Source organism: Rattus rattus, chromosome 2, assembly GCF_011064425.1.
Source record: "Rattus rattus isolate New Zealand chromosome 2, Rrattus_CSIRO_v1, whole genome shotgun sequence".
Lineage (NCBI taxonomy): Eukaryota > Metazoa > Chordata > Mammalia > Rodentia > Muridae > Rattus > Rattus rattus.
In genome coordinates, this window is record NC_046155.1 from 167608597 (window position 1) to 167735236 (window position 126640).

The 126640-nt window shown below is 49.8% G+C and overlaps 7 protein-coding genes, 2 non-coding genes and 1 pseudogene across 14 annotated transcripts; 6 read left to right on the forward strand and 4 right to left on the reverse strand.

Moving 5' to 3' along the window:
- Window positions 1–6856: 6856 nt before the first annotated feature.
- On the forward strand, window positions 6857–9365 carry Zfp36 (ZFP36 ring finger protein). The gene is made up of 2 exons (XM_032894065.1): window positions 6857–6964; window positions 7635–9365. The coding sequence occupies exons 1-2, from the start codon at window positions 6923–6925 to the stop codon at window positions 8571–8573; spliced, it is 981 nt and encodes a 326-aa protein (XP_032749956.1). The 5' UTR covers window positions 6857–6922; the 3' UTR covers window positions 8574–9365.
- A 3240-nt stretch (window positions 9366–12605) lies between these two features.
- Window positions 12606–12699, reverse strand: Trnai-uau. The gene is made up of 2 exons: window positions 12662–12699; window positions 12606–12641 (listed from the first exon to the last, which is right to left on the reverse strand). It is a non-coding gene; the product is annotated as a tRNA-Ile (tRNA).
- A 427-nt stretch (window positions 12700–13126) lies between these two features.
- On the forward strand, window positions 13127–25764 carry Plekhg2 (pleckstrin homology and RhoGEF domain containing G2). Its single transcript, XM_032894067.1, is given in 18 exon segments — window positions 13127–13815; window positions 14433–14563; window positions 15154–15413; window positions 15492–15592; window positions 16691–16757; window positions 16856–16902; window positions 17144–17294; window positions 17472–17609; window positions 17761–17961; window positions 20241–20333; window positions 20420–20506; window positions 20860–20893; window positions 20984–21085; window positions 21177–21341; window positions 21497–21513; window positions 22532–22708; window positions 22822–23722; window positions 24097–25764. Coding segments are annotated over 17 exon segments (4116 nt in total). The 5' UTR covers window positions 13127–13815; window positions 14433–14454; the 3' UTR covers window positions 25563–25764.
- Window positions 25765–31909: 6145 nt separating this feature from the next.
- On the reverse strand, window positions 31910–34519 carry Rps16 (ribosomal protein S16). 2 transcript variants are annotated; one of them, XM_032894069.1, is made up of 5 exons: window positions 34384–34519; window positions 34143–34244; window positions 32345–32441; window positions 32208–32255; window positions 31910–32109 (listed from the first exon to the last, which is right to left on the reverse strand). In XM_032894069.1, the coding sequence occupies exons 1-5, from the start codon at window positions 34429–34431 to the stop codon at window positions 31964–31966; spliced, it is 441 nt and encodes a 146-aa protein (XP_032749960.1). In that variant the 5' UTR covers window positions 34432–34519; the 3' UTR covers window positions 31910–31963. The 2 variants fall into 2 exon arrangements, with proteins under 2 accessions (XP_032749960.1, XP_032749959.1); XM_032894068.1 differs by having other exon boundaries at window positions 32208–32441.
- Window positions 33570–33694, reverse strand: LOC116895072. Its single transcript, XR_004387241.1, has one exon. It is a non-coding gene; the product is annotated as a small nucleolar RNA SNORA40 (small nucleolar RNA).
- A 17524-nt stretch (window positions 34520–52043) lies between the features above and the next one.
- LOC116893383 lies at window positions 52044–55046 on the reverse strand (annotated as a pseudogene).
- A 6107-nt stretch (window positions 55047–61153) lies between these two features.
- Window positions 61154–89109, forward strand: Supt5h (SPT5 homolog, DSIF elongation factor subunit). Of its 3 annotated transcripts, none has more exons than XM_032894070.1 (30): window positions 61154–61232; window positions 61475–61558; window positions 70561–70723; window positions 71725–71790; window positions 72337–72348; window positions 72748–72817; window positions 72929–72997; window positions 73088–73153; window positions 73883–73913; window positions 74214–74282; window positions 75471–75722; window positions 77510–77599; window positions 77701–77771; window positions 79035–79140; window positions 79287–79380; window positions 79465–79601; window positions 81674–81829; window positions 81941–82087; window positions 83029–83175; window positions 83269–83394; window positions 84436–84520; window positions 84761–84868; window positions 84941–85043; window positions 85152–85279; window positions 85374–85479; window positions 85833–85991; window positions 86097–86265; window positions 86362–86565; window positions 88557–88652; window positions 88731–89109. In XM_032894070.1, the coding sequence occupies exons 2-30, from the start codon at window positions 61484–61486 to the stop codon at window positions 88875–88877; spliced, it is 3252 nt and encodes a 1083-aa protein (XP_032749961.1). In that variant the 5' UTR covers window positions 61154–61232; window positions 61475–61483; the 3' UTR covers window positions 88878–89109. The 3 variants fall into 3 exon arrangements, with proteins under 3 accessions (XP_032749961.1, XP_032749964.1, XP_032749962.1); XM_032894071.1 differs by having other exon boundaries at window positions 61180–61232; window positions 61396–61558; XM_032894073.1 differs by lacking the exon at window positions 72337–72348.
- Window positions 89110–93203: 4094 nt separating this feature from the next.
- Window positions 93204–100767, forward strand: Timm50 (translocase of inner mitochondrial membrane 50). The gene is made up of 11 exons (XM_032894074.1): window positions 93204–93331; window positions 94217–94367; window positions 94875–94906; window positions 95092–95113; window positions 97814–97872; window positions 97967–98086; window positions 98384–98488; window positions 98578–98676; window positions 99269–99425; window positions 99720–99826; window positions 100561–100767. Exons 1-11 carry the CDS (start codon window positions 93224–93226, stop codon window positions 100660–100662), a joined length of 1062 nt encoding a protein of 353 aa, XP_032749965.1. The 5' UTR covers window positions 93204–93223; the 3' UTR covers window positions 100663–100767.
- A 5655-nt stretch (window positions 100768–106422) lies between these two features.
- On the forward strand, window positions 106423–114800 carry Dll3 (delta like canonical Notch ligand 3). 2 transcript variants are annotated; one of them, XM_032896181.1, is made up of 9 exons: window positions 106423–106489; window positions 106622–106903; window positions 108378–108435; window positions 110132–110386; window positions 110524–110741; window positions 112103–112325; window positions 113613–114192; window positions 114404–114488; window positions 114605–114800. In XM_032896181.1, exons 1-9 carry the CDS (start codon window positions 106427–106429, stop codon window positions 114608–114610), a joined length of 1770 nt encoding a protein of 589 aa, XP_032752072.1. In that variant the 5' UTR covers window positions 106423–106426; the 3' UTR covers window positions 114611–114800. The 2 variants fall into 2 exon arrangements, with proteins under 2 accessions (XP_032752072.1, XP_032752073.1); XM_032896182.1 differs by having other exon boundaries at window positions 106425–106489; window positions 110132–110374; window positions 114605–114785.
- A 2925-nt stretch (window positions 114801–117725) lies between these two features.
- On the forward strand, window positions 117726–124458 carry Selenov (selenoprotein V). 2 transcript variants are annotated; one of them, XR_004387027.1, is made up of 6 exons: window positions 117726–118414; window positions 120265–120289; window positions 120410–120463; window positions 120562–120636; window positions 120715–120852; window positions 124339–124458. XR_004387027.1 is itself a non-coding variant. In XM_032896184.1 (6 exons), the coding sequence occupies exons 1-5, from the start codon at window positions 117778–117780 to the stop codon at window positions 120790–120792; spliced, it is 981 nt and encodes a 326-aa protein (XP_032752075.1). In that variant the 3' UTR covers window positions 120793–120852; window positions 124339–124458. The 2 variants fall into 2 exon arrangements, 1 of the variants encoding a protein (XP_032752075.1); XM_032896184.1 differs by having other exon boundaries at window positions 117778–118526.
- Window positions 124459–126640: the final 2182 nt, after the last annotated feature.

Below are 126640 nucleotides of genomic sequence, written 5' to 3' on the forward strand. Positions count from 1 at the left end.
ACCTTCCTCAGTCTGTCCCAGTGTATGGACTCTTTTTTTTTTTTTTTTTTTTTTTTTTTTTTTTTTTTTTTTTTTTTTCGGAACCGAACCCAGGGCCTTTTCTACCGCTGAGCTAAATCCCCAACCCTTTTTTTTTTTTTTTTTTTAAACCCATTTTTCTGCTCCAGTCCTCCCTTTCTCTACCCGTCCGCTTTGTTGCCCCCCATGCCTAACTGGGTTCCTATGTATATAAAGAGGAACCAAAATGCCTGGGTTACCTGGGGCTACAGGAAGGGACTTTCTGGCTCACAAATGTGCATGAATGTGGGCCCTGACCTCAGCACACACACGACCTAGGAGCAGTTTGGGTCCACATTGGACCCTGCGTCAGCAAGACTCTCTAGCAGGGGGAGGTGTGGGGGCATTGTGCAATGTGTGGGGAGGCCTGCTCAACAGGACTCCTTGGTCTCAATATTTTTAGCTCCAAAGCAGAAGTGAAAAGGCCCCAGCTAGAATGAATCATGGGTTCTGGGGAAGAACCCAGCTCCTCCGGGAAGCAGGCACTGGGGAGGGGGCTGGTGGGAGAGGGGGGAGGCCATGGCCTGTGAGCCTGGACAAATGCTTGATGGAGCCACCAACCGAGGCCCAGCTGTCAGTGTGAAAGGCCAAGGTGACAGACAGGGAACCTCCCCACCCCATACCTTCTGTACTCTGGTTCCCATGTCACCAAGCAGTGGCCTCGTGGTCTGGACCCTGTGTCTGCAAAAGTCCCTGAGACTGTGGAGATGTCCCTGATGTACAGGAGCCCAAGTCATCACACTAGGAGCACTGGAACATCGTCAGAGTTGGATGTGGACATGTGTGCCTTTCAGGCCTGCCTTTCCCTGCAGCTTCAGTGCCGCTGCATGGCTTTTCTGCAGGGACGGGGGCTTCCACCAGTTTGATCATGGGCAGAATTCCTTATCATTTGGAGTTCTAGAGATGGGGCGTCTCACTCCATAGCCTGGGCTAGCCTTATAGTCCAGGCTGCCATGTAATTCCGAATCCCTGCTTCAGCTTGTCAAGTACTGTGATTATGTCACTTGGGGGGGCGGGAAGGGGGGCTTGCGGTGTGTGCAGTGTATGGAGGGGCCCCGGTGTGTGGAGCTAGACACAGCCTTTCAGGTCGAGCAGTTCTCCCCTGTTTGGAGGCAGAGAGGCTCTCTTACCATCCTGTTGCTTGGCCTTTACCACACTGCGGGCTAGCCTAGGCGCTCCCAGGTGAGTTCCTGTCTTCACCTCCCACTTCACAAGTGTTGAGATTACAGATGTGCACTGTAGCTGGTCTTTGGTACATTGTGGTTCTTTTTCCCTGCCCTTTACCCCCCAATCCAGTTTTACCCCTTAACACTAGATAAACAAGGGAGAGAAGAATTAAGAAAATCTCATTTCTTTTACTTCTTCTTTGACCATGACTACTAGCAAACTGCAACCAATCTCCCTAAATGACCAACAACCACCCACTAAGGCTGTCTGGGCTCTAGCATTTGTACACTATCTGAAAAGTCCAGAATTCCAAACATCACATGGCTGCAGAAACTCTGCTAGAGCACGAGGCAAATCATAGTGGCTTTGGACAGTCCAAAGCAGCCCCACACCTGGGATTAAAACAAAAATTGTTATATTTCTGTGTTTTTAAAGAACCCAAAATGGCCACTACAGTGCGTCACCAATCACCATATTCATCATTCTTGACATTGTGCAGCCCAAGCTAGGCTTGAATTTGAGACCTTCTTTCTTCTGGCTCCCAAGTCCTAGGACTATAGGCTTTAACTACACTTACAAAACACCTCGATGTCTTGAGGGAAGCAAGAAAACTAAGTTCAAAGCCATTCTGAGCAACCAACATAGTAAGACCTCATCTCAGTCAAAAGAAAAAAAGCCAAGCCTTCATTTAACAATACCTAGATTCCCGTATGATTAGCAGTGAGCTATGTCCCAAAGGGATGCATCAAATTCACCGTGGGTCTTGTCACTTGAGCACCCAACACACATCTCCTTGACTAGAAATAGTTCAGGGAATTAGCAATCTTGTATATAACTGAAAAGAGACTGATCCTGTCCAAGGCAGAGCATGTCAGTTTCCGACCAGGGGCTCACTGTATATTGTCTGGAATAAGGTAGTCTGTGGTTCAAGAAGACAAGTACAGCTGGCCCCTCAGTGATGTCATCTTACCGCATGCGGGGAGGTGTGGCACCCGGGATACAAGGCCTAACTGCTTAAAACCACACTCTGCTACAACATGGGGCGACAGGTGTGCTTCCACACACCCACACCGTTAGAAGATAATCGGCAGTTTACATTCATTCAAAAACAGGGCAGCTTTGGAGTTGCTGGTTCCAGAGATGGACAAGATACAACATGGTACTTAATCCTGCAGTTCCAGCATCGGGGAGGACCTATACAAGTGGTGAAGTCAGATGGCCACATAGGGAGATCCTGTCTCCAAAGAGGAAAAGGGGCATGGGTGTCTAGGCCATTGAGGTGGCTCAATGGGTAACCACACTTGCTACCAAGCCAGGTGACCTAAGTTCAATCCCTCAGGCTTGCATGTTGGAAGGAGAGAACTGACTCACCTAAGTTGTCCTCTGACTGCCACACACATTTTTAAAAGGAGTTTGGTGGCCTACATTCATCATTTGAGAGCCTGAGGCAAGAGTATGGTTCAAGACCAGCCTGAACAACAATGAGCTGTCTGTGTCAAAGAAACCCTTACTGGGCTGGTGAGAGCAGATTTGAAGGAAAGGGAATTAGGTCTTTGGGACGCACCCTCAGCAAAATTGAAGGAAATGCAGAACACAGGCCAGCCCCTTGCAGGAAGAGTGAAGAGGCTTGGGCTAGATTCAGGGAGCACAGGGAAGAAAGCCCAGATGGACCATGAAGGTCCTTGCTAAGATTTGCCTTCTCCCAGCCTTATAGGCACAGGGGAGGTTGTGGGGGCCTGTACAAAACCCCACCCCAGGGACTGTGTGTATGAGATGGAAACCACAGCCAAAGTAATCTCAGCTCTTGAGAAGAAGTAGGCTTGCCGCAAGTTCGAGGCTAACTTGCTTCACCTATCTACAGGCTGCTTGCCCCAAAGAAAAAGACCAACTTTGGGCACATGCCCCACCCCCAGCAGAGATTAGCACATTGGCCATCCTCCCACACACATGGACCCTGCTCCATGACCAAGTACCACAAACACTAAAGCAACCATCTAACCACGTGACTACCCAACCCTGTAACCACCATTTAACCCACTATCTCTCACCCCATCAAGACTTTGCCCATCACAGGCTGACTCAGCTCTGTGGCAGAGCAGCCTCATTCGCTGGGGACAGATAAGATTGGCTCAGACACTCAGCATCTAGGTGCGGGTGTGTGCAAGTCTGTTCTGCCCACAGAAGCAGACACAGGAGCGCCACACAATCAGTAAGCCGCAGCCCTCCCCATCACGCGCCTGCAGCTACGTCAAGCACCAAAGTTCACTGGTTTCACTGCCTTATGACTGGTCCACAGAGGAACTATGCCCAGACTCAGGTCTACCACATTGTCAGGAACAGGCAACCTCCAAAACAGCCACAAACAAGGGCACAGACCCACAAATAACATTTGTACACACAGTATAACAGCGCTGAGTGAGCCACAGAATGCCCACATACTCTACTTCAAGGTCCTATGTGTACAATCCCGGCACCCAGACACCTGCTAGGAATGGCACACTTAGCACAGATCCCACGGTGGCTCAATTACACACAGATAGGTGGGGGTGGGGTGGAAGTGACAGTTCCCATGAAGTCCCTTCAAAGACAGCTGCAGTAGTTAGTTGACAATTCTCCAGAGGCCACTTGCAGCACATGTGGAGAAGTCAGTGACACAGACAGGTGGCTTCACATTTATTTACAGAACCCTGTTCTATGGAAACCTTAAGCATCGGTCACAGGCACGTCCCCGCACCTGCGCCCTCAATTACATAACTAGGAGCTCCCCACACAACACATGCAGAGCAAGCACAGCTCCCAATCCCCTGGGCACACTACAGTTGGCATACTGGTTGTCCCCTCTGCAACACCCTGCCTGGACCACACTCACAGGCAATCACGACGGGCACACACGTGCCGCGTGTACACGGCCCCAGCCCGCCCACTGGCTCTCACACCCCCGCGTTTCCCGTCCCTGCTTGTTTTTCTGGAAACTCAGCTCTGAGTTCACCTCCCCCTAGGCCGGAAGTGCTTGCTATATTTTTAGCTTCTCTGGTTTCCGCCCCTTTCTCTACCCCAGCCCCCAACCCCAGAGTGCACAGGACGTGGCTGCGTGTCCCGCGAGACCTTGGCCGTCCCCTTCCCCACCGTCATTCCAGAGGGGATTCCCGGCCACTGTCTGGGCCGCGGATTTTCCCCGCTGGCTACGTGGGGAGCAGGGAGGAGTCAGGCCATGAACTTCCTCCTGGGATTGGGGCACACAAGCGGGAACTGGACAAAATTCGGGACTCCTAGATTCAGAGAACAGGGGCTGGGGCCTAATCTCTTAAGTCGGTGGGACTTGGACCCCTAGGTCTTACGGAGTAAGGCGGGGGGGTGGGGGTGGGGGTGGGGGGTGGAGTGGGTTCTAAAGGAGAATAAGTAGGGCCTGGATTCCTGGTGCTGAATAAGGTGATCTGTGTGTCTGGACAAGCAAAGGAACAAGGGTTGAGCGCCAAGACACCCGATGTGGGGCAGGAAAGAGCTGAGTACCTGACCCCATATTTTAGATAATGACGTCTCACTTTGAGTCCTACAGCTTAAAGTCTTGATTTTCAGAGGGGTTGTTATGCTTACACCCCTCCTCTATCTCCCACCCCAGCAGTGTAGCCCAATACCAGGCTGCCAGACTTCAGTCCCAATGACTCAGCAGATAGAGGAGGGGTCAGGCTGAGTCAGGGATGGCAAAAGGCTCCCAGTCTCCAGGGAATCGAAACTGGAATTACTCCTCCATGATCCAGTCCCAGCTGGCCTCCGAAAACCCCCGGCATGCCCCACCCCAACCCTCTCTTTTTGCGTTTGGTCCTAAAATTGGCTGGCTCAGGGATTTGTAAACTGGGCGGGAGGCAAGTTCTTGTGCCCCTCCTTCCCTTCTTTTCCCGTTGTCCTCGAGACTGTTTACAACAGACTGGAACCCTGGTTACAAGAGAGGAACCCAAGCGTCCGGGCTGAGCGTCCTCGTCACGGCTTCCAGGAAGCCCCCCTCCCCCGCCCTAAGCGAGTGAGTCACGGGCAAGCGGGAGGCCGCAACCGTGCCACAGCAGCCTACGGCCCGCCCTGCTCACGGGACCAGCCCAGGAAGGCCCCTTGGCCCCAGAAAGCGCTGCACCAGGGATTCCCCCCACACACACACACACACACGCGTGCGCGCGCGCGCACACACACACACACACACACACACACACACACACGCACGCACGCACGCACGCACACACACCCCTCTCCTATGAGGCAAGCCAGTGAGAAGCCTGGCAGAATCTCCCTATCTCGATACAAGTGCGCAACGCACCGTGCTAGAACTTCCCGGCATTGTAATTACACTCCTGGCAATGATAACCCCCATACACAAGAATAGTTTTTCACTGGAGATACCTTTGAAATAACACTTTTTACTTGGGTGTGGCAGCCATTTCTGTAATCCTAACACTACTTGGGTGGTGGAGACTGGAGGATCGCGAGTTCCAGGCCTGCTAAGGAGACCCGACCTAAAAACAAAACCCTTACAGATCTCGAGAGAGTTTAAAGTTTGGTTAAGACTGCTTGCACTACAAGAAACCCATTCAACGTTGAAGGTGGCCCATATTTTTAATAGAGGAGAGCTTCCTCCCTAATAAAAGACTCAAGCTGTTACAGCCTTAAGCTTCGGAAGCAAACCTCTTAATTTAAAATGCAGCTTGGGTAAATGGGCTCTATCCAGCCTTGCTAGACTTGGAAGGGCGCTGCTGAGCTAAGTAAAGTTCTGAGCGGTCCCTACCTGAGCCAACTGTCTTACAGGTTCTGTGCCTTCAGGTTTTAGTTTTTATTTCAACTTCCCTTTTCATCTTTCTGTAACCGGCTTCCTCACTGAGATTTGTGTCCCAGGCCCCTCTCCCTATTGTCTCCCCACTCTGTATAGGTCAGAACCAGGATCACAACCATATGCCAGTCTTTTGTTTCATGTGTATTCCTGGCTGTCCTGGAACTCGCTCTGTAAACCAGGCTGGCCTCGAACTCACAGAGATCCCTCTGCTTCTTCCTCCGAAGTGCTGAGATTAAAAGTTTGAGCCAACATCTGGGGCCTTTTTACTTTTTAAGACAAGAGTCTCACTAAGTTACCTAGGCTGCCCTAGGACCCACAATACAGTCGAGCCAGGCCTTGAAGTCCCAGACTCCTGCCTCAGCCTCCCCAAGTGACTGGAATCACAATCCCAAACCAGCGGGTCCAGTGTGAATGTCTCTCACTGTCTCTTTGTTTTTCTCTCAGCTTCTGGCCATCTCTGTCTCTTCCAGCTTGTCTCTCCCCGCCCCCGTCTGTCTCACACGCACACGCCCTCTCAGTCTCTGCCCTTGTCAATTGTCCCTAGAGCCCTGCCCCCACTTCTGCCCCAGTTCTCTTCCCGACTACCTTCAACCTCTGAAAACTAGTCAGACGCCCCGCTCCCATCACCACCAAATCTGTCGTACATAGCCCTCCCCACTACCCTCGTGGGAGAGGGCTGGGGAGAGCCAAGTTCAGGCACATTGTGCATGCTAACCAGCAGATGGGCGGAAGGGGCCTAGTACCAGGCCGGCCGGGCTACGCCGCGGGGGCGCGTCCGGGAAGCTCTCGTGGCCACGCCCCCGGGCCGCCCCATAAAAGGCGAAAGCTCCTGCGGCGGTCCCACAGCCTGACTTCTGCGAACCGACTGTCGGTCTCTTCTCCATGGCCATTCGCGCCACCATGGATCTCTCTGCCATCTACGAGGTGAGTACTGGTTAGACAGCACTCTCGGATCCCGGACGCACCAAACTTAGGCCCGGGACGCCTCCATTCCTTCTCAGACTAGCCCTAACTGGCTGGAAGTGAGAGAGGGAGCCCGTGAGCCGGGCGCCTCGGTCTAGATACCGGCGATCCCCTGGGGACGGAAAGCTGGCGCACTGCTGTCACTCGCGCAGGGCGGAAGCGGCCCCACACCTGTCTAGTACCCTTCGCTGCCCATGGCGCGGTTTGGCGGCCAGGCAGGTGTTAAAGTTGAGCGGGGAGTTGACATGGTCAGAGTTCTAGAGAGATCTGGCCTCCTGGGTCAGCTTTGGCCGGCTTCTCTAAGTTGTGAAACGAGCGCCCGATGGGCGGTCTTATCCGGGGAGGTCTAGAGGCCCAAAATTGGCGAGCAGCCGTGGTGCTTTGATTTGGGGGTACCCTCTCTCGATCCGTCGGGGATACTGGGCTCCCTAGATCCTTCTGGATTAGCTTCAGTCATTTGTTAACACCCAAACCTCTGTAGTCAGGTTCTCCCTGAAATTTGTGAGCCGGGTGGGGCTCAGGCCGAGAACCCACAAACCGGAATGGCAAGCTGGTGAAGTGCTTTACCACAGGGGCGGGGCGTCGTCACCTTACCTTTTCTGGTGGCCTAACCGAACCCTATTCCTCTTAGAGCCTTATGTCGATGAGCCATGACCTGTCACCCGACCACGGAGGAACTGAGTCCTCCGGAGGACTTTGGAACATAAACTCATCGGACTCCATCCCATCTGGGGTCACCTCTCGCCTGACTGGCCGCTCCACTAGCCTGGTGGAGGGCCGAAGCTGTGGCTGGGTACCCCCACCCCCTGGTTTCGCACCCTTGGCTCCCCGCCCGGGCCCTGAGCTGTCACCCTCACCTACTTCGCCTACTGCAACTCCCACCACCTCCTCTCGATACAAGACTGAGCTCTGTCGGACCTACTCAGAGAGCGGGCGTTGTCGCTATGGGGCCAAGTGCCAGTTTGCCCACGGCCCGGGTGAACTGCGCCAAGCCAATCGCCACCCCAAGTACAAAACGGAACTCTGCCACAAGTTCTACCTCCAGGGCCGCTGCCCCTACGGCTCTCGATGCCACTTCATCCACAACCCTACCGAGGACCTGGCTCTCCCTGGCCAGCCCCATGTGCTCCGACAAAGCATCAGCTTCTCAGGCTTGCCCTCAGGCCGCAGAACCTCGCCACCACCTCCAGGCTTCTCTGGCCCTTCCCTGTCCTCTTGCTCCTTTTCGCCTTCCAGCTCCCCACCACCGCCTGGGGACCTTCCACTTTCCCCTTCTGCCTTCTCTGCTGCCCCTGGGACCCCTGTGTCTCGAAGAGACCCTACCCCAGCCTGTTGTCCCTCCTGCCGAAGGTCTACTACCCCTAGCACCATCTGGGGGCCCTTGGGTGGTCTGGCTCGGAGCCCATCTGCACACTCTCTGGGATCCGACCCTGATGATTACGCCAGCAGCGGCAGCAGCCTGGGTGGGTCAGACTCGCCTGTCTTTGAGGCCGGGGTGTTTGGGCCTCCTCAGCCCCCTGCACCTCCAAGGCGTCTTCCCATCTTCAATCGCATCTCTGTCTCTGAGTGACAAGTGCCTGCCCAGTGTGGATCAGCTAGATCTCAAAGAAGAGGGAGGGAACTGCTCGTTGCTGTGGGGACCTGGGGGGACTCCTCTAAGTCCCTCCTCCTGGACATTCCAAGTTGCATTAACCCATTCCCCTGGTGCTGGGCTAGGGCAGGTCCCTAGTTTGCAAATTCAGTGTTTGGGTGGATCCGTTCCTAGGGTACCTGAGATGTAGCATGTTTGAGGGGTACAGTTGACAGTTGATCTTCCAGGTCTCAAGTCTTATGTTGTTTCTGAGATAGGGGATTATTACGGTACCCCAGGCTGGCTTTGAACTCAATATAATCCTGCCTTAGCCTTTTCCAAGTTCTGGGGTTACAGGTATGCACCAGCCCCTCGGAAACTCTGGTCTCCTGGAATCTTAAGTGCTGTGAAGAACCGGCTCCCACAATACTATCCTAATTTTTACTAGACCCCGAAGTTCAGTGTCCGGTGGTTGAAGCCTCTCCTGAGAATCCTGGTGCTCAAATTTCCCTCCCAAAGCAAATAGCCAAAGCCATTGCCAAATCCCTTTTCCCCCACGCCCCCGCCCCAACCAATGGACCCTTTATTTATGACGACTTTATTTATTGTAATAAGATTTTATAGTATTTATATATATTGGGTCGTCTACTCCGTTTTTCTTTTTGTAATGTTAAAACTGATACTGTATTAAGTATATACTATAATATATTAAGTAATATATTGTTACCGTACAAGTCTATTTTTGTGGGTTTTTTTGGAATTTTTAAATAAAATCTTGAGTGTGAACTGTGATGGAATTTGTTTTTTTCCGTGGTCCACAGCCTTGTGATGGTGGGTAAACTGACCTCCAGACCTTCCTGTGAGCAGTGCTGCCTAGGGGCGCTTACCTGGCAGGAAGTGACGTTAGCCCGGTTGTTCACCTGAGGAGGCGTGGCGGGATGAAGTCACCCAGAAGGAACAAGGAGAGCTAGTTCTCCTGGCTAAGGGGTGCTCCAGGCCTGTCCCTCCGGCTCTTGACCCAGCTCGGGCAGGGACAGGATGTTTCCGTCCCCACAGGGCCAAGGAAGGAGGGCGGGGTGGGGCGGGGCGGCGAGGACGGAATGTGCCGGAAGGCGAGCCCGGGCGGCCAGGGTCAGGGGTCACCCCAAAGCCGGCCCCTAGGGGACTCTGAACCCCGCGTAGACAGCCTGGGCGAGCTTGACAGAGGACTTATTTTAGTTTAACCTTTTTTTTTTTTTAAATAAGGTCGACCCTGGCTCACACTGTTCTGAACTCTCTGCAACCTCCTGCCTCAGCCTCTGAAATGCTAGGATAACAAGCGCAGGTCACCATGCCCAATTTTATCGTTTTAACGTGTAGTGTGTTAGTCAGGAATCGGGTCTCTTCCACAAAGTTGGTTGGTCTCGGGATCGAACTAGGTTTTATAACTTAGTAGCAAGCGCCTTTATATTTGCTGAGCCCTCTCAGCCGATTCTTTATGGATTTTGGTTTTTTGGAGGGCAGGGTGGGGAAGAAGGGAAGGCTGGGTTTCCCTCTGAACCCTGAGCAACTCCTGGCAATCCTCCTGCCTCAACCTTATGAATGTTTAGGATTATAGATATGAACCCTCCCGATTTGGAGCAGGGTCTTTAAAGAAGTGTGAAAATTCTAGGCTCCATTTGGAATCTCGGGCCCCGACACCAGGCAACTTGAGTGTCTCCAGACACCTAAAGAATCTTGGCCTTCTAGCATCTACAGACCCTGATCGGGCATTTCCGGAACTTCGTCTGGTTCAGCTCGCGGGGCGCAGGGGTAGGGCAGCCTCGTCGTCCGACCATACAAGGAAAAAGGCCGAGACCGCAGCCAGCCTAGGCTGGGCGGGCCGCACCCGGAAGCTGCCCGCGTCAGGGCCCGCGCCCCGCCCCTCTTCGTTTTCCTCCGCTTCCTCCCCTCCTCTCAGCCTCCTCCCTCTCATCCTTCCTCTTTTCTTCTCCCCAACTCCTCCCACCTATTGCTGTAGCTCCTCCCCGTTACCCCCTCTGTCTCATAGCCCCTAGGACTTTTGTTCCGTTTGTTTTTTAAGATGGTCTCCCTGTATGGTAGCCCTTCCTGCTAGGCCCTTTGCTTCCTCCCTTAACAGTATACCCGTAACCTCCCTCTTCCTCTCACCCTGCGTGTCTTTCACTCCATTCTACTGACCTTTGGTCTCCTCTCCCAGGAAACTGCCTCCCTTGCGAGAAAGAGCTCAGGCCCTGGTATGTAGAACAGGGTTGGGAGAGGGGAACAGAAACCCAGAAGTCCCCGAGGCACCAGGTAGGTAGAGGTAAGCAGCACTGGACATTGAGAGGAAGAAATGGATGGGCACTAGAAGAAAGGGATACACAGCTACCACCTCTGGCACTGGTCCCCTCAAAAAGTTTCTTGCTCTTTTGAGGAAGTAGCAAAGTACAGAGTACTTGTTCAACATCTGCCAAACCCTGGTGTATGACCTCTCCAGGTCCTCGACAGATGGTTCAGAGGTTGAGAATGAACCTGCTTCTTTTGCAAAGGACCCACATGACGGCTGACAACTCCAATTCCAGAGGATCCAGAGCCCTCTCCTGGCCTCTGGACACTAGGCATGCTATGACACCAACCCCTTAGACCTGCTTTAAAGACACAGCCAAGTCTACAAATCACTCCAGCCTCTAGGGCCCTCTCATCAAAAGCCCACTTGCTAGTACCCAGTTCTAAAAGTACCTATTCTCTCGTTCCTCCCTGTAGTCAGTTGCTCTGGGAAACTTGTTAGGACACCAGAGTTTAAAATCCTCACCACAGGTCAACAGACAGAGACACACACACACACACACACACACACACACACACACACACGAGTCCGTCCTGCCCCTGCCCCACAACCCCTCCCCTGCTCACTCCTCTCATCTGCTCCACTAACACACCCATCTTCAGCTTTAGAGTGTTATCTGGAACATCTCCCCGAGTTCCCATGGTTCCCTCCTCTCCTCCAGGTGTCTGTTCAAAGTAGATCTCCCCTGGGGCTGGAGAGAGAGATCAGCAGTTAAGAACACTCTGGTTTGATTCCCTGCACCACAAGGTTCCTAACCCTCTGAAACCGCAGTTCCAGGGGACCTGCCGCCCTCCTCCAGTCTCTTTGGGCACCAGCATGCACGTGGTGCAGAGACACACTTGGGAGCCAAACACCCCATATACATAAAATAAAAACTAAGATCCCCAGCCATGATGATCTTCATCTACCTGCTCCGTATTTATCAGTACCTAATCTAAAGATATACTTACACTCCCAGATGGTGACAGAACCAGGAGTTTAGGCCAGTCTGGGTAACATAGTGAACGTCAAACTTAAAAATGTACTTAATTTGTAGACTTTTAGCAATCAGACTCCACGGTTAAAAGGTCAAGTCCTTGGGCTTGGGGATTTAGCTCAGTGGTAGAGCGCTTGCCTAGAAAGCGCAAGGCCCTGAGTTTGGTCCCCAGCTCCGAAAAAAAGAAAAAAAAAGAAAGAAAAAAGGTCAAGTCCTCAGAGACAGAAGGAACGGTACCTAGTGAATGTTCAGTGTATATGTTGAAAAAAAATTGGTTAAGAAACCTCAAGAAGAAAAATATACAAAAAGAGCCTGTTGTAACCATCCATCCATCCATCCCTAGGATCTGAGATTGAGGTTCCATTTGACGCTCAGGCCATTTTAATGAGAGACGTTATTGCCCCCTGGCGACCAGAATAGAAACTGCAACTTTGGTACTGTTCCACCAAACATTGCAAAAAATTCACAAGGAAATGTTCATTCTTCAAAAATTCTGTAGTTGTAGTGACGCACGCCTTTAATCCCAGTACTCGGGAGGCAGAGGCAGGCGCATCTCTGTGAGTTCGAGGCCAGCCTGGTCTAACATAGTGATTTCCTGACCAGCGAGAGCTACATGGTGAGACCCTGTCTCAAACAAGCCAAACCGTTTGATTGAATTTTGATGAAAATGTCTAAACTGATGAGAGAACACAAAAATAGCAGGGTAGATATAAGGGGGGGAAAAAGGAAGTGCTCCAGGTGAGGATCGAACTCACAACCTCGGCATCGCTTCGCCTAGCACTGACGTATAAGTACCGCGCGCTAACCGATTGCGCCACTGGAGCTCCGGCCGCACCCTCGCGCCACAAAGTCCTTCAGTCAGTTGTAGTCGCGCGACTTTGTTGAATGGTTCGGCATAACATTGCATATGCAAATATAAAGCCCGCCGACCGACCAATAAGAACGAGAGAGTGAGATTATTCCAGATTCTCACGCCTCTTGGGCCTTGCTGTAAAAGGTAAAAAGTCCTCGGGGCTCTAGACTCTTGGAATGTGGGCGGTGACTTGCTGTTGGGCCCGCCTGCAGTTTGCGATTATTCCGAGTAGGGGGCGAGGATTTTTTTTAAAGCCTTTGCAGGAGGGCGTGCCGGAAGGCAGCCCCTCCCCCCAGCGGGCGGGAACAGGATGTGAGCCGCAGCGGCGGCCGCCCCCCGCCCCACATCTGGGACCCGACTCTCCCCGCCCCATATGCGGCGTCGCCGCCGCCCCCAGAGCCCCAGGACACTCATTCGGGAGCCCGAGGCGTCCATAGTGTCGGACCCAGGCGTCCGGGACCTCTGTCCCGCGTCTTAAGAGACCCGCAAGTCCTGGCTCCCGCGCAGAGTCCGGGACCTGATGCCCAGCGCCCCCTTCTGGAGGAGGCGGGGGCTCGGGAAGTCAGCCCCGAGGCTGGAGGCCGGTCCCGCGCCCGGCTTCGAAGACCGTAGGATTTGTGGCCGTGCATCCCTGCCATGGGGTCCCAACTCTGAGTCCGAGACCCCCTCCTGGAGCCACTTGGGGACAGGATCTCGCGCCTCGACTTAGGGCTGCAACATCCATCACCTCCAGGAGACCGAGAGTTAGCCAGTCCTTGCGGTCCCTCCCGGAGGTGACTTCATCCCAGCCCCTCGGGTTCTGGAAACTCTGGAGTCCCGGTGCCCCCCGACAACACACAGCCCTACCTAGAAGACTGAGGAATTTGGGTCCCCAGCGCCCTGTTCTGAGACTCGAGTAGAGGGTTGCAGCATCTTCTAATTAGAACACCGAGACTTCGGACTCCGGATCCCAACTCTCCCCGGATTCTGGAGTCCAAGAACCCCAAGTTCACGACCTTAAGCCTGGGTTGTGAGCCTCCCCCGGGACCGCGCGTTACCGTGCAGACGCGCGGGACTCCCGACCTCAAGGCCCGTGGCTCCCCGGGAGGTGAGGGGAGCGAGGGGCCGGGGGCTGGGGGAGGGGGCGGCGCCGAAGCGGAACAATGAGGGGGCGTGCCGGTGGGGGGTAGTGGAGGCGCCGGCTGGAGTTAGGGGCTGCAACTGCACAGGGAAGGATCCAACAGTGGGGACCGCGGTTGGGGCGCCGAGGGACCGGCTGGAGCTGGGTGGAGGACTCGGGGCCAGCGCCCCAGCGCGCCGTCCTGGGCGGGGTAAGGAACCGTCTGTAGGACCCTGGCATCCGGTCCCCCAGCCTCCGCCCTCCCCTGGGACCCCGCGGCCTCTCCCGCCCACGGTTTTTCCCAGCCCTGCCCCTCGCCCTCGGCTTCAGCCTGAGCCTGAGAGTTCCCAGGATCCCTGAGCCTTGGGAAGGGGGGGGCCCCCAGACAGATGGGACTTGCAGAGTCAGGCACTTTTGCTGTCTTCGTTCTTTGTCTCAACCTTTTCCCATCTTTAGCTTGTCTTCTCAGCCCCTTCTTTCTGTCACTTTGTATCTTCTCGGAGCCCCTCCTTAGGATTTAGATCAACTTCCAATAACCTATCTGTGAGTTGGAGCGGCCTGGAGACCAGTGAAGTCTAGTTCCCAAGAAGTGCGTCTCTTTGTAGGTCCGAGTTGTGCCCCTCAGCCATGCCAGAGGGAGCCCGGGGACTCAGCCTGTCCAAACCCAGCCTTAGGCTGGGGTGTGGTCACCAAGGTGAAGTTTGCGACTGCGCAGCTGTGAGTGATACTCCAACAGGTGAGCGGCCCAGACAGGTGGAGCCTGTGGGCATTTGTCCCTTCCCTCAGGACAATGAGCATCCCTCTGTGGCTCACCTAGTGCTGAGCATGGCCAAGAAAGCCCAGCCCTGTCACCACGGAGGAGACTGCTAAGCTGAGAAGTCAGGAGAAAGGAGTTGGACACAAAGAAGAATTCTGCATGCAGGGAACAGTATGTGCAAAGGCCCACTGCTGCACCTTTAAATAATTGGACAAAGTTGAGTGTGAAGGGTGGGGGCTGTTAGAGAGGTGTGGAAAGGGAACTAGGTGAGGGGATTAGATGGGGCCGTGTGGATCTGAGGAGTTTGGACTTGAACGTAAAGGTCCTGTGCTTATGGGAGTGACAAGGTCAGTTGGACAGATTCATAGTGATAGCTGTGTGGTTGATGAAGGAGGTGAAAAAGCAGTGAAGATCTAAGCCCCAGAGAGGAAAGAACCCTGATAGGTACAGGATCAGACTGGACAAATTATAGTAGAGCAGAGACCCGTGGGAACTGTCAGCCAAGTGGGGGTGACTATGGGATCCATAAGACTGTGTCTGGGAAGCCCTAACCTTGCTCCCTTCCTCAGCAGCTCCTGCAGCCCCCAACATGGCTTCTCCAAGGGGCTCTGGCAGCTCCACCTCTTTGAGCACCGTGGGCTCTGAAGGGGACCCATCTCCAGCCTGCTCAGCCTCCAGGCCAGAGCCCCTGCCAGAGCCCCCCATACGCCTGCACCTGTCACCAGTGGGGATCCAGGGGTCAGTGAAACTGTCCATGCTGGAACGGGTGGCCAGGGAGATTGTGGAGACAGAGCGGGCATATGTCCGGGACCTTCGCAGCATCGTGGAGGTGAGGTGGGCAGGCACCTGAAGACAGTGGCAACCCAGGCCAGGCCCTTGGCCTCTGTAACCCCTGTCATTCCCACAGGATTACCTGGGCCCTCTGATGGATGGCAGGGCCCTAGGGCTGAACGTGGAGCAGGTGGGCACTCTGTTTGCAAACATCGAGGACATCTATGAGTTTAGCAGGTAAGGGGCAGGGTGGGCACTGCCAGGGGACTGGCTGCTGTGCCAGGGGAGGGACTGTGTCCTAACACAAGCCTGAGTGCCTCTTAGTGGCCTTGTGTAGGCTGGCATGTGAGGTGTAATATTGGGCATGATGGGGACAGTGAGGACTCAAGATGGGAAGAAGGATAGAACTTACAGGAACCATGTTAGGTTCTCAGACCTTGAGTCCTGTGGGGTCTGAGCATCCAGTCCCAGATTTACCACAGCAGTTCCATGGGCCTAGGACACCCTCAGGTCTGAACAAACCTAGTTGGTTGCTTGCCCTAGTGAAGAAGACACGAGGGCCCAAGTGTAGCCTCTCACAATCCCAAGAGAATCTTTTTTCACAGGGAATGGGGGTTTCAAGACATGGTTTCTCTGTGTAGCCCTGGCTGGCCTCGAACTCAGAGATCTGCCTGCCTCTGCCTCCTGTGTGCTGGGATCAAAAGTGTGCACCACCACTGCCCCGCAAAAAAGAAGCTTTTGTGATTTGTTTTATTATTTGAGGTAAACAGGGCCTCATAGAACTAGGCCGGCTTGGAACTTGCTAGGTTGCTGAAGACGACCTTGACTCAGTCCCCTGCCTTTATTTCCCTCCCAAGTGCTGGAATTACCGGCATGCACGACCACACCTACGGTCTCCTGGTGTGGTTCAAGCTGGCCTCGAAATTGAGATCTTCCTGCCTCAGCATCCAGAGCTGTGTCTTCAGTTTCTCTCTTATGTTGTTGTTGTTGTAAGACTAGAATCTCACTCAGTAGCCCACACTGGTATTGAACCCTCCATCCCATTTCCTTGCCTCCCAAGTAGCTGAGGTTACAAGGTAGTGCCACCACTCCCTGGCTTACAACATAGTCTAAGATGTCTAAGATGCCGGGCATCACCAACACCCCCCGTCCCAGGCCTGTGGTGTCACTCCCTAGGTCATGGCATGCCAGCCACGACGGGGTTAACAGGTTGAATAATATGAATCCGGGCAAAGACAGTGGGCTGAGGCTGCTTCCTACCTGTCTGTCGCTCTCTGGAGTCTTGTCGTGGGACAAGGAGGCAGGCAAGTTCTTTATCCCCCCCCTCCCCCACAGTGAGCTCCTGGAGGACTTGGAGGGCTGCAGCAGTGCAGGGGGCATCGCCGAGTGCTTCGTGCAAAGGGTGAGTATGAACCAGCCTCTGAGGACAGCTCGAGGCCAGGGAATTGCCGGGCTGGGATTCATGGGGGCCATGGGAATCTGACTCGAGTGCCCCCACAGAGCGAAGATTTTGACATCTACACATTGTACTGCATGAACTACCCGAGGTGAGGCAGAGAAAGTCCCTGCTTGACCCCAGGGTATTCCCATGAGCCAATGTGCCAAGCCACTATCCTCCACCCACTACCTCCTCCCCCCAACCCCGTGCCCAGGGGCAGCCCCTTCTAGACCTTGTTAGTCACTTATCTCCTTTTAATGCCCTGACCTGATCATCCCCAAACCTGGCCACCTGCTCCCAGCCCTGCCTGCTGGAGCACCAGCCACCACTGATCTGTGCTGTGCCCCCAGCTCCCTGGCCCTGCTCCGAGAGCTGTCACTGTCCCCGCCAGCCACTGTGTGGCTGCAGGAGCGTCAGGCCCAGCTCCGTCACTCCCTGCCTCTGCAGAGCTTCTTGCTGAAGCCTGTTCAGCGCATCCTGAAGTACCATCTCCTGCTGCAGGTCAGCTGTGCCCTTGAGGCCTGGCTTGTGGAGAGGGGGCCTGGTTGGGTCTAACAGCCACCCCTGGGACCCTGACTCTCTGTGGTCTGCCCTTCCCCTTCATGTTGCTCCGCCTCCCGTCTCACTCTAATCTTCTTTTTCTCCTCCATCCTGTCTGCCCCGCTGGGTGACTGGCAGGAACTGGGCAAGCACTGGGCAGAAGGCCCAGACACCGGAGGGCGAGAGATGGTGGAGGAAGCCATCGTGTCCATGACTGCAGTGGCCTGGTACATCAATGACATGAAGCGCAAGCAAGAGCATGCAGCACGCCTGCAGGTGCCCCCCGGGGTGGGCGGGGCCGCCTGAACTGGGGACCGAGCCATGGGGACATTGCTCAGTGTGTCCCCGTCACTAACACCTCTCTTTTGGCTTCTATATGTGTGCCACCAACCCGGGCCTGTCTCCGTGCCCCGTGTGGTCCCAGCAGGAAGTGCAGCGGCGGCTGGGTGGCTGGACTGGCCCGGAGCTCAGTGCCTTTGGAGAGCTGGTCCTGGAAGGCACCTTCCGTGGGGGAGGCGGGGGAGGCCCAAGGCTTCGTGGGGGTGAGCGCCTGCTCTTCCTGTTCTCCCGGATGCTGCTGGTAGCCAAGCGTCGGGGGCCTGAATACACCTACAAGGGTCACATCTTTGTGAGTATGGGGTGGGGTCTGGGTCAGACAGTTGCAACCAACATGTCTTCAGCTGAATACCCAAAGGGGACAGACTGGCTTCCAGGGACCATATTTAGCTTAGCTGGGCCCAGTGGCATTTGACCTTTGATTCCAGTTACTGGGAATGCTGAGACAAGAGGATCAAAAGTTCAAGGCTAGCCTGGGCTCCAGAGGTTCAAGACCAGTCCCTGGCAGCTTGATGAGAAACAGGAAAGGCTAGATGATGTAGCTCACACCTGAAGACCAAGCATTGGAGGTCAGGGGAGAGGGGACCTGAAGCAGAAGCCTAAGGCCAGTGAGACCGGCAGGAAGGCTCAAGGTCAGCATAGGTTACATCATGAGATCCTATCTCAGGAGGGACACGCTGATCTCCGTGTTCTAGGGTAGCTAGGACTACAGAGTGAGCCTGACCTTGTCTCAAAACAACCAAACCGGGGTTGGGGATTTAGTTCAGTGGTAGAGCGCTTGCCTAGCAAGTGCAAGGCCCTGGGTTCGATCCCCAGCTCCGAAAAAAAGAAAAACAAACAAACAAAAAGAAAAAACCAACCAAACCAAAAAGGCAACAGTGTGGCTACAGGGCCCAGTGCAGAAAGATGCCACAGACTTGTCCTCTGACCTCCCCTGGCACCGTGGTGATGTGTCTTATTACCCCATACACAAGTAAATGTAAAAATAAAAGTGTGAGGGCTAGAGAGAGAGCTCTTACAGAGGATCTGGATTTGATCGTCGTGTATCAGGCTGCTCAAGACCACTGAACTCCAGCTAGAGGGGTCCAAAGCCTCTGGCTACCAAGGGCACATGGAGTCACATGCACATAGCCTGTCCCCCAGGTTTGTTTGTTTTTGAGACATGGTCTCATTATACAGCTGTGCATGGCCTCTGGCACACAGAGACCTCTGCAAGGACTTGTAGGGTGTAAAAAGCAAAAGCAGTAAGTCCACCCTCCCGAGTGAAGGGCAGACTGAACCAAGTGGCCATGGCCCACACTTTATTTTATTTGTGTGTGTGTGAGGAAGGGGTGGTGGGGAAAGCTCTCACGGTTCAGTTCTGTCCTACCCCCTGTGGAAACTGGGGACCAAACTCTAGACTTCAGGAGGCACACAAGTGCTTCTGCCCCGACTAAGCCCTTCCTACAGCCCTCTTTATGAGCCTAGCTGCCTGGAACTTGCTACGTGGGCCATGTTGACTTCAAACTTGCTTTAATTCTCCTGCCTCAGATTCCCAGTGCTAGGACTACAGGTGTGTGCCATCATATTTGCCAGCAATTTTTTTTTTTCATGAATTAAAAAAACAGGAGGCATGGGCTAGCAAGGTGGTTCAATGGTTAGAATGCTTGCCTTACATGAATAGAACACCATATTCCATCCCCAACCCAGAATAAACCAGTTGTGACAGTGCATGCCTGTAATCCCAGTAAAGACAACAGGATTGGGAGTTCATAGTCACCATGGTCTACACAAGCTCAAGATCCCAGTTCAATAAAAAAGGGGGTAGGGGAAACCAGGCATGAGTGACCCGTGCCTGTAACCCAGCCTTGGAAAAGCTAAGACAGGAGAACTAGTACTTTGAGGCCACCCTGGGCTACATAGTGAGACTCAGACTTTTTGAAAATGTAGGGGCTTGGTGGTGATGGCACACATCTTTAATCCCAACACTTGAGACAGGTGGATCTCTGTGAGTTAGAGGCCAGACTGGCCTGCCTAGCTTGTTTTAGGACAGCCAGGGCTACACAAAGAAAACCTACCTCAAAAAACAGAAACAAGGGGCTGGAGAGATGGCTCAGTGGTTAAGAGCACTGACTACTCTTCCAGAGGTCCTGAGTTCAAATCCCAGCAACCACATGGTGGCACACAACCATCTGAAATCTGGTGCCTTCTGGGGTGTCTGAACAGTGTACTAAAAAAAAGAAAAGAAAAGAAAGAAAGAAAAAGAAAAAAAAACAAGAAATTGCAATTGTTCACAGAAATGTTTGATCAGGAATATCTTAAAGGTAGAATTGGAAATCATTTAAAAATTCAAGAAAAGCCCAGAGGGGTGTGGAAAGTTTCTTCATGGGGGTCAGGAAGAGGAGGGAGTATATATATATTCAAGAGTGTAGGGAGGAATCTGGTGAGGGAGTGAACAGAGCCCAGCCCGACGGGTTAAGAGGCAAAACAGCCTGTGGGGAGCTTCTTCGTAGCAGATGGGAACCCTGAATTTTCTGAAGCGTGTCTGGTACCAGGGTGCCCTCAGCATCCCACCCTCTCTGCTCTCCTCAGTGTTGTAACCTGAGCGTAAGCGAGACTCCTCGAGATCCCCTAGGATTTAAGGTGTCAGACCTGACCATCCCCAAGCACAGACACCTGTTTCAGGTATGCAAAGGTTGGGCTGGGCTGACACCCATTCCCTCTCCAGCTCAGAGCCCAGCCTCCCTCACCTCCACCTACCTCACGCCCAGGCCAAGAACCAAGAAGAGAAGCGGTTGTGGATCCACTGTCTCCAGCGCCTCTTCTTCGAGAACCACCCGGCTTCCATCCCTGCCAAGGTATGGGCCTGTCTAACAAGCGACCTTGAGAGCTGGAGCCCAGTCTCTACGGCAGATTCCCTGAGTAACATGGGTGGGACCCTCGTGCTACCTAATGGCTAAGCCTGCAGAGTTCTGCTTTCTGGCTTGAGAATCCAGCACATTCTTGCTTTGTGATCTTGGGCAACAGGATCACCAGCCTTCGGTTTCCTTACCTGGGGGGACAGTAACACTCCACCGTAGGGCTGTGGCGAGGACTGACGGTCATCAGCCAGGCACCAGAAGCAGCCGTTTGTTCCTGGGAATGGTTGGTTCTCAGGATCTGCCCTCCCAGTCCTATCCCTCCAACACCTCTCCATCTCCCTGTCTTTCAGGCAAAGCAAGTTCTCTTGGAAAACAGCCTGCACTGTGAGTCTAGGGGCCTGGGCTGGCTGTGGTCCTATGCCAAAAGAGGAGATGCTTCCAAGAAAGTAGACAGTCCCCCAACTCTCGCCATAGGTGCCCCCAAAAGCAAACACATCCCAGAACCCCCAACATCCCCTCTGGACTCTCCCCGACCTCGAGATGCTCGAAGTTTTACCCCCAGCAGAAGGAACCCAGGTAGTTGAAATAGAATGTGGGTTCAGGTTCCCAGCACGTCCCAAGGCTGAAGGGCTGGGCTCACACTGAACTCTGACCATCTCTCCCACAGCTCCATCTCCAAGACTTTCTGGCAGTCGCCGTGGCCGCAGGCAGTCTGGTGAGTGCCCACTCCTCAAAGGGGTCCCAGGAATGCCAGGGAGCCTGGCCTCCTGATATCCTTTTTCCTTCCCCCTAGAGCCACCAAAGGACCCTTATGTCATTCTTCCCCAGAACGGTTAGTAACTGGTCTGTGTCTGTCAGTCTGTCCTGGTCTCTTTCTAGGGATGTCTGGGAAGGGTGGGAAGGGAAGAAGGGGGCAGCTGATGGGTTACCGGGAATAATTTACTCCTGTGTCTTGTTCTTGTCTCCTCTTTACTTCTCCATCCCCAGATAAGCCTCAAGTCAAGGTAAGAAATGCCCGCCAGGGTCTGGGTACCTAAATCCCTAGCTCTGATGGAAAAGGAAATTCTACACCCCTGGCTCAAAATAAGCATGGGTTAAAGGCTTGGGGACATAGCAAAGTGTGTCTGTGCTTGCTCAGTCTGCACAGAACTCTGGGGTTGAGCCCTTAGCAGCACATAAACCTAGATGTGCTGGCACAAGCCGGAAAGCCCAGCAGGTGGGAGGCAGAGGCAGGAGGACTTGGAGGTCAAAGTTATCCTTGACTACAGGCGAGCTTGACTAAATGAGACTCTCAAAAAGGGGGGGAAAGAAAAAAATAAGGCCTTGAGCCAGGTGTCCTGGCAGATGGCTGCAGTTCCCACTACATTGGAAACTGGAACAAGAGGATCAAGCTGCACAGGCAAGTTCTCTGGCTCAAGATAGAAAAGGGGAAGGCAGAGCTCTGACAAGTAAGAGGCCAGCCTGGTCTACAGAGTGAGTTCCAGGAAGGCCAGGGCTACATAGAGAAATCCTGTCTCTAAAACAAACAAGTGAAAGTAAATAAAAAACCAAAGGACTAGCAGGTCAGGTATGATGTGGTACCACAGGTCTCAAATCCTAGTTGGGAGGCAAAGGCGAGGAGATCTCTGTGAGTTTGGGGCTAGCCTGGTCTACATACTGAGTTCTAGGCCAGCTCAGGCTCTATAGTGAGACCCTGTCTCTGAAAAGGGAAGGAGGGCAGTTTGAGGGGGGCAGAATAATACTCGGAGGTAGAATATCCGGTCCCTGAGTTCCAACCCCAGCAACATAACTGGAAGAGGGATGCAGGGGGTGGGAGGGAGGAACTAGACTGCCTTGGTGAAAAGGTAAGAGGATTAGAAGTTCCAGACCACCCTAGGCTACATAAGACCCTGTTCCCAAAAAAAAGGGGGTGAGGAGGTGGAGGGGTCATCTTTGACTTCCCCAATGTGCAAGAGGAGGGGCTGGGAACGTGGGGCACAGGGCACTCCTGGCCCTTGCTTTCTATGCCTTTCCTCCTCACAGCATGCTGGCAGTGAAGGTGAACTCCATCCCCCGTCTGAGTTGCAGCCACCAGTATCTGCTCCTGGCCCCCCTGAAGACCTGGAGGATGCTGGGCCCCCCACATTGGACCCGTCGGGGACGTCCATAACTGAGGAAATTCTAGAACTGCTGAACCAGAGAGGCCTCAGGGACTCGGGGGTGAGCTGAAATCGCCATCATATTTGAAGCACTTGGGCAGGCAGAGACCACAGCCCCGGTCAGCCCACCCCGTCTCCCTGATTTCTTGGCTTTTCTTTGTGTACCCACTACAGCCAGCCACCCACGACATTCCCAAGTTCCCCAGAGACTCCAGGGTGCCCGTTGAAAGTGAAACCCTCCCGTTCCAAGCTCTGCCCAGCCGAGAGTCTTCGGAAGAGGAGGAGGATGAAGAGCTGGAGAAAGATGAACGGGAGCCTTCCCCGCTCCATGTCTTAGAGGGGCTGGAAGGTTCCGGTGCAGCTGAAGTTCCCTGCATTCCCAGCCTTCCGAAGATTCCCAGTGACATGCCCGACCTTCCAGAAATTCCCGAGGCTCCCTGCCCTCCAAGTCTCTCTGACATCCCTGGTGTTTTTGAGGTGCCCTGCCTTTCACCCATGTCCAGTGTGCCTGACATTCCCAGCTTGGCCAACACCCCTTCCTTCCCCTGTGGCTCCTGGCTCCCTGGACCCCTGCAGGAGGCAGCCCAGTCTCAAGCCACCAGGAGGGAACTGTTGACTGGGAGCAACCTGGGAAGACTGAGTGAGCCACCCTCAGAAAGCAGAGCCGGGCAGGAGGAAGACACAGAAGGCGTGTCCTTCCCAGCTGTGCAGACCCAGGATGGCACCCCAGTCCAAGGATTCCCGGAAGAACTGGAATACCGCTCCTGTTCAGAAATCCGGAGTGCCTGGCAAGCACTGGAGCAGGGGCAGCTGGCCCGGCCTGGCTTCCCAGAACCTCTGCTGATCCTGGAGGACTCTGATCTTAGTGGAGGCAGCACCAGTGGGAAGACAGGAATGCCACATTCAGAGCGGTCAGCGTCACGGGTGCGAGAGTTGGCTCGGCTCTACAGCGAGCGGATCCAGCAGATGCAGCGAGCTGAGACTAGGGCATCCACCAATGCACCCCGCCGCAGACCTCGAGTCCTGGCCCAACCCCAGCCATGCCCTTGCCCACCCCAGGAAGAGGCTGAACCAGGTGACAAACTTTTTTCCCCTTATGGTGCTAGGGCCTGGGGCCACTATCACATTCTAGGCAGGGGCTCTACCACTGAGCCCCACCCCCAGCCCTTCACTGGGGGATTCTAGGCAGGGGCTCTACCACTGAGCCACGCCCCCAGCCCCTCACTGGGGGATTCTAGGCAGAGGCTCTACCACTGAGCCACACCCCCGGCCCCTCCCTCACTGGGGGGATTCTAGGCAGGGGCTCTACCACTGAGCCACACCCCCAGCCCCTCCCTCACTGGGCACAGGAGCTCTACCACTGAGCCACGCCCCTAATCACTCATTGAGGGATTCTAGGCAGGGGCTCTACTATATCCTTAGCTCTTGTCCTTTTTTTTCTTTGTACAGGGGCCCTGCCTGCATTTGGACATGTGCTTGTATGTGAGCTGGCCTTCCCACTGAACTGTGCCCAGGAGTCTGTCCCTCTGGGCCCTGCTGCTCTGGTTCAAGCTGCCACACCTTTGTGTACACAAGGAGATGACCTGAGTGGCCAGAGTCTGACTGTTTCAGATTTGCCCAAGCAAGGCCATCTGAGTAATAACTGCATTCCACCTCCTGTCCCTTTGCCTGGGCAAAGCAACTTCCAGAGCCTCCAGGGTCCATCTGCATCCCTTTTGCCCAAGCAAGACCCTCCAGATGTTCAGCTCCCAACTGCCTCAACCCTGCCTGATACAGGCCAGCTGCAAGTTCCAGCTGCCGCTCCTTCAACTGAGCGTAGAAACTATGTGGAGATCCAGGTTCAGTCCACCACCACTTCCCTTCCTGGCCAAGAGTGTCCGGCAGACTTTCAGATGCCAACCACTGCGGCATTGCCCAGGCAAGAAGGTCATGAAGACAGCCGAAGCCCAAACAATGCTCCAGGAGCCGAGCGAAGAGATGTCGGCGTCGATCAGGGCCCCACTGCTGTTGATGGCCAAGCTGTCAGCCCTCTGCCAGCGTGCACAAGCAGCCCTGACCATCAGATCCCAGCCACCCCGCTGCCATTGTCACCTGACGTCCCAGACATGGAGGGTGCTGGTGCCTTACCTCTGCCCGCACAGCAAGGTCATCCAGACTGCTGCGTCCCATGCAACCCTCTACCATCTCTGCCCCAAGACGTTCAGACGCCAACCGCCATCCCCATGTCCCAGCCTCAAGGCCTTACAGACGTCAGGGCCAAAGTGCCCCCGTCTTTCCCCACACAGGAGGAAGCTCCAGCGTTTCTGGGTCCAGAGCCCAGCCTCACAGACACCCCAGCTCCCAGACTCTTACCTTCACCAGGCCAACAGAACACCACAGATGGCCATGTTTCAACAGCTGCCGTGCCTTGCCCTGAACAAGGATGCCCTCAAGATCTTCAAGGCCTAGTGACTTCCCCGGTCCAGACGACCGTGGAGTTATCCAAACCAAGGGGTTTAGTCTCTCGGGTTGCCACGTCAGAGTCTCTGGACTTGACCCCGCCACATAGCCCCTCGCTCTCCACTCGCCAGCTCCTGGGCCCCAGCGCAGCTGCCCTCTCAAGGTACCTGGCAGCTTCGTACATCAGCCAGAGCTTGGCTCGGCGCCAGGGCCCTGGGGGAGAGGGCATGGCAGCCTCCCAGGGTCACTGGTCCTCCTCTGCCCCCACATCACGGGCACCTTCACCCCCACCTCAGCCCCAGCCCCCAGCTCCTCCAGCCAGGAGGCTCAGCTATGCGACCACAGTGAGCATTCAGGTAGGAGGTGGTGGGCGGCTACGACCAGCTAGAGCTCAGGTCCGACTAAACCACCCTGCTCTCTTGGCAGCCCCCCACCCAGGAGCCTGCGGGCCTTCCCCAGGCCCAGGAGGCTCCTGATGCTACTTTTCATATGTAAGCCTGGACACTGGCTTCAAGAACATTCACCAGGTGCCCACCCATCCCTATGACATCCAGAGTCTGGACATGGGTCCAGAAGTGGCTGTAGCTTTCTAGCTCCAGGAATCTGCCCACAGATGGCCCTCCTGAGGGCGTGGTTATTTTGTTAATTAATTTTATAAAATGCTGTGGTTTTGCCTTTCTTGAGGTCCTCCTCTGCCCCCATGAATGGGTGAAGACACTATGAATGGGAAGGGCTGATGTGGCCCAGAATGTCGAAGCTCTAAGAACATTTGCCTTAGTTCAGTTGGTAGAGCACTTGCTTAGCATGTACAAAGTCCTAGGTTCAACTCCCAGCACTTACCTAAAACTGGGTATGATAATGCATACCTCTACTCTGTGGAGACGGAAGGTCAGATCAGATGTTTGTGGCTGCCCTTGGCTACATAGCAAGTTCAAAGCCAGCCTGTGTCACATGACACCATGTCTCAAAAAAAAAAAAAAAAAAAAGAAAATGGGGAACTTCAAGCTCCTTGGGGGCCGTTAGAAACTGTTGGAACCTGATTTGTGGTTTTGAGGCATTTAGGACTGTGATAACCTATCCAAAAAAGCTCAGTATACATGGTGGGGCACACCTCCAGCCCCAGCTACTTGAGAAGCTGAAATGAGGACCCTCTACAATCCATTCAGTATTCATCTCTGTCCATTTCCCATCAAGTATCTTACACACCAACCTCTGTCCTATACTCCCTTCATCCATCCATCCTTCATCCAATTGTATTCTTCCATCCTGCCTCTGACTCATATTCTCCTTTTTCATCTAAATATATCCAATGTCTACATCTTTATCCCCACCCACTGTTTGCCCACACATCCTTCCATCTGTCCATCCACCCACCCATTTTAATCTCTCATTACTGCTGCCACCTCTAATCATCAACCCCCGCCCCTGGCCTTCTCTCCTTGATTGGGTTCTTCCAGGTACCATAAAACCTCAGGACCTTCCCATGCTGACACCAGGGCAGATTAAAATGGGGTTATGGGAGCTCTGTTCCTCATTTGGTTTTCCTGGGAACACCCAAGCCCCCTTTTCCCATGAATATTCTGATTGTGTCCAGCCTCCCCCTGCACACCCCACATCCCTCCTCGTTTGGGATGCTCTTGCCTCCCACGGAATAATTCAAGTTTGTAGTAGAAACAAAAGGGATTTTATGTTTAATCCTGCCCCCTTCCAGCAGTGGTCCGCAGGGCAGCATAATTTAAACAATTTGTTTGGTGACAGAATGCCAGCTCCTTCTGTCTCTGATCCTCCCAAGAATTCTGAGACATTCCCGTGTCACAGCTGTAAATTCAAGTCCCCTTTCTATTTGGCATGCGACATTCCTCAAAGAACTCTGGCTTTCCTGTCTTTAAAGTGACCACTTCTCAGAATGAGCTTAGCATCCTGTCATTTCTCAGGGACATCTTAACCCATGACTCACCAGGGAGTTAGTCTAATCGCATACAAACACACACAAGGCCCAGTCCTGACCTACAGAACTCAGGAATCTGATTGTTAGCCATTGGCTAGCAGCCAGAGGCTGTGCTTTATTATAAACTAGCTTCTGGCTTGAGGGTTGACACTACATGTGAGCTCATTCTGTTTTGGCCCTCGGCATCCCTAAGAGGTTAATGAAGGTTCCACTTAAGTTTTGCTTTGCACTGACAACCAAACTGGGCCCATGTTCTTTCAAGAGCGTGGCCAGTCACCTCCCTTAAACAATAAGGATGGCTTTTGTGTTGTTTGCAGTACTGGGCATTGAATTTAGGGCCATGGGCTTGCTAGGCGAGTGCTCTAACCCCACCTCATCTCTCCCCAGCCTTTCATTATTGGTGGGTTTGGTTGGTTTGTTTGAATTTTGTATGTCTGTGCATACAAATGACCCTGAGTCTACAAAGAGGGGGTCAGATCCCTCTGAAGCTGGACTTAAATGGGTGGGTAGTTAGGAGCCAACCAGCATGGATGCTGGAAATTGATCTTGGGTCCTCTGTGAGAGCCCTTTTAACCACAAACATCTCTCCAGCTCCTCCCTTTCTCAACCCAAAAAAATAGGAAGAGGAGGCAGAGACACAAAGAAGCACCTTACCTAGTCTCACGGCTAGGAAAGGGACAAATCCTCTCAGCCCCAGTGGCCCAGAGCCACCGGCGCTACAAGAGGGAGCTTGTGAGTCAACCAGCCCAAGGAGCGGGCTTCTTACTGAATGCCATTGTACCCACAGGGCCTGGACTGCGTCTGGGGGCTCCCCCCCCACACACATATCCACGGTGACTAGAGGCTTCCCTCAAGGTCAGGACTGAGGCTGGCCCTGCCCCCTCTGCAGAGTTGCACATTCCCAGCCGCCCCCAGCTGTAGGAAAGTTCCCAGCCCGGCCCGGGCTCCCAGCGGCGCCGGAATTCCCGGCATTCAAAGGAGGCAGGGAGGGAGAAAGGGCTGTCTGCTTCAGAGCCTGGCAAAAGAAAGAAAAGCAATTCCCCTCTCCAGATGTGTTCCAGCTGTGCTCTGGGAAAACCATAGGTTCCAGGCTAGCCTCGGCCCCGCCTCTTCGTGATGAGTTCCATTCCTACCCCACCCCAGCTCCTATCTGTGTATGATTCCGAGCCCTAGATTACCAGGGCCAGGAGGGCGTTTGCCCACCCATCAGCCTGCATACAGCGTTAGTCAAAAAGGAGGTTAGTGGAGGATAGTGGTAATGTGCCTGGTGCCTGGGGTCCCAGCTGCTCCAGAAGCTGAGGCAGGAGGATCCCTGAGGGCAGCCTTGGCAACACAGCAAAAGCCCTTAAAAAAGGAAACCAAGCCAGGTGTGATGGCACATGCCTTTAGTCCCAGCACTTTGCAGGCAGAGGCAGACAGATCTCTGTTAGAGGCGAGCCTGGTCTACAGAAGGAGCTCCAGGACAACCAGGGCAATGTAGAGACCCTGACTTAAAGGGGGAGGGGTACTCTTCCCCAGTTCTCATTCCCTTAAGCTGCTGCACTAAGAAAGTTTTCTCAGGGACACCCCACCTCCCCTTCCCAAGGCCACCATGAGCATGTCGGGTAATACTACTTGCTAGTCAGCAAACCCCACTCCATTGTTCTGCCAGACGTCACTGCTGTTCATGGAGCAGTTCTTACCTATGGGAATGGCCTATCTGTTGGGTCCAATGTGGTAGACACATCTTTAATCCCAGCACTCTAGAGGCAGAGGCAAGCAGAATCTCTGAGAATCGGGGGGCTAGCCTGGTCTACATAGCTAGTTCTCGGTCAGCCCAGACTATATAATGAACTCAACAAAAAAACTAAATGTATGTGAGCTGAGGACAGTGGCTGTGTGTGGTCTTCAGCAGTGAATCTCCTTATTGTGTGAACTTTACCCTCAACTCCCCTTCCCAAGGCCACCATGAGCATGTCGGGTCAGCCACTCACTGGCTGCTGGCCACTCAATGCTACCAGTAACAGCTTTCTGGGTTCTGGTTACCGAGGTCCCTGGATCACGTCTCAGAGGTGTATGAAGATTTAACAATCCACCAGCAGATCCTGACTTGCACTACCCCCAAGAAACCCACCTTACCCTCTGAACTGGGCCAGCTACTCTGTAGGCTGGGGTTTCTCCCATAAAGCTGAATGCTCTGACCTTACACTCCCCAAACAGGGCTGCAAAGCATAGATAGCCTCTGAGCACACATGCACGCACCCACACACTCACGGCATCAGGGAACTGGGCCTTTCCACCCTCCATTGTGGCTCAGCTCTACTTCCAGCCTACACTGTGTGCCCGAGTGAGCCATTGCCTGGCATTCTACGAAGACACATAAACAGGACTGACAGCCACAGCGATTCCCAAGTACTGGTTCTAATGCTTTTAACTTAATGTGCACTGGTGTTTGACCTGCATGTATGTCTGTGTGAGGGCGTCAGATCCCCTGGAACTGAAGTTATAGCCAGTTGTGAGCTGCCATGTGGGTGCTAGGAATTAAATCAGGATCCTCTGGAAGAGCAGCCAGTGCTTTAACCTATGAACCATCTCTCCAGCCCCTGAATATTTACTTTTGTATGTGAGTACACTATCTTCAGACACACCAGAAGAGGGCATTGGATCCCACTGCAGTTGTGAGCCACCGTGTGGTTACTGGGATTTGAACTCAGGACCTCTGGAAGAGCAGTCAGTGCTCTTAACCACTGAGCCGTTGCTCCAGCCTGAATTATTTTTGAAAACAGCGAGTTAAGTCAGGCCGAATTTGAACTCACCTCCACAACCAAGGATGACTTTCGATTTCCCATTTTCCTACCTTCCCTTTGCAAGTGCTAAGAATACAGACATGTGCCAGGTGGTGATGGTACACGCCTTTAATCCTAGGAAGAGACAGGCCACCTCAGAGTTCAAGGACAGCCTGGTCTTCAGATCGAACTCAAGGACACCTAGGGAAATGCAAAGAAACCAGCATCGAAGACCAACACCTCAGCAGACCCATCAGTAAGTGGCTCCTGTAGGAAGGTGAGCACTTGAGCCCATCTAAGTTAAAGACAGGCTACAGGGGCTCCTTACACTGAGCATAAAGGGGTCCTGCTCCGAGGTTGGACTCAACACTCCGTACCTAAATCTGCATTTGAAGATTCAGAAGAGCAGATGCAGAGTTTGCCTGGCCTACGGCCTACAGGCGGGAGGACCCTTAAACTTGGGTGGCTTCCAGGCTATCACATATCCATACTATGCCTGACATTTTAAAACTTGCACTTTCTTTGTACTGAAGACTACAGGCCCCACAGTTCCTCCACTCTTGTGTTCAGCAGGGTTAGGCCTGGCACAACTCTAGCCCAGCATTTGGGAGGCGGAGGCATTCCTGAGCCCTGGAGTTCAAGATGAGCAAAGGCAGTGAAGCTCAGTGAAGTGCAGAAAGGAGAGACATCTTGCTTGTACAAAGCCCCAGGTTTGCTCCCAGGCAAAACAAAGTAGGCAAAGAAAGGACTCTAGTCTGCTATGATAGTGTGTGTCATAGTGTGGTAGTGTGCTGTGATAGTGATAGTGTCATAGTGTGGTAGTGTGCTTATAGTTGCACACGCTAGTCCTGGCTATGGAGGTGGGGACATAGGATTGCTCTGGCCCAGCAGAACATAACCAGATTGCTCGAAACCAAAAGGGGATAGGGTGAAAGCTTGATTGGCAAAGTGCTTGCTTTGGGAAGCATGAGGACCAGGGTTAGGGTTAGGAAAATTGGGAACAGTCCTATCACCACCCACTTGTCATGGTTATAGGCTCTGGGGGGGAATCACACAGGGTGCGAACACCCCAAGGAGGGTACAGAAAGCAATGTCCAAGAAGAGGGAACACGTGCGTGTGCGCACGCACACGAGAGAAAAGCAGCCTTGGAGTTGGAGCAAGCCCAATGACACCTTCAATCCCAGCCCTTGGTGGGCAGATGGATGTGGGTATTTGACTTTGAGGCCAGCTTGTTCTGGAGTTCCAGGACAGCCAGAGCAGCAGAAACCTGTCTCAAAAGAGAATGAATTAACGCCAGGCACAACCGTGTAGTTGTAGTCCCTGTGCAAGAGAGGTGGGGACAGGCAGATCCCTGCAGCTCACTACCCAAATCCAGTAAGAGAGCTCGTTCTACCTGCCCTTCTGCCTCCCTCGTGGTCTTAATCTTGGGGCTAGTATAGATGGTTCCAAGGTCTAGCTCCCAAGTTTAACGGGTACTGGCTGGCTGCTCTCCTAGAGAACTTGGGTTCAGCATCTAAATGGTGACTCCTACCAGTCTGTAAATCCAATTCCAGGGATGCAACACCCTCTTCTGGCCTCTGCCGAGAACTGGGTATATAGTGCACATATAGACCTACAAAAACTCGTAACATAAACCTTAATAAAGAGTAAGTTGGGCAGCACTTGAACATCCAAGAAGGCCCTGTCGTCCACATGCATTTACACACATCCATATACTTAAGAACTACATGCCCTATGAGAGACAAAGCCATCACACCCTGGACTCTGCCCACAATCCATTCCACCTAAGGGGGAACAAATGAAGCCTTCTACCTGCTACCTCACAAACCATAAAGGCCAGAGAAGATGCTTTAAAATGTTAAGTCGCTGAATATGGTAGTCCACACCTCTTCAATCCTAGCACTGGTGAGGCAGAAGCAGGCACAGCTCTTGGGTTTAAGGCCAGCCTGGTCTATACAGTGAGTTCCAGGACAGCTGGGGGCAGAGAAACCAGGTCAGAGCTCAATGCTGTGGGAAGGCAGCCATCACTCCAGTCCCCACAGCCACTTCTTAAAGGTATCTCGTGCATTGTCTAACCAAACACTACAAAGAGAGACAACAATACAGAAATATAAAGTCCTAGGATGTTTATTACAAAGGTAAACCCTGATCCTTGAGACTGGCTTATCGGTAGGATTTCTGGTACCGGGCACGGGCACCGGGACCGCCAAACTTTTTGGATTCGCAGCGACGGGGGTCAGCTACAAGCAGGGTCCGATCGTACTGGATGAGGATATCTTTGATCTCCTTCTTAGAGGCTTCATCCACATCTAGAGAGAAATAAGACAAGATTTAAGTGCCCAAGCCTTGATTCCCACGCACAGCCCAACCACCATGATCATGATGGACCAGACCAGCTCTTACTCACATTTTTGGTAATAAGCCACCAGAGCTTTTGAGATGGACTGCCGGATAGCTGCAAGACACAATGACCAAAAAGTTTTGTGAAGACCCAGCCTTGCTTCAGGAGCTGTCTCACGCTCACACCCAAATCCTCAGACTCACCATAAATTTGGGCCACATGACCACCACCCTTCACACGGACCCGGATATCCACACCAGCAAATCTCTCCTTGCCCAGAAGCAAAACAGGCTCCAGTAACTAGAGAAATAGAAACCAACAGGTTAAGGAGTTAAGTCACAGCCTGGCGTAACCACCCTCTGTGGGCATTCCTTATCTCCCCTTGTGTGGTTCCCCACCATCACCAGAATCAAGGAGGCAACTATCCTAGGATCCCTGTACCCTTCTGATTCCCATGTATGTGTCCATGGAGACCAGAAGAGAACCCCAGACACCTCAGAGCTGTGATTATGGAGTGACAGGAAATTATGAAGTGCCCCAAAGAGGAAGTCAGTCCACTGTTCTCACAGCAGCCAACTCCATCCTCCCCTGAGCCTTCATTAGTACACATCCTAGTCCAGATTACTTTGGATCAAATTATGTCCAGCATCTAGGACCAGTCTATCCAGAGGCTCCACTGAGTGCCAGGCCTGGAGCCATCAGGACCATTAGGGCAATTCACAACACAGGGTATTCACACGAATCCTTCAAATAAACTGATACCAAAAAACAAAATCCCTATTTTGTTATACAAAATGTCTTTGGTATATGGAATACAAAATAAATCTGGTAATTTTCACTCTGCAAAGGTCCTTACTCTTTGAGAGTAATAGAATTTAAGCCAGTCTTTCAGATTTGTTCTCACATAACCCACTAGAACAAAAAAAAAGTCCCCATTTTACAGAGTGGACCCAAGGGAAAGCAAGTCTAGTGACTGCCTGAATGACACCAGTAGGGGTCTTGTACAGGATCGAAAAACTTCACAGACAGCCCAACTATGTCCTTTTTTTAAAAATAGATTTATTATAAGTACACTGTGGTTGTCTTCAGACACACCAGAAGAGGGCACCAGATCTCATTACAGATGGTTGTGAGCCACCATGTGGGTGCTGGGAATTGAACTCAGGACCTCTGGAAGAATAGTCAGTGCTCTTAACCACTGAGCCATCTCTCCAGCCCCCAACTATGTCCTTTTGTGTCATCACCTGACTTGGATTAGGGCTAAGCAGGAGGCTCCTGGTGGCATTATTTTTTTTTTCTTTTTTTCAGAGCTGGGGACCAAACCCAGGGCCTTGCGCTTGCTAGGCAAGGGCTCTACCACTGAGCTAAATCCCCAACCCTCCTAGTGGCATTATTAATACTGTCATTAACGTGCATTGTCTTGGGTGTGATATTCCTTCTTACATGTACCAAAACTCATACAACAATGAGTTCTGGGTTGCAAAAGAGGATTTGTTCTTGCACCTGTTGTTCAGTCTTTGTCCACTAGTTCAACAAAAACCCATACAAGTGCTATCAATGTTAAATTTCAGAGGGCTCCTACTGTTTCTACCTTTTATTATTTTGCAGTGTGTTTCACACTGTAGCCCCATGGTGACCCAAACTGCACGTTAGACTTGTAACTAGTAGTATGCTATTATCCAAGGAGCTAAGTTATCATACACGTGAGTCTGTAAACTCGTACTTCTAGAACAGAAATCTTCAATCAGGTCAGATACACTGTGCTATTCCCTTGGCCACCGGCTCCTCGAATCTGGCGAGCTTCGAGACACTGAAGATTACAGAATCTTCAATAGTCCACATTTCCATTTATATTACCTGCTCGGACTTCACTTTTCCCAAGTCCAGGTCTAGATCTACCGCTAGGTAAGCCATTCTCCCTTCCCCACCTCTGCTTCTAATAGTCCCGGGGCCTTTCCTTCCGTCTCTCCGCCACCCAGACGCCGTCCCCGACCCCAATACCTTGTACTGCAGCGTGCGCGGCTCGATCATCTCCAGGGGACGTCCATTCACCTTGATGAGCCCATTTCCTCGTTTGCAGTGGGCCACAGCTGTGGCTGTTTTCTGCGAAAGGCGAGGGAGACGGCGGGGCCGTGTGAGTTCGGGACCCTAACTCTCAGGTGGGCCCCAGTCCGTGAGGTGTCCCAGCCCGGGCCTTCCCACTCCACCCCACCGGTCTTTTTTCATCCCGTCTTTGGCACACCTTGCGTCCGAAGACTTGCACGGACTGCAGCGGACCCTTGGACGGCATAGCTACAAGTATGAACACGAGATCCTCACCGCGCGGCGCCGCCACCGGAAAAGGAAAGCTTGGGGCCACCCCGGCCGATTTTCCAGGGTCTGCGCAGGCGCACAGAGCGTTGAGTCACGACAGAAGCGAGCTTTACGGCTGACGTTGAAGTCAGGATGTATGAAATGCGGCGGGAACGCCCTCAAGCAAGGGAGGGGGTGGCCTTCGATGGGGAGGGGCAGAGCTGTGTGGGACTGGGCGGGGACTCGGTCGGTGACTCGGTCGGTAACTCGGAAAATGGAGGGCTGGGCTTCCTTTTCCATTACCTTTCCGCCGCTTTGGTCTTGACTTTTGTCCAGTTCTTATAGACATTTCTGCTCTTCGATACTCTCCCAAAGCCCTCCTCCCGACCAATTCTCACACTCCCCCAACTCGCTGTCTTCCTTCCACTATTTCCCAGGGTCCCCATCCCATCTGAGTCTTCCTGCCTCCACTTCGCTAAGTCTGGATTTTCAGAATCCTGCCTCCCAGAACCCTCTTCCCCTAGCCCTTCAGATCTTCCACCGCCAATCTGCCTTTCACCAGAATTGCCTTCCTATCCGAGACTCTTCTTCCCAGTAAACCTGACCCCCTTAAAAGCCCTTTCCAAAGCTCTCCTAAACTTCTTTCTTCCTGGATTGCATCTTTTTTTTTTCCCTCAGAGTCTCGGGCCTTCACCACTGGAAGGCCTTCACCTCTTTGTGGCTCTTCCCAGCAAACAAACCTGGGAAACTGCTCCTCCCAGCTTAGCCCCGCCCTAGAAAACCTACCCTCAGGACCTGTCTGAAGGGCAGTTATCTTAGAAGATCTTTATCCAGAATCCTCCTAATAGTCTTGTTTTTAGATTTAATACTTTTGTGAGGGCAGGTTCCCAAGGAAGGCCTCCAGGCTCCCCGGAAATGTAGTTACAGGGTGTCCAAGCCACCCAACTTGTGTACCTGTAACCAAACTCAGGTCCTCTCTAAGGAAAGCAGTAAGTGCTTTTAACCAACCATCTTCCCGACCTCCAAATGATCGTCATACTCCCCTAAACCCTCGGCTCTTTGTCTTTACCCCTCAGGATTCTCACCAACCTGAGGAAACCCAGCTTTTAGTTTTTTCTAAGTCAAGGGGACTTTCTTACTGGGCAACAGTTTTCAGTTCTCAGGATTGCCTCAGTTTCTCTAGCAGCACAGGGATGTGGAGACATTCGGAGGGCATAGTTGTCAACAAAAAGACTAGGTATGGTCATGTACACCTGAAATGCTAACACTTGGAAGGTGGAGGCGGAAGGATCAGGAGGAGTACAAAGCCATCCTCTCCTCATTATGAAATGTCTGGCCAGCCTGGGCTACGTGTGATCCTGCTTCAGAAAGAAAAAGAAACTCGCTAGTGAAATGCCAAGCCTGAGGGCCCGAGTTTGATTCCTGAGACCCACAGAGTAGAAGGAGAAAACCAACTCCTGCAAGGGGTCTTCCAAACTCCATATGTGCACTGTCGTATGTGTACACGCACACAGACACACACACTGCACTGTAATAAAATGGAAAACACACACAGTGGATCTCTGGATTAGAGGTCAATGCGGCAGAAAGCGTTCCAGGCCAGCCAAAAAAACAAAGCACAGCACTGTCCACACTTGCATGACTATGCCTTTGGCAGTGGTAACTCCTTCCCGGAGCTGGGAAATTAGGGAAAAACCAATGGGCTCTGTGTGCAAGCAGTTGTGCATGCTCGAACACGCTCACAGTAAACAGTAGGGCTGGAGCCCTGGATGGCATACTCCTGACCCACTCCCTCAAACTTCAGTAGGTAAACGTCTTTCAGACACATAAATGATAGTTACATCGATTACAGTCACACTTAAATAGTGCTTACTGTGCCAAGTGCTGATCCAATCTAAATGTATTGAGTATATTGGCTAATGTTCTCTCCAGGCTAACTCCGTGAGGTGGGCAGACATGTGACATCTACACAGGATGGTGTTTGTCCTGGACATCCTAGATTCATATTTGTCAACTTCCAGCAGATGGCAGTAAAGTACTGTCCTAACCCCGGTGGTCCTTCTGCCCACCCAGCAGCCCTGTCCTGCTCCATCCACCCCACCGTTTCTTTTGGAGTCTAGGCTGGCTGGAAGTCACAATATAACTAAGGAGAAGATGGCTTTGAACCCCTGATCCTCCTGCCTCCACCTCCCCAGTTCTGGGACTACAGATGCATACGACTACATCCAGTTTTAAAAGTGTCCTTTTGTCCTTTCATTTGTGTTTTAAGATTTATTTTATTAGCGGGGCAATGGTAGTGTGTGCCTTTAATCCCAGCACTCGGGAACTTGGGAGGCAGAGGCAGGCAGATCCCTTGAGTTTGACAGCATCCTGGTCTTACAGAGTGAGTTCCAGGATAGCCAAGGCCTCACAGAGAAACCCTGTCTCAAAAAACAAACAAAAAAAGATTTATGCTCATCCTCTCACCCTCCATCCCTCCCTCTCTCTCCTCTCTCTCTCTCTCTCTGTGTGTGTGTGTGTGTGTGTGTGTGTGTGTGTGTGTGTGTGCACATGTGCATGTGCATGTGTACAGACCCAAAGAGGCCAGAAGAAGGCATCTGATCCCCTGGATCTGTTGTGAGCTTCCCAGCAAAATATTACAACTGAACAATCTCTGAACTGCGGAGCTGTCTCTCTCCAGCACATTGTATGAGTGCTTTGAAGATTTATTTATTTATTTAATGTATATGAATACACTGAGCTGTCTTCAGACACACCAGAAGAGGGCATCAGATCCCATTACAGATGACTCTGAGCCACCATGTGGTTGCTGGGAATTGAACTCAGGACCTCTGGGAGAGCAGTCAGTGCTCTTAACCGCTGAGCCATCTCTCCAGCCCATATGAGTGTTTTGAAACAGGATATTTTCAAAATAGGAATTTAGGCAGCCAAATATGACCGTGAATTCCTGATATTCTTGCCTCTGTCTTTCTTTCTCCCCCTCCCACCCCCAGAGCTGAGGACCGAACCCAGGGCCACTACCACTGAGCTAAATCCTCAACCCCTGCCTCTGTCTTTCAAATACTAAGATTACAAGGAAATACCCAGTTTGGGGAACTCAGCTATCTACCCAGAGTTGGCTGGGAATCCTAAAGATACTTCTGCCTTAGCCTCCAACCTCATAACTGACTGTAATTTCAGTTTCAGAGAATTAGATAATTCCTTCTGACCTCTGCAGCACTGAACAAAAGTGGTATGCAGATATGTATACAGGCAGAACATCTTTTTTTACCCACGTGGAGAGGTTTTAATGAGAGAATGAGACAAGGGAGAGGGACAAGAGAGAAGAAGAAGAGTAAAGGAGGAGAGGAGTAGAGACCGGCCATGAGCATGTGGAGGGAAGTGGGGAGGAGAATGGGGAGAGAAGGGACAAAGGGTAAGAGGGCAAGGACAAGAAGCAAGAGCCAGGCAGAACATCTATAGACATAATTTTTTTTTTTTTGAGATAGGTCCTCACTATGGTCTCTGGCAGGCCTCAAACTCCCTATGTAGACCAGGCTAGCCTTGAAGTCGCAGAGATCACTGAGCTATCTCTCCAGTCTCTGTCCTTTATTTTTTTCTTTTTTTCTTAAATTTATTTTCTTTGGGCTGGAGAGATGGCTCAGTGGTTAAGAGCGTATTGTTCTTCAGAGAAGTCCACTGTAGCAACCACAGGCCTGGCTCAAAACCATCTGTAATGAGATCTGATGCCCTCTATTGTGTGTCTGAAGACAGCTGAATGTATTACATATAAATAAATAAATCTTTAAAAAAAAAAATTTATTTTCTTTACATATCTGAGTACACTGTGTGCTGTCTTCAGATACACCCAGAAGAGGATTCCATTACAGATGGTTGTGGAGCTACCATGTGGTTGCTGGATTTGAACTCAGGACCCTGGAAGAGCAGTCAGTTTTTTTTTTTTTTTTTTTTTTTTCCGGAGCTGGGGATCGAACCCAGGGCCTTGCACTTGCTAGGCAAGAGCTCTTACCACTGAGCTAAATCCCAACCCCACAGTCAGTGCTCTTAACCACTGAGCCATCTCTCCAGCCCCTGTCCTTTTTTTTAATTACCTTTTATAGTGTGCCTTCAACTGGCCCTTCCAACCACACTCAATCAATTTAGCCCTCAGCAACTCTGTGAGGCGTTCTCTTTTTCCAGTGTCTATTAACTTTTGGTTAATGCTGCTCTCATCGGCACGTCATTGTTCATCTTGCTAACCACACTCTTCATGCCCAGACTTAGATCCCAAAATAATAATTTTTTAAATTAAAAAAAAAAATCTGGGCACTGGCTGCTCTTCTAGAGGTCCTGAATTCAATTCCCACATGGTGGCTCACAACCATCCGTAATGGGATCCGTTGCCCTCTTCTGGTGTGCAGACACACATGCAAACAGAGCACTTGTCTACATAAAACTCATAAATAAATACGTCTTTCTTGAAAAACTGAGAACAAAAGCAGAACACCTCTGGAAGTCCCAGCACAGCACACGAGGCTCTGCTGCTGTCTCTACACACCAAGTAGAGATGAGGCGTGCAGGAACTTAACACAGCACTGGGCAGGCGACAGCAAGGGTGGAAACCGTCCTCTGGGTACCATCATGATTTGGAGTTTGCTTGTGTTTTGTGTGTATGAGCATGCGTCTGTGTGTGTGTGTGTGTGTGTATGTGTGTGTGTGTGTGTGTGTGTGTGTGCACATGCGCATGTGGCACTCATCAATGCCAACCACTGATCTAACAAGGTGTATTTCCTTAAGGGGATGTCTTAGGGTTTTTCTGCTGGGAACAGACACCATGACCAAGGCGAGTCTTATGAAGGACATTTAATTGGAGCTGGCTTACAGGTTCAGAGATTCAGTCCATTACCATTAAGGTGGGAACATGGCAGCATCCAGGCAGGCATGGTGCAGGAGGAGATGAGAGTTCTACATCTTCATCTGAAGGCTGCTAGCAGAAGACTGACTTTAAGGCAGCTAGGAGGAGGGTCTCAAAGCCCACACCCACAGTGACACACCTACTCCAACAGGGCCACACCTTCTAATAGTGCCACTCCCTGGGCCAAGCACATACAAACCATCACAGGGGACAAGCAGGTTCTCAGGAGATGGCCGTTCATGCTTTATGGTGGAAGTCGTTGGGGATCTGTCTTCAAGACTCTATTGTTTCTCAAAGTCAAAGTGACTTCAGACTTAGGACAATGACTACAGACTTACAGGTGCCCTTTGGAGGTCTGAACCAGGACACCAGAAAAGCTGACAATGAGATGTCTCAGTCACTCTGTGGGCCTTTGTCCCCCGAAGGGGGATAGGCTAGATTAGGCATCCCCACATTTTATGCATACACTTCTCAATTACAGAGTCCAGCAGGGATACCTTTTTGCCTCCCTTCCCTTTCAGTCTGTGTGACCTTAAAGATGAAGTCGGGTTTTCTGGATATCTTACTGTTAGTCTTGTTTTGTGCATGGCAGCCTCTTCATATCTTGGGATCAGATGATTTAACCTATTTCCCATTCCAAGCAGTTGTGCTCAGAAAGACTTTAGTCTGGCTTCTGGAACCCCACTTTCTGTCCAGCTAACTCTGGGGTATAAGTGAGCTAACAGCATGATCTCAAAGCTCGGATAAAAGAGTAACGCCATCCCTCCCGGAGAAACTGGATCCCACAGGTTTTAGCCACAGCTCAGCACTAGCTGCTAGAGTTTCCTTATCCATCTACAAACATCTCATCTTGCATGAGGTAGGCAGACTCACATGGGTCTATCCCCTTTCAAATCTAGGATATTTAGGATGTAGAAGGTAGAAGCAGGTAGAAGCTATACATGCCAGAGAGACAAACTCCTTCCAGGAGTAATGAATGGATATTGGGGTGTGGCACAAGGGTAGAGGACTTTTCTAGAATCCTCTCGGGTGGCAGAGCCCCTGCTTAGAATCCCCTAGTGTGGGGCTGGGGTGTGGCTCAGTGGTAGAGCCCCTGCCTAGAATCCCCCAGTGAGGGGCTGGGGGCGTGGCTCAGTGGTGGAGCTCCTGCCTAGAATCCCACAGTGAGGGGCTGGGGGTGTATCTCTATAATAGTATACCCATGTCTAGCATGTTACAGTCCCTGAACCTTAACCTTAGCACAAGAAAAAAATTAAATTGAAGGCAGGTATCTTAGTTATTGTCCTATTGCTGTAAATTAATGCATGACCAAGGCAACTCTGATAAAAGAAACCAATTAATTGGGGTTTGTTTAGCTTCGTGGAGTTGGCCCATAATCATCAGAGCAGAAAGCAGTAGCTGAGAGCTTCACATTCAGATCCATAGGCAACCGGGGGAGGGGGAACTGTCATGGGTCTTTGAAACCTCAATACCAACCCTCAGTGATGCACCTCCTAATCCTTCTCAAGCAGTTCCAGTAACTTTGGACCAAGCATTCAAACATGTGGGTCTGTCAGGGCCATTTTCATTTAAGCCACCACAGTATGTCTAATCAATGCACCTATTTTAATGCATGAGGTAGTCAAGGAAGAAATTCTATTGAATGCCCGGCACCTGCTCAGGCCTCCTGGCCTCTACTACCCCTGAAGGAGGCTGTTTGGAAGCTCAGTCAGGAAAGCAGCATGATAGGAGCGTCTGGTAACCTCCCTAGGGTCTTTGGATTTTTCAGGTCTTTCTCCAAAGCTATGGATGTGCTTGTAGCCATTTGTAGTCATTTGTCAGTCATCCCAGCCTCTCGGCCTCAGTCGAGACACCCTGGGTAGAGATACTTATCAAAGCTTTGGGGGTCATCATCCCCAGGCAAAGCATAAATTTCCACGAATGTGTCTATGCTGCAGGGCACAGATGCCCAGGGAGGCTGGGAACGTCCCAGGCAGCTTTGGTGCGAGTCCAGAAGCTGAGACTCAGAGATACCAGCTCCCTCTGGCTTCTCTGCTCCAAAATTCGTCTGTGACTCCTGGTCGCTGCTGTCTGAGCTGGTATCCAGGATCTGGTCATCTTTCCGGGATTTGTTCTGCTTGTGCGGTGCCCCTCTTGCTGGTCTAGCCTTGTTAGACAATGTTCTTCTCCTTGGCTTAGATGGTGTCCCTTTCACTGGCTTATCCTTGTTAAACAATGCTCTTCTCCTTGGCTTGGCCTGATTGATCAATGCTTCATTCACTGGCATGGCCTGATTGATCAATGCTCCTCCCACTGGCGTGACCTGGTTGATCAGTGCTCCACTCATTGGTGTATCCTGGTTGATCAATGCTCTGCTCACTGGCATGGCCTGGTTAAACCATGCTCCTCTCACTGGCATGACCTCATTGATCAATGCTCCGCTCACTGGCATGGCCTGGTTAAACCATGCTTCTCTCGACGACGTGCCCTGGTTGGATCCTGCCAGAGACAAACTCTACTAAATACATATGTTTTTTGAGACAGGGTTACTCTGTATAGCCCAGGCTATCCTAGAGCTCAGTCTGTACACTAGGCTGGCCTCAAACAGAGATCTGCCTGCCTCTTCCTCTCAGGTGATGGGATTAAAGGCATATGGCCCCATGCAGGGCTTCTTTAGTTTTTAATTGCTATTTTAATATGTTCCTGTGCACATGAGTGCAGTGTCCACGGAGACCAGAAGAGGGCATCAGATGCCCTGGCGCTGGTTACAGGCGGCTGTGAGCCACCATGTGCTTGCTGGGAACTGAACCCACTCCTTTGGCAAGAACAGCCAGTGGTCTTAACTGAGCCATCTCTCCGGCCCCAGCAATTTATTTTTTCTTCATTTACTTTTTGAAACAAGGCCAGTAGAGTCTGTGCCAGAGATACAACCCAGGGTTTGGTGCATTCAGGGCGATCAGGTCTGCCAACTGATACCCCCCACACCCCTAACCCCCCCACACCACCACCCCTGGCCCGAGAGCAGGCTAAGGACGGAGTGAGCCCAGAGGAAATGCGCTCACCTCAGGTGTGGGTCAAGCTACTTCCTAAACTCCTCATATTTATCGATTAGGTCCTCTCTAGACTCCTCACCCTGCATCCGGGAAGGCAGTGCTGCGAGACTCTCGGTGGCTGGAACAGGCACATTGCTCCAACCCAAGGTCGCAAGACACTAAGGAAAGATGGAGTTGGACTACCAAGGACGATATTCTGAGCCATGTGTGGGTGGCCCACAGCTTTGAGCCCATCACTTGGGAGGTGGAGGCAGGAGGGTCAGGAGTTCAAGGTCATTGTCAGCTCTGTAAGGTTGAGGCCTGACTGGGCTAAATATGACCCTGTCTCACGTAAAACAAGCAGTAAAAAATGACTACTCTCCAGAGCCCTGTTTTACCAACACAGCCTGGGAGAATACAGGAGCAGCCCCTTTTGGAAGAGGTCCTGGTGGCTCTACCTTTAATCCCTGCCCTCAGGAGGCAGAGACAGGTGGATCTCTGAGTTTGAGAACATCCTGGTCTACAGCCAAGGCTACAAAGAAACCCTGTCTCCAAAAATCAAAGAAGACGGGAGTGAGGGGGTGAGGGGGCGTTTCCTATTTAACCCTGTGGGCCTGGGGTAGAACGGCTTGGACTCATATGCAGATCTCACATTCATAATCCTCTAAGGGAGCCTTAGTGTATCTGAGTGACCTTGGAAACAAAGCCACCCAATGTCTAGCATCCATTCCTAAACAATACCACTGACAATAAGCAGGAACTGTTAGGTAAGAGTAGGTTTAAGGGGCAGGAGAGATGGCTCAGTGGTTAAGAGCACTGACTGCTCTTCCAGAGGTCCTGAGCTCAAATCCCAGCAACCACATGGTGGCTCACAATCGTTTGTAATGGGATCTGATGCCCTCTCCTGGTGTGTCTGGAGACAGTTATAGAGTACCTATATATAATAAATTAATCGGGGTTGGGGATTTAGCTCAGTGGTAGAGCGCTTGCCTAGGAAGTGCAAGGTCCTGGGTTCGGTCCCCAGCTCCGGGAAAAAAAAAAAAAAAGAAAAAAGAAATTAATCAATTTCAAATCTTTAAAAAAAGAATCAAGTACATCAATGCTCTGTTGAAAGCCAGGCCTGTACTCCAGCCCTTTGGGAGGAGGTGACGGGAAATCCCGAGATCAAGACTGGTCTTAGCTATGTGAGTTATTCTTCCATGAAGAGGGAGCTGGAACTGGAGAGGCGGCCTGGTGGTTAAGGAGAGCACTTGCTTCTGCAGAGGCCTCAGCGTCCACTCCCAGTGCTACCCACCTGCAACTCTGGCCCCACGGCTTAGTGGCTGCACATTCATTCCCACTCTGGACCCTTTTTTTTTTTTTTTTTTTTTTTTTTTTTTTAAAGATTTATTTATTTATTACATATAAGTATAGCTGTCTCAGACACACCAGAAGAGGGCATTGATCTCTTTTTACAGATGGTTGTGGAGCCACCATGTGGTTGCTGGAATTGAACCCAGGACCTCTGGAAGAGTAGCAACCCCGTGAGCCATCTCTCCAGCCCACTGGACCCTTTTTATTCTTAGATACCCCAATGTGGGCGGAGCATGTGAGAGTGCCAGGAGCCATAGCGTTTGAGAGGCTGAGGCAGGCACACCAGGAAGAGAATATGAACAGGAGCCAAGGGAAAAGGTTTGCAACATCCTAGTCACAGGGAAATGCAAACACAGACCAGAACTGAAGCATGGAGAGATGGCTTCACAGTGGTTAAGGGTACCTACTGCCATTGTAGAGAACCAGAATTCAGTTCCCAGTCCTGATGCTGGGTGACTCATACTGCCTGCCTTTCTCCAGCATCCATGGGCACCTACACACACACACACACACACACACACACACACACACACACACACACACACAAACACACACACACACACACACACACACACACACACACACACACACACACACACACACACACACACACACACAGACACACACACATACAAACACAGACACACACACAAATACACACACACGCACACACGCACACACACATACACACATATATACACATATACACACAGACACACACACATACACACACACGCACATACACACACACACACATACACACACACGCACACATACACATACACACATACACACACATACACACACACATACACACACACACACACACACTCATGCAGACACGCTTATCAACATAATTTACCGTTTAAAAATAACAAAAAAAAAAAAAGGGTCTGGACAGCGGCAAACACTGCCAACTGCGCTCCCTGCTGCTCTTGCAGAAGACCCCAGTTTGGCTTCCAGATCCAACAAGATGACTCAGAACCATCCATACGTCCCAGTGTAAAGGGTCTGCTGCCCTCTGCTGCCCGCCCTGGGCACTGCACATCCCCAGTGCCCAGACAGAGATGCAGGCAAACTCTTAGATACAGAAATGTGGCTGATAATCGTGGTTGTCAACTTGACCATGGCTGGAATTAACTAAAACCCTAGCAGCCGGTATACCTCTAAGAGATGATTTTTTTCTGCTAAATTATTATTAATTATTACAGATGTAAAACCCATCCTAAATCCAAATCTTTTGAGGTTAGAAAACCCACCCTGGCCAGGTAGTAGGGGTACAAACCTGTAATTCCCTCACTCTGGAGAAAGGGGCAAACAGAACTTTTTGAGTTCTATGTGACGACTCACTGTAGTCCTAGCTGACCTGGAACTCAAAGATCTGCCCGTCTCTGCCTCCCAAGCACAGGAACTAACATGTTGGGAAGAAGCAAAAGAAACTATTCTTAGTACTGTCACTGTTTTCAGGTTTCGTTTTATCACAGGGAGAAACTAAACTCAAGGTTCCAGGTCCTAGGAGACCTGGAGACTTCCCAATAGCTGAACAGCTTCTGTTGTAAGGAAACAGTGGTCTAAGACAACGTGTAGGGGGCCGGAGAGATGGCTCAGCGGTTAAGAGCACTGACTGCTCTTCCAGAGGTCCTGAGTTCAATTCCCAGCAACCACATGGTGGCTCACAACCACCTATAGTGGGATCCGATGCCCTCTTCTGGGGTGTCTGAAGACAGCTACAGTGTACTTATATATAATAAATAAATACATCTTTAAAAACAAAAAAAAAGTAGTTTAAAAAAAGGCGGGGCTGGGGATTTGGCTCAGTGGTAGAGTGCTTACCTAGGGAAGGCATAGGGCCCTGGGTTCGGTCCCCAGCTCCAAAAAAAAAAAAAAAAAAAAAAAAAAAAAAAAAAAAAAGGCAACATGGGGTTGGGAATTTAGCTCAGTGGTAGAGCGCTTGCCTAGCAAGCCCAAGGCCCTGTTCAGTCCCCAGCTCCGAAAAAAAAAAAAAAAAAAAAAAGGCAACTTGTAGGGAGACAGTTGTCTGACTTGGAACATCTCTTTTTTTTTTTTTTTTCCCCAGAGCTGGGGATCGAACCCAGGGCCTTGCGCTTCCTAGGCAAGCGCTCTACCACTGAGCTAAATCCCCAACCCCGACTTGGAACATCTCAAGGACAACTTCTGGATCTTGCTTGTCAAGGTCAAACAGGTTTATGTCCCCATGCCCTGGAACCTTCTCTTATCCTGATTGGTGGAAATTCCCTAGCTCAATCCCACCCTGCTTCTCCTTGATTAACGGTCTTATCCTTTAAATATGCTGCACAGTGTCCCTTCAGGGCTGTAGTTCCGATCTGAGTCTGTTCCTCAACCCTGATCAATCAATATCGGCTTGATTATAATAAATTCTTGTCGTCTGCATTGACCTGGTGTTTGACTTAAGTTGGATTTAAGCAGACCCACAACGAAAGGTGTGTGTGACCACACCCAGCTAAGAATCTGAAAGAAAGAAAGAAGGGGGAAGGGAATGAATGAATGCTGGCGAGGATTGTGGGAAACTGTTACTCAGACGCCATCAGGGAACATGTAAATTAGTGCAGCTACTATAGAAACCAATATGGAAGCTCCTCAGAACATGGAAACTGGAATTCCCGCAGGATCCTGCTGCACCATTTGTGGCCTAAATCAGAATACCAGAGAGTCACCCGAACACCCATGTACTGTGGTCATTTTCACAGTGGCCAAGGTGAAATCAGCCTAGATGTCTATCAGTGAATCACGGGGTGAAGAAAACAAGGTCTAAGTCATGGGGAGTTATTCAGTGACAAGAGGGAACTGTCATGTGCAAATACTGGAGACCACTCTGTTCAGGTGGGTAAGCCAGATTCCCAAGGACACCGCTAAACTAAAAATTAAATAAATAAACAGGGGGTGGTGGCCCAGGCCTTTGATCCCAGCACTCAGGAAGCAGAGGCAGGCAGATCCCTGGGAGTTTGGGCCAGACTGGAACTGAACAAGTTCCAGGATACTCAGGGCTACATAGAGACCCTGTCTCCCTGATTCCACCCCACACACCCCCCAAAAAAAAAGAAAAAGAAAGAAGAGAGAAAGAGAAAGGAGCCAGGCGGTGGAGGCCCGAGTCTTAGTCCCAGCACTGGGGAGGCAGAGGCAGGCGTGAGTTCCAGGACAGCCAGAGCTACACAGAGAAAGCCTGTCAGACAGGGGAAGGTCGGGAAGGGGAGAGAAAAGGAAGAAAAAAAGGCCATACAAAAGAGGTGACAGGTGTCTTGGAGGCCATAGTGAGGGAGTAAATATTATCCAACAGGTCTACAAATATGAAACTTGCTATTTTGTACAATTAATATATACAAATTAATATAATCGTTTTTTAAATTGGAGTGCAGGAGACAGAGAGGTAAATGTGTTTGTTGGCTTGTTTGCTTGTTTGTTTGTTTGGGGAGGATCGGGTTTTTTATAGCCCTGACTATCCTGAAACTAGGTCTGTAGGCCAAGCTGGTCTTTTTTTTTTTTTTTTTTCTTTTTCCTGTGCTGAGGACCGAACCCAGGGCCTTGTGCTTGCTAGGCAAGCACTCTACCACTGAGCTAAATCCCCAACCCCTAGGCTGGTCTTGAACCAAAGGTCATGTCTCTCTGCTTCGGGAGGACTGGGATTAAAGGCATGTGCCACCACTGCCTGGTTGAATGCATTTTTTGAAAATATTGTATTTAAAAATATTTTTGGGACTGTAGAGATGGTTCTGCGGTTCAGAGCCCTTGCTGCTCTTACAGAGAACCCCAGCTCTGTCCCCAGCACCCACACCAGCTGGTTCCAACTACCTTTAACTCATAGATCACATTCTGTTGTTGCAAAAAAAAAAAAAAAAATCCAGTTTGATTCCCAGAAACCCACAACCTCTGTCTCAGGGATCTCTAACCCTCTCCTGGTGCCCAGGAACACTCAAAACCACCCACCCACAGACAAATACATCTAATTAATTAAAATATTGAACACATTGCCGGGGCATGACTCAGCGGTAGAATCCTTGCTTAGTCCAGGATAGCCTCAGAAAGCAGAAAAAATAGGAACACACAGGACCAGAACTTATGAAGGAACAAAGGAGTCTGTAGCCCTGGTGGGATCCTGCGGCGGAACTCCAAGAGAGGTTGAACACCTCCCATCTTGGAGCAGCCACAGTCATCCACCCCACCCTCGCCCTCACGCAGATTCGGCTCACCTGACATCGAATCCCACTGAGATTTCTCCATCACTCTGAACACTTCGAAAGCCCCCAAGACTGTGCCCTCTGTGGTGCAGGGCTTGGAAATTTAAATAAAACCACAACTATAGGGGTTGGGGATTTAGCTCAGTGGTAGAGCGCTTGCCTAGCAAGAACAAGGCCCTGGGTTCGTCCCCCACCTCTGGAAAAAAAAAAAAAAAAAAAAAAAAAAAAAAAAAAAAAACCCAGGGGCTGGGGATTTAGCTCTTTTTTTTATTCCCTCCTTCATTTTTTCTTTCTTTTCATCATTCAAAAACTCAATTATTTAAAAAAAAAAAAAAAAAAACCCACAACTATATCATCAGTCCTCGCCCAAACCCTCCCTAATCCAAGAGGAATTGGAATCTCCTGTGCAAACTCTACAGAACCTATTTTTGACTTAAGTTTCACGGAGCACCCTGGGAGGCGTGAAGCGGGTGTGTACGCTCGATTCGTCCTCCACTCAGAATAGTCACAAAAGCCGATGAACCTTTCAGCCCTGCATGGTGGCCGGTGATAGCTGATAACTGTACTGAGGACGCCGAGGCGGGTTAGTTAAATTCAAGGCAAGCCTGGGCTACAGAGGAAGCCCAGGCTCTATGCTGTGGTGTTGTCTCGAGATAATTTTCTTAAATTAAGAGCCAGGCCTGGCGGTACACACCTGTAATCCCAACATCTGGGGGGCACAAGAAAAATAATTCTCTGCTCATTCCAACAGGGTTGTATGGAGATTCACACACACACACACACACACACACACACACACACACACACACACACACACACACACACTCACACCCGTACCCGTGCGCCGACCACAAAAATGGTTACTTCATTATTTAAATACAGAAAATATCCAAAAAACTACTGGGGACAGGGTCTCATTATGTAACCCTTTTTCCTGCAAGGCCCAGTTAGTCTGTTTCTTTGTTCCTTTGTTTTTCCTTGCTACCTTGTTGCTTAGCAATGTATCTTTTTGTTTTGTTTTGTTGTTTTTTTTGTTTTTGTTTTTAGACTACAAAAAAATAGACTACAGAAAATTTATGCCTACATCACTGTGTAGACTGGGCTGGCCTAGAGCTCAGAGGTCAGCCTGCCTCTGCTTCCTGAGTGCTGGGATTGAAGGTGTGTGCCACTCCCATCCAGAGCTTAGAGACCTATCTCCGAAAACTCTATAGAGTAGGCAGTGGTGGTACATGCCTTTAATCCCAATCTTCCAGAGGCAGGAGCAGGGGTATCTCTGTGACCTCGAGGACAGACTGGTCTACAGAACTAGTTTAGGACAGCTAGGGCTACATAGATAAACCTTGTCTACAAAACCCGAAACTAACCAAAAAAACAAAACAAAACAAAACAAAACAAAACAGAAACAAACAAAAAACAAGCCCCCCACCCCCAACAATGACAAACCAACCAAAACAAAACAAAAAAAAAAAGAACCAGAGTTTAAAATGTCTGTTTTTGGAGCAGAGACTGAAGGAAGGACCATCCTGGAACTGTCGGGTCTGGGGATCCGTCCTGTCTGCAGACACCAAACTGGACAGGACACTGTTGCTGTGGTCAAGAGGCACTGGCTGACAGGAACCCGGTGTGCCTGCTCCTTGGGACGTTCAGCTGCACAATCAGATGTACTTCCTATGTAGCCAAAGAGATGCTCTCTCTGTGCAGCCCAAGGTGACTTTGAACTACTCTATTTTGTTGTTTTTGGCTTTTTTGAGCCAGAGTATTATGTAGCTCTGGCTGTCTTGGAATTCTCTAAGTAGAACAGCTGGCTTTGAACTTACAAATATCCACCTGCTTCTCCCCTTCTGAATGCTAGAATTTATTTTGTTGTCACTATCTTTCTTTCTTTCTTTCTTTCTTTCTTTCTTTCTTTCTTTCTTTATTGTTTGAGACAGAATGTCTGTGTATCCCTGCTGTCCTGGAACTCACTCTGTAGACCAGCTGGCTGCCAACTCAGAGATCAGCCTGCTGAGTGCTGGGAGTAAAGGCATGGCTGGCTACTATGGCTGGCTATATGTATTTATTGAATATATATATATATATATATATGTATATATGTGTGTGTGTGTGTGTGTGTAGCTATAGGTTTCTGCATGTAAGTGCAATTCCTGCAGTGGTAAGAAGAGGGCATCGTATTTCCTGGAGCTGGTGTGAATGGCATGATGTGAATTTTACTGGTCCTCTCTGTAAGGGCAGTATGTGCTCTTAAACACAGAACCCTTCCTCTAGCCTCTGACCTTGTCCTTTCTATCCTCCTGCCTCAGACTGAAGAGTCAAATTTTAAAAAGTTAGTCTCAAACAAAGTCCAGACATGCCTGAGAGAATTTGAGATAGGGCTCACTGGCCCGACTATCAGCTCCCAAGGACACTGGCCATCTGGAGCAACCCCTTCCCCTTCCTCACTCCCTGAGGATGGGTCATCCCCCTGCTGCAGTGAGATGAGTTGCCCTGCCCACATTGCTGAGATGCTAGATTACACGTATGCTTTGTTGATGTAACTCCATGCCAATAGTAACTGTGCACCCTTTGTATTAGCCAATTATGTGTATCCACACGAAACCCCTGGTTTTCCCTATATAAGCTCCTGCCTAGAGAGGCTCGGGGCTTGACTCAATCTCCTGTGTGGGATATGTGTCAGCCCAAGATCTCGTAAATAAAACTGCCTCTTGCTGATTACATCAAGACCGGCTACTCGTGTTTCCTGGGGGTACCCCAACCCATGACTGGAGCGAGAGTCTCCCCAAGTTTGGGGGTCTTTCAAGACCTCTGAATGCTGGGCTTGAAGGTGTATACCATCCAGCCACATTCTTTTTTTGTTTTGTTTTTGTGATCATTTTCAAAATGGATCACAACATAAGCTTTTGATCCATTCCGACAGTGTACAAGCTACACATACTTGCTCAGCTGCTGAAGAACGCATGTTAGTATCATGTCTAAGGTGAACAAAAATCCATATAAAACAAATATTCCATTTCCATAGAAACATGGGTAAGCCCGACCACATCTTCTAGCCTTCCATACTGTTGCATCTGTACCAACCCCAGTCTTCTTCTTTTTTTTTTTTTTCCCCTGGAGCTGAGGACCGAACCCAGGGCCTAGCAAGCGCTCTACCACTGAGCTAAATCCCAAACTCCCCAAACCCCCCAATCCCCGCAATCCCCCCAATCTTCCCAACCCAGTCTTTTTTTTTTTTTTTTAAAGGATTTATTTATTTATTTTATGTACAGCATTCTGCCTGCATATGGGACTGCAGGCCAGAAGAGGGCACCAAATCTCATTACAGATGGCTGTGAGCCACCATGTGGTTGCTGGGAATTGAACTCATGACCTCTGGAAGAGCAGTCAGTGCTCTAACCACTGAGCCATCTCTCCAGCCCCCCCTCTCCCAACCCAGTCTTAAAAAGACATTCCTGGGCTGGAGAGATGGCTCAGTGGTTAAGTGCACTGACTGCTCTTCCAGAGATCCTGAGTTCAATACCCATTAACCACATGGTGGCTCGCAACCATCTGTAATAGGATCTGATGCCCTCTTCTGGTGTGTCTGAAGACAGCGACAATGTACTCATATAAATAAAATAAATAAATCCTTAAAAAAAAAGACATTCCAAAACTAGCAGTAATTAAGTTAAATGCCCCTCCCCCAAATCATTTAATTCAACCTAAAGATACTGCACTGGTGGGTTTTGTATGTCAGCTTGACACAAGCTGGAGTTATCTCAGAGAAAGGAGCCTCCCTTGAGGAAATGCCTCCATGAGACCCAGCCGTAAGGCATTTTCTCAATTAGTAATCAAGGGGAGAGGACCCAGCCCATTGTGGGTGATGCCATCCCTGAGCTAGTAGTTTGGGGTTCTATAAGAGAGCAAGCTGAGCAAGCCAGGGGAAGCAAGGCAGTAAGTAACATCCCTCCATGGCCTCTGCATCAGCTCCTGCTTCCTGCCCTCTGTGAGCTCCAGTCCTGACTTCCTGTGGTGATGAACAGCAATGTGGAAGAGTAAGCTGAATAAACCCTTTCCTCCCCAACTTGCTTCTTGATCATGATGTTTGTTCAGAAATAGAAGCCCTGACTGAGACACTTACAAGTAAGAGCTAGAAAAATGGCACCTACACACTGATCCTAACAGAAGCACAGGCTGCAGGGTGACTGTCTATCCCGTTCTCCTGGACATGAGACATGGGTAGAGGGTCAACATCCTGTTCCTCCACTTCCAGTAGGAAGCCATGGCTCTGGAGCTGGTTCACAGGTCGCCACAATGGCTGTGACATTACATAGTAGATAGTAGGCCTCTGGAATCTATTGGAATTAGAAGCAGTGGCAACAGTATATGCACCCTTGTATTCACCCACGTGCATTTTGGTCAGGTTACAGCAGTCCATGATCAAGTGAAGGCCATCACATGTCCATCCCCAGATGCTGGATAAGCAGGACTTCTCGTCGGGCTCAGGTCTCTTCTGCAGTATGGCCTGAGCACCACAAATGCAGTTAAATGATCCATGAGCTCCATCACTCATGTTGGGGCCAGAATTTGCCCCACAAACCAAACGAACACTGATCTCGGTCAGACAGGGATGGTTTATTGAGCACTCACCGTAGGGCCGATCAATCAGGGTCACAGGTCAGACTTGGGAGCTGATTGGAACCCCTAAACCAGAATCCTACAGAGCTTTTAGGCCTGAAATCCATAAACATCTGGGCCAAGTTATTCCACCGACCAGGATTTAGGGATAGGGGATTTCTTTAGGAACATGTCTTTGTTCTACATTTACCCTGTTCCCATTGGTTGGGGTATCCGTGTCTTGCCAGCCAGGATGCCAGTTTCCCACATATATGTGTCTCTTTCTGCCAGGTAGGATGCCCGTTCCCAGTGAGGTCTTGGGAACTTTACTGGACTTCTACTCAAAATGGAGGTTTGGCTTCAAATGGCTTCTTATATTGGTATAGGTGTCTCTCTATGTTTAAGCCCATCCCAGGGGCAGCTTATAGAGGAAAAAAGACACATAAAAGTTTATATATAGGTGCAGGAAGTGCAGCCTGGCAGTTGGTTTGGGTCCAAGCTTATTGTACCTGACTGTACAAAGTAGTTTTTTTTTTCTTCTTTTTTTCGGAGCTGGGGACCGAACCCAGGTCCTTGCGCTTGCTAGGCAAGTGCTCTACCACTGAGCTAAATCCCCAACCCCTACAAAGTAGTTCTAATGGACTTCTACTGTGACTGGTTTCCAAGAACAGGGAAGCACAGACTGTAAGAGAATATGCAATCACCTTGGGCAGGAGAAAGTTTCCTTGTAACAGTAATAACAACCGACATAAATGGCTGACTAGACAAGCAACAGTTATCCAGGCCTTAACAATTCACATAATACACGGAAGTGGGCTCATCTGACTCCTCTTCAGCACCGGAGCTGCTCTGCTCTTTGCAAGCCTGGAAACTAATGCAACATAGTATCTGCCCAGGCAGCCATGCTTCTCCCTGGAGAGTCGGGTGGGAAGTACTGGTCCAGAGTTGGTTACACTGTTGAGCTCCTCAGATTTAATTTTCATGTCCTGAGAGCCAGGAAAGCCACCAGCAGTATCAAGCAGATACATGCTGAAACCAACTCCTGATCCTATGTCAAAGACACAGCGGATGGATGGCTGACACCCTCTGTATGAGCATCACAGGATCGGAACATTCACTGCCCACTTGGAAGTTGACACCAATGGCGTCAGCTTTGAGCTCTTTTGCTGGGTGTGGTGGCACAGGCTTTTAGTCTTAGCACTCAGGAGGCAGAGGCAGGCAAATTTGTGAGTTCGGAGAGAGCAAGTTCCAGGAAAAAAAATTAGGTCGTTTGCCCTTTCCGAGAGAAGCCTGCTGGTTTTGAGTGTGAAGATAAACTTAACACTGAGGTGACAAAGAGCTTTGGAATCTTCTGTGGCAATCAGAAAGAACAACTTTGCCTTTGGGTGTGCTCTGGCGGCTTTCATGAGCTTCACTGTCAAAAGCCATCGTCTGGATTCCATTACTGCAGCATACTTCATTCGGGATACTTGTAAACACCAGGATTTACCTCTCTGGAGGCACCCCAAGACCCTGTACCAACTGTATTTTTCAGTGTTGCTTGCACAGTCGAGTCCTGCCCCAGTGGTAGCTAGGGTGTTCACTATGGCTCTGCTATCATTGTATATGATTTCATAAACGGGAGTGACATGAAGAAGAACTTTTAGCCATTGTAAATGCTTCTTTTTTAAAAAAAGATTATTTATATATGAGTACACTGTAGCTGTCTCCAGACACACCAGAAGAGGGCATCAGATCCCATTACAGATGGTTGTGAGCCACCATGTGGTTGCTGGGATTCGAACTCAGGACCTCTGGAAGAGCAGTCAGTGCTCTTAACCACTGAGCCATCTCTCCAGTCCCATAAATGCTTCTTTAGAATGTCCATGGTATAAAAGGCATCCTTATCTTCAGAGGAAGAAAGCTCATTAATGTCTGGTCCAGAATGTCCTTGGCAGTCAAGCCTTCATAGAGAATATGGCAGTCAAACTCTCCTTAGTAAAGCTGTTCATATGTCTACAGAAAACCTAGAGAAGGAATTGAATTACTGCCAGCTCCTCACAAGGCAGGTTATCCAGAAACTCTGACTACTGTCCGCTTGGAGCAGCTGAAATGTTCCCACAGTGCATAGGCACTGCTGGAGCGAGCTGGCTGGCCCCGAGAAGACTTCAGCCTTCTTTGAGTCAACTGCTAGTGGTGGCCCCCAAGCTGCTGACTGAGGGCAGGTAGCTGCAAGGACTGACAAAGCCCAATGTCACAAGGCATCATTACTTATACACCTGGCATCTACATTCTTTTTTTTTTTTTTTTTTTTTTTTCGAGCTGGGGATCAACCCAGGGCCTTGTGCATGCTAGGCAAGCGCTCTACCGCTGAGCTAAATCCCCAACCCCTTCTTTTGTTATTCTTTAAAATCTGCTGTCGCTGTTGTCCAACCTGTCATATCCATGTAACACATTTATTTTTAGAATAAAATGACATGGCTATGAAAACTGGGGCTATGGCTTAAGGGTAGTGCCAGAAGCCATGTAGGCAAGCAAGTGAGTTTTCTGGAGATGGCCCACCATTTTGCATGGCCGAGATGGGTGAGCTCCGAGATTGCAGGGCCCTTAGAGCTGTCATCCCAGGAATGCGTCTTGCTGTTAATATGCCTTTCCCATCCATCTTCCATAGCCTAAGGATTCCTAGGCATTAGCCCCCTATTGGGCAGATTTACTGCAGAATCGATATGAAGATGTACATTCATGTAGTAGTGCTGGGTAGATGAACTGATGATTTCGTAATTCCTGATAATGATTTTATAAAATCCCTAAATGGATACAAGTAATTTCAAGCCCCCTATAGACTAAAAGCTGCAATGAGAGCTCTGTAAGCCTTCATGTGTTATGAGCTAATTGAACTAGGAAAAGAAAGCAGGCTTGGGCCAAATTTATGATCAAGCAAAACATTCTTTCTAGGTTAACAACAAGACCACTGTCTGCTAACTAAAGGTCATAAACTGACTATTAGTGACAGGTACAAGGACAGAAAATGAATGGAGAACTAGTGTAGACTTATATTTCTTGAAAACCTTCTTTAATAAGTGCCCTTAAACACTTTAACCTCTTTTCTAGCCCACCATCCGCCAGAGGTAGTGGAAAGGAAAGGTTAATAGGACAAAGGAGGATGTGGACCTATTGAGAAAGAGTTATTTGGGGGCTGGAGACATGGCTCAGCAGTTAAGAGCACCGGCTGCTCTTCCAGAGGTCCTGAGTTCAAATCCCAGCAACCACATGGTGGCTCACAACCATCTATAATGGAATCAGATGCCCTTTCTTGGTGTGTCTGAAGACAGTGACAGTGTATTCATATATATAAAATAAATAAATCTTAAGAAAGAAAGAAAGAAAGAAAGAAAGAAAGAAAGAAAGAAAGAAAGAAAGAGTTCTTTGGAGGAATCCAGTCTGGGTTGTCAGGATATTAGATGAATGAGCAGCACTGGCTCCCTCCATTTGCAAACACCATTCACGAATCAGCAATAGCAGGTTGATCTAACCTCAAGGATCTGCCAAGCGGTCGGAGTTGGCAGAAGCAGCAAGGAACCGCCAGACCACTAGAGGTTCTTTTTTTTTTTTTTTTTTTTTTTTTCTTTTTTCAGAGCCGGACCGAACCTAGGGCCTTGCGCTTGGTAGGCAAGCACTCTACCGCTGAGCTAAATCCCCAACCCCTAGAGGTTCTTTAGAGTGCTTCTCTCTACAAAGTCACAGCAAATGATGACCAGCAAAGAGTGGCGAGGCAAACCAATACCACACAGCTTCGTTCATTGTCTGTTGAGCTGGCTATATTTATATCCTTTCAAAATATCATGTTTTCTCAAGCGTCTGCTCTAGCAAAACATCACATGCCCCCTTTCCAGACTGCTTCCAGAAAAATACCACATGTCTATTCTCAGCAAAACATCCCCCCACGGGGTGGGGATTTGGCTCAGTGGTAGAGCGCTTGCCTACCAAGCCCAAGGCCCTGGGTTCAGTCCCCAGCTCCGAAAAAAAGAAAAAAAAAAAAAAATCCCCCCACATGTCTGCTTAAGCAAAAGCATCCTCTCCTAAGACAGATTCCAGAAAAACATCACATGACATGACTGAGTCTCCAAAGAAACCAGAAATCTTCACTTCAGACTAGTCTGTCAATAGAAGACTTCAAAGTACTGAGACACAAGGCAGATGATTTGTCTCTTGACAAAACCGTGTTAACTTATGACATAAAAATTATTGCTTTAGGGGCTGGAGAGATGGCTCAGCGGTTAAGAGCACTGACTGCTCTTCCAGAGGTCCTGAGTTCAATTCCCAGCAACCACATGGTGGCTCACATCCATCTATAACAGATTCTGGTGTATCTGAAGACAGCTACAATGTACCTATATATACTAAATAAATAAAATATTTAAAAAAATTATTGCTTTAAACTTCTTTTTTTTTTTTGGTTCTTTTTTTCGGAGTTGGGGACCGAACCCAGGGCCTTGCGCTTCCTAGGCAAGCGCTCTACCACTGAGCTAAATCCCCAACCCCTTAAACTTCTAATAAGCTTATGGAGCTAATAACATAATAAATGTTTAGTCAGGTAGTAGTCTTAATAGAAAGACGTAAACAATTCTGCTGTAGTTCTTTAAGTCTTATCAATTTATGATATGAACTATTGCCTTAAACTTACTAGGAACGTATGGACTATAAGGATTCTTTGAAAGCCATGCAATCAAGTATAAGAGAAAGTATAAGAACTAAGAACTACAATAAAACAGGAGGTGTAGCCTTCTTCAGCGTCATCCAGTATATGTATCTGTTCTTTCTCTTTCCTTTTTTCTTTTCTTTTGTTTCTTGTTCACAAAGAGTGAGTGAACTCCAAGCCTCTTGACTGTCAAGTGAGGGACCCTTGAACCAGAGAGAAAAGAGCTAAGTAACTAAGGTTTTTTTCTTAATCCCTTGCAGCAACCAGCAGGAATTAATTGACAGAGATCAGTGGCTTTTAGCCACAGAATTGCAAGAGAGATTTAAAATGCTGGAGGCCATCAGCTTCCAGCCCCCAGAAGAATAAGAGAGAGTTACAAGGCCAGAGAGCTTCCGACACTGTGTCCCACCTCAGTGCCTGACCCTGGCATGGTAGGGCACTTGACTAATCAACATATGAGGTTCTGGGTTCAATCTGTAGTCTGGTTTAAAAAGTAAATACACTCCAAGGCAGCTGCCTACATCAATCCGTGTACACAGCACTGAAGCCTGGATTTTTGTTTTGTATTTTAAGTATTTTATGTGTCTAAATGTCTTGCTGTATGAGTGTCTGTGTATCACATGTGTACAGTGGCTGCAAAGGACAGAAGGAAGTGGGGAATTCCCTGGAAATAGAGATACAGACAGTTGTGTGGTCCTGGAAATGGGACTAGAGTCCTCTGTAAGAGCAGCCAGTGCTCTTAAAGGATGAGGCATCTCCCCAGCCCCGTGTACTTTCCTGAGCTGTAACTCAAGCACTTTCTATTCTCTCTTCCTTCTTCTTCCTTCCCTGCCCACCTCCCTTGTATTTTCTTCCACAAACAGCCAAAAGCCTAAGTGTGGTTTCCCTTCCACTCTGGGCTTTCCCCACTCTCTCAGAAATGCTCTTCCCCTCCCCCATGCACCAACTTGTCAACCTCCATTGCTGAACACACTAAGCCCTCTTAGACCTGTTAGGAGGCAGCTGCAGGAGTTCAGCCACCTCGGGAACGAGTTCCACCATGCTGGCAGGATCAAAACTGAGTTCCTGTTCCCCGGCCCTGGAACCGACCCCAGTTCCTGTCCTGCTGCTTCAGTCGTTTCGGGTTTGTCTGTTAGTCAGTAGAGGATGTTAAGAGGGAAGATGCTGCCACCCCGTTATCTGACTAAGGCACACACGTTATGAATGTGCTGCCTGTCTTGACAGCTTGCCCAGGAGGGGACCTGACTGCAAAAGGCTGACCTAAGGACCCTGAAACCAGTGGACTTGCATAAGGCCCAAGCACCAACGTTCTCCCTTGCTTAACCCCTTGTTAAGGGGTTAATACGTTAAGGGGTTAATATATGACTGGTCAGTGCAACTGATCCCAAACTGGCCGCCTCCCTGAGCACACCAAAAATAAAGCTTTCAGGGCTGGAGAGATGGCTCAGTGGTTAAGAGCAGTCAGTGCTCTTCCAGAGGTCCTGAGTTCAATTCCCAGCAACCACATGGTGGCTCACAACCATCTGTAATGGGATCTGATGCCCTCTTCTGGTGTGTCTGAAGACAGCTACAGTGTACTCACATACAAAAATAAATAAATCTAAAAAAATTGTTCTTAAAAAAATAAAGTTTTTCATTCTCAACATCTGAAGTGAAGCGAGTGTGAGATTTCTCAGCTCTCATCCAGAACCCGACAGGACCCTTAACTCAAAAAAGCATGAGTTGCTTCCTCTCTGCCATTGCCCTCCTCCTGGCAGCCATTGCCTGAGATTTACTGCTTGGAGGCCTGGGGTTTTTCTCCAAAATCTGGGCTGGAGAGATGGCTGGACATTGCAGAGTACTCAGCGCTCTCCCAGAGGACCCTAGCTTGAGTCCCAGTACCTTTGTGGCACCTCATCTCACAGCTGTCCGAGATGTCAGTGTATGGGGATCCAACACTCTTTTCTTCACTCCAAGGGCACCCGGAAAACACACAGAGCACAAACATACATGCAGGCCGAACATCCACACACATAAAAAGAAATACAAAGTAAAGGATCTCATAAGCTTGCCCTTGTGCGTCAATGTTTTTTTTTTTCATACTCGTAATCCCAGTACTCGAGAGGCAGAGTCTCATGCAAGTGAGATTCATTCAAGTTCAAAGCTAGCCAGCCTAGTCTACATAATGAGTTCTAGGCTAGCCAGAACCACGTAGTGAGAGCCTGTCTTCATAAAATAAAACAAGCCAGACATTAAAAGAAAAAAAAAAAAAGGAAAGCCAAGACTAAACGTTATGAAGGGCTGATTTGCGCAGAGTAAAAGGCACCTTGTAGAGGGAGCATTCCCATCCAGGCAGACACTGACGCATTTCCACTTCATTTCATGTGCTCAGACACCCACTAATCTGCTTCCCTGTGGATAGCTTGCCTTTGCTTGCTCTGGAGTTTCGTATGAATGGGAACACACCCGCTGCCAGATCCCACTGTCTGGCTTCTTTCACTGTGCATAAACGTTTTTGAAGTTAATTTGTGCTTTTCAGTAGTTTGGTGTAATTTACTGTTTCTTCCTCTTCCTCCTCCTCTTTCTGCCCTCCCCCATTCTTTCGTTTTGAGAAAGGGTCCTGTTCTGTAGTCTAGGTCACTTAGAACTTCAGATTCTCCTACTTCAGTCTGCTAAGTGCAGACAAGGTAGGTACTACCAAATCTAGCTGAAGCTTGTGACTTAAAAATTTTAAACATATTGTGTGTATATTTATGTATATAAATATATGATTATATATTGTATATATACATATACCATGTTTATATGTATACACACACACGTGGGGTTCATATATGCCATAGCATGGATGTAGAGGTCAGAAAACAACTTTTGGGTATTTTTCCTTCTACCATATAGGTTCCAGGGATCAAACCCAGATGTCAGGCTTCTCAGCAAGATCTTTTATCTGATGACCCATCTAGGTGGCTCAAGCATGCTGCATTTATTTCCTTTTTATTTTGTCCTGCATTTTTATGTAAGTGGATATTAAGTATGCACGATGTCAGTGCACTACATGAATGTAATGTCGGCAGAGGCCAGAAGAGGGCGAGTATTAGATCCCGAGACTGGAGTGAAAGCGGGTTGTGAGCTGCTGGGAATGGACCCCAGAGTTCCATGACAGTTGGACCATTTCTCCTGTTCAGGTTTTTTGATTTGTTTGGTTACAGTGTTTCACTGTGTAACTCTGGCTGTCCTGAATTATGTAAACCTGCTAGTTTTGTGCCTAACTCTTAGCACGCCTTTCTGTTCTGCCCATCCTCAATCTTAAATCCGCAATCCGCATCAAAGCGGTTTTTCTCTTCAGACACACTAGAAGAGGGCATCTGATCCCATTACACATGGTTGTGAGCCACTGTGAGTGCTGGGACTTGAACTCAGGATCTCTGGAAGAGCAGTCAGTGCTTAGCCGCTGAGCCATCTCCCCAGTCCCCTAAAGTGTTTTAATTGTCAGCATGGCGGCACACACCTTTAATTTCAGTACCAGGGAGGCAGAAGCAGACATGGGCGGATCTCAGGGAGTTTCAAATTGGCCAGGCTACAGAGTAAGGCCCTATCAAAAAACAAACAAACAAAACCAGGTCGTTAGTATACGTTAGTATACTATACTATACTGCTCTGCACTAAACTGACAAGTTTTGAGATTGTTTTGAGCATCGCCAGGAATTCGGATTTAACGTGAATCTGGATCCCTAAAATCCAGGGGAACTCCTCAGAATGCCGAGGGTGTCGGTGTGAAGCCGAGTCTCTGTCCCGTCACCTCTGACACCTCCTAGGGAAGCTTAGAAGGTTTACGAATAAACAGTTTACTCAATTCAGGCCTGGGTCAGGAGAAGCCGCTTATCTTTCGACCTTCTCAAGATGGCGGCTCTACAGTCCGCTCGAGCTACTCTAGCCACTTCCGAGATGGCGGATCCAGGCAGGCCCGAAAATCTCGCGTTAGGTGAGGCTAACGCGCCAGGTCTCGCGAGAGAGCGCTCAGGCCAGCTAGGCGTTGTGTGATCAGCAGCTGGCGCGGAAGCTTCAGGTGGACAGTGATCGGTAAGGGGGTTTGAGGCGGTAGGCCGGAGGGCTGGCGGGGGCTCGGGAGGTGTACCGGCCGCAGCCAGAGCCGGATGTGCGAGCTGGCATAGGCGGAAGGACTCGGGTTCGCGATCGCCTGGACCAGGCTGCCGGAAGTGCGCCTGGGGATTTTCTTCTCCAGTGGAACTTGCAGGGAAACTGAGGCTCAGGGTGGAGCTCCAGGTCCTGGGATGCGCTGAGGCCGCCGTTTTCCTCTGCAGTTGCGGAAGATGTCGGACAGCGAAGACAGCAACTTCTCGGAGGAGGAGGACAGCGAGCGCAGCAGCGAGGCGGAGGAGGCCGAGGTCAGTGCCTAGGATTCTTAGGGGAGACGTTGCGCCTAGGGACGGGCAGGGCAGAGAGGGCCCTATGGGAGCCGGGGAGTCGGAACGGCTGGGGTCTCCCAGATTGTCGGGAGAGATGGACGAGTGTGCAAGTCAAGGTGGAGCAGAGGGACAGGATCCGGAAGGTGGGGGATGCGTTCAGATGTCGTTGGTTTATTTTTGTCACGTATCTGATTTGCTTCTTTTTGTTTATTTTTATTACTTGCGGTGCTAGGATTGAGTTCAGGGCCATGCTAGGTGCACACTCTCGTCTAGTTAGCCTCAGCTCTTAGTATTCTTTCGTGTTTGTGTTTTTAGGTATGCCCAGTTGTTCCAGAAGTGTATACATATTGCCTACTCTGTGCCAGCCACAATTCTTTGTCCTTGGGCTCCTGTTAACAGATTTTAAAATGTAAATCGACAACTGATACGTGAACATGAATTTGCTAATGTGAATACATATAGCCAATTAATATAAGACTCCTAGGTTCAGCATTACTAATCTGAAAATCCAAATTATTTTGTAATTTTGAGTCTTGTATTGATGCCCCCGAATGGAAAATTCCACATGTGACAGGTCAAAGTCAAGACACTGTGCACTAAAAATACTGTATTGGATTACTGTACACATATATGAATTTCACATATATGAATTTCATGTATTGTCCCATCCTAAGGTATCTTATTGTGTATGTGCAAATAATCCAAAAATCCTCCAAGATCTGAAATACGTATATTTTGGATTTTTTTAAATTGTTCGTTTGCTTTTTTTTTTAAAAGGTTTATTTACTTATTTATACAAGTATACTGTAGCTATCTATCTCTTTACAGATGGTTGTGAGCCACCATGTGGTTGTTGGGATTTGAACTCAGGACCTCTGGTAGAATAGTCAGTGCTCTTAGTCCTGAGCCATCTTTCCAGTCCATTCGTTTGCATTTTTTTTCCTAAAGATTATTTATTTTATGTATATGAGTACACTGTAGCTGTCTTCAGACACACCAGAAGAGGGCATTGGATCCCATTACAGATGGTCATGAGCCACCATGTGGTTGCTGGGAATTGAACTCAGGACCTCTGGAAGAGCAGTCAGTGCTCTTAACCGCTGAGCCATCTCTCCAGCCCTCATTTGCATTTTTGAGACAGAGTTTCTAGGCTTGGCTGGCCTTGAACTCAGATCTGCTTTCGTCTGCCTCCTGAGTTGAACCGCTTGAAATCTGAAATCTATTCACATCTTGTCTGAAACTGTGAATTAAGGATAAGGATATGTGGCCTGAGATAATCCTTTCTAGTACTCTGGTGAAAAATCCAAGCACAGAAAGGGAGTAGAGGATCCTAGCTGCACTTTCAAGCAATTGGTCACAGTGAGTTAGAGTGACATTTGAATGGGGAGTTCTGGAAGTGAGGGGTAAGTCATATGGCTATATATTTTTTCTTTTCTTTTTTTTTTTTGTTTTGTTTTGTTTTTTGTTTTGTTTTGAGAAAGGATCTCCTAAATGTAACCTTAGTTGGCCTAAAACTAGCTATGTAGGTCAGGCTGGCAGACTCTATCTGCCTTTGCCTCCCAAATGCTGGGACTAAAGATGTGCCCCACCATGCCTGACCCTCCCTGCCTTCTTTTAATAATGGTGATAGAACTCAGGGCTTTGTACACATTAAGTATGATGTACACATAATATGAGCTCTGCCACTGAGCTACATCTTGTTAAATTTAGCGCGAGGAAGGGGGCTCTGTGTGTGTGTGTGTGTGTGTGTGTGTGTGTGTGTGTGTGTGTGTGTGTGTATAGCGAGTTAGTTCTTGGGCTAGAGCCTCACAAATACCAGCAGGTATTTTGTCACCCAGCTGTGTCACCAAGACTAAATTAACTTTTTGTTTTTATAATTTTATTGTATGTGAGTGTTTTGTGTGTATGTGTGGCCGTGCCACATGCCTTTGGTATGTTTTGTGTGTATGTGGGGCTGTGCCACACGCCTTTGGTATGCTGGAGGTCAGATTCCCTAGAACTGGAGTTAGGGATGATTGTGAGCCGCCATACGGGTGCTGGGGATAGAACCTAGGTCTTCTGCATGAACAGCGAGTGCACTGTCGCTACAGCTCCCTGAATTAGCTTAAGTTGTCAGCGCTTTCCAAGCTTTCCCTGTGAACAGTGTAAAACCAGTGAGGAAGGAACTGGGGACCCTGATGTCAGGACCATTGTCGGACTTCAGCCACCAGACAGTAACCTGAAGCTCCAAGTCACTGTCCCTTTCTTTCGTGGGAAGCAGAAGGAAGCAACATTCTGTCTGCTCAGAAGTGGCTGTCTCCTCCTTTAGGTACAGGACTGGGGGTTGACCCCTGGCCTCAGGCATATAGGCAAGTGTGCCACTTCTAAGCAGGATGCCCATGCCCCTGCTTCAGTACTGGCTTATATCAGTCTCCGTTTATCATCATGCTTCCCTTATGGCGGAGCTTAGAAAAGGGAAGGAGTCTGGGACCTGTGTATCAGGATTAGGGATATGGCTTTCCATTCATTCCCCTTGCATGGCCTGCTTGTCTTCTGTAGGCATTTAGTTGCTGGTCTGTGCCTGTGTGGGTGGTCCTGTGCTCCCAGGCAGGTATCATGGTACCATGGTGATAGAGGGCAGGTGGGAAGGTGACAGGACCAGCCTTTCCTCCAAGCTGTAGCACTGGGCCCCTGACAGTGACTCATGGCTTCAGGTCACTGCTGGTACTTTGTAGTCTGGTGGTAATGAGGCCAGGGTCCCTGGTTCCTTCCTTGCAGAGGTTTTCCACTGGGCATCTCATCAGACTTATGAGTCACCTGCTGGCTGGCTGTTGACACCAAGCAGAAGGCAATGTGGCTGCCCCAGCTTCTGGAGCCTGGGCCAGATGCCCTGTGTTGTGTAGGTAGGTTGGCTGTCAGGCACACAGCATGCTTGCTATTGAAGGAGTCAGCTCGTTTCCCATACGTACCCCTTCATTCAGCAAGGGCTCAAGTGCCTTGCTGGCTTACCGCCCCACTTCTGGAGCTAAATCCTCAGGCAGAGACTGCAGGACTGGTGAGGACAGTGTACAGTGTGGCGGAATAAGACCGGTGGCAGCGTAAGTGCTCCTCAGTTCTTAGGTCGTCTTCTCTCAGGCTTTCACTGCGGTCCTCATTTATGAGACTTACTAAGAACGGGCCATTCCAGTTATGCTTACAATTCCAGATTGTTACCAAAACAGAACGAAAACCAAAGACTGTAGTCTAGACTCCAGGGAACACAGCAGTGTGCAGGAACTGATTACCTCAGAGAAAAAGGCTCTACAGGAGAAAAGAAGGCTTCTTTGGGACCTAGCCAGGGACACAGTGGCAAATTTGCTTGAAATGGGCCTGTAAAGTTTAGCCTTTTAAAATACGAGGCATTGGACTGTGCTCATCCAAGTCCAAGGACCTGGGTTTGAGTTCTAGGATCCATGTGGTGAGACAGAGAGCTGACTCCTGCAGGTTGTCCCTCACGTGAGCCCACACATAAAATACCTGTGTAAAAAATGCAATGAGAGATACTGTGGCCTAGGCAGTATTATTAAGAGAATTCCTTTTTTTCTAGTGTTTATTTTTGAGACGTATCCCTGGCAGGCCCAGGCCTGGCTATGTAGGCAGGGTGCTGTGAACCTCACAGATCTACTGCCTCCTGAGTGCTGGGAGTGCAGGTGATGGGTTCGTGGTTTTGTTTTTAGATTTATTTATCTTTATTTTATGTGTATGAATGGTTTGCTTCCCTGTTTGTATATGTACCACATGTGTGCCTGAAGAAGTCAGAAGTCGTTAGATCTTCCAGATCTTATGGGGTGCTGGGAACTGAACCCACCTAAGTCCTCTGGAGGAGCAAGTTCTCTATGTCTCAGAGCCATCAGCAGCCCTTTTCTCAGCTTTTGAAGCAGAGTCATGGAGTCCAGGCTGACTTGAATTTGCTATTCAGCCAAGAGAGAATCCTTTGCCTCCTGATCCTCTGCTTCCACCTCCATAGTGTCAGTCACTACACGCCTACTCTGGACTGGGCAATGCAGGGTACCCACTGCTGCCCCAGCCTTTGGCAGATCAGTGTTCAGAGATGGGGTAGGGAGGGAGCTTGGCTTCACCTAGAGAAGAAGAGAGCAAGTCAGGTTGTCTGCAACAGGAAGGTGTTTTGTTTTTCTTCTTTGACCCTAGTAACATAATCCAGGCCTTGTGCATCCCAAGAAAGGGCTCTAACACTGAGCTACAAACTCAGCCCAGGAATAACTTTTTTTCTTGCAGTGTTGGCAGCGTATCCCAGGCCTGGCATAGAATAAATAATGGTTCTATATAGACCAGGCTGTCCTTGAACTCAGAGATCTACCTGCCTCTGCCTCATGAATGCTGATGGTACATAACTTTAATCTTAGCACTTAGATCTTCATGAGTTCGAAGCCAGTCTGGTCTACAGAAAGAGTTCTAGGACAGCCAGGGCTACACAGAGAAACCCTACCTCAAAAAGGAGGGGTGGGGGAAAGTATGGGTCAGCACACCCAGCTTAAAGTTTTTTTAGTGTGTATGTCTGTGATTATATGCTGCTATGACTGCTATGCAATGATGCGGGGTGCCCTCCAGATCAAAAGAGGGCTCTGATCTCCCAGCATTAGAATTATAGGCAGTTGTGAACCACCCAGTGTGAGTGCTGGGAATTGAACCGTAGAATAACTGCTAAGCCATGTTAAATGTACATGTTGGGGGCTGGAGAGATGGCACAGGGTTAAGAACACTGACTGCTCTTTCAGAGGTCCTGAGTTCAATTCCCAGCAACCACATGGTGGCTCACAGCCATCTGTAATGTGATCTGATGCTCTCTTCTGGCAAGCAGGTGTGTATGCAAAAGAGCACTCGTGTATAAAATAATAAAATCTTTTTTAAAATGTACATATTGATAAAATTTGGTGTTTATTACTTTTCTTTTAAAAATATTTCTTTATTCTTTGACAGTTAGACACATGTATACATTATATCTTTTTAAATCCCTTTTTTTTTTTTTTTTTTTTTTTTTTTTTTTTTTTGGTTCTTTTTTTGGAGCTGGGACCGAACCCAGGGCCTTGCGCTTCCTAGGTAAGCGCTCTACCACTGAGCTAAATCCCCAGCCCCTTTAAATCCCTTTCTTAAGACAGGGTTTTATTTTGTATCCTTAACTGGCCTGAAACTCCTCCTCTGGTCTCCAGTGTTGGGATTTAAGGCATGCTCTGCCATACCTGGCCATAATAATGGATTTTTTAAAAAGATTTATTTATTTATTTTATGTATATGAACACACTATCGCTGACACACCAGAAGAGGGCATCTGATCTCATTACAGATGGTTGTGAGCCACCATGTGGTTGCTGGGATTTGAACTCAGGACCTCTGGAAGAGCAGTCAGTGCTCTTAATCACTGAGCCATCTCTCCAGCCCCAGCCAGTGCTTTTTTTTTTTTTTTTTTTTTTTTTTAAGATTTATTCATTTATTTTTATGTACAGCATTCTGCCTGCATATGTGACTGCAGGCCAGAAGAGGGCACCAGATCTCATTACAGCTGGTTGTGAGCCACCATGTGGTTGCTGGGAATTGAACTCAGGACCTCTGGAAGAGCAGTCAGTGCTCTTAACCGCTGAGCCGTCTCTCCAGCCCCCAGCCAGTGCTTTTAATCTGCTCTTATGCCAGTGCTCTTATCTCCAGCCTGTGATCTTTTAAATCCACTGAATCCAGTAGTGCTGCCTTCATGAGTATAGACACCCTCCTAGTGGCCTCACTGCTGAGAAAGAATTACCCCTGCTCTCCCAGCCTGCATTAATTGCTAGTAGCTCCTCAGCTGGTGTCACGAGCCCCTCCCCGTTGAGCAAGCTGCTATGAGTCCATGAGTTCAGTAGGCTCATTGGATCTTGAAGACAATGTTTCACAGCCCTCATTTGTAGCTGTAAGGGTTTATGCCTGCTCTTGCTCTGAGTTGAGACTTATTTGGGCACTATAGCCGGGCAGATTCTCAGGTATTCTAACCTGACAGAACTGGCCTGGCCTATATCCCTCCATGTGGCCCAGTACCTGTCCATCTTAGTCTGGTGCTGGCACCTGCTTCTTTATCCTTGTCCTGCCGGCTGGTGGTGCTCTGGCCTCAGATTCCCACCCAGGACCCTGTGTCCAGCCCAGCTATAGACCATTCAGCTCTTATTTGCCAATCAGAAGGTGACTGAGAACAGTGTTTATAAAATACTAGAACCGGATATGCGTCATCGTAAGGGCAGTACCCAAGTCCAGCCTGTAACCAGACCTCCGTCTGCACAGAAATCAGCATTTGAATACAAGGACAGTCTACACAGTGCACAAAAAACAAAACAAAACAAACAAACAAAAGACGGCATACTAACACCCCTGTCCTCTGGCTTTTACATTCTTTCTACCACGAGTCTTGTACACTTATTCTTGCCACTTAGACCAGTTATGAGTCTGCATTAAGCACTGTCCACTGCAAAACAAAACAAAACAAAAAAAAATCTTCCTTGGGCTAGAGAGATGGCTCAGTGGTTAAGAGCATTCGGTGCTCTTCGAATGAGGGCCTGGTTCAGTTCGCTGCACCAGTTCAAAACTATCCTTAACTCTTTTTTTTTTTTTTTTTTTAGATTCTTTTTTTTTTTACTTTTCTATTTTTCGGAGCTGGGGACCGAACCCAGGGCCTTGCGCTTTTTTTTTTTTTTTTTTTTTTTTTTTTTTCTTTCTTTCTTTCTTTTTTTTTTTCCTAGGCAAGCCCTCTTTTTTTAAATTTCCCCAACCCCTGGGCCTTGCGCTTTCAAGGCAAGCGCTCTACCACTGAGCTAAATCCCCAACCCCTATTTTTTTTTTTTTTTTTTATTTATATGAGTACACTGTAGCTGTCTTCAGACACACCAGAAGAGGGTATCAGATCTCATTACAGATGGTTGTGAGCCACCATGTGGTTGCTGGGAATTGAACTCAGGACCTCTGGAAGAGCAGTCAGTGCTCTTAACCACTGAGCCATCTCTCCAGCCCCTATCCTTAACTCTTAATTCCTGGGGATTTATCTGATGGCTTTTTCTGGTCACCAGGTAATGAGGTGCACAGATGACTTGTAGGTAAAACAGTTATTCACATAAAATGGAGTAGATCAAAAACAAAAAGGCGCTCCCTTGACCAAGGTCAAGAGCAGTTTGAAGTTCTAGTTCTGCTTTATTAGTTCTTGCACTTCTTCCTCTCTTCCCACCCTTACTCCACTCCCAGCCCCCAACACTAGGTAGGAAGAAAAGGTTAGCAGGGAAAGGGGGCGTGGACCTCTTTACAGGACTTCCTGCTGATTGGGGACAGTGTTTCTTGGGGCCACTTTAATCTTTCATCTGAATATCTCCAACTTCTTGTCAAACTGCAACAACAGCCGGAGCAGCAGGCTCTTGGGGCTCTGGGATTTATTCCCTCTCCAGAGACCCCAGAATTAAAGTGTGTGCAGCTGGCAAAATGATGCCCATCTTGGAGTGCGAGACAATCATAGTTAATAGCTGTGGGCAAACTGAAGCGCCCTGTATCTCACACCTGAGATTAAATAAAAAACATTCATGTATTGTAACTGGGTTTTTAAAGAAGCCAAGCTTTCATTATAGTTAACAGCACTTGCTCATCCAGAGACCTGGCTCTGGTTCTCGGTGTCCAGGTCATGTGGCTTACAGCTGTCTGGCTCCAGTGGACCCCATACCTGCTGAGGGCCCCTGCACACAGCTGGCACTTACTTACATAGGCTGAGCACATGCACATGTGCAAATACATATAATAAGCAGAATTAGAATAAAAACAACATAGAGAGATACTGGGTGAATAGTTTATAGCACTGTGAAGAAGGAAGGAGCCTTGAGCTGGTGAGTTAAAGGCTGATCCTCGAGCATCAGAATTTGTGGATCTGTTTGTCACTAGTAAGAAACAAGGATTAGAGTCCAGGGGAGTATAGGCCTGGCAGACCCAGAGGCTGTGGCATGTGGGGTAGGCTCTGTTTCTGGAAAATAGTGGAGAATAGAAGCATCAGCAGCAGAGGCGGGAGTTGAGGTCTTGGATGGTAATGGCCCAATGAGAGAGGCGTGGGAGGATGGAGCAACATGGCCCTAGGGAGAGACATGGAAGGTCTGTCTAAAGCTGCTTTTAAGGGATGAATGGAAACTGTGAATGTGGTTAACACCTATACTCTAGTGCTTGGGAAACAGACAGGAGGATGCCATACACACATTCATGGGCCAACCTAGGCTACACAGTGAGTTCCAAGGGGGTCTGCATTACTGAATGACACCTCCACCACATGCTCTTGTGCTCGCTCTTGCATTCTTTTTTTTTTTTTTTTTTTTTTTTTTTTTTTTTGAACTGGGACCCGAACCCAGGGGCCTTGCCTTCCTAGGTAAAAGCTCTCCCGCTGAGCCAAATTCCCAGCCTCGCTCTACGATTCTTGATCTCCCCCCCAAATGGAGTGATTGGAGGCTAGGTAGGGGAAGTAGCAGCTATGTTGACCCTTAGTGTTAGGAAATGTAAGGGGGGGGGTTGGGGATTTAGCTCAGCAGTAGAGCGCTTGCCTAGCAAGCGCAAGGCCCTGGGTTCGGTCCCCAGCTCCGAAAAAAAAAAAAAAAAAAAAAAAGGAAATGTAAGGGTTAGCACCAGGGACATCCATTGTTGAGTATCAGACACCTGGAACAGATCCCAGAGTTAGGAGCTGGACTTTTCAGGAAGCACAGAGAAGAGCAACAAGCCATAAATACCTGGTATGCAGTGGCTCTCAGAGTAAGGGAGCCAGTGAAAGGATTGGCTCCCAGGGGTTGGTTGGGTGGCTGGGTCTTGGTTCTACTCTCACTTGAATTAGGACAGGTCAGAGGCCTGGCCAGGTCGGGACTTTGAGGGCATTGTGGACATGCGTGTGAGACAGACAGACAGAGATAGATGAGGTTTTTTTCTGGGTTTGGGGATAGTAAAATCCTGGTGCCTCAACTCTGATCCTGTAGGTAGAGGAAGACCGGCGAAGTGCCGCAGGCAGTGAAAAAGAAGAGGAGCCCGAGGAAGAGGAGGAGGAGGAAGAGGAGGAATACGATGAGGAGGAAGAGGAGGAGGATGATGACCGGCCTCCCAAGAAACCACGCCATGGGGGCTTCATTTTAGATGAGGCTGGTATGTCACAGAGCCAGGAAGCGTTGAGCAAGCTTGAAGAGTGCATAAGACAGTCTGTGGTTCAGGTGTGTGTGTGTGTGTGTGTGTGTGTGTGTGTGTGTGTGTGTGTGTGTGTGTGTGTGTGGGGCGAGTGTGCCCGTGTGCGTGCATACATGCGTACACATGTACATTCACATGAAGATGTGGGGATTACCTGGCAATGGTGGCCCACACCTTTAATCTCCACATCCGGGAGTTGGAGGAGGCATGTTGAGAAGAAAGAAAGGAAGTGTGGGGATTGACTGTGCCGACTAATGACGTGTGGAGCCACATCCCCCACACCTAGGCACATGTCATTCCATTGAGCCGTCCTCTAGCCCTCTTTTACTTTTTATTCTGAGACAAGGTCTGGCTAGTTTGCTTAGGCTGGCCTTGGACTTGCAGTTTTCTTTTCTTTTTTAAAGATTTTATTTATTTTATAGAAGTGAGTACCCTGTCACTCTCTTCAGACACATCAGAAAACGGAATCAGATTGTGTTGCAGATGGTTGTGAGCCACCATGTGGTTGCTGGGAATTGAACTCAGGACTCAGGACCTCTGGAAGAGCAATCAGTGCTCTTAACTGCTGAGCCATCTCTCCAGCCCCCCTGCAGTTTTATTGCTAGCCTCTCAAAAGTAGTTGAGATGGCTAGCCTATTTCATGGGGCCTGACACAGAATGCTGGGGTTACAGGTGTTTGCCTCCATGCCAGCTCTGGTCCTAATTATTTAGAAGGGATATATGTGAATGGGTTGGGGGAGATGGCCTTTAGAGATAGGTAGGTCTACATTACACATACCCCTGTCCCACTATACCAGTGTGTGGTATGACCTTGGGTAGAGAGTGTTGTGCCTCTCTGAGCCTGTGTCCAGGTCTATGGACTTCTGTCCAGGTCTTGTCTCTTAGAAGTTTTTCATTCTCTTGGAGCTGTCATTCTGAGGTCACCATTCCTCCCTGCTGATCCCATTGGCTTTCCCATTCAGATGTCGATGATGAATATGAAGATGAAGACCAGTGGGAAGATGGAGCTGAAGATATCCTGGAGAAAGGTGTGTGTGGGACCTGCCTGCAAGACCACTTTGTGGGTGGATCATGCCTGGGAGGGTGTCTTTCTTTAAGTCCTTCTCCCTACCCCATGCCCTGTAACCACCCCAGCCCTCACTCTCTTCACCTTGCTTCTTTCTGTCCTTACCAGAGAGACAGCTTCCCCCAAACCTTTTCCTTTTAGGCCCATGAGTGGGGGGCGGGGACTGTCCGGTGGGTGGTATCGTGGGTAGAGGATTCTGGGTATCCCTTTTGTAAGGTGTAGGGTGGGTGGGCTCTGACCCTGATCCCCCCCCACTTGCTGGGCCAGTGCCCCCTCCCCTGTTTTTTTCCGTTTTGTGCGCCTCATACATTTCGGCTTCTCCCCACCCACCTGGTGCCTGGCCTTTACTTTTGGTTTTCAACCTTCCTGTGTCCCTGTGCCCCACCCCATTGGTTGATTTTGCTGCTATAATTTGGCTCATACTTTGTCTACCCTGCACACCACTACCACCACCACCACCACCACCACCACCACTACCACCACCACCTTCTCCTCTTCCTCCGAGTAGAAGAGATTGAAGGTAAGAACCGGAAAGTGTGGTCTGTGGCTCTCCTCCTAAATCCTGTGTGGCCCTGGGGCTCTGATTCACATGGGGTGCAGAGTTAGGCAGTTTTGGGTCGCTGACCTAGGAAAGGTATACATTTCTGTGTCCATAGGTCTAAATGTAGTGTATACAGTGTGGGGAAGGGCAGCTCAGGGTATGCTTAGCTGACAGCTGTGAGATGGAGAACTGCTGGATGCCCCCAGCACCTGGGCCTAGCCCTGAACACTGATGAGAATCAAGAGGTTGAGTAGGACAGAGGATGGGGGAAGGATGGGGTGTCCTCAGCCAGGTGTCTTCCTGCCCCAGGGCCAGGTGTGGCCCCTGAATTTCCCAAGTCCATTCCCAGACTGACTCCCCTTCTGCCTCTGTTTCCAGCCTCCAACATTGATAACGTTGTGCTGGATGAAGACCGCTCTGGGGCTCGTCGTCTGCAAAATCTCTGGAGGTGAGCAAGTGAGGAGACCTGGTGGGACCTCGCTTCCTTGGACAGATGTGGGGTGGGTCAGCCTGCCCTCCTCCACTTTCCTTCATACCTGCTTTCCTCCTAATATCCCAGGGACCAGAGAGAAGAAGAACTGGGCGAGTATTACATGAAGAAATATGCCAAGTCATCTGTGGGAGAGACGTGAGTGCCTGGCGGGTGCAGGGGGTCCCTGTGTGGGAGGCAGGTGCGGTCTGCTGGAGCATCCCCTTCTCAATGCCCTTCTCTCTCTAGGGTATATGGAGGGTCTGATGAGCTCTCAGATGACATCACCCAGCAGCAGCTGCTCCCAGGAGTCAAGTAAGAGAATAGGAGGATAGAAATCAGGGTTGGGGGCTATAGGGGTGGCTCAGTGGTTAAGAGCACTGACTGCTCTTCCAGAGGTCCTGAGTTCAATTCCCAGCAACCACATGGTGGCTCACAACCATCTGTAATGAGATCTGGTGCCCTCTTCTGGCCTGCAGTCACATATGCAGGCAGAATTCTGTACATAAAAATAAATGAATAAATCTTTTTTAAAAAAAAAAAAAGCACTGGCTGGGGCTGGAGAGATGGCTCAGCGGTTAGGAGCACTGACTGCTCTTCCAGAGGTCCTGAGTTCAAATCCCAGCAACCACATGGTGGCTCACAACCATCTGTAATGGGATCCGATGCCTTCTTCTGGTGTGTCTGAAGACAGCTACAGGGTACTCACATGCTTAAAATAAATAAATTAATTTAAAAAAGAAAAAAGAGGGGTTGGGGATTTAGCTCAGTGGTGGAGCGCTTGCCTAGGAAGCGCAAGGCCCTGGGTTCGGTCCCCAGCTCCAAAAAAAAAGAACCAAAAAAAAAAAAGAAAAAAGAAATCTGGGTGGGAATCCCGTACATGATCAACACAGAGAAGTGGAGGAAGTAAGAGTCCTTGTTTGGTTCCTGAGATGTGGTTCCTGGGCCAGAGGGGAAGATAAATGGTGATATAGACCATGACTTACTGAGGAAACAGTTTTGGTACTCAGCTTCCTTGTCTCTTTCTTATCCTGTGCTACGTAGGGACCCCAACCTGTGGACAGTCAAGTGTAAGGTACGTGTTCTGATCTTGGGCTGCATGTGAGGAAGGACCATATGTCTCTCTGGGTCTTCTTGCACAGTCTGTCTCTTGGTCTTTCTGTGGCTGCCCCCCCCCTTCTTTGTCTTATCCACTTTTAGTCCCTTTACCTCCTTTGCTCATGTCCCTTAGTACCTATTTCTGGACTCTATCCCCTTCCATCTCTCTTCTACTTCACCTCTTCCATTCACCGTCCCTTGCTGCTCCTGTGTCCACCAGCTTTCCTGGGTCCTGCTCTCTCCCTGTCAGCTCTCTAAAACCCATCTCTCTTTCCAGATTGGGGAGGAACGGGCCACAGCAATTTCCTTGATGCGAAAATTCATCGCTTACCAGTTCACAGACACAGTAAGTGCAGTAGTGAACTGGTTGTGGGTGAGGAACAGGTCTCAGCCTGGGTGGAAGGATACGACAGACTCTAGGTGCCCTTGGGCAAGCAGTGAGTGAGTGAGCAGATGAACTAGAACAAAAGAATAAGACCACTGCCCAACTGGGGGGCTCTGACTCCTGGGACTTTGTTTTTGTTGGTGTTGTTTGTTTTTTACTGGAGAAACAGCTGACTGATGATGGGAACTGAACTCTTGCCCTTTTGGTTGGTGAGTACTAGCCTTCAAGAGCGGAGCCATCTCTCCAGTCCTTGTTTTGGAGCATATGTACATACATACATATGCTGTGTATAGGAGTATCATGGGATGTATGCACACATCTGTGCATTCATGAAGAAGCTAGAATATCATGTATCTTCTTGTTGGTCACTGCCTTACTCTATTGAGATGGGTCTCACTGAACCTGGAGTTCCTCTTTTTTTGTTAGACTGACTGGCAAAGCCCAAAGATGTTCCTGTCTCACTCCATAACTTTGTACCCGCTAGCTTTTATGTGCGTGCGTGCATGAGTGTATATTAAAAAATGGGATAGAGGGGTTGGGGATTTAGCTCAGTGGTAGAGCGCTTGCCTAGGAAGCGCAAGTCCCTGGGTTCGGTCCCCAGCTCCAAAAAAAAAAAAAAAAAAACAAAAAAAAAAAAACCTTAAAAAGAGGATGATGGGGTTGGGGATTTAGCTTGCCTAGGAAGCGCAAAAAGAAAGAAAAACTCTGAAAAAAAGAAAAAGAAAAAGAAAACAAACAAACAAAAAAAAAAAAAAAAAAAAAAAGAGGATGATGAGAAGGAGAAAAAAACTAATACCATCACTAGTAGTCACTCTCCATGCCCACTCAGTGACTGAGGTCCACTCTGAGTTCCTCATTTTTTCATGATTTCACTGTGGTTTTTTTGCAGTGTAGTTAAGCTATAACTCAACCAGTCCTTGCCGGGAATGCTATCGTGTTTCTGTTATCTAAGCATTAAGGTGGTGGAGACAGGAGGAAAAGGAATTCAAGGCCAGCTTAGAACAGAACTTCTGTCATTTCGAAGCTTCTATTACATGACCACCCCAGTGTGTGCCGCTTTGGCAGTATACCTCTGTGGGAGAGCCAAAGAGTAGCATCCTGACTTCACTAACTATTTCCTCACTGTCCGTCTCCCACCTTTGTCTCCAGCCCCTGCAGATTAAGTCAGTGGTTGCCCCGGAGCATGTGAAGGGCTACATCTATGTGGAGGCCTACAAACAGACCCATGTGAAGCAGGCCATTGAGGGTGTGGGCAACCTGCGGCTTGGCTACTGGAACCAGCAGATGGTGCCTATTAAGGAGATGACCGATGTACTCAAGGTGGTGAAGGAGGTGGCCAACCTGAAGCCGAAGTCCTGGGTCCGCCTCAAGAGAGGCATCTACAAAGATGACATCGCTCAGGTGGGATGCCATGGGGCAGCTGAGTGGGCAGTGTTCATATACACTGCACTTCTTCCTTCCCACTCCCTTTCCAAGAGCCAAGAACAGAGCCTCCCTCAGGGCAGGGACACAGGTGAGGGTGTAGCTCTGGGCCCACAGGAGGCGGATGGTTCTTCCTAGGACATTCAAAGGCAAGTTGAGTAAAGGTGGAGGAAGGGACTGATGATGAACCACATGGAGTGTGCGGGAGGTAAGATCCCTGAAGCAAGGCTGGAGAAATGGCACAGTGGTTAAGAGAGAGCAGTGGTTATGCTTCTAGAGGGACTGGTTTGGGTCACAGAATCATATGGTGGCTCACGTCCTTCTGAAAGGATCTGATGCTTTCTCTATTCCTGAGGGAACCAGGTACAACATATAGACAGACACAGAGACCACCTCCACAAACACACACATGAGATAAAACAAACAACACCCCCCCCCAAAACCTCAAGATGGCTAAAGCAGGGGGGAGTAGAACTTAATTTTGCAGTAATAGGCACCATGGTTCGTTGTCGGTCCTTTTTGCTGGTTGGTTTTGTTGAGACAGGGTCTTACCTTGCAGTCCCAGCTGGACTGGAACTTACTGTGTAGAGTGTGTGGTCCCACATTCATAGAGATTCACCTGCCTCTGCCTCTGCCTCTGCCTCTGCCTCTGCCTCTGGCGTGCTGGGGTTAAAGGCTTGTAAACCTTTGGCTTCAGTGGACAGAAATGGGGAAGATTCTATGGAATGCAATCCAATTTTTAAATTTCCTTATGCATTGGCTAGTGAACCTAGGGCCTTAAATATTCTTGACAAATATTCTTCCATGGAGCCACATACCAAGCCCGTCACTGGTAGATTCTAGGTAAATGCTCTACTGTGGACCCCTTCCAACCCCAGCAGGGAAGGTTGGAATCTTAAAGTTTACAGTTGAGGGGATTCATGGTATGTAAAAATGAGAATGACTGTGCCAGGGCCTTAAACTAATGATAGTTGCCTGATTTGAATACAGGAGACTGTGGTTTCATCCCCTGCACCTGCAGAGAAAATGGGACAGAAAGGGGCTGGGACTGTAGCTCTACCAACGTAGAGTGAGTGCCTGGCGTGTAGGAGGCCCTGGCTTAAATCTTCAGCCCTGTATAGAACCAGGCATGGGGGTTCATGCCTATAATCCCAGAGTTCAGGATGTAGAATCAAAAGCTCAGGACCATCCTCAGCTATTCAGCAAGTCTGAAGCCAGCCTGAGCTGTTGGGATCCTTCCTGTCTTTAAAAGATAAGAAAATTGCCAGGCGTTGGTGATGTGCACTTTACTATCAGCACTCAAGGTGCAGAGGCAGGCGAATCTCTGAGTTCCAGATTCTCTCTGCCTGGTCTGTAGAGTGAGTCCCAGACAGTCAGGGCTACACAGAGAAACCTGCCTCAAAAACAAACAAATAAACAAACAAGCAAGCAAACAAACATTAAAAGAAGGAAGAAAATGCTCTAGGCTGTGGCCTGAGCACAATAGAGTGCAGAGTTATGGGAAGAGGAGCTGTTTGGAGAGAGCAGTCATTAAGCTGTGGTCCAGGGTTTGTGGGAACTTTCAGATATCCAAATGAGGAAAGCAAGTGGGCAGTACATGTTCATTTCCAGTGCAGAGAAGTGTCGGGTAGAGCAGAGAGGCTTCTGGGAGTTGCGAGCAAGCATATTTATTCTTTGTTCCCTTCTGGCCTCTCTAGTACTTCCCTTCAGGTTGCTAGGGTCAGTGCAGTCTGACTGGACCCTGCTGACCTGCTTCCTTCCTCCAGGTGGACTACGTCGAGCCCAGCCAGAACACCATTTCCCTGAAGATGATCCCGCGCATTGACTATGACCGCATCAAAGCCCGCATGAGCTTGGTACTTTGAGCTGTGGTGTCTGCTAGGGGAACACCTGTATCCTTGCTGGTGGCCATCCCTCCTCCCTCACCTCCCCCATATGTGTCCCTTGTCTTCCACAGAAAGACTGGTTTGCCAAAAGGAAGAAGTTCAAGCGGCCTCCTCAGAGGCTCTTTGATGCTGAAAAGATCAGGTAAGCATGGGGTTGTATGTTACAGTGTGGTTTTGGTGGTCTCTGCAGGCACTTCCCTCTTAGGTGCATTGTGTGAACACTTAGCTGGGCAGTCTAGCCTCAGGCAGGCACATTCTGTCTTGGGACCTCAACTTCCTCTGATGATTTTCTCCTTTTCTTTTTTAGTATTGATTGAATGCAGGGTCTCGTTCATGCTAAGTAAGCACTCTACCACTGAGCCACATCCTAGCCTGTTACATATTGCTAATAACGATGAACCACCCCTGTCTCCCAGGGTTATAGTAATTGACTCTGTGTGTGTGTGTGTGTGTGTGTCTGTCTGTCTGTCTGTCTGTCTGTCTGTCTGTCCTTCCTGTCTGTCTAGTTAGAGCAGAAGTCCCAGTTTCTTCTCTTGTCCTTGTGAGTCTGGATATCTCCCAGGTTGATGACGTGAAATAGCCTCTGGTGAGAACATCTAGGACTGGCTGAAGTTATGGGTGACAAGCAAAAGAGAGAGGGGACATAGTTTTCTCTGGTCCTGTTCTGCAACCTGCTATGTGTGAGGTAGTCAGGCAGGTTTTTGGTTTGGTGCTAGGATAGAGCTTAGGGCATTAGGCACATTGTCCTGGCGTCTATCACTAGGCCATGCTCAGAGGGGCCCTCAGTGTGCCCAGTAGAGCTCACTTGCCCAGACTCCCCACGTAGCAAAGATGGCTGAGGGAACAGCCATCGAATGTTTCCTTGTAGTGGCCACCATCTTTCCCTCCTGGGGGCTTAAACTAAGTACTTGTACCCTATGTTTAGGGCGAGGGACCCTGACAGGTTGGGCTGCAGTTAAGACACATGATTGACTCCTGCCTGCCTGGATTATAACTGTCAGCCTTGCACTGAGTCACCTTGAGATCACCTTCCCTACATGATGGTGTCCAGCTTCTGATGTCACAGGACTTGGGGGCATCTGGACAGCTGTGAACATACAGAGAATTTTTCCCCTGCCCTCCACAAACAACATTTGTTTATCTTTGTTTCTGAGAGTCTGCCATATGTCCAACTCTGTCCACTGAGAATAGAGATAGCAGCAGGTCCCGAAGGCCTGCTCTGATGGCGTTGACATGGCTGTTCCAGTGACCCAGTAGGGCAGGTCACTTCGTTTAGCTTGCCTTTGGGGTGTGAGAAATCATTCGAGCCAGAATGATTGTATGCTGGAGGGACTGAGCCCTTTTCCATCTAGGAAAAGGATCACACACACATCCTTACCGTCTTCTGTTCTCCCCTGAATTCCAGGTCCTTGGGGGGTGATGTTGCCTCTGATGGTGACTTCCTCATCTTTGAGGGTAACCGCTACAGCCGGAAGGGCTTCCTGTTCAAGAGCTTTGCCATGTCTGCTGTGGTAAGGCTTGGTGGGCAGTGCTCATGGGTGGGTAGCTTTTGTTCCTCCTGGAGCCCTGGTCTCCAGTGGTTTGTCCCGGGCAGTGGTTCTGACCAGCATGGTGACACTGACTTCTTTCCATCTCCTCCCCTCACCCTGGATCTCAGATTACAGAAGGTGTAAAGCCCACCCTGTCAGAGCTGGAAAAGTTTGAGGATCAGCCTGAGGGCATCGACTTGGAGGTGGTGACTGAAAGCACAGGTATCTAGTCCTGGCCTCACACCTGGCTGAGGAGGAGTGCGCTTTGGAAGCGGATGCCCAGCCAACCCTGCACTGTTCCCTCAGGGAAGGAGCGAGAGCACAATTTCCAGCCTGGTGACAATGTGGAGGTGTGTGAGGGTGAGCTCATCAACCTGCAGGGCAAGGTCCTCAGCGTGGATGGCAACAAGATCACCATCATGCCCAAACATGAGGACCTCAAGGTGAGGCCACAGGGCTGACCGTGTTTGGTCATGGCACGTTGTGTGGAAGATGTTCAGGCAATGTTTTCTGTCCTTACAGAGGACATGTTTGACCTTTTTTGACTCCATGTGCTAACGGGTCTGCTGAGAGTATGTAGGCCTACTTTCTGCGATTAGGGAAGCAGGTTGAAGCAGGTTGAAGTCTCAGGCCTGATTCTGCCTGTCTGTAGGGGACTGTGTGGGTTCATGCTATGTCCTGGGCTCTGTTCTGTGTATGGGGAAGACAATGTCATAGTGACACGCGTATGTGTGGGTGTTTAAAGGAGAGGAAGAATGCATCCAAGGGACACCTCCCTCACCCTTCTTTGGTGCATGTGTGTGGTACTCAGGATGGAGCCCAAGGCTTTGTGCATGCTCTATAAGTGCCCTACCCCTTAGCCTCACCCCCAACCCCTGCTGGTGACTTCTAGGCATGTGTTACACCACTGAGCTACACCATCAACCCCTCACTAGTATCATCCAGGCAGGGGCTCACCACCGAGCCAGGCCCCAGTACCTCACTGGTGACTTCTACCACTGAGTCCCCCTCTTTGTTTTTTACATTGACTTGTTTTGCATGTGCACATGCCACAGCATACGCATGGAGGTCAGCGTCTGTTCCCTCCTTCACCAGTCTTTGCTCAGGATTGAACTCATGTTGACAGACTTGTGCTAAGTTCCCTTACCACTGAACCATTTTGCTGGTCACCTTTGCCTTTTTTTTTTCCCCTTCCTTTTTTGGAATCAGGGTCTCCCTATGTAGCACTGGCTGAACTGGAACCCACCATGTAGGTCAAGCTGGCCTTAAATTCATAGAGATCCGCCTGCTTCTGCCTCCCAAATGCTGTGGTTAAAGGCATTTGGCACTGTGCCTGACTTCCTTTTACTTACAGGAAAAATGTTTTTCTTAAATTCCTGTGTATGTATATGAGGAAGAAGGGCAGGATTTAGAGCTCGGGTTATCAGCTTTGGCAAAATGCTGAGCCCTCTCACTGGTTCTGTTGACTTTTTTTTTTTTTTCCTTTTTTTCTTTTTTTTCGGAGCTGGGGACCGAACCCAGGTTGCGCTTGCTAGGCAAACGCTCTACCACTGAGCTAAATCCCCAACCCCTCTGTTGACTTTTGAGTCAGGAACTTGCTAAATTATTCAGGCTATCCTTGAACTTGTGGTCCTTCTGCCTCATCCTTTCTAGTAGCTGGAATGATCAGCTTGTGACCAATAGATCCCTATTATGTGATGTTTCCTGATGTCTTGGTTTGGGCTTTACTGCTATGAACAGACACCATGACCAACACAACTCTTATAAGGACAACATTTAGTTGGGGCTGGCTTACAGGTTCAGAAGTTCAGTCCATTATCATCAAGGTAGGAACATGGAAGCATCCAGGCAGGCATGGTGCGGGAGGAGCTGAGAGTTCTACATCTTCATCTGAAGGCTGCTAGAAGACTGGCTCCCAGGCAGCTAAGACAAGGAAGGGTCTTAAAGTCCACGCCCACAGTGACACACCTACTCCGACAAGGCCACACTTCCTAATGGTGCCATACACTAGACCAAGCACGTACAAACCATCATACCTGATATGTTGTCGAGTGGCTGTCTTAGAGTCTGTCATGAGATAATAACATGGTTTGTCTTTCGTTGTTTCTGAAGAGCAAACAGGAGTAACCTGAGGTCATAGCATTCCTTCAGTCATTGTGTGTGTGTGTGTGTGTGTGTGTGTGTGTGTGTGTGTGTGTGTGTGTGTGTGTATGTATGATGAGTTATTGGTGCCAGTATTCAGTGTCTTGGGCTAGGGAATGGCATCAAAAGACTGTTGCAAGCGAGGTCCATGTATCTGAGGACAAGTTGTTGGGTTCAGGCATGTGCATATGGCTCATGGGTTGGTCATCTTTGGGGTAAAAGGTCTCCCTGCCTGGGGCAGCTCCCTGAGAAGTGTCTCGGGTGGGTGGTAGGAAAGCTGCAGTGTCTCTTCTGTGATTGAGGGGATGCAAGGTGGGCCCGGTGATGATGGCTTTTCTTGAGTACTTACTGTTCCCATGGCCAAATTTCCCAGGACATGCTTGAGTTCCCAGCTCAGGAACTTCGGAAGTACTTCAAGATGGGGGACCATGTAAAAGTGATTGCTGGCCGATTTGAGGGTGACACAGGTCTCATCGTGCGGGTGGAAGAGAACTTTGTTATTCTTTTCTCAGACCTCACCATGCACGAGGTAAGTGCTTGGAAGAGCATGGGATAGGCATTGGGTACCAAGCGGATGCTCCAGTGGGTAATTCCCTGGGGCCTGCCTCGCTCCTTCCCTCATTCCCCTGTCTCTCCACAGTTGAAAGTGCTTCCCCGGGATCTGCAGCTCTGCTCAGAGACAGCCTCAGGTGTGGATGTTGGGGGCCAGCATGAGTGGGGTGAGCTGGTGCAGTTGGATCCCCGGACTGTAGGTGTCATCGTGCGGCTGGAGCGAGAGACCTTCCAGGTGTGTCTTACGTTACGCTCCTATCCCAAGAGCATGTCCTTGGAGGTAGTAGAGCAACGTAGTGGCCAAGCCCACAAAGTGCACTGAGTAAGGCCTGGGAAGGCTCCCTGAAGCCTGTTTGTGTAATGTTGGCAAGTGGCCTGTCATTTTTCCTGCCTGCCTCAATTGTCACACCTCATTGTAAAGTATGCTCCAGTTTTTGGAGCTTTTGAAAAGATGGAGTGCTGGGGTTGGGGATTTAGCTCAGTGGTAGAGCGCTTGCCTAGGAAGCGCAAGGCCCTGGGTTCGGTCCCCAGCTCCGAAAAAAAGAAAAGAAAAAAAAAGAAAAAAAGAAAAGATGGAGTGCTACAGTTGCCACAGTTCTGCCCTCCCCCACTTCCCACCCCCATGTGTACATTAGCATAGTACCTAGGACCCTGAATCTGTGTCAGCTTTGTTGCTTCTGTACTGTGTAAAGTAGGACTTGCGATTGTGTTCCTCTTAGGGAAGTGTGTGAAGAGTTTAGGAGGGGTGGGTAATCAGTGGGCTCCTCCTCTTATGCCCCTGATGCTCAGTCAGGAAGGCAGAGTTCCCTCCTGAAGCATTTCCCTGCCTTCCCCTCCCCGGCTGAGGATGACCTTGAACTCTCCATTCTCCCGCTTCCCCTGAGTGCTGAGATCAGTGCATTTACCAGTGTATGTGGTGCTGACAATCAAACCCAGCTTCATGCATACTCAGACAGCACTGTGAACTGAGCTACACCCCAACTTCTCATAGAGTCTTTTGGAATAATCTAGAATGTCTGTGGCTGACCTAGGGCCTGGTGGGTGGTGCTGTGACTTTGCCTCATGGTCAGGATGCTATGTAGGACTCAGGATCTTAGGGTTGTCTCCCCCAAGGAAAGAACAGATCACTTTACATCACCCTCCCTTCTCATCCTCTGCATCCTTCTCCCTCCAAAGGTTCTCAACATGCATGGGAAAGTGGTGACTGTAAGGCACCAGGCTGTGACGCAGAAAAAGGACAACCGCTTCGCTGTGGCTCTGGACTCAGATCAGAACAACATCCATGTGAAGGACATTGTTAAGGTCATTGATGGCCCCCATTCAGTAAGTGTCGGCTGCTGCTCTCTGTCTGAGTCTAAAAGAGTTGAGATGGGGTCTACCCTGCCCAGCATGTGACCTCCTCTCCTGCCTGCCCAGGGCCGAGAGGGTGAGATCCGCCATCTGTACCGCAGCTTTGCCTTCCTGCATTGCAAGAAGCTGGTGGAGAATGGCGGCATGTTTGTCTGTAAGGCACGGCACCTGGTGTTGGCTGGGGGCTCAAAGGTGAGAATGTCAGGGCTCCAGGAGTACCAAGAACTGGGTTGGTAGGGACTGTGGGAGTGATTATTCTGCCAAGTTCTTGGGGAAGGTAAAAAGGTTTCTTTGGGACTTTGAGCTACCGTCCTGTCATTTGTTACTCATTTTTGTGAGGTACATGTTGGGTGCCAGACACCCTGCTGGAGCTGAGACAAGGAAAGTGTGAGGTGGCGGTAGGCTTTCACTTCAGGACTTCTTTTCCCAAGTGCCCCTCTTCCCAGAGTGATGGTATAGTGCAGAGACAGTGACAGGGGTACCCATGGTTGAGGCAGAGAGAGGGATGGCCCTGTGTGTGCAGAGCCACCAAGTAACTCCGGAATTGCCATTGCTCAGGCCCTGGGTCAGGACTGGCTGGAAAGTCAGAACTAGCATATGCAGAACTGGATTTTTTTTTTTTTTTCTTTTTTCTTTTTTTCGGAGCTGGGGACCGAACCCAGGGCCTTGCGCTTGCTAGGCAAGTGCTCTACCACTGAGCTAAATCCCCAACCCCTGCAGAACTGGATATTGGAAAGGGAACCTGAAGCAAGACGTCTGGCACACGCCTGCCTGTAGGACTAGCACTTAGGAAGTGAGGCAGGAGGCTGCTGAGTTTAAGGTTATCCATCCTTGGCTACAGACCAAGTGCAAGTCCAGCCTGAACTATGCAAGACCTTGCCTCAAAACTAGAAGTAAATAAAAAATAAGGAATTCAGGGCCAGTAGGTGATCCCAGTGCCCTGCAGAAGAGATGGCTTGTACCATGCCTTGGGGACTCACATTTCTGACTCATTATGGTTAGGATGCATATCTTGCTGTGGGGAGACCCAGGTTTTTGGTGGACAGGCATAGAGAGGCAGAGGGGTAGCACTTCCTCTCCTAGGAGATGGAGGTTTTATCCTGGAAATAGGAGGGATGATTGCTGGGCAGCTGCAAACAGCCTAGCCCTGTCGTTCTGTCACTGTGGGGAGCGGGCTGGAGGCCTTTCTCCTTCATGTCCTGCCTGGCTGTTCACTCCTTATCCCTCTCTCAGCCCCGGGATGTGACCAATTTAACTGTTGGTGGCTTCACTCCTATGAGCCCCCGGATCAGCAGCCCTATGCACCCCAGTGCTGAAGGTGAGATGGGATCAGAGTTCAGAGATTGGAGTTGGGAGGAGCCTTACCTGTTCAGCCTGAGAGCCTTGGGCCAGAGCGGAGTCTGGAAAGGCCTGGGCTTTAAGGAGCAGGTGGAGGAGCTCCTAACCCAACTTGGGGGGCTCACGCCGGTAGAGAGAGATTTGAGGATGTCCTGGCTGTGGGCACAGCATAAGAGGGACAAACATAATTCCTGGGCTCCCACATCCTCCCACCCTACAGGTCAGCATGGTGGTTTTGGAAGCCCAGGTGGCATGAGCAGGGGTCGAGGGCGAAGAGACAATGAGCTCATAGGCCAGACTGTGCGTATCTCCCAGGGACCCTACAAAGGTGAGTCATGGCGTGTGCAGAGGTGGGGCTGTGGTGGGGGAGGTTCCATACTCTGACCACCATTCCTTATAGGCTACATTGGTGTGGTGAAGGATGCCACGGAGTCCACGGCCCGAGTAGAATTGCACTCTACCTGCCAGACCATCTCTGTGGACCGCCAGCGGCTCACCACAGTGTAAGTCTAGGCTTAGAGAAAACCAGGGTGGGGTTGATGGTTGGGCCTAGAGAGGACAGCATTAAGGGTGCTAGGCATCTCACCCACCTCCCTGTTCTGTGTCCACAGTGACTCCCAGCGTCCAGGTGGCATGACGTCCACCTATGGAAGGACTCCCATGTATGGCTCTCAGACTCCCATGTATGGCTCTGGCTCCCGAACACCCATGTATGGCTCCCAGACCCCTCTGCAGGATGGTGAGTGTGTTGAGAACACTAGGGATGAAGCAGTGGCCAGCACAGGGCTCAGCAGACAGATAGAGTGAAGGTCGTGTCTCTTTCCTTCATCCAGGTAGCCGCACTCCACATTATGGCTCACAGACACCCCTGCATGATGGTAGCCGCACTCCTGCTCAGAGTGGGGCCTGGGATCCCAACAACCCTAACACACCTTCCAGGTGAGAGCCATTTCTAGGATGGGCTGTGCTGGCAAGGGTGAGTGGTTATGTTAGAGTATTGTGCTCCAGGCTGGTCCCTGGCCTGCCATGGGCATAGCTGGGAGTGCAGTCCTGTGAGTCACCAGCCTCAGCATACAGCTACTCTGTACTTGGAGACATTTGCCAAGTGTGTGACCCTGTCCTTCTGCACCGTCGACTCAGCTGTGGAATGGCTTCAGTGTCAGGAAAGCCTGTGTGGGCTTCTTCTGTTGGAGTGAAGTGGCTTCAGTTGGGTCCAGTGTGTAGTGCTGTTCTACAAGCTTCGTCAGATCTGTTACCACCCATCATTCTCAAAAGACTTCTGTCCCCACCAGGGCTGAGGAGGAATACGAATATGCCTTTGACGACGAACCCACCCCATCCCCACAAGCATATGGGGGAACCCCGAATCCCCAAACACCCGGCTACCCAGACCCATCATCCCCCCAGGTCAATCCACAGTACAACCCGCAGACACCCGGGACGCCAGCCATGTGAGTCCATCAGGGCTGAGCCCGAAAAGCCCTGCACACAGCTACCCATCGCCCCACCTCCTGACCCCTTCTGCCGAGAATAACACCCTTTTCTTCTGTCTACAGGTACAACACAGACCAGTTCTCCCCCTACGCTGCCCCCTCCCCACAGGGGTCTTACCAGCCCAGCCCCAGCCCCCAGAGCTACCACCAAGTGGCACCAAGTCCAGCGGGCTATCAGAACACCCATTCCCCAGCCAGCTACCACCCAACACCGTCACCCATGGCCTATCAGGTACGCCATGCCACAAAAGGCTGTATGAACTTAGGCCCTGGTTGGGTTGGCCAGGCCCAGTGATTGTTCCAGACACTCATTCTTGTCTTCCTTCAGGCTAGCCCCAGCCCCAGCCCTGTTGGCTACAGTCCAATGACCCCTGGAGCTCCTTCTCCTGGAGGCTACAATCCCCACACACCAGGCTCAGGCATCGAGCAGAACTCCAGTGACTGGGTGACCACTGATATCCAGGTGAAGGTTCGAGACACCTATCTGGACACACAAATAGTGGGGCAGACAGGCGTCATCCGCAGTGTCACGGTGAGTATGGTCCAAGGAGGTGGACATGCGTCCTCCACCACCACCTTTGTAGTTACCTATTTTTATCAGTTTTGCTGTGGGTGGAACTCTAGGCTTCATACACGCTAGGCTAGTGTTTATAGTTTATAGTGTTTATAGCTCTAGCTTTTTTTTTTTTTTTTTTTTGGTTTTTTTTTTCGGAGCTGGGGACCGAACCCAGGGCCTTGCGCTTCGTAGGCAAGCGCTCTACCACTGAGCTAAATCCCCAACCCCTATAGCTCTAGCTTTAACTTTACAACTATAATGTGTGGTAAGCTGTGATGGACAAACATGTGGAAAGCTGGGGTGTCTGAACCCATGGGATGGGGAGTTGAGCCTTGTGTGCTCACAGTTGGGGCTTGTGCATGATGGACTCAGTAGTTGTGAGAGGCCCACTGGCTCACTGAGTTCCCAGCCTTTGTAATGCTACCCCAATATTGTCTCAGCCTTCAGGAAGCAGCTTTATCTCTCAGCTTGTGTCTTAGGGGGTCTGAGCTGTTCCAGCCTGCTGCCTGAAAGTTGAGTGTCAACCCTGGCTTGGGTAACAAAGTTTCCGTGTGTTTGTTTAACTGCGAGGGGGAAGCACCTGCACTTTTTCCTTAGGAGCCAACTCTCTATGAAGGCTTTGAACCTTGCTAAGCCTCTGTAGATGTTCCGATTGGATTGATCAAATCCAGGGACAAGTGCAGCTCTAGGCCCTGCCCTTCCAGACCTCACCTGGTATTATGGGAGAGATGTGTGCCCAGACGGGCAGAATTGGAATGAGAAGCCCAGAAGCTTTGGGGAGTGGGGTGAACTGAGTTGGCACCATACCTAGCGTTGGGGAGTTAGGGAGGAATTCCTGGAGGAGACCTTGAGGCTGAGCCCTGAAGGAGAAATAGAGTAAACCCAGCCCTGGAGGATAATGCTGCACACCTTTAATCCCAGCACTTGGGAAGCTGAAGCAGGCAGATGGAGTTTGAGGCCAGCCTGGTCTACAGAGTGAGTTCCAAGGTAGCCAGGGCTACACAGAGAAACCCTGTCTTGGGGAAAATACCCAGGGGGAGGAAAAAGGAGCAGTGAGGCTAGAGAGTGGCCAGGCTCGATCACAGACTGCACTGGGCTACATGACTGCGGGGCTCTGAGGAGCTCTTTGACCAGGTCTGTGGGGGACCTGCTCTGCCATGTTGCCCGGGTAGATTGGGTAGTCATAAAGGCCTCCAGCCCGCCCCCACAGCGACAGAGCGACAGGGCGAGGCTGTTTGCAGCTGCCCAGCATCATCCCTCCTACTTCTGGAAGTCAGAGTGCTCTGTAGCGGGGCAGTGGGGAAAGGGGCAGGTGACTGTGACAGAGTTCACAGCAAGAGGGTGGTGACTGTGATCAGGTGAGCTTGGTTGGGGTCAGGGCTGATGGAGACAAGGGCTCCAGAGGGTCAACAGATAAAAGAGATGAAGCTAGTTTGGGATTATCTCTCTTGATTTAACTTTGTTGTTTTGGTTTTGTTTTTTTGAGATAAAGTCTCACCAACCATGTAGCCCTGGTGAGCTTGGAAATGGATATATAGACCTGCCAGGTGTGGCGGTGCACGCCTTTAATCCCAGCACTTGGGAGGCAGAGGCAGAGGAGAATCTGAGTTCAGGGCCTGACTGGCTGCACAGAGAAACCCTGTCTTTTAAAAAAAACACAAAAAGTAACCAACCAAACAAAAACCCAGAAAACAAAACAAAACAAAACAAAAAAGCAAGCAAGCAAAAATGGGATCTGGCCTGGAATCCGCAGAGATCCTCTTTCCTGTGCCTGCTCTCTGAGCACTGCAATCGAGGCGTGTGCCACAGTGCCTTGCTCTCCTTTGACCTGATGTAGTTACAGTTTACTGATTCCCCCGATGCCTCCTCCCTCAGCCCACGGCCCCCACCCAGCCTGTGCATCTGGAGAGTGGGCTCTGTGTTACACTGAGCAGGACAGGCTGAGCAGGCTTTCTGTCCTTCTGCAGGGAGGCATGTGCTCCGTGTACCTGAAAGACAGTGAGAAGGTGGTCAGTATCTCCAGTGAGCATCTGGAGCCCATCACCCCCACCAAGAACAACAAGGTAGAAATGGGGCCTTTGGGAGGACAGAGGAGGGGATGGCAGGCTGCTGCTGGGCCTGACACTGGCTGTCACCTGTAGGTGAAAGTGATTCTGGGTGAGGACCGAGAGGCTACCGGGGTCCTTCTGAGTATTGATGGTGAGGATGGCATCATCCGAATGGACCTGGAAGACCAGCAGATCAAGATTCTAAACCTCCGCTTCCTAGGGAAGCTCCTGGAGGCCTGAGGCCCAAGCGTGCAGTGCAGACACGGAGCGAGCAGCCCGCTCTGGCCTTGCTTGGCCTAGCATGGAACCCCGAGTCTGGGGCAAGCCAGGGCAATCACTCTGGATTTCCTTTTCCTCCTTCCCTGGTACTCTAGGAATCAGAGCAGTCTGAGGAATGTCCTGCCTTCTTTCTGCTGTCCCAGCTTGCCTTTGTGTTCAGGCCTTTCAATAAAGAGAAACTGTTTGAAAAATGTGTTTGGAGAGTTTTCCTAGTCTTAAGTACCGTTATTAAGTTGGGGCAAATAACCAGATTTTAACTAAGTTTCCCCATCTGGAAAAATAATGCTTCTGAGACTACAAAGGGCTCTTCAGAGGATGTTGAAAGAGATGATTAGGGCAGGGCTTCAGGCCTGTCATCCAAGCTACTTAGCAGACTGGGGGAGGAAGGTCACCTGTTTATGGCTTATCTGAGCAACAGTCCCATTAAGGACAGCATGCCCCTTTATTATGGTGGTTCTTTTTTTTTTTCTTTTTTTTTCGGAGCTGGGGACCGAACCCAGGGCCTTGCACTTGCTAGGCAAGCGCTCTACCGCTGAGCTAAATCCCCAACACTGTGGTGGTTCTTAACCTGAGGGTAGTAAACCTTTTTGGTGGGGGACTCGAATGATCCTTTCACAGAGTTCATATATCAGATATTTATATTATGTTTTATAACTAGCAAAATTACAGTTATGAAGTAGTAACAAAAAATATTTTTATGGTTGGGGATCATCACAACATAAGGAACTATTAAAGGGTTGCAGTGTGTGGTTGAGAACTGCTGCCTTAGGACCACATCTCAAAAAGTCCAAGAGCAAGGCATAATGGTACACCCCTTTGATCCTAGCATTTGGGAGGCAGAGGCTGGTGGATCTCTGTGCTGGTATACAGAGTGAGTTCAAGGACAGCCAGAGCTACATAGTAAGACCCTGTCTGGGGGGTTAGGAGGTGGACAGGGGCTACTCAGCACTTCATCTGGGACACAACTTAATGAGTGCTTTACAAAGCAGGTGTGGCGCATGGCCCTAACCTCCGAGTTTGTAAAAAGGAATGTAAGAATGGAGTTTGGACTGTTCAGAACTTACCCAGCCTGTGGTGAAATACGAGGGAATAAGTAAGTCAAGGCCTAGACCTAGAAAAAGAAGACTCTGGCTGCTGGAGTATGTGGTTCACCAGCATTACCTTAACCAGAACAGCCTCAGAGTCAAGACTATACCCAGATCTAGCCAGATGGCTCAGTTACTAACACCACCTGCCTGGTGGCCTGAGTCCAATCCTGAGAACCAACATGATAGAGAACTGACTCATGCGGGTTGACCTCTGACCTCCACATGCATTATACTCTCCTTCGTAAATGAAGACTTATAAAGAGATATGGTGCCTGGTCTGGAGATAGAATATGAGACCTGAGACTAATCCCCAGGAAGTAGTACCTCAGCCAAACTGGGTGGACTTGAAGATGAAGGTGCATTGAGGGGATTTGTATCCGGTATAGAGCCCTCAAGTGCCAGAAGCAACTGAAGAAGAACCAGAGGTTTTATGGAAGATCTGAAACAATGCTAACTTATACTGAGTATGAAATTTAAATTCTCTATTGTCTGATGATTCCCTTAAAGCAATTTGCCATGTGACTGAGAATTACATCTTGTAGCTAAGTGAAAAATCAAGTTGGTGTCCCCAGGGACTCTTAAATTTCTCCTGTGCTGCCGCCACGTTCCCAGTCTCCTTAGTGGGTTCTAAGTTAGCACTCTACCACTGAGCTCGGTCTCCAGCCCTACAGTCTTGAGTGCTGAGAGCAGTAACCGAAGGATTGCTCGCACAAGCCTGATAACTTTGGGTCAGGAATGAGCCTCCTAACAATTTCAGGCTTTGTACCTTGCTCCTTTCCATATCTGATAGGTCCAAATGGAAACGTATTATAAAGTACTTCATGTATTAAAGACATTTGATTGTCATTGCCATTGATCAGGGTAAAGTAGTGTATGCCTTTAATGCCAGCACTTGGGGGATAGAAGCAGGACGATCAGGACTTCAAGGTCTTCAGTCGCATAGATCAGCCTGTTTCCGAAAAGAACAGTTGGTAAGATTGGCCTAGGGGTAAAGGCACTGCTGGCAAACCTTACACCTTGAGTTCAATTCCACCTGGACTCCTATGATGGAAGGAGATATGTATTTGACTTCTCTGACCACCTCAACCAGGCAGGTGGTGCATAACTTTAATCCCGGCACTTAGAGGAGTTAGAGGCACGTGGATCGCTGAGTTCTGGTCTACATAGTCTATAGGCCAGCCAAGGCTACATAGACCCTGTATGTAAAATAAAACTAATTTTTAAAAATTAGGATATATTTCATGAAGAACTAAGTCCCCCTCCATTCAGTTACAGTAATATAAAGCCAACAAGACTCACCATGTCGGTTGGGGATTTAGCTCAGTGGTAGAGTTCTTGCCTAGAAAGCACAAGGCCCTGGGTTCGGTCCCCAGCTCCGGAAAAAAAAAAAAAAAAAAGTTAAAAAAAAAGACTCACCATGTCAAGACAGTGTTTTCACCACTACTCTCGGACATTTTCACCCAAGTGAAGTGTGAGGGAAACAGCCTAGTTCAAATGACTCAACTTTGATTCCCTGGACCAGTAGGGTGGAAGCAGAGACCCGACTCTTGAAAATTGTCTTCTGACCATACCCTGTGGCATGAGAGTGCACGCACTCAAGCAGCACCCCAATTCATTTACTTCCAGTCCAGAAATGACATCTCTGAGATCTGTGTGTCTTTCCTTTGCCCAACTTTGTATTTTTACTATATTAGGACTTTGGATTTTTAAAGTTTAAATGTAAAAATTTGACTTTTTTCCGATTGAAAACAACTTGCGATGGCTCAGTGGTTAAGAGTACTCTGCTCAAAAACACACTTGGTATGCACTCATTGATAAGTGGATATTAGCCCAAAAGCCTGAATTACCCAAGATGCAATCCACAGACCACAGGAAGCTCAAGAAGAAGGATGACCAAGCTCAAAAAGGATGCTCCCACTCCTTCTTAAAAGGGGGAAAAATATCCATAGGAGGGGATGTGGAGGTAAAGTTTAGAGCAGAGACTGAAGGAACGGCCATTCAGAGCCTGCCACACGTGTGGCCCATATATATACAGCCACCAAAACTAGGTAAGATTGATGAAGCTAAAAAGTGCATGCTGACAGGGACCAGATATTGATCTCTCCTGAGAGACACATCCAGAGCATGTCCAATACAGAGGTCAATGCTAGCAGCAAACCACTGAACTAAGAACAGGACCCCCTTTGGGGGAATTAGAGGAAGGATTGAAAGAGCTGAAGGAGTTTGCAACCCCATAAAAACAACAACGCCAACCAACCAGAGCTTCCAGGGACTAAACCACTACCCAAAGGCTCTACATGGACTGACCCAGGGCTCCAACTGCATATGTAGCAGAGAATAGTCTTGTTGGGGCACCAGTGGAAAGGAAGCCCTTGGTCCTGCCAAGGTTGGACCACCAGTGCAGGGGAATGTTAGAGAGGGGGACCCATATAGGGGAGGGGAAGAGGATGGGGGCTTATAACAGGAAACCGGGAAAGGGAATAACATTTGAAATGTAAATGAAGAACTGTATCTAATTTTAAAAATTAAAAAAAAAAAAAAGAGTACTCTGCTCTTCCAGAGGGCCTGACTTCAATCTTTAAAGAGATATGATGCTCTCTTCTGGCACGCAGGAGTACACGCAGACTGTGCATTCATTTAAAATGAATGAATGAACGAATGGATGAGTGAATAAATGAGTGAGTGAATGAATGAATCAATCAATAGAAAACAACGTACCCCAAGTTCACTGCTTTCTTAATCACTCTCAAACCTCAAACTAGTCAGCACGGAAAGTTGCTTTGGTTGAATCCAGATGATTGATAGATCTCCAGTCCTTTCTAGAAACTCACGGCGGAAGGGGTAAAAAGAGACGCGAAAGGAGACCGGCTCAACCTCCTAGTCCACGTGAGAAAAACTGAGGGCTGCCAGTTAGCTCATTTTTTGGGCCTCTGTCCATATCTGACAATGGAAGGTGAATGCCAAAGTCCGAGCGACTGGATGGTGGCCGTCCTTAGGGTCCCAAGGGGCGTGGTACCAGATGACAGTATTCCAATTTCGCGCTCGGGGATAGCCTGAAAAAAACTGACTAGGAGAGCACCTAAGGTACTCCGCCCACTCCTTTTTGTCCCTGTCGGGCTCCTGTCCACACGCACCACCTCAGCGATCCCATTGGTCGTAGTCTTATCCTGGGCGGGAGAGAGGGAGCGAGTGGGCGGGGCCGAGTGGCGTCAGCGCAAGATGGCGGCCTCGGCAGCTCTCTTCTCGCGCTTGCGGAGCGGGCTCCGGGTAGGCGCGCGGGGACTGTGCACGCGGCTGGCGCCGCCACCTCCCCGCACTCCAGAACAGGTGAGTGGCGCCGGGTCCTGCGCCCCGTTATGGGGCTCTTTTCTAAAGTTCTGGGCGTATGGTCGCAACCCGGCGAGTTTGGAGTACCGCACCTCAGGGTGCTGAATGGGACGGAGCCGGTGTTTTCGATGTTTCCATGCTTCCTGTGTGGACCGTAGTTGCTCCCCAAGGGCTGGATTATGGAAGCCCCCAAGTGCATCCCGTGGAGCCCAAGTCTCAACCACGTGGGTGCCGGGAGAGGTCACCTGTTCTGTTATCAGTGACCATTCAGGTGATACTTGACGGGGGAGGGGCCCAGGACGCCAGAGACCCGGGCTCTGTCCCAGTGACATTTCATTCGCAACAGTGAGCGAGAGAAACAGGAAGGATCCAGTCTGCCGTCCGTTTCGACCCAGCCATTCTGACCTCCAAGTCCATGACTTTCCGTTCCCTAAGTCCCAGACAAGGGATAGTCTCTCCTCGCCCCTGCTTCCTTCCCTTTCAAACCCTCCATCTTGGGCTCTGGGTGTCCGAATATCTCAGCTGTTGGTCCTGTCCCATGGGTGTCCTCTGTCCTCTTAGTTTTGACATCCCCAGCTAACACGTACATACACACACACACACCCATCCCTTATTTTCCTTGCCCTACTCTTCCTGGCTCCAGACTTTGCAGCCCTATTGCTTCCAAGACCTTGGGCAATCTGACCTTTCAGCTCTTGAACCCCTGTGATTCTCTAGACAGTTTAGTTTTAACCCTCTGAGGGGATCAACCTCTGAACTTACAGTTTTCTGCTCTGGGTGTCCACTTCCTGGCTCTTGATCTTGAGTCTACTTGGACCAAATTTAGTGTCAGAGTATTCTGTTATTTTTCTCTCTATGACTTCTCCTCCTTCCCCCTCCACTCAGGTTACTGAGATCGCCAACCGTGGGGGCTCCAAGACCCAAGGGCCACAGCATCAGCCAGGCTCAGAGGGTCCCAGCTATGCCAAAAAAGTTGCACTGTGGATTGCTGGTTTGCTTGGGGCTGGTGGGACTGTCAGCATCGTCTACATTTTTGGTAAGAGACATAACCCTCAATTGTTGGCCCCAGATATCTACTGTGAAACTCCCTTTTCTTTCTTCATGCTGAGTTCATTCCCTGACTCCTCCCTCAATAAGGCCATCAACTAGGATACTCACCTTGAAATTCAAGAAGTTCCCTTCTATCCCTATCCTCTAGTCGTTCCCTGTACCTGAATTCAGGAACTAAGGGGACGGCGGGAAGAATAGGGCTAGACCTATCGGTTTGGTTTTGGACCCAGGACAAGGGACAAGGTAGAAATAACTGTCATGGTGCCGGAAGCTATGTGTTCATCTCAGCAGCAAAAAAACTAACCCTTGTGTATCCTTCTTAGCCTCAGCCCACTTGGAATCCTGGCCTCCACCTCTTCCTCCTTTAATCCAGGAGCTGTGCCTCTAGTAATATTCCCTTTGAGTGGGGAGTTCAGACCCCCTATTCTCCCCCTCCAGACCGAGCAGACTAGTCTCCAGTTTCTTTATTTGTCTCTGTCTCCCTCCCTTGCAGGAAACAACCCCGTGGATGAAAATGGCACCAAGGTGAGGAGGAGTGTGTTCTGTAAGGGTGTGGGCAGGTTCCTTTCTGTTGGTTCAAGCTCTTCTGTAGTCTGGAGGGAGCCTCTCCCTTCTCCTGGGACCTTTGTCTACTTAGCCTTGAGCTCCCAGAGTGGATGTGCTGGGGTCCTGCCTCTGCCATTTCAAACCTTTCCTTTTTCCTCCCCCAGATTCCTGATGAATTTGACAGCGGTGAGTGATTAAACAAAGATCTGGGGTTCACACCTCTGCTATTTTATTTGTTTAGAGTGCTATTGCCCTGTCCTGTACACCAACCCCTCCTCTGCCCATGGAGGTGCAACAGTTAGATGGCTCAGGGAAGGGATGACAAAAGCCCCGGCTCCCTTTCCTGGCCCCTCCGCCCTGGCCCCTCCGCCCTGGAGCAGATGGTCAGGAACAGATGGGGGCAGGGAGCGTCATCAGTCCATCCCAGACACAGGCTTTCTTTGCCTTAGATCTAGACATCTGCAGCCCCTGACCCCACTCTTTTATAACACCCTCTTTTTTTTTTTTTTAATCCCTAAGTCCCTACTCCAACACATGCGTCCTTTCCAAAACAATGTCTATGTCTATGCCTCTGCCCCTGCTTCTCCACCCTTCCACCCAGACTGAGCAGAGTTTGTCAAGGAACTTCTGATAAGTTAGATGGGGAGTAGTTGTAGTTTTTACCTGACCCTTCCCTAGGTGGGTCAGAAAGGGCTGTGTTTGGGTGGAAGGTGTGCAGACAGCATGGACAGGCACTGATGGCTTTGTTTACACACGGCAGATGGGTGAGTCTGCCCTTTTAACTGGACAGGGTCAGCCCCTTGTTTTATTTATTTTTTTTCCTGTTTGTTTTTGAGACAGGGTATCTCTATGTAGCCCTGGCTGTCCTGGAGCTCACTGTGTAGACCAGGCTAATCCCAAGCCCACACAGCTCCACTTGTCTCTTCTCCCAGTTGTTGGGATTAAAGGCCTGAACTACCATGCCGGGCTCCCCACTGGTTTAAACAAATGATCTAAATTGGGCAGGTAGACATGGGAGGTTAAAGCCTGTCGACTGGTTTAAACTGGCTCCAATGGTGTGACTTTAAGAGGCAGGCTCACGGATAGAGCTAGATTAAGAACAGCGCACTGATAATATTTCCGTTGAATTTTATATGTGCATTTAGCCAAGAGTTTGCACCCTTGGCTCTAACACTGAGGGCTTTATTAAGACAGTGGCTACTGGGGTCAGAGGATTGGTGCTAGGCAAGGGCTCTCTGTGTCCCCAGCATTGTTTCATTTTAAAATTAGTTGTGTGTGCGCGTGCGGACACATGAACGCAGGTACCCTCACAGGCTAGGTGAGAGCCTTGGATTCCTTGGAGCCACAGTAACAGATATTTGTCATCCTCTTGACACCAGTGCCTGGGACCCAACTGCTGGGCCATCTCTCCTGCCTGCTGGTGCAGCCACTCCCGTCCCCCACCCCAACCCCACCCCCACCCTTTGAGACAAGATCTTACAAAATTGCCAATCTTACTTCAAGCTCACTATATAATCCTGGTTGCCCCCAGATTTGTAATTCTCCTCCCTTAACCTGAATAGCTGGGTTGACAAGCCTGTGCCACTGCAACCTGGCTACGTTCCCACTTCCAACCAGGTAGTTCTGTGTTGCACAGACTCTGTCCTGTGTGTTGTGGGATGTTTTAAATCGTGTTCTCGGTAGCTATTCATCAGATGCTAGTATTACAACCATTAACAATCCCTCCATGAAGGTAGGCGTGCTTTTATTTAATCCTAACACTTGGGAGACAGAGGCAGGAGGATCTTTATGTAAGTTCAAGACCAGCCTGGTCTACGTGGTGAGTTCCAGGACAGCCGGGGCTACGTATTGAGACTACGTGTTCACACTAATGAATGTTTTTTTTTTTTTTTTTTTCAAAGATTTATTTATTTACTTAATGTATATAAGCACACTGTAGCTGTCTTCAGACACACCCAACCCCATTACAGATGGTTGTGAGCCACCATGTGGTTGCTGGGAATTGAACTCAGGACCTCGGGAAGAGCAGTCGGTGCTCTTAACCGCTGAGCCATCTCTCCAGCCCCCATGAATGTTTTTAAGAAAGGGTTCTTAGGGGTTGGGGATTTAGTTCAGTGGTAGAGAGCTTGAAGGCCCTGAGTTCGGTCCCCAGCTCCGAAAAAAAAGAAAAGAAAAAAGGGTTCTTTTGGATATCCTCCAAAACAACCAAAACAAAAATGTCTGGCAGGGGTGGTAGTGGTGAGGTAGTGGTTAGAGATGGCTCAGTAGTTAACAGCACTGGTTCCTCTTCCAGAGGTTCCGAGTTCAATTCCCAGCAACGCACTGTGGTTCACAACCATCTGTAATGGAATCCAATGCCCTCTTCTGGCACACGGGTGTACATGCAAATAGAGCACCCTATACATAAAATAATAAATAAGTCCTTCTAAAAAATGTCAGCTGGGTGTGGTGGCACCCGACTTTAATCCCAGCACTGGGGAGGCAGAGGCAGGCAGATCTCCATGTGTTCAAGGCCAGCCTGGTCTACAGAGCGAGTTCCATGACAGCCAGGCTTACACAGAAACTCTGTTTTGAGAAACCAAGCCAAGGGGTTGGGGATTTAGCTCAGCGGTAGAGCGCTTGCCTAGCGAGCGCAAGGCCCTGGGTTCGGTCCCCAGCTCCGGAAAAAAGAAAAAAGAAAAAAAAAAAAAGAAACCAAGCCAAAAAAAAGGCCCAAAACAATAAAACAAGTATTCTTCCCTTAAAACCCTTTCCACTCTTGGGAATGTTTTCTCACATTTCCTTAAGACATCTGTTTGTTCTGCAAGTAAAGAAATGATAAAATAAGCCACCTGCCTGGGAGGAGCAGTGGCTTACTCTGGAATCCCTTTGTACCTGGTGTTGTAGATCCAATTCTGGTTCAGCAGTTGCGCCGGACATACAAATACTTCAAGGATTACAGACAGGTGAGTGGGTGGGGGTAGAGGGAGGGGCCGGGCTCAGCCCCCATCCCCCATGCCCAGCCCCGTTTCTGAATGAGAAGCCCCCTCTCTCCTGCAGATGATCATCGAGCCCACCAGTCCCTGCCTTCTCCCAGACCCTCTGCGGGAGCCCTACTACCAGCCACCTTATACACTGGTCCTGGAGCTCACCGGGGTCCTTCTGCATCCGGAGTGGTCGGTGTGTCCTGCAGAAGGCAGTGTGTTGGGATCCTCCTGGGGGCTGGGTCAGGAGCTGTGGTGGGGGCCCCACTGCCATGTGACTCCCTGCTGCCTTGCGTCCTCTGTACCCACGTTAGGTTAACAACACGAGTCCACTTTGCCTCAGAGTGGATGTGCCACATGAGCGAGGCCAAGCCATGTGCTCCTCAGGCCCCAGGAGTAGACAGATGCCTGCCTCTGTGACCCTCAGGCAGGGTCTTCACCCTTCGGGCTTTCTGGTCTAAACACTCGCTCCCTGTCCTTACTGCCTCTGCAGCTGGCCACTGGCTGGAGGTTTAAGAAGCGTCCAGGCATCGAGACCTTGTTCCAGCAGCTTGCCCCTCTGTATGAAATAGTCATCTTCACATCAGAGACTGGCATGGTAAGGCTCGGAGGCAAAAATGACCCAGGCAGAAGATGCAGGGACTGGACCCAGCCTCACCTCACCTCACCTTCTCTCCATCCTTGCAGACTGCATTTCCACTCATTGATAGTGTGGACCCCCACGGCTTCATCTCTTACCGTCTGTTCCGGGACGCCACCAGATATATGGAGGGACACCATGTGAAGGTGCCATAGGGGGATCACGGTGGGCCTCTGGGATAGATTTGGGGTGCTTGTACTGCTAAGAGAAAGGGCCTTTCTCTCTGATGTTAGTGCTTGCCTCCAGCTCGTGTGAGGGTTGGGGACCTAGGCTTTGCTTCTGGAGCTGTAAATGGCTTCCACGAGGCTGTGCTTGGGACTGTCATAGCCAAGCATCTAGACATGTTGACCAGGCCCCTAACAGCCGTGTGTTTGTTAGGTTCTCCCGTACGTCTTGATGACTCGGGTTTGTACCGTTGTACGGTGTAAGCTCAGGCTTTGACAAGGGCCTGTCTAATCCCTGGCTTGCAGCGCGTCTAGTTGAAGCCTGTTGCAGACTTGGGGCATGGATTGAACCCAACAGACAGAGCCCATGTTTTCTCCAGAGACCCCCGGCTTAGGTGTCATGTGACCAGCTCCCCAGCTCCCAGAAGCCTGAGATTACCCTCCATAACCTGTACTTGTGTATTTGGGAGGCTTTGCAAGTCACATCCTCAAGTGTATGATGCTGTGTCTGTCTGTCCCTTCTGCGGTAGCTGGGTGGGGAACTGATGCCCTGATCTGTAATACTCACTTCCAGGACATCTCGTGTCTGAATCGGGACCCAGCCCGAGTAGTAGTCGTGGACTGCAAGAAGGAAGCTTTCCGCCTACAGCCCTTCAATGGTGTCGCCTTGCGGCCCTGGGATGGCAACTCAGATGACCGGGTCTTGCTGGACCTGTCTGCCTTCCTCAAGAGTGAGACTTACTCTACTATCTGGTCCAGAGCCCTTGACCCTGAAGACAGTGGCAGACACTTGATTTTGGCTTGTCCTTGGTGTAAAACTGAGCAATCGGGGTGGAAGAGATCTATGAGAATCCTGGAGCCTTCTGGAACTTTCTGGCATATCCAGGCATTTCTCTTCAGGGCTATTTGGGCGTGTTTGGAGGAACCCTCTCAGCACTGACAGTATTCCAGGGTATTGTCGACCCTCAGCCTGGGTCCTGGTGAGGCCTGACTAACTAGTGCCCCCTTTCCTGTTGTGCCTATAGCCATCGCGCTGAACCAAGTGGAGGATGTCCGGACTGTGCTGGAGCACTATGCTCTAGAGGATGACCCATTGGAGGCATTCAAACAGCGGCAGAGCCGGCTTGAACAGGTTAGGCTCTAGTCCGGACTGGGCCCCTTTGAAGCTCCTGATAGAGGTGGATGCCCTGGACTTGAGCAGTGTCTTCTTGACCTTGACCTCATAGGGTCCTCCCAGCCTCCCTGGAGGGCTGTTCTGATGGTGTGGTGGCCCGGCCGAGGAGCAGAGGCAGAGGATAGTCAGCATTTAAGTCCTCCATGGCCTTGGGTGGTCCTGGGACCTTTCACAGTAGACATGGCGGAGCTCTCCAAGTGGTTAGAGCTTGTGTACAGGGATCTGTGGGTGCTTGGCTTTAGGGACTGGGGAAAGAATGTTTTGTTAGTTTTTTTTTTTTTTTTTTTTTCTTTTCTTTTTTTTTCGGAGCTGGGGACCGAACCCAGGGCCTTGTGCTTGCTAGGCAAGTGCTCTACCCCTGAGCTAAATCCCCAACCCCAGTTTTCTTTTTGAGACAGTATCTTACATAGGTCAGGCTAGCCTTAAACTCTCAAGCCGCCAGCCTCAGTCTTCTGAATGCTATGGTTACAGGTGTTGCTTCACTCACCTGACAGTATTGGTTGGCAGCATTTGACTTTTAATTGTTTTGAGTATGCTAGGGACAGAAGAGTGTCTATGCATGTTAGTCCTGCACCCCTGGGGCTCAGAGTTGCTCTTTCCAGACTCCTGTCTAATGTTCTGTACTGGGCCCGAGTACAATGGCAGGCAGGCTGCTGAGTTGACCCTTGTCTTTTTCTGTCCCTTGACCCCAGGAGGAGCAGCAGCGCCTGGCGGAGCTCTCCAAGTCCAACAAGCAGGGCCTCTTCTTTGGCTCACTCACCAGCCGCCTGTGGCCTCGATCCAAGCAGCCCTGACTACTAGGCTTCCTCAGAGACTTGGTGCCTGGGCCTCAGGCCCCAGCCCTCAGAGCAAGGTTTGGACAGCTATGTGTCCAATAAAGCGAGTCCCAGATGCCACAATGCCTGTGTTCAGAGAGTCCAGATGGGGCGCTGGGGTGAGGTCTTGGACTCGGTCATCATTCACAGTGACTGAGCACCACCACTAGGCTGGGCACCGTGAGTGCCTCGTTGGAGTGGGGCTCCTGCCAGCCTGCAACTGAAAACCCGGGTTTCTGCTGCACACGTCTTCCCGTATACTCCATGAGCTATAAAGAAAGGCCTCTCTCTCTCTCTCTCTCTCTCTCTCTCTCTCCCCCCCCCTCTCTCCCTCTCTCTCCCTCTCTCCTCTCTCCTCTCCTCTTTCCCTTTCTCTTCTCTCCTCTCTCTCCCTGTCCTCTCTTCTCTCTCCCTCCCCCCTTCCCTCCCTCCCCCCTTGGCTCTGGACTCCTTGTGTGCTGTGGAAATAAAGAGAAATATGGCCTCTGGGGAGCCGCCTCAAGGGCTGTTGGCCTAGCTGGTGTGTGTGGCTCCTTGGGAATGTGGTTCTGGAGCTGTTGGTCATCCATACCTCATAGAAGCCAGAAATCTGGATTGCGTTTTCTTTTTTGGAGACATGGTCTCACTGTGGTAGAGCTGACTGGCCTTGATATCAAGAGAGCTGCCTGCCTCTGCCTTCCAAGTGCTGGGATTAAAGGCGTGTGCCACCATGCCCAGTATTTGTTTTCTTCTTTTGGAGACTTGTTCTTGCATAGCTCGGCCTAGCCTGGAATTCCTCGACTTAAGTTATCCCAGGAAGCTGGGACCTGAGGCACATTGTGCCACTGTTCTCTGCTAGAAATCAAGATTTAAAAACAAAAAGACCATCGGATTCCTCTAGTTTTATTTTTTATTACCTTTGTAGAGCTAGGGATGGAACATACAGCCTGGAACATGAGCCCTGCCCTAAGCTGATCTTTCTCTCCCTGTAAGGGGTGTGTGTTTGGATTGGTTTGTTGGTATGTAGCTCATGCTGGGTTTGGAATAACCATGTAGCAAAGGATAACCTTGAACTCCTGATCTAAGCCACCTATTGCCAGTACTAGACATGTATCACCATACCTGGTTGGTGTAGTACTGGGGACAGTCAACTTTATGCTAAGAAGTACCCTCTACTCCACCTACGGAGCCATATTTCCAGCCTCTTCAGTTTAACAGTCATGCATGCCTGCTAGTTTCTGCTTTGAACAGCATAGCTTTGTGGCACTTAAGCATATGCATTCTGGGTTCAAATTCAAGGTCTCGTTTCTTGCTGGAAGTCACTTTCTACCTCTATAAACTAATAGTTTTTTATATTAATCTATTTTTATTTTATTTATATTTATTGGTGTTTTACCTGTATTACTTTGTGACAGTGTGGGATCCTTTAGACCTGGAGTTACAATTGTGAGCCATCATGTGGGTGCTGGGACTTGAACCCAGGTCCTCTGGAACAGCAGTTAGTGCTCTTAACCTGAGCCATTTCTCCAGCCCCAATGATAGTCCATTCTTTTTTTTTTTTTTCTTCTTTCTTTCTTTTTTTTTTTTTTTCGGAGGTGGGGACCGAACCCAAGGCCTTGCACTTGCTAGGCAAGTGCTCTACCACTGAGCTCTTAATGATTCTTTTTTTTTTTTTTTTTTTTTTTTTTTTTGGTTCTTTTTTTTGGAGCTGGGGACCGAACCCAGGGCCTTGCCCTTCCCTAGGCAAGCGCTCTAACCCATTCTTTTTAAAGTATATATCTATATATATGCTGTGTCAGTGCACTGTGTGCTTACAGAACTCATGGAGGCCAGAAGAAGCCACTGAATCCCCCAAGGTTGTGAGGGAGCTGCAATATGAGTGCTAGGAATTGAACCTATGTAGCCAGTGCTCTTAACTGCTGAGCCATCTCTCCAAGCCTCTGTGCTCCAGTCAGCACCTAGTATTAGCCCAGCATAAAACAACAACAACAAAATTAATGCTTTCATGCAGTTTGAAGCCATGGGCCAGATGCATCTGCATTCTAGACTGTTCAAAATGCCTATGGTGGTACCATAGAGGGAAGGATTGGTGTGCCACAGGGCTGTAATTTTAGCATTTAATACGCTCGGGGTTGGGGATTTAGCTCAGCAGTAGAGCGCTTGCCTGGCAAGCCCGCAGGTCCTGGGTTCGTCCCCAGCTCCAGAAAAAAAAAAAAAAAAAAAAAAAGACACTCAGGCTGGAAAGATGGCTCAGTGGTTAAGAGCACTGACTGCTCTTCCAGAGGTCCTGAGTTCAATTCCCAGCAACCACATGGTGGCTCACAGCCATCTGTAATGAGATCTGATGCCTTCTTCTGGTGTGTCTTAGGACAGTTACAGTGTACTCTTTTTTTTTTTATTAGTATAGAGTTTATTTAAGGCATGGGGAGGGGAGTTGAGAGGGTAGTCGAGACAAAGAAAGGCAGAGAGAGACAGAGAAGTAGAAGCCAGCCATGAGCATGGGGAGGGGGGAAGAGGGAAAGAAGCAAGAGAGTAAAATAAATCTTACAAAAGAAAACAAAAAACCCCACACTCCTGACAAGTTTGAAGCAAAGCTGGTTATGTAGCAAGACGCTATACAAAGAATTACAAGTAACACCAAAACTTCCAGCCTGGAGTACTGACAATACAGACCCCTGCGCTCAACACGTTCTGAGGACTCCCTCTTTTTTTTTTCTCTTTTCCAAGACAGGGTTTCACTGTATAACTTGCTGCCTGGAATTCTTTGCGTAGACCAGGTTGGACTCCAAATTACAGAGAACTGCCTGCCTCTCTCTCCAGTGCTGGGATTAAAGCTGTGTGCCACCACCAGCTTAGGTCTCCGTGTTAGGGGATGTATGCGTTTTGCATCCAGAGGCCCTGAATTGGAGGCAACAGTGGACCAAAGCTTGGTGTAAGGAATAGGATCCTGGGGCTGGAGAGAGGGCTCAGTGGTTAAGAGCACTGACTGCTCTTCCAGAGGTCCTGAGTTCAATTCCCAGCAACCACATGGTGGCTCACAACCATCTGTAATGGGATCTGATGCCCTCTTCTGGTGTGTCTGCAGACAGCGACAGTGTACTTACATATAATAAATAAATCTTAAAAAAAAAAATAAATAGGATCCTGGGTGGAATGAGTTGTGAATGGAGGGGACTTGATCTTTGGAGTGGGGGGAAACATACTTTGTCCCTCAGGACCAGCTATGGGGAGCATCGTATTTGAGGCAGTCTTGCCATGTAGTTCAAATTGGCTTTGAACTTGAGTGATCCTCTTGCCTCAGCCTCTTGAGTGCTGGGGTTACAGCCGTGTGCCCTCACTCTTCTTGAATGCACTGGACATGTGGCTTGAGTCTGTTTCCTCTGCCCTGTGTCCAGTTACACTGGAGGAATTCAGCAGAGGGGCAGAAGCCCTCAGACAATGCTCATGTGATGAGGCCTGGGGCATCTAATTCCAAATGCACTGCGCTGCAGGGCTCTCTGTGGACTCTTTGTGTATAACCACGGCCCCTCCTCACACCCAGCTGTGGGATCGGAATTCCCAGGTCCTACCACTCAAGCTCTCAGGACAAGGTCTTAGTGTCTATCTCTGGGAGTGAGTTTTAGTTTCATTACAGTTTGTTGCTTAAGTACCTGCGGGCACCGACTGATTCAACCCACTCCCCCAAGACAGTAGTGAACAAGGCTGCTAGGAAGCAGTGTCCCACTGTTTTGCAGGGGAGATGCAAGGTAGGCAGTTGTAGGGGGATAAAGGTAAAAATGGGGGCAGAGAAGAGGGGGACACACAAGCCTGTAGTTCTACCTATTCAGGAAACAGGCAGGAGGAAGGAAAGTTTCAGGCTGGCCACACTGTCTCAAAATAGGAAAGGGTTGGGAATGTAGCTCAGCCATAGAGTGCTAACCTAATAGGCATGAGGAATGTTCTGTCTTTAGCACGGAGGAGAGAAGCAGTGGTTTGTATCCTTGAAGGTGTTTTATTTATTTTACATTTTTATATGTCTGGGGGTAGGGTGGGCATGAGCATGCAGTCAGAGAACAGCGTTTGGGGGCAGTTCCTCATGTGGATTCAAGGGATAAAACAGGTCATAGGCTTGGTAGTGAGCGCCTTGACTAAGCCACCTCACCAATTGGAAGATGCTGTTTTAGACTAGTGGGATGATCTAGAGGGCCTCTTGGGAAGGCATGTGGCAGCAGAGGCTAGAGTGGAATGGGAGGAAAAGCTACTGCGATGGGTTGAGCAGGCATGGTCACCCCTCTGCATTTGCTGTTCACAATGTGTTCTTCCCCACGATCCTTCTCGTGCCCAGACCTTAGCAAGGCCTCTGCTTCTGTGTGTAACAAGAAGTCCTAAACAGCTAAGAAACGTTCAGGAATCCCTTAAAGTCTCCTTTATCTGTGATTCAGACTTCTAGAAATACCACCTTGCCTTGTGGTTGAAGCAAAAGCAGGTGTGGTAGGGGGCTTTGTGGTATGTTTGTGTTTTGTTTTTGAGAAAGGTTTTATGTAGTCCAGGCTGCCCTCTTTCTCCTGCTTGTTCTGCTTCTGCAGTGCTGGGATTACAGATCTGCCATATCCATCCATGGTTCTTTTTCTACTAAACATTTACTGACTATAGCTGCCTCCCCTCTACAAGACAAATGTTAGGATATAGGGCAACTTGTATTTTCCCTAAAATTATTAGCTCTGAGTATTAACTTATTATCTACCGGGGGTGGGGAGTGGGTTTCATCTAAGTAGCCTTGCTCAGCGTCTGACACCAACACACTGTGACCAGAGCCTGGGCACCTGCACCTAAGTGGTTTTACTTGCTTGGATCCTGCGACATCCCGCCCCCCTGGGGATGGGCGGCTACATTCATCTGGGGTGGAGAGTGGGCCCCTGGTGTCTGAAGACTAATTTCCTGCCCGTTTGCCCCTCACACCTTCCTGAGCCCAAATGGGAGGCCCAGCTGCGGCCCGAGGGGGAGGGGCACGGCCGCCCGGCAGATGGCGACATTTACATACAGCTGGGAGGCCCCTCCGAGTCGAGGCTCCTAGCCTGGCGTCTGGTGGCTATGCTGGCTTCGCGGAGGGAGGCTTTGTTTTAAGAAGGGGAAACACGCATGCAAACACACAGGGGTCCACACAAAGAACCCAGCATTCTTATTCACTCACCACCTCATCTGTGGGTCTCCCAAACACACGCTTCCTTTTAACCTCACACACAGCCCGCTGGAGACGCATTCACAGCACTCACGGATTCATAGGGTCCTCCACAGTGGACAGGACCTCACAAAAGTACATACATGATAGAAAGGAATGCACACGGCCACAATAAAGTCACCTGTATTTCCGTTCTCCCACTCCAGTAGGCACAGAATCTTAGAAATCTTTCTAACCTCGCAGCCGTGTTAACTGTCCACACAGGTTGAGCCATATACCACCCACCACACACACACACACACACACACACACACACACACACACACACACACACACACAATCAGTTCATCTTTCAGTAGGCCTTACCTGTACTGCTCAGACACACAGAGGTTTATTAGCTCCTGTCACTTTCAGATTGGTGCGTGCAATCAATCACCTCACCAAGTCGCCCACATAGAGTTACTGTGTCTTTTTCCCTGAGACCCCTCTCCCTGTCAATAGCCAGGAGGCTGGCCTGAGGGGGCGGGGCGTCCCCTCAGATATAAGGGTCCGGGATCCAGCAGCTGCGATTCCTGAGACTATTTCCTCATCCTGTCCCCAAAAGCAATGGTCTCCCTGCAGGTGTCTTCACTTCCCCAGACGCTGATCCTGGCTTTTCTCCTTCCCCAGGTCAGATTCGGAGGGATACAGAAAGGAAAGGGACAGATGGGGTCGGGTCGTGGAGGTCTTAGAGAGTTTCGTGGGGCAGACAGACACTTAGGTCCCCGAGGTCCCTTAACCCTGTGGCCATCTCTGTCCCAGGCACTGCCAGCTGGTGTCTTCGAGCTACAAATTCATTCTTTCGGGCCAGGACCAGGCCCCGGGACCCCACGCTCCCCCTGCAACGCCCGAGGCCCTTGCCGCCTCTTCTTCAGGGTCTGCCTGAAACCCGGAGTCTCCCAGGAGGCCGCCGAGTCCCTGTGCGCCCTGGGCGCAGCACTGAGCACGAGCGGCCCGGTCTACACGGAGCAGCCTGGAGTGCCAGCGGCTGCCTTGTCGCTGCCTGATGGCCTCGTACGTGTGCCTTTTAGCGATGCCTGGCCGGTAAGCCCAACCTCCACTTCTTTCTGTCCCCCAGCTCCCGGATACTCTTTCTTTCCCCAGAGCGCTCTCCCCTCCCCTGAAACCCACATTCTTAGACCCCTCAGGGATGTCTAAAAACTGGGCTTCTCATCTTTTTGTGGTTTTGTTTAGTTATGTATGGTGTGTGTGTGTGTGTGTGTGTGTGTGTGTGAGATACTCACGAATACGCTACAGCGATATGAGGACAATTTCAGTTCTGTCTTGTGGGACCCAGAGATTGAGCTAAGCTTTTCAGGAAGAGCTTTTTACCCAGTGAATCTCATCCTGGTTTTTGTTTGTTTGTTTGTTTTGTTTTGTTTTTTTGTCATTGTCTGTATTTTGTTTAGAGACAAGCCCAGCTGTCTCTGAACTCACTATGTAGCTGAATCTGGTCTTGAATTTCCTGAGACCCCTCTTGCTTCCACTCCCATCTCCCAAGTGCTGGATTACAGGGGTTCAACCAGCAAGCTGGGTTTGGGATCGTTGTCTTTATTGTAGATCACTTTTTTCCTTTTTAAAAATTTATTGGGCTGGAGAGATGGCTCAGCGGTTAAGAGCACCCGACTGCTCTTCCAGAGGTCCTGAGTTCAATTCCCAGCAACCACATGGTGGCTCACAACCATCTGTAAAGAGATCTGATGTCCTCTTCTGGTGTATCTGAAGACAGCTGCAGTGTACTTATATATAATAAATGAATAAATAAATCTTTAAAAAATTTATTTATTGGGGTTGGGGATTTAGCTCAGTGGTAGAGCACTTGCCTAGGAAGCGCAAGGCCCTGGGTTCGATCCCCAGCTCCGAAAAAAAGAACCAAAAAAAATTTTTTTATTTATTTATTTCATGTATATGAGTACACTGTACTCAAACACACCAGAAGAGGGCATCCGATCCCATTACAGATGGTTGTGAGCCACCATGTGGTTGCTGGGAATTGAACTCAGGACCTCTGGAAGAGCAGTCAGTGCTTTTAACCGCTGAGCCACCTCTCCAGCCCCCCCCCCCCAAGCACTTTCTTGAGATCACCTAATCTCTCATGTTTTAAACCTTAGCTCTTCTGGTTGGGATATCAGGTCACTTTCTGAATCCTGGTGCCCATCCCTGTACCCTCCAGATCTCAGAAAAGATCGGGGCCTGTATTTGAAATCTTTGGGGACTTTTTCCATATTAAATTTCCTCACCTGGAGATGGGAACACCCTAGTACCTCCTTTTGGACAGGGTCTTGCTAGGTACCCCAAACTGATCTCATATTTGAAACCCTCCTACCTCGCTGGGACTACAGGTATGAATCTGGAATGAGACCAAAATGTCGTTGGCTCCCTGGTTGGCTCCCTCTGTGGATGCTCCATCGCTTAGTCCTAAAACCAGCTTCCAGATTCCATGCTGTGTTCTGGTCTTCCCTGAGCTTCCTGACCAGTGATTTTCTTTCTTTCTTCTTCCCCCACTCTGTTCAACCAGGGCACCTTCTCCCTCATTATTGAAACCTGGAGAGAGCAGCTGGGAGAGCGTGCTGCAGGTGAGTGGCTTCAGTCTCACTGGTAGGGAGGGCAGTGTGGGGTGCAGGACAGAGAATGGGCCCGTTGCTAAAGTCGAGCATTCATGCCGGGCCTGTGATGTCATCATAGCCCCTGGGATGTGGTGCTGGGCTTGTGGTTCTAAATTTGTGGGCAGTTTGGGTACAGAAGAGTCCCGAGGGATGGCTCAACCAGTTGGGAGCGCTTGTTGCTCTGTGGACCAGGTTCTCCGCACCCTTGGGGTGGCTCACATCCATGACTGTAGTTCTAGGGGATCCTTTGCTTTTCTCTTGTATACTACTTATGTGCATAAAAATATACTTTAGCTCTTGCTCCTGCCTTCCTGCTCCTGCTCTGTCCTCTTGTCCCTTCCTCCGTCTCTCCACGTGCTTTCGGCCAGTTTCTACTTTTCTACTCTCTTTCCTTCCTCTGCCTCTACTACTCTCTTGACTCCCCTCCCCATGCCCCGAATAAACTCTATTCTGATATATATATATATATACACACACAATGTAAGGACCATGTCCTGTGTAGGTTGAGCATCTCTGATACAAAAATGAGACATCCAAAGGACTCCTGAATCCATTTATTGTATCCTGTTGTAATGGAGACAAACTCCCCACATGCTATGCAAGACCCATTGTACCTTGCTCCTAGTCCCTCCCTGGTAGATTCCTGGCACACTTTCTACTGCCCAGCCATCTCCATGACCCTGATTTTTTTTTAAAAAGATTTATTTATCTATTAATTTATTTCATGTGTGTGAGTACACTGTCGCTGACTTCAGACATGCCCATTACAGATGGTTGTGAGCCACCATGTGGTTGCTGGGAATTGAACTCAGGACCTCTGGAAGAGCAGTCGCTGCTCTTTACCGCTGAGCCATTTCTCCAGTCCCAACCCTGATTTTGTATTTGAAACAGTGTCTCCTGTAGCCCAGGCTGTCTTGGAAATACCCATATAACTGAGGCTGGTCTTGAACTTCTGGCCCTTCCCATCTACCTCCTGAATATTAGGATTACAGGAATTGCCCTCCCCCCCGCTATGCTTCACTTAAAATTTAAGTCATTTTCTTGAAACAGGTTGTCACATAATGTAGAAAGGCCTTGAACTTCCCGTGTAGCCCAGGCTGTCCTTGAATTCACAATTCTTCTGCCTCAGCCTCCTGAGTGCTGGGTTATGAACATGAGCCACCACTTTGAAGTTGGTCGTCTCTTCCTAGCTTTCTGGATAAGGCTCCTCCCTTGGTACTATTGGGCCATCCAATTGGCTTAATCCTTCGCTCTTTTTGAGGCTTTTGCTGGGATTGTAGGCATGAGTGGAGCAACTATGCATAAAACGACCTTGAGGGGGCGCTATGACCTCACTTTTGGAGATCCTGTCCGTTGATCTTGACATCGCAAGATGTTAGAAGTCTCCTATTTATTTAAATATTCATTCATCATTAAATATATCATTAAATATTCATTCATCAAATATTTATTTAATTATTCAAATATTTTGTGGCAAATACCGGAGTAATTTGGTTTTGAGAATCCTGTTTTCTTAACACTAGATATGACATGCAGGTACCCTAGGTGCATTAAGGGGAGGGCAGGCTTGCTAAGGAGGTCTTGTACTCTTCACTTATCCACGACAAGGAACTCCCAGGATGGGTGGAGATGACCTGAATCCCAATGTTGTACATTCTCCCCGCAGGGCCCGCCTGGAACCTATTAGCGCGTGTGGCCGGTCGCAGACGCCTGGCGGCTGGGGCCCCGTGGGCCCGCGATGTGCAGCGCACAGGCGCATGGGAGTTGCACTTCTCATACCGCGCGCGCTGTGAGCCGCCTGCGGTCGGGGCCGCCTGCGCGCGCCTGTGCCGCTCGCGCAGCGCCCCCTCGCGGTGTGGCCCAGGACTGCGCCCCTGCACGCCATTCCCAGACGAGTGTGAAGCCCCGCGTGAGTCCCTAAGTGTGTCCTGCTTTCCTGCTTAAGTGCGGATCCTAGTTCCTTCTCACACCCCATTGATCTCCTTTAGGGAACTGAGGACCCCAACCTGCTCTAACATTCACATCTTGTTCTTTCTGACTTTCTTCTGCTTCCTGCAGCCGTATGTCGAGCGGGCTGCAGCCCTGAGCACGGCTACTGTGAAGAACCTGACGAATGCCATTGCCTGGAGGGCTGGACTGGACCCCTCTGCACGGTCCCTATCTCCACCAGCAGCTGCCTGAACTCCAGGGTCCCTGGTCCTGCCGGCACTGGATGCCTTTTACCTGGGCCTGGACCCTGTGATGGGAACCCATGTGCCAATGGGGGCAGCTGTAGTGTCAGTATCTTAATTACAACTCGTGTGTGTGCATGCGTGTGTGTGTGTGTGTGTGTGTGTGTGTGTGTGTGTATGCATAAGTGCATGTTCGTGCACATGTGGAGGCCAGATGTACCCAGTATCTTTATCGAACTCCATTTAATTTTGAGACCGGGACTCTCACTGAGCCTAGAGCTGGCACGTCTGGCTGACCTGTCTGTCTTTCTGTATTTACTCCTTCAGCATCACAGAGCTCACAGATGTGCACCACCAAAGCCTGATTTTACATGGGTGTTAGAGATCTGACCTCAGGCCCTCATGTTTCCACAGAAATTGTTTACCTACTGACTATCTTCCTGGTGGTTCCCCTATACCCCAGGGTCTCACCGTGTAGCCCCTTGCTAGACTTGAGCTCACTATGTAGAACAGGCTGGTCTTGAACTCCCAGAGAACTATCTAGGCCTCATGAACACTGGGATTAAAGGAGTGTGCTACCGTGTCTGGCAAGCCCACCCCACACTGCTTTCTTTGAGATAGGTTTTAGCTATATAGAGCCCTCACTAGAACTCTGAGTAACAAAGGCTGGCCTAGGACTCCTAAAGTTCCTGCCTTGGCCACCTTGAGTGCTAGGATTACAGGTTTGTACCACCATGGCTGACCTGATTAGAACTTTACCTTGTGAGTTCCAGCACCTCCGCTCCCCACCCCAACCCCACCCCTGGCTCTGTAACATTGTGGCCTGGGAGGAAGCCAGGGAGCAACGAACTGGGACGCTCTGCTGGAGGCTGGCTGTCCTGCCTGCATCTTGGACCTTAAAGTAGGATTAGGATATGAAATGGTATTGAAGAGCAGGAAACATAGCTCAGGGTTTGACCGCTTGCTTTGCACATGCACGGTGCTGAGTTTTGTCTTCAGGCGGGGGGGGGGGGGCCGGGCAGGAAAGAAGCTTTTGTGGGCATGCTGTGGCTTATTCTTGTAACCCCAGCACTTGGGACAGCGAGGCTCCTGAGTTCAAGGCCAACTTGGCCTCCGGGGACTGAGACCTGCCTTTTAAAATTGCTCTCTGGAGAATGTGAGCATAGTGTGTGCGTGTGTGTGTGTGTGTGTGTGTGTGTGTGTGTGTGTGTGTGTGTGTGTGTGTAGGCAGGGCAAGTAGGTGTCATGTGGTAGGCTCAGGCATGATGGGAATGAACAGCTCTCTGGGCTTCCAGAGCCCCTCCCCCACTTAGGATTTCATGTGTAGAAATTACAGCATGGCCGTGTGAGCAGCACTCCTGGGGAAAATTCCGAACCTGGGGACTTGGGCTTGAACAAAGCCACCCATGGTGGTAAAGGAGAAGGGAGGGATTTGGCTCCAAGGAGTCCCTTGTCTCTCTGTTCAGGAAACCCCTGGCTCCTTTGAATGTGCCTGTCCCCGGGGATTCTACGGGCCTCGATGTGAGGTGAGCGGGGTGACGTGCGCAGATGGACCCTGCTTCAATGGCGGCTTGTGTGTTGGCGGTGAAGATCCTGACTCTGCCTATGTCTGTCACTGCCCACCTGGTTTCCAAGGCTCTAACTGTGAGAAGAGGGTGGACCGCTGTAGCCTGCAGCCTTGTCAGAATGGTGAGGTGGGGAAGCCAGAGTGGCCAGGGTTGGGGTGGAGTCTCTGATGGCTCAGACGATCCTGGGTGGGAAAGCTGCCTGTGTGCCCTGTGTGCCCCAAGTCCTGGGGACGTGACCCCCCCCTCCCTCTGCCTAGTCTGTGCTATGAAACAGGAAGAATGTTCATCTCATAGGTCTTTATTAAGATTTTACCGTCAAGCTTTAATTTAGGCATTGAGGATTTAGCAGAGAGAGAAGCCAAAATCCCTGCTGTGGTTCAAGAGGGAGGACAGTGTGGCCAGAACAGACTGGTGAGGGACGAGGTTAGGCTGGTGACAGGGGCAGACCCTGTAACCTGCTTGGATGGTGGTAGAAGGTGTCTTTGGTTTTTCCTTGAGTGAGGTGGAGCCACAGGAAGATTCTAAGCAGGGAGAACCCTGATTTGACACAGGTATTAAATGATTAAATGAGGACAGACTGGGTGATGTGGCGTGTGCTTATAAACCCGAGCACTCTAGAAGGTAGAGACAAGAGGATCAGGAGTTCAAGGTCATCCTGGCCTATATAATGAGTTCCAGGCTATCCCAAAACAAACAACAACAAAACCCTCTAAGGGTTAAGTAAGATCATGAATGTAAAGACCCTGGTAGATACAGTGAGTCTGAAATACTGTTCACAGTTGAACATGTTGGCATAGTTAATTCTAGCATTCTGGAGGCCAGGGCCAGAGGACCATAAATTCAAAGCTAGCATGGGCTAATAATTGTTTCCTTTGGACTGAGTGACAGAAGGGACTGTCTAGACAATGCCCTTTGGCAAGTACCAGCCGCTGCCTTTTTCCAGGGCCTCTTTTGCCCACTCTTAGGACTCAAAGGCATCAGGGCTGGATGAGGGCACAGGGCACAGTGGCTCTGGGCTGAAATGCAGGAAAAGCAGGAGGGCTTCCCAGAGAAAAGGGCATCGGAAGAGGGGGGAAGCCCCCGCCCAGGAAAAAATGGTGGGCGGGGGAGAAAGGATTGGGAAAGAGATGACTAGGTTCACATAGCCATGGACAACCTTGCATGATGGCCTGCTCCTGTAACCCCAGCACTTGGAGGAGAGGACATGAGGATCCTATGTTCCAGGCTAGCTACACACTGAGATCTGTTCAAAAATTTAAAAAGGCATGGATGAGAGCCAGCTGGCTCCTAGACGTGGCTCTTTAGATATTCAGACCGGGAACTTACAAAGTATGGTCCAAGGGTGGAAAAGACTCAAGGAGGCGTGAGGTGCAAGTGATCGCTTGGCGTTGACGCCGTTTCCCCGCAGGCGGCCTCTGCCTTGACCTGGGACATGCGCTGCGCTGCCGCTGTCGCGCGGGATTCGCCGGGCCACGCTGCGAGCACGACCTGGACGACTGCGCCGGCCGCGCCTGTGCCAACGGCGGCACGTGCGTGGAGGGCGGCGGCGCGCGCCGCTGCTCGTGCGCGCTGGGCTTCGGCGGGCGCGACTGTCGGGAACGCGCGGACCCCTGCGCCTCTCGCCCCTGCGCCCATGGAGGCCGTTGCTACGCCCACTTCTCCGGCCTTGTCTGCGCCTGCGCGCCCGGCTACATGGGCGTGAGATGCGAGTTCGCTGTGCGCCCGGACGGCGCGGACGCGGTGCCCGCGGCTCCGCGGGGCCTGAGGCAGGCTGACCCACAGCGCTTCCTTCTGCCTCCCGCTTTGGGGCTGCTGGCGGCCGCAGCTTTGGCCGGCGCCGCTCTCTTGCTCATCCACGTTCGCCGCCGAGGTCCTGGCCGGGATACTGGGACTCGCCTGCTTTCCGGGACCCGGGAGCCTTCGGTCCACACGCTCCCGGATGCACTCAACAACCTGAGGTTACAAGACGGTGCTGGGGATGGCCCCAGGTGAGGGCGGCACATCTTGTCACTGTGACCAATTGACTGGCTTGGTTCTATCCGATCGGACTTTCTTACCCAGGTGTTCTAGCCCTCTTCTGACGGAGTCATTGCAGAATTATCCCTTGCCAGACTGCAGTTTCCCTCTTCGATGGGTGTGGGAAACAAAAAGTGAGAATTCATGGGGTCTGAATCGTCCCTTGTTTCTCTCCTCCCACAGCTCGTCGGCTGACTGGAATCATCCCGAAGATGGGGACTCTCGATCTATTTATGTCATACCAGCCCCTTCCATTTACGCACGAGAGGTAGCCACGTCCCAGATTCCCACATTCCAAGTCTTGGGCACTTGGCTCAGTGGCAGCCAGCTCCCCCCTACCCCCCAATATCTTTTCTAATGCTTCTTTCTCATTTTTTTTTCCAGGCCTGATGCTGCTCCTTCTCTGCCATCGCCTGGAGATGGAGCCTGAATGATTTTATTTGCTTTGTGGTGTCCAATCCCTGCCCCACACCGACTGGAGGCTGTTTAATAGGGCTTTATTGTACATATTGCTTATTTATAACCTAGTTTTTGTCATCGCCCCAGAGACATCTATAAAGGTTCTTATTTTGATCAACTACATCAGGCTGAGAACTTTTTATTTTTCCCAAGACAGTGTTTCTCTCTGTAAAAGCCCTGCCCGTGGGGGCTGGAGAGATGGCTCAGCGGTTAAGAGGCCCGACTGCTCTTCCAGAGGTCCTGAGTTCAAATCCCAGCAACCACATGGTGGCTCACAACCATCTGTAAAGAGATCTGATGCCCTCTTCTGGTGTGTCTGAAGACAGCTACAGTGTACTTATATATAATAATGGCCGTCCTAGAACGTTGTAGACCAGGCTAGCCTCGATCTCACAGAGATCCAACTGCCTCTGCCTCCCAAGTGCTGAGATTAAAGGCATGTGCCACCCCAACGGGTGAAGTTTATTTTTGATGTTGAAACTAAGAAAGAGAACTGTCTCATAAGGGGAGTAATAGGATTTTGTTGCTTTTAAATTGAGACGGGATCTTGTGATAGCTTGGAGCTCATTATGTAAACCAGTAGTTCTTAACCTGTGGGCCCCAACCCTTTCCGGGGTTGAACAGCCTTTTCACAGGGGTCACACATCAGAGATCCTGCATATCAGATATTTGTGATTCATCACAGTAGTAAAATCACAGTTATGAAGTAGCAATGAAATGGTTTTCTGGTTGAGGAACTGATTGAAGGGTCACAGCATTAGGAAGGTTGAGGGCCACTGTGTGGTTTTTTTTTCTTTTTCATTGTTTTTCTTTTTAAAGATTTATTTATTATATATGAGTAAACTGTAGCTGTCTTCAGACACACCAGAAGAGGGCATCAAATGCTACTACAGATGGTTGTGAGCCACACCATGTGGTTGCTGGAATTTGAACTCAGGACCTCTGGAAGAGCAGTCAGTGCTCTTAACCGCTGAGCCATCTCTCCAGCCCTTCTTTTTCTTTTTAAATATGTATTTATCTTATATGAAGGTTCTGTCTTCACACACACCAGATGGTTGTGAGCCACCCTCATGGGTGCTGGGAATTGAACTCAGGACCTCTGGAAGAGCAGTCAGTGCTCTTAACTGCTGAGCCATCTCTCCAGCCTGTTGTTTTTCAACACAGGGTTTCTCTGTAGCCTTGGCTGCCCTGGAACTCCCTCACTCTGTAGATCTACTGGGCTCTAAACCAAGTTAGCATCAAATTTGCAGCACCTTTCTGCTTCTGCTTCTCGCCATACCAGGAATTATAGGCATATACCACCGCGCTGGACTAGGCTTGGTCCTTTGATAGAAGGGCTCACTAACAGTTTTTAGACTTGTAGCACAGGGGATTAGATTAAAATTAAAATATAATTAAAATCAGCCAAGAGAGTCTGGCATGATGGCACAGGCCTTTAATCCCAGCTCCTGGGAGGCAGAGGCAGTGACTTTCTGTGAGTTCAAGGTCAGCCTGGTCAGAGCAAGTTTCAGGACAGCCAGGGACCCTGTCTCAGAAAGGGGGGAAAAAGGCTGAGGCAGGAGGATCATAAGTTTAAGGCTAACCTAAGCTGTATGTCTTTCTCAAAGATAACATAAAGCAAACCAAAACAAAAATAAATTTAAAACCCAGCCAACTAGAGAAGGGCATGTGCCAGGGTCCAGGTCAATTCCTAGTACAAACATCGGGTGTTCTTCCTGTGGCAGCATGGCCTGCATTGACTTCTGGCAACAGTGTGCGTGGTCACGTACATGAAACATTGTGTACCACGAAGCACGTCTGCATTCTGAGGCCTAGAGTTTTCCTGGGGTCTCAGTCAGGCAGATATAGTTAATAGCCCTCCTGAGGCTGAGCTGTGACACAACATGGCCCAAGCTGTCACCATCATCCACATCATTATGGACTGTTGGGTCTATGTGTGGTGCCCCCCCTCCCCCATCCCAGAAGGATGTTCCAAGGGGTAGAAATACTGCCCAAAAGCCACGGGGAGATGCTGCCGTCTCTTAGGACATCAACAGGGTCACATGTATCCTGAGGCTTGTTTGTTTTTAAATATGTGCCTGAGAGTGACTTTGAACTTCTGATCCACCTCCCTCTATCTATCACCTGAGTGCTGGAGTAGGGTCCTGAGTCACCATAACCGGTTTGTGTGGCACGGGGACCAGGGCTTTGTGAAAACTCTCTATTAACTGAGCCACACCCCCTCAGAATGAAGTCTGGATGGCCTTACATGGTCACTGTCCCTGGTTCCAATCCTTGTCACCTCTGCCTTCTGCCTGCACTCCAGCTCTCAAACTTGTCCCCTTTTTTGGTGCAAGCTTCCCCTTTATCTCCCTAACTCGGGTTCCACAGAATTAGTTGACCCAGATCTTGTTCCAGGAGCTGGGGATACAGCATGAAGACAGGGTCTCACTTTGACCACTCTCAGGGACCCTTCTCCTGAGGTTAAAAAAAAAATCACACCGCCTACTCACAAACCAGTGTGAGAATCATGACTCAGCTACTTACTGGGCAATTGCATAGCTTCTGTTTCCTGTGTAAATTGCATTGTTTGTGTGGGTTGTGGCTATTTTTCTCCGGACTTTGTAGCTGTGGCCTGGTCTCAGAGTTCCTCTCTAATCCTGCAGAAAGGTATCTCCTTTCTGAGTTGTATGGTTGCTGGAATTCTCCCCTGCTCTGAAGGCTTTGGGCTGTCCCTCTGATACTGGGTGTGACCTCCTATCACCGACAGGAAGCAGGGCGGGCAGAGATGCTTTGTCTCTGGAATCCCCACCGCTAGGAGGGCGCTTAAGGAACTCAATCCGCTAAACTCAAGAGTGGCGGTGGCGGTGGGAAGCTCTAGGCAGAGTCGGCTCCTGCTGGGGACGGGACAGGGGCGGGGTCTATTCGGTGAGATCTGAGGACAGCAGTGCCTCCCTAGCTCAGAGCGTGGAATCTCCGCCTGACTGGAACCCGGTGTAACAGAGCCTGCTTGCGGTTGCTTCGGGTTTAGAACCCTGGGTGCGAAAGTTCTCCCCGCCCAAGGAAGCAGGGCGAAGCGAGAGGGTCAGCATGGGGTACGCGGGTCTCACCTGGTCCCCATGAATAACAAGGCGCGGAACCCCGCTCCCTCTTCAGTCCGGGCAAACACCCCGTCCCGGACACCCACTCCTGTCCGAACCGCGACCCCAGTCAGGGCCTCGACCCCGGCGCACAACCGGTCTCCGGTCCGAGCAACCATCCGGGTCCGGACTCCTGCTAACCCTGTTCCAATCCGGTTCCCTACTCCAGCCCCAGCCCCTGCCCCAACTCCAACCCCAGCCCCAACTCCAGCCCCAGTCCCGGCCCCAGCACCGGTGCGGACTCCAGCACCAGTCCGGGCCTCCATTCAAGGTCGGAGCTTTCCCACGGTCTCTCCAGTGAGGTTCTTACGGAACTTGGCCTTGCCCGCCGCACAGCCCCTTTCTTCCGGGGGTGCTGGCTCTCTCTCAAAGGATCTCACGCTCGCTCAAAAGCAGAAGCCCTCGATCCACAGCCTAGCGGAGGCCATCCAGGGGCCCTTTCCAGTGCTCACTCCCTCGGCCTCCTCCGAGACCCACGGCTCCATACCGGACCCCGCCCCTCCCACTGACTCCTTGGCTTCCACTGCCATGGCCTCCAGTACCTTGGACCCCATTCCGGGCCCCAAACCTACACTAGAGTTCTTGGCCTCCCCGCTGAAGGAAACCCCTGATTTGGGTAAGCTCTCCACAATTTCCCCAGCACAGAACTTCGTTTCCACTAAGGAGGTCCCCTCCACCAGCGAGGACGTCCCAACGGCCAACAGAATCTTGATCCGTGTGATGTACTGGTGAGGGGCTCTCCCTACCCGCGAAAGAACTGGACCCGGCAGGTGCTGGAGTTCGGGGCATGTATGTGCAGGCCCGGGTGTGCGCGCTAGGTAGGGAGGCAGATCCACAGAGTTCTGACTGCCACCGCTCTGTCCCTCTGAGATCAGAAAGCTCTATTCAGTTTCCCACCCTGGCTCTCAGCGTCTTTCATTCACTCCCACCCACCCTTGCGTTCCGCCTTAGATCTTTACTCATTCCCTCGCTTTCATTTGCACATTTACTGACTTTACGCTTCATTCACTCCTCTCCCTTCAAACATCTGTGTGAGCGGCTTGGCTGCTGCCCTTCGCTTTTATTCATTCATTAGTGCGTTCCCCACCTGGCAGTCAGAATCATTCATTTAGCTGCTTGAATCCTGCCTCTCAACTTCATGCATGCATTCACTCTTGTTCGTTCGTTCGTTTGTTGGTTCATTTCTAAGGATGGGTAGAAGTGCTAAGCTTCATCCACCCTCAACCATTCAACATCAGCATGATCAATGGCTCTAAACTGCATTCTCATTCATTGATTCATACACGCATTCACTGGTGATTCCTATGACTGGGAATCTGTTTCCATTCCTCCCTTGGCTTCCCTAGCAGGCCAAGCAGTGCACAGCCTATGCCAACCTGCAGAATTATGAGCAGAGAGGCACTTCCTGAGGAAGGGGGAGAGGCCGTCCATGTCCGAGCTAAGCTGGGTGGTCAGGATGGTTTTGCTCTCTGGTGACCCCTGAGCCACCATTTCTCAGAGAAGAGGAATGAGGCTGCTGAATGAAGAGTGGGAATGGAAGTAGGGGGTGGGGTGGGGTGGGGGGGACATAGTGGGGCAGCCGGTGAACAAGTACAGAGGCTCCAGAGGCTGAAAGAGCTCTCAGTTGCTGCTTCAGGCTTATGAAGTGACCGGAGTGGAGTAGCACAGGTCAAGGCTGTCTTCCTCATTGCTTCTGGAGAACTCCAGGCCCTTGACTCACACCCTTCCTCCTTCCTCTGGCCCTGCCAGGGGACTTCCACATGCTCATCTCCTGCCCCAGTGTCTGTTTCTCTCCTCCCAAGCTTTCTCTCCTCTTCTCTCTCCAATCTTCTCTCTTCTCTTTCCTCTCCTCCTCTTCCTCCTCTTCTCCCTATGTAGCCATGGCTGTCTCAGAACACTCGCTATGTAGCTCAGGCTGACCTGGAATCCACAGAGCTCTGATTAAAGTGTGGACCGCACGCCTGGCTCGACAGCTGTTTAGACACCCATCAGGTGTCTGTGGCACCAGGACAGAAGGAGACTCCCGTCCTGGGAGCTCTGACATGCTAGTGTGGAGGGGCAGGCAGGATGCACAGGAAGGCATCCAGGAGGGTCCCAGTGTCTACTGTGAGGGTCAAGAAAGCCTCGCTGAGGTGACCCGAGGAAGGGAGAGGAGCCATGCACATCCTAGGGAGGAAGGAGCATTCTGCAGCCACCTACCAGTGCCAAGGCCCCGAGGCAGCGCACACATGCAGTGTTCAAAGACCAGCAAAGAGAGTTCTGGAGCTGGGCAAGGTGGGGGACGGAGGAGGAGGGAAGATGGGCACCCAGGAAGGTGAGGAGGAGGAGGATTTCTCCCTGAAATGGTACCATGGGAATGGGGGAGGTGTCCAGGAAGGCAGGGATGGGGGCAGATTCAGACTCACTGCTGCTATAATGTCTCCCTTATTTCTTTCCTGCCTCCCTTCCCCTGCCCTTTGCTTCCAGTGGCCTCTGAAGCTATGGCCTTCGGGTGAGTAGTTTCTCCTTCAGAATGTAAGGGAGCAAATGATGCAAACACTGGAAAGGGGGGGGGGTCCCTGTTTCACTCCCATCACCCTGTGACTCCATAACCCCATCTCTTCCCTCTCAGTACATTCTACTGAAAAAGACCCTGGAGCATCAATTTCCAAACCTTCTGGAGTTTGTAAGTGTACCGGTAACCCTGCGGGGGAAGGAGTGGTCAGGGTTCCCAGACCCCTGAGAAATCTTCAGTCTCCTCCACCCACAACATTCTCTTGCCAGGAGGAGGAAAGAGCTACCCAGGTTACAGGGGAGTTTGAAGTGTTTGTGGACGGGAAACTGATCCATTCCAAGAAGGTGATTCTGGGATCAGAGGGTGGAGAAGGGGTACTGGGAGGTTGAGTCACATCTGGACTCTTTCTCCTCCATACCCAGAAAGGCGATGGCTTTGTGGATGAGACTAATCTGAAGAAACTTGTGGGTGCTATTGATGAAGAGATCAAGAAAAGGTAGCAGCAATAGTGGAGCTGGACATGAGTGAGGTGCAATGGAGGGTCATGAGGAAGTGTGCAAGTAAGTGAATAGGGGCAGGGCAATATCTAGGATCTACTACAGCTCAGCTGACCTTCACCCTTAAAACCATGGAACATCACAGCTGTTATTTTTATTTTATATTGACAGGGGGAGAGAGAGAGAGAGAGAGAGAGAGAGAGAGAGAGAGAGAGAGAGAGAGAGAGAGAGGCCATAACATCATAACATCTATGTGGAAGTTAGGAGACTCCACAGTGTAGTTTCTGGGGATTGAACTCAGATCATCAAACTTGGCAACAAACTCCTCTACTCAATGAGCATTACTGCTGCTCCCCTATCCCCCACTTGAGACAGTCTTATTGTAGATCCCAGGCTGTCCTAGAAGCCTTTAAGTAGTTCAGGCTGCCCTTGAACTCCCAGCAATCCCCTTGCCTTAGCTTCTTTTTTTTTTTAATTAATTAATTTATTTTATGTATGTGAGTACATTATGGCTGTCCTCAGACACACCAGAAGAGGCCATTGGATCCCATTACAGATGGTTGTGAGCCACCATGTGGTTGCTGGGAATTGAACTCAGGACCTCTGGAAGAGCAATCGGTGCTCTTAACCACCGAGCCATCTCTCCAGCCCCTTGGCTCAGCTTCTTAAGTGTTGGGATTTACACGTCTGAGCTACCCCTCAACTCCCCTCCCCCCACTTTTGAGACAGAGTCTTACGTAACCCAGGATAGCCTCAAACTTGTTATGGGGCTGAGAATGACCTTCAACTACAGATCCACCTGCCTCTACCTTCCAGTTGCTGGGGATTACAGGTGTGGTCACCATCCACAGATTCTTAGGTGTTGTGGTGGAAGCCAGAGCCTGCGTATGCTAGGCAGGCATTTTACCAACTGCACCACTCCTTGCACCCTCTTCTCATTCCTCCCATTTTCTTTCAGTGCTGGAGATTGACCTGTGTAGAGTAACTTTTATTCTCCTGATGCAGTTGTCATCTCGGAGACTTCCTCCTCCATCTGCTGACCTAGGCCTAGTCCTGGAAACTTCTAGCCTCTGTACGATCTTATCTGGGCCTAGAATGTTTTCAGCCTGAGACTCGCTGCTGAGTAAACTCACCCTTTCTTGTTCTTCCTGAACTCTGGCTGGCTCAAACTCCTCTCCAAGCTGACTGATTCAATCTGGCTTCTCTCAGTTTCTCACTGAATTGCTCTGCTTGGCCTCGTACTAACTTAGGGAATCTGTTCTAATCATCTGGATCCTTCTCATTCTCCAACTCATTCTGTCTTCATCTGTGTCTAGCTTGCTCTCTCTCTGCAACCTGCCTCTGTACAACTGTCTCAGTAAAACTCCTCCCTTTCTAAATTTTTCTCTCTGCATTGATCTCTTAGGTAGCTTCCCTTTCCCCTCTCTCCTCCTGAGAGCTGGGCAGATCCTGTTCTCTCAAATATTTCTTTCTTTTCTTTCTTTTTTTTTTTTTTTTTTTGGTTCTTTTTTTCGGAGCTGGGGACCGAACCCAGGGCCTTGCGCTTCCTAGGCAAGCGCTCTACCACTGAGCTAAATCCCCAACCCCCTGTTAAATATTTCTGATTCATCACTTTGTCTGCCACTCGATTAGACATCGCTTTCAAACATGGGTGCTTCCTTCTACAAACTAACTTTACCTTCATAGTTTGGGATTAAAGGTGTGTACTAAGAGTTGAGCCTGACCACAGCTAGAAACAGATTTTTTCAGTAAATGACACAATTTCAGAACTCACAGTGTGATCAAATATCTTGCATCAGACCTGGGTTGAAGCTCACTCATGGGAGGCGAGAGCTTTACCGTGGAGTTGCATCCACGGCCTTCTTTTTCTCCTGTCTTATTATTATTTTGAGATAGGGTGTAACAGCACATGCCTGTAACCCCAGTACTCAGGGGGCTGAGGCAGGGGGATTGAGGTGAGTTTGAGGCCATCCTGGACTGCATAGATAGACCCTGTCTCAAAACAAAAGACTAACCAAAGCTAAAATCATTAAAAACCCAGTTCGTAGTTGCCCAACACACTTCAACTCAACAGTGAGATGTGGCTAGTGTACTGGGCTACGCTGATCTGCATTGGATTGTAGATATAGTATACAAAGATGATCCGGCATTATTTTAAGATGTTTACTTAGATAATATTTAAGATACTAAAAGATGTCTGCAATGATTTATATACCATCGATGCTTGGATTTTCTCCTTCAACTTGTGAGCATGAACCCAAGAGATTTGGTCTCCTAAGCAGACACTCCATCGATGAGCCATGCCCCCAGCCCCTCATTGGGGGATTCTAGGCAGAGGCTCTACCACTGAGCCACACCCCAGCCCCTCACTGGTGCATCCTAAGAAAGCACTCCACTTCTGAGCCTGATACGGAAAGTTTTTGTTCCTAGATTTTGGGAGTTAATAATTATTTCAAGTTGACCTAAAATTGTAGAATATCTTGTCTCAGCCACCTAAGTGCTGGGATTACAGGTGTGGGCTACCACCTGGCTCTAAGAGAAAAGTTTTAAAAATGGGAATATGAGGCCATTATGATACCTGAAAAACACGTCCTCAGATTATCTAATATCCAGTCAAGGATCTCAAAAATATCCCCCCTTTTTTTTTTTTGTTTTTTTGTTTTTTTTACAGCTGAGCATGGTGGCTCATACTTGTAATCCCACTTACAAGCACTAGGTAAACTGAGGCAGGAGGAGGCTCACTAGGAGTGTGAGGACAACATGGATTCCTCAGAGCATGTCTCAAGAAACCAAAAGACTGGGGAGGCTAAGGGGCTAGCTCAGTGAGTAAGAGCACTGGCTGTGAAGAGAGAGGAGCTGAGTTCAAATTCACAGCACTTGGGTATAAAATTGGGCATGTCCACACATTCCTGTGACTCCAGTGTTTTGAGGCAGAAACTATGTGGGTCCCAGGGTCTCACTGCCAAGTCAGTTTAACTGAAACTGTGTTAAAGGGGCTGGAGAGATAACTCAGGGGTTAAGAGCACCGACTGGGGGTTGGGGATTTAGCTCAGTGGTAGAGCGCTGCCCTGAGTTTGGTCCCCAGCTCCGGAAAAAAAAAAAAAGCACTGACTGCTCTTGCAGTGGTCCTGAGTTCAGTTCCCAGCACCCACAGGGTAGCTCACAGCCATCTATAACTCTGGTTCCGGGCAATCAAACACCTTCTGACCTCTTCATGCTCTAGGCGTGTACATGGTATACACAGAATTATATGCTGGCAAGCACTCCTACTTATAAAATAAACATAAATAAACCTTAACAGAAAATAAGTTGGAGTGTGATAAAAGATACTTACCATCTGCCTCTGGCCTCCACACATATGTGTATAGGCACACAACACATGCACCCACATACACAAGTGCACATAGGCCACACATAACAACCACAAAAGTGCTGGCCATGTAGCTCAGCGGTCAACATATACATATACCTCACATGAAGCCCTATAGAAATACCAATATTTTAACGGGGAATTGTTACTATTTTGTTTTCTTTCTCTCCCTGTCTCAGGAACCTCAGCGGGATGATGAGAAGGGCTGAAATGCTGCCAAACCAGGTCCTTTTCTGATGGTGGCTGGGGCTTGGTTAGGGCTTGGGAGAGTAAAGAAAAATGTAATCTGCTTCCCTGTGTCGGCGTCTGACAATGTCTGCTGTCTGTCACCACCACACTAATGCCTAAGGTCTGAGACCGTCACCTGCTACTGGGCTTTCAGCATCTCCCCATCTGGTTCAAGGCAGAGTGGGGAGGAAGGACAGGGAAGGTCCATTCTATGCCCTTAAAGACTCGAATGCTAAAGGCCTGGTCCCCAGGCTGTGCTGCTATTGGGAGGTAGTGGAAACCACATCAGGAGGTAAGGCCTAGCAGGAAGAAGTTACGCTATTGGGTGTGTGCACTGGAAGGGGATATTGGAATCCCAGACCTTTCCTTTCTCTCCTTGCTTTTCTTCCACCATGAGAAGCCACGATGTATCCTGTCACCACAGGCCCAAGGCAAAGGGCCAGTGACCATGGACTGAGGCCTTTGAAACTATGAACCAAAGTGAAGCTTCTCTCCTTATCACTGATTGTCTCAGATGCTTCAGGACAGTGATGGGAAGCTGGTTAGATCCATCACTTGGAATATAAGGCTAGAGGAATACAAGGTTCCGGGTGGTCCAGCCTCGATGCCTCGTCCTGTCAAAGCTGGTCTGGAACTTTTGTCATGTCTTCATTTCCAACAGCCTAATTCTAGACATGTTTGGAAAACTTTTGATCCTACTGATGTGGCTAAAAGTCGAAACCAGGTGGGCACAGTGGCTCACACCTTTAATCCCAGCACTCAGGAGGCAGAGTTAGGCAGATCCCTGAGTTTCAGAACAGCCAGAGCTGCATAGTGAGACCCTGTGTCAACCAAACCAAACCAAACCAAACCAAACCAAACTGTCGAAATGGAAAGAAGGATTGCGGTTGCTCTCAAGGCTTTCTTCTCTTTCCAAAAATATATTTCAAATTAAAAATACTTTATAAATTTGAGTGACTTGATAGTTATTATTGTTCTTGAAAGCTTTATTTTTTAACATACGTGAGTACACTGTAGCTGTCTTCAGACACTCCAGAAGAGGGCATCGGATCCCATTACAGATGGTTGTGAGCCACCATGTGGTTGCTGGGAATTGAACTCAGGACCTCTGGAAGAGCAGTCAGTGCCCTTACCCGCTGAGCCCACAAATTAAGTTTTTAAATAGGATGCTGCAAAACTATTGAGTTTTTAAAAACTGTCTGAGTGGTGTTACATGCATTTAATCTCAGCATGCCAGCAGGATCTCTGTGAACTAGAAACCAGCCTGGTTTACATAGCGAGTTCCAGGTTAGCCAGGGTTACAACCTATGTAGTGAGAGCCTATCTAAAAAATATGGTTTATTAGGGGCTCAGTGGTCAAGAGCACTGGCTGCTCCTCCAGAGGACCTGAGTTCAAGTCCCAGCAACCACACAGAGGCTCACAACCATCTGTAATAATGGAAAAATCTGATGCAGATATGGTGACAGAACATTCTTATGTATCAATAAGTCTTTAAAAAATAAGTAAAACTGTGGTTTATTTGTGAGACGGTGGTGGCAAGATGGGGCAGTGTAGTGGATAAAGTTGTTTTGGCCAAACTGGACGCCTGGGAACCACGTGATGGGGGAAAAGGCTGCAAACGGTCCCCTGGCCTCACATTCACCATGTGGCAAGGGTGCCTACCCTTAGAGAAATGTAAGTGCGAGCACTTAGAGAACATCCAATCTACAAATGAAACCTCACTCACATTAGTCATGAATCCCAAGATATTCTTAGCAAAGATCATGCGAGACCTATAAAAGCTTTAAAACCCAAAGGGCATGAAGCAACCTGAGAAGTTCCACACAACTGCATGAGACACAACACAGACGCCAGTTCTCATTCACACACAGATTTAATGCAGCCCAGATAAAAAATGCCACCCGTTTCGGTAAAAAAAAAAAAAATAGTCACATCGATCCTGAGGTTGCATTATAGAAAAAAAAAAAAAAAAAAAAAAAAGGCCAGCTGATGTTGGCACATCTTTGACCCAGCACTTGGGAGGCAGAGGCAGGTGGATCTCTGAGTTTGAGATCAGCCTGGTCTATGGAGTTCCAGGACAGCCAGGGCTACACAGAGCACAGAGACCCTGTTTTGAACTCCCCTCCCTGCAAAAGTGGAGGAGAGAGCAAGTCTCTGGAGACGTTGCTCCTAGAGCTGCAGTGTCCCGAATGGAGACTGATGTCAGCGTCTCGCCTTTATCATTCACAGTGGCTAAGATTTGTTTTTTCAGA

Bases quoted from the DNA above. Each gene is read 5' to 3' on its own strand.
- Zfp36 (XM_032894065.1), top strand. From the start codon at position 6,923: ATGGCCATTCGCGCCACCATGGATCTCTCTGCCATCTACGAG. The intron at 6,965-7,634 runs GTGAGTACTGGT...TATTCCTCTTAG, and splicing joins ATCTCTCTGCCATCTACGAG to AGCCTTATGTCGATGAGCCA.
- Rps16 (XM_032894068.1), bottom strand. From the start codon at position 34,431: ATGCCGTCCAAGGGTCCGCTGCAGTCCGTGCAAGTCTTCGGACGCAAG. The intron at 34,245-34,383 runs GTGTGCCAAAGA...CGCCTTTCGCAG, and splicing joins TGCAAGTCTTCGGACGCAAG to AAAACAGCCACAGCTGTGGC. The intron at 32,110-32,207 runs GTGAGTAAGAGC...ATTTCTCTCTAG, and splicing joins GGTGGCTTATTACCAAAAAT to ATGTGGATGAAGCCTCTAAG.
- Supt5h (XM_032894070.1), top strand. From the start codon at position 61,484: ATGTCGGACAGCGAAGACAGCAACTTCTCGGAGGAGGAGGACAGCGAG. The intron at 73,154-73,882 runs GTAAGAGAATAG...TGTGCTACGTAG, and splicing joins CAGCTGCTCCCAGGAGTCAA to GGACCCCAACCTGTGGACAG. The intron at 77,772-79,034 runs GTAAGCATGGGG...CCTGAATTCCAG, and splicing joins TTTGATGCTGAAAAGATCAG to GTCCTTGGGGGGTGATGTTG.
- Timm50 (XM_032894074.1), top strand. From the start codon at position 93,224: ATGGCGGCCTCGGCAGCTCTCTTCTCGCGCTTGCGGAGCGGGCTCCGG. The intron at 93,332-94,216 runs GTGAGTGGCGCC...CCCTCCACTCAG, and splicing joins CTCCCCGCACTCCAGAACAG to GTTACTGAGATCGCCAACCG. The intron at 99,426-99,719 runs GTGAGACTTACT...TTGTGCCTATAG, and splicing joins CCTGTCTGCCTTCCTCAAGA to CCATCGCGCTGAACCAAGTG.
- Dll3 (XM_032896181.1), top strand. From the start codon at position 106,427: ATGGTCTCCCTGCAGGTGTCTTCACTTCCCCAGACGCTGATCCTGGCT. The intron at 106,490-106,621 runs GTCAGATTCGGA...TCTCTGTCCCAG, and splicing joins TGGCTTTTCTCCTTCCCCAG to GCACTGCCAGCTGGTGTCTT. The intron at 108,436-110,131 runs GTGAGTGGCTTC...TTCTCCCCGCAG, and splicing joins GCTGGGAGAGCGTGCTGCAG to GGCCCGCCTGGAACCTATTA.